Source organism: Sander lucioperca, chromosome 21, assembly GCF_008315115.2.
Source record: "Sander lucioperca isolate FBNREF2018 chromosome 21, SLUC_FBN_1.2, whole genome shotgun sequence".
Lineage (NCBI taxonomy): Eukaryota > Metazoa > Chordata > Actinopteri > Perciformes > Percidae > Sander > Sander lucioperca.
The window spans coordinates 16,331,111-16,474,115 of record NC_050193.1 but is presented as its reverse complement, the minus strand read 5'-3'; the positions used below and the strand labels follow the sequence as shown (position 1 = coordinate 16,474,115).

The window sequence follows — 143,005 nt, the reverse complement described above, 5'->3', positions numbered from 1 at the left end:
GTGAATGTGATCAGGGCATCCCTGCAAAAAAGAGGCTTCCCTGAGCAATCAAGAAGTTTAAATAACTGTGGGAATGGCTCTTCCAAGCCCAAACGTTAGAGGCTTAAGAAAAAGCAGAATCAATTATACAGTATCCAGCTGCTATGTGTTTTCCACATGACGACATAAGTTTCTCTTCCTGTTCGACAAACATTTAAACACTTTCACATGATAAACACCTGTTAGTTTACAGTTATTGAGATATTTATTCCAAAATGGATGTGGCTAAGTTGAAAACAGACCATTCTTCCATGTGTGATGAGGATTTTGGTAATAAGGATGGCATTTCCTGACCAGCAAATAAACTCACAGTGGAGCATCTGTGACTGTCTGTTCATCCCACAACAAAAACCGAATCAATTATTTATCTGAATACTCACTGTTAATTTGTGCTGAAGTTGGCACAGCATGATGTGAGGGGTCTGCACTTTGCAGAGAAAGCTTACTGACGCTGCTGTGCCAGATGCTGTCAATCAATTTCAAAAAGTCAATTCTTTCAATTTTAGCAGAACACTATGTAGTCATTCTGTCTGCTGCAGAGGCCTGATTACTGTATTTGTGGAAACCTTCTTTTTGGTTAATATGCTTATTCGTTTTTTTTGCCAAGACCTAGATGATAAGATCGATACCATTCTCATATTCGTCCGTTCAATGTGAAGCTGGAAGTTAGCATACGTAGCTTAGCATAAAGACTGGAAACAGAGGGAAACAGTTAGCCGTATCCGGTTGGCAAAACTCTGAAATGACTTCAGTGCTTAACTCCAAGTCTTCAGAGTCACGGCTAAAACAGATTCGAAAGACCACTGTTAGCCAGCAGCAACAGCAGCCATCTTCTTTGTTTTCAAGTAGCAGGGAACCGTCGCAACTCTACCGTCCTTATGTTAAGCCCGCCCACCGACTCTATACACGATGTGATTGGCCTGACCAGAATTTTGTTTTTCCAGCTCGCAAGCCAACGGAGAGTTGCTAGACTGACCCTGGCTGCAAATTACATTTGCTGCCGCTAGGGTGGTCTAGATTTCTAGGCTATATGTCCTCATTAGTCGGTGCTATTCTCTTTTTGATATGCCTTGAAAAGCACTGCAGCCATTTTCCAAACAAGAACATTTCTCACAATAAAAATAAATAAAATAAACGTTAATGTTTTTTAAGTTGTGCTTTTCAAATTAAAGTTTTTGGTTATTCTTTATTTATGCCACTTTCAAGTGTTCCTCATAAATGTCAAATTAGATGTATAGCTTTAGAAAGCTCAGCTTAACAGCTTGAAAGTTTAACAATTGTGAAACATAGTGACAAACTGGGTCTTGTTTAGTACCCACTGCGCTTGAGTGTGTGCAATGATATCTGCACCAATTAACACAACATTTTATCCTTTAGATGCCACCTGAGTTTGGATATTTCCGATCGGAGCTGAAGGCAGTGTTACACGCTCTGCCAGCAGTGCAAAAAAACTTCTGCTTCTTCGGTATGCAAAATCAGGGATACAAAGGCTGTTTGTGTGGACTGAAAGAGGTTGAAAGTTTGATAAAAAAAGAGTAAGGCACTAAACCAGAATGTTATGTTCAGTTTGAACTTATAATTTGACCACATAGATGAAGCCTAATGTCGTTCTTTCTGCAGTTCCACTGTAGGGAACAGCTCAGACATCCACTGTATACTCATTTTAAAAAAAGTTTTGTAACTCAGGCTATTAGAAATAAATATTGCAACAACACAAACAAGCAAAAAAATATATCAGAACAAGTCTGGTGATTTTATTACAGCGTGATTCTGGAGCTGAAATGACATTGAAATGTGATTAGTTTGAAGATGTTCTGTCTGAAGATTGGATTTACCCAGACTGCAGGAGAGAAAGAGATTACCATTGATTATATATTTCAGGGTCAGATTACTTTCCGAATGTAAACCCACCAGCAGGCAGGGAGGCGAATGAGACACACTCAAGTATTTTGACGAACACTGGTTGTGACAGTCATAATATATGAATATTATTTATTTATGTGAAAAATCCAATTACTTCTGCTTCATTTCCCTGTCAATCTTAACTGTCCAGACAGAGCAGAGAAGCAATAATACAGGTTGTTACAAAGAAAACTGATCTGATCAGACATAAAGTAAGAATGCCATTCAAACACTGAATAATCATAAAATGAAACGTATTGATTCTTGTCAGAAAATGTCACTTTGTATATCAAAGGCCAAAGGTCGGGATGAGCCAGAGAGCTGGTGAGAATTCAATGTTTGGGTCGAGGACGTCTGCTGAACTTGAGTCCTGTGACTGAAGTCTGGGCTCTAACTCACTGACATGTGTAAACAGAGCTCTGATCTATAGATCTGCTAATCTTAGAGTCTTACATTGCATAAATGATGTGCGGGTTGTAGAGGAGGTGGAGGACTCAACCATCACTCTCCCTCTCATCGCTCACTTAGACACACAGCTGAGCAACATTCGTGTTGGAAAGAGTAACAACGCTCGTGTAATTTCACTGGGAGAGAAATGAGGCCTGAACTACTTCTTCTTTGGCCGCTGTGTGTGTGTGTGTTTTGATCGGTTTTGATCAAAAGAAATGTACTAAGTGTGCAGCTGCTGCTGATGCGATGACCCACACACTTTGTATACTGTGTGTGTTTGAGTGTGTGTGTGTGTGTGTGTGTGTGTGTGTGTGTGTGTGTGTGTGTGTGTGTGTGTGTGTGTGTTTGAGTGTGAGAAGATACCAGTGTGATCTGTTTGGCCTCTTTGTTTATGGAGCCGGTCCTTTCCTGCCTTCTGATGTGCATGCTCAAGCCATGAATAGAGCTTTGTGTGTGGACACACACACACACACACACACACACACACACACACACACACACACACACACACACACACACACACACACAGCCCTCATGATTTAAATGCTGAGTCTATGCAGTCACACGCACACACACACTGCCCTCATGATTCAAATGCTGAGTCTATCTGATCAGTGTGTCCAAGAGAGAGAGAGAGAGAGAGAGAGAGAGAGAGAGAGAGAGAGAGAGAGAGAGAGAGAGAGAGAGATAGAGAGAGGGAGAGAGAGAGAGAGAGAGAGAGAGGGAGATAGAGAGAGGGAGAGAGAGAGAGAGAGAGAGCTTGATAGAAATAGTGATGATGGTGGAAAACAGATTCCCTATATGTGAATGATTGTAAAGTAGTAGGCTAGTTGTATGTTGACATGTTTCAGCCACTTGTTCCCTGCTGCTACTTATGTTCACACCATACTTCGTAACATACTTTTTTGTTAACCTAATCTTACTTTACTTTTTATTTCTTGCACTTTAGCTATGTTACCTTATACACTAGTTTTATTTGCTCTTATTTGTGCCTTAAATTTGACTGCGAGAAACAGCTTAACAATTTCCCCGAGGGGATCAATAAAGTATTCTGATTCTGATTAAGAGGTCTCTTTACTTTTTAGCACACTTCTTCTACAGCTTAAGTTGCAGCCTTTCTACATTTCTCTGCGTACACACTATTTTGACTAATACGACTTAAAAAAACTACTTTGACTTATAGGCTACATATGATCAAGGAGGGTAGAAATAAGAGTTGTGACATTTTGAGTTAAAAGCGGAGGAAAAGAGAAATAAAATGTTAGTTTATCTCCCAGATTTCGGTCCATCTGAGTAGGCGTGGCCAGCAGCGCTACGTCACTGATGGTTATATAGGCTGCAGCTGTGGCGGCGTGCTCGCGCTGCTGAGACAGGCAGAGCACTGAGGACCGTGCGCGCGCTCACAGACTCCCTCTCAGCCACACGCACACTCCCCAAACAAAGAGAAGCACGCGAGGCAGCACAGCATCCCACCCTTTCAGCCGCGAGCTCACTAGCAGAACCGCCTCCCCCCATCCCTCTCACACAGAACCGGTCCGGTCCAAGGCTCGAGCGCACAGAACCGACAATGACAACTAACGGCGCGACTAACGGAACCAGCGACATGCTGCAGATCCAGTTCGGTCTCATCAACTGCGGGAACAAATACCTAACGGCAGAGACCTTCGGCTTCAAAATCAACGCCTCCGCCTCGAGCATGAAGAAGAAGCAGATCTGGACTCTGGAGCAGAGCGGCGACGACTCCACCGGGAATGTGTTCCACCTCAAGTCACATCTGGGCCGGTACATCGCCGCAGATAAGGACGGGAACGTTACCGGAGACAGCGAGACCCCGGGCCCGGAGTGCCGGTTCGTCATCACCGCCCATGATGACGGCCGCTGGTCCCTGCAGTCCGAGCCGCACGGGCGCTACCTGGGCGGCACCGAGGACCGGATCATCTGCTTCGCCCAGACCGCCTCTGTGGCGGAGAAATGGAGCGTGCACATCGCCATGCACCCGCAGGTGAACCTCTTCAGCATGACGCGCAAGCGTTACGCGCACCTGAGCGGCAAAGTGGACGAGATTGCCATCGACCGGGACGTCCCGTGGGGGGTGGACTCCATGATAACGCTGGTGTTCCGCGAGCAGCGCTACCACCTGCAGACCTCCGACAACCGCTTTCTGAGGAACGACGGCGAGCTGGTCGCCACCACGGACAAGAGCACGGGCTACACGCTGGAGTTCCGCTCCGGCAAGGTGGCGTTCAGGGACTGTAGCGGCAGGTATCTCGCGCCCTCTGGGCCCTCCGGTACCATGAAGTCCGGGAAGAGCGCGCGCGTGGGCAAGGACGAGCTGTTCGTGCTGGAGCAGAGCCACCCGCAGGTCGTGCTCACCGCTGCCAACGAGAGGAACGTCTCCACCCGGCAAGGTGTGTGTGTGTGTGTGTGTGTGTGTGTGTGTGTGTGTGTGTGTGTTCGTTCCTCTGGCAGAGGAAGGGTTAAAGTGATGGAATGTCAGACACACACTAATTTACATCCTAAACAGTAGGATATAGGACATGTCAATGACTTACATATTCACACACAACACATGCTTAACAGTGGCGTGTTTGGCCAGAGTCCCCATCCTTATACAGTATAGGCCTATGTAGGCCTATAGCTAACCCTCAAACTCAAACACTAAAGGCCTGTTATATATCAAAGTTCAGGGGAAAACCCACACAAACAGAATTGAAAATACGAGCTGATAGAGGCACACTGAGTATGGCCTGTGTCGGCTGTAAGTGTTCTCAGTGAATTTTACAGACAACAGGCATGAAAAGAGTGTTAACAAAGAAGTACACAGTCCTCGGCCCTGTGAACACATACAGCATCATGTGCACGTGTGCCATCATTCAAATGTAAAACAGTCTTAAACTGGCAAGAGGCTTGACTGGCACAAAGCAGAACAGCTCCACAGCTAGAGGGGAGAGGAAAGGTGCATGAACCATGTCTGAAAACCAACAAAATGTTACCAAAATTACTGCGTCAATTCCTTGACTCCAGATGTTTTATAAGAACAGATACTTGGCACCTTTTAAAAGAATACACACATAAGTTTATTTTGAAGTGTATCATCCCATAATATGTATGTATTGAAGCATTTCACTTCCACTTAGTCAGAACTTTATTTACAATGCAAAACATTAACACGAATGAAGGTCTGTTATCAGTATTTTGCACTGGCCTGAATGGCATGGCAACCCAAAATCTTCTTGGGTAGATCTTTTTCCTGCAGCTTTAAAATCAGCTGAACCCTTTAGACATAGTCATGGTTCTTCATATACAGTTAAGATAGTAACTGGTTAATATGGTTTTCTTCTTTTTTCACATTGTGTGTGTGTGTGTGTGTGTGTTTTACTATATTAGTGGGGTCCAAAAACTGGGGAATACAGTTTGTGGGGCCCAAAATGCTGGACCCCACAAGGTTAAAGGGCTGTTTGAGGGTTAAGACTTGGTTTTAGGATTAGGGTTAGAATTAGGTTATGGTTAGGGTGAGGGTAAGGGTTAAGGTTAGGCATTTAGTTGTGATGGTTAACGATAGGGTAAGGGGCTAGGGAATGCATTATGTCAATGACGGGTCCCCACAAAGATAGTGATTACAAACGTGTGTGTGTGTGTGTGTGTGTGTGTGTGTGTGTGTGGATACAAGCTTGTCCCTCCACCTTCTTCCTTCCTTCCTTCCTTTCCTCCCTCACCGCTTCTAACTTTTTCCATCTCTTCCTCACCATCATCTCCTTTCACCTCTTCTTTCACTGTTGCCTCCTTTTTTTCCTTCATGTCTTCTCTCCCATCCTCCCTTCACTTCTCCTCCTCCTCTGCCTCCTCACCCCCTCCCCCACTCCTCCCTGCTCCACTAGCCTTCAGGCCTGGCTGGCTGCTGCTGGGTCATTGTCAGTGGCATCCCTCATGTTGATGGGTGACTAAATAGATAACCGACCCTTGAATTTCACCAGAGCACTTAAAATGTACCGGCCTCCTTTTTTGAGTCGGCACAAAAAAAATCATCAGTGCCTGAGAAAGCAGAGCGACCGTGCCACTGACTGTAATGAATGATCGGAATAAACTAATTAAAGCTCTCTAAATCTATATTTAGTGTCTGGTCAGAGAAACACGCTGGTGAGAATACCGTGTGGTTTAGTGGTTCTGCTTCGTCTTTTCAGAAAGTATGATCTGTCTATCCTTTTTATTTTCTGCTCCTGTCTCTCTGTCACACCCTGAGCCTGTTTGTTCTGCCTCCTGTCTTAACATGTTCACATGTTGAGGGGATATTTATCCATTTTTCTCTTCATCAGCTGTTACTCAATCTGAACTGTTTCTCAACTGTTTTTTTTCTTTTTTCTTCACAAATGGGGCTTGGTCTCGGACACAAAATGGAGGTCGGTTTTGAAGGTGGAGGTTGAATACAAAAGGCTCACGCCATGAAAACGTGAGGCTGTAAATGCTGCTGATTTTTTTTTTTTTTTTAAAACGGATCTGTTGGAATTAGATGATGATGTTCTCTGGAATGGGAGCATGAATTGCATTTAATCCCCAAGTGAAAAATGGGATTGCTGTCTGAGGGACATTTTGCCAAATCAGATTGTCTTTCATTATGGAGGGTGCAGTTCAGGGAAATGCCACAGCAACATCCTGCTCACACAAGTGTGTGTGATACTCACACCACATAATACTAGAACAATCAAGATGAATACATTTATTTAGGATTTATTTAGGACACACGTCAAAGCAAACATATTTGACTGGACTTAATTGATGGCCATAGGGAAATTCTCTACGATGCATTTCCTCCACAGAGGTAGAAATGGACCAATCGGACTGGCCGGACAGGTATCTCACCTTATCGGCCATTATGACAGATCCACATTAAAGGTGCTCAGTGGAGCTTTCTTGTAAACAAACAATAGTCATGTTTACATTCATTGTTTCTCACCGAAACGCATTGTGTATACTAGTATCTTCGCGATCTAGCAAACGTGGAGTGCATTTCCCTCCCTGCATTTCTCTTTGTAAATGTTTTTTTTTTTTTTTAATCCTGCATTGTTTGCCTGCTTGTAGTCTTCTTCTTCTTCCTTTCTTTGTTGGCACACATTTCTTTCCACGATAGCGACAATTTTTGCTCAGGGGATTAGCATGAAACCGATGGCAGACATTTGTTGCGTGTGCATCCTCGTGTGCATGCACGATACTGACCGAACGTGGACCCACTTGTGAAAATATTTGCTGCAACTAACAATTTTATTACAGAATCATCTGCCGTTTTATATTGTGATCAGTCGATATAGTTTGGTCGATATAATGTCTTAAAATAGTGAAAAATGCCAATCACAATTTCCCAGAGCCCAAGTTTTATATTTATATATTTAAATAGCTTGTTTCTTCCAAACCGCCCAAAATGCAGATATTTGATTGACTTTGACATGAAGACTAGTAAAACGTATTCCCATTTCAGAAGCTGAAACCAATGAGTCATTGACATTTTATTTTTACTTTGTCGATCGACTAAAACAACTAAATCGACTAATCGTTCAGTTCTAAAACCATTGCTCCATAGTCCAACTAATGGTCAAATACCTTAGTGTACCTTTTTAAAAAAAAATAGGATTTCTTTAATGTCAGTATTTTTTTATTTTTTTATTATTTTTTGGGGCATTTTAGGCCTTTATTTCCACAGGACAGATGAAGACATGAAAGGGGAGAGAGAGGGGGAATGACATGCAGCAAAGGGCCGCAGGCCCGAGTCGAACCCGCGGCTGCTGCGTCGAGGAGTAAACCTCTATATATGTGTGCCTGCTCTACCAACTGAGCTAACCCGGCCACTTAATGTCAGTATTGACATGCTGTTGACTGGCGGACTGATTTGTAATGCCACAGCAGTCCCTGGGCTCATTGTACCTTACATGAAAATTCCCTCAGCAAGATCGGCAGATACCTTGACTTGAGGTATCAGAATTTGTAGTAAAAAGTTGTATCGTTGCATCCGTAATCAGAGGTCAGTGGCTGATATGATGCCTTGCTGAAGGACACTTGTGCTCTCATGTGCAAATGAAGCCATGTTCTCTCTGCTCTGTCTGCCAACCAGCAGCTCAAATCAGTCCAAAATGAGCGGGGAGGTCTGCATGTTTTAGAGGAAGACCATGTTCAACAACCCTCCAACAACTGGATCATTGTGACGTGGATTAAATGTTGAGTGGAATTAAACTGTCTCCAGATGTTTTTCAAACCGACAGCTGCTCATAGCTCCTCTCTGCAGCGGCTGTTTGCCTGGCAAGACCTCAGCCAACATGGCAGTCTAAAGTTGGCTGGCTTTCATTAGCGTTTTGATGCGAGCAAGCTCAAGTGGGTCAGTCCAAAAGCTGCTTTGTCCAATCAAAACTGTTGATTTTGTGACTCGCACTTTATAGACCGAGTTCCAGATCAAATCCCGTTTAGACATCCTTCATTACATTAGTCTGCTGTCCTTATAATTGCCATTAACCTGACCCTGTGCTGTTGCTCGTTTGCTGACCATAACGTCCACTCTCCTCATCCACTGTATCATAGATGGTCACAAATTCCCTGAGCGACTATTTAATGACCCTCATATGGACTGAGACACAATTATCAGTCAGTTAGCCTTGTAGCCCAGAGGCCTTTTAAGTGGCCTGTTCTGCCCCTAAACTGTGGTGTAAGTGTGAGTGAAGACGGGAGTGCTGGTTTGTCAGCTAAATGGGTGAGAGGCCGTCGTATCCTGTTGGCTACTGGTGTGACCTCGGAGTGCTGACTGGTGGTGCTGAAAGCAGTATCAATTGTCTCATTGAACGCTCAGCAGAAATAGGAATGCTCTTATTTCCCCAAACTGTGGAACTCTTTATTATTGCAGGTGACAGTTTAAACATCCACTCTTTGTTTAGATTACTGTTTGCCGACTCCAGTGCAAGCTTTTTAAAAGTGTTGAAAGCATAAAATCAGAGTTATAATCAGGCTTTAAGTGTGTGTGTGTGTAAGTGTGTGTAAGTGTGTGTGTGGAAAGAAGGAGACATAAAACCGAGGCTTCATGTTGTGTCTGGCCATGATTCAGCCCTGACACCCTTTCTGTATCCTTCACCCTCCCGCCGGCAGGAAATGGGACATGACACACACAACTCCAACCTTGGCTGGTGTGAGTTAATCCCTGCAGGGTAAAGGGGGAAGATCTTCTCCCTTTGCAACTCATCCACACACACACACACACACACACACACACACACACACACACACAGTCACCCAATAGGAAAAAAGGAACAGATGCAATCAATTGTGACATGCTGATGCTTAATGTGCTTATAGACCCTCCGTTTGTTTGTGTTTTCAGTCATTATGTGTGTGTATGTGTTGGGGATGCACAATATGAGGAAAAAATGGGGTATACGATAACGGATATTAAAGCGTACGCAGTTCTGCTGCTTTCAGTAAACTGCTAAAATACAACAAATTGCTTGTTCAATTAAAAAAAAAAATGAAATTATTTCCAACTTTCTTTATATTGAACAAATTGAACTGAACACAAAAGGCACCAATAAAAAAAGATTGATAGTTGCATTTTAAAGTGCACTTCTCTACTGATAATCTCTTTTAACCAGCCTAACTCAAAAAATCCCAGAGTGTCTTTCGTAATGTGATTATTGCGCAAGTTGATATTGCGATGCAATAACAAACTATTTATTGTGCTGCCCTAGTGTGTGCTGGGAGCGTGTCAGGGTTGCGGCCTCACGCCGACTGCAGAGCAGTAAGCCTCTCCTCCTTAATGTCGTCTACTTTATTATAGGTTAGACTTCAGCTGGTCTCCAGTGTGTCCTTCTGCTCTGCTCGGGGTGTGTCTCCACATTAATGCCCTCTAACTTACAGTCCAACTGTTCTTCAGTCGATTTTTGTACAACACACTGAACACAGAATGGGGTTGGAATCAATTTACCAGAAGATTTGGCACATCCCCAGGCACAGTACTGTAGTTCGCATGTCTGACCTCGTTTTTTTGCATTTGTTAGAGGGAGTGGGAGTATTGGAGTGGTGTGGGTTCAGTTTGTCCATGCTGTATGAGCAGAGACGTTTACAGCATTCAGTGTGTAGGCTGGCCGGCATGCGTGTGTGTGTGTGTGTGTGTGTGTGTGTGTGTGTGTTTTTGTGTGTGTGGATCAGAACAAAGTCTGATGATCTGCATCCCCGTTTGTGCCCCAGCTGGTCGCCTCCTCGGCCAGGCCTGCTGAACAATAGGACACACACACACAACTGCACTTGATACAATCGCGTGCATTCACAGCAGGCCACCGGTGCTGGCTCACAGTAACCAAGGCCAACAATCTGTGCCTGCCGCCATCAGGCTGAATGTGGTGGGTGGGGTGGACAGGAAGATAGAGGGGTTGTTTTTCGTGAGTGTGAGTGTGAGTGTGAGTGTGAGTGTGTGTGTGTTGTGCTCTGTTTGGTGCGGTTTGGGTGGATTTTGGATGGGTGGTCACTTCTTTTGGTGTGGTTTGCTGAAGTGTGTGTGTGTGTGTGTGTGTGTGTGAGAACCTCTTTCCTGCTCCTCCATCAACCCTGTGAGCTTCACAAAGTGATTAGTAATGACATACTGTATCTGGGCATATAACGCTTTCCTCTCTCTGGGTCACGGCTGGGGCTCTGTGGGCCTCAGGGTGACAGTTTTGTCTCTGTCAGTCTTGTATTTTCACTGTGTGTGTGTGTGTGTGTGTGTGTGTGTGTGTGTGTGTAAATATTTGGACTTCCGGGTTGGACGATGAGCAGATAGCACTCACGGAAGCACCGCAATAACAATTTTGTAACTAGATTTTTGAAATTAAGCTTCATAATAAAAATATGTGAAACTAAAAATATTTGAAACTAAAATATTTAAAGGTTGGTCAATATGTTGACAAGAGTAAAAAACCTTGTTGTTGGCTCCTAAAAAGACTCACCCACATACATTCAAATAAAATTATTTTTAGAAAATAATGTATTAAAACCAGCTCGGTGTAATTCAGTTCACCGTACAGCATGTAAAGTGTCTTTCGTTAGTTTCCTGGTGTATTTTCATATAGTGAAATTTGGTTTTCCCTCCGTCTCATGTGTGAATGTGTCATGATGATGCCTGACTTTAACTAGTGTTTAAAACTGTGTTCTATTTATCAGACTGATCTCATGAAATGGCGTATGTATGGCACGCCAATTCATATGCTATTATTGGCGTGTTGTTTTTTTTTCCTAAACCCAACCCCATTCTTCTTTTCCTAAACTCAACCGTCGCTTTCTTTTACTAAAGCAAATCCCGTTTTTCTTTTCCTAAACACAACCGGTTCTTCTTTTCCTAAACTCAATTGTAGCTTTCTTCTCGCGATTACACATTCTCGCGATAACACGCCACGTGGCGTGTATGTTTACGTCCACTGTATACAGCGTAGACGTACACGCGGATAGCTCAAAATGCGTACAGATAACACGCCACTTGGCTTAAGAATGTCAGCGTGTACATTTATGCAAAGTCATGATGTCATGTTGCCTTTATTAATACATGTTCAGAATTATTGAGATTTTTGATTTGACAATGACGAGGAAGCTGACTTCCAAACACGTTCTGAACATAGAAACATTTAAAAAAAACAGTTTTTGTATAAGGAAGTTAAGTTTTTTTTTTTAATTAACTTTATTCTTGAGAGCTAAAAGTATTTAGATCATGAGACAAATGGATCTTGCATTGAATCCTGAACAAATGACAGTATGATTAGTAGCTCTGTCAGGCCAGAGTGTCTCAGGTATACATTACATTTTCTAATAAGACTGCTTTCTTGCCAAAAGTTAGACGAAAAGATTGAAACCACTCGTGTCTGTATGATAAATATGAAGCTACACTCAGGAACTGGTTAGCTTAGTTTAGCATAAAGCCTCAAAACGGGGGAGGAAACGTTTAGCCTGGGTCAGTCCAGATGTTACAAAATCTGCCCACCAGCCCCTCTAAAGCTCCCTAATTAACATACATTTGAACATTTATGAACCACTGCACATTTTTGAATTATTAAAAGAGGTCTAGTGTTTGCTTTCTGCAGCCTTGGTGCTCTAATGGAGAAAGCATTTACATAATGTTTTTCTTCAAAGTTAACTTTTTCTCAATTCAGGTATTATTAACTTTGAACTGTTTATGTTTTATAAGTCAAAGTCTGTGCCCTCAGGTTTTGAATGACTTAAAGCTACATTGTGTAAGAATTTCTCCCATCTAGCGGTGAAATTGTATATGATAACCAACTGAATATTACTTTCTAGCCCTTCCCATTCCGAGCGCGTTTCAACTCCTACGGTGGACGAACCCGAAATTAGCTCTTAGTATCTCCATCGTTTTACACGCAGCTGTTCAATAGCAATGTTAACTTTGGTCTTGTTGCTTTGCCTGTCACGTTGTCGTTTTTAATTTTCTTTTTCCCTCCCGACTGGCATTCGTCGCGGTGCCACTGAGTGTAAAAGCGCGAAAGGCGGAGGTATGTCCCTCTTTGGCTAAGGTATTTTAAAGATGGAGGCGCTACATGGCGGCCGTCATTCGAGCGACTCACTCCTATGTATTCTGAATGATTCTGAATGGCAGATTCTACGCTTACGAGAGTCCTTTGATTAGTTGGTGGAAGTAATTACTAGGGATGTCCAGATCTGATCACGTGATCGGAAATCGGGCCCGATCACGTGGTTTCAGACTCAATCGGAATCGGACGTTACCTCCCGATCAGGACTCTGATATATATGTGTATATATATTCTCATTATTTTTTAACACATCTATAGTTATGCGGTGGCACAGAGTTAGACCCTTTTGATTCCACACAGAAACAGCAATGCGTGCGGCATGACATCACTTTGTTGCAGAGATGCTATTGGTTAAATTCCGGCAAAGTAGAACACGGAAGCAGCTTGAAGCGGAAAGCGCGAGTATGTCTGCGGTCTGGAGGTATTATAAAGTTGATGACAACAACATTGCCATAGCAAACTGTGAGATATGTAACAGAAGTGCTCTGTTTAACAGAGTTGTTGAATGTTAAAATAAGGTGAATTAAATAAAAAATAAGGAACATCCTGGATCTGTTTTTTCGCTCTTTATTTTTTTTTTAATATATTATAGAAGTATCGGATCGGGACTCTGTATCGGTAGATACTCAAAATCAAATGACTCAGACTCGGACTAGAGGGCAAAAAAACCTGATCGGGACATCCCTAGTAATTACATGTGAATGAGCACATATTTCTAAAGAACAAAGGGGTTTTTGCTAAGAATCAACTCAAAAAATTACACAATGTAGGTTTAAACATCACAGATTATTTATCCTCAGACCTTTTTGCAGCATTTTAGAACAAACCACCTGGTGACATAGGTGAGTCAGTAATCCCCCTGTGTGTTAGTTGAGGGTAGAAGCATCCAGCAGACTCCCTCTCCTGCCACAGTAATCAATGGGCTCTCCATTACTGTACTAAGGGAATGTGTTGGCCGAGCAGGAAGCAGCGAGGATTAGAGAAGAGTTCAGTGATGGGACTGATGATCCTGCAGGCCGACTCTCTTTTCTCCTCATTTTTCCTCCTCTACTCCTCCTCTAATGTGTTTCTCTAAACCCTCCTGTCTGTTGCAGCGAAACTTACATTTCATCTTGTTTCACCCCCTCCACACCATGTGGCTCCCATTATGGTCGTGTGTGTGTGTCCCTTCCACCCCCTTATTGTCATGGCGACAGCAAAGCAGTTGAGCCAAGATCAGCAGAGCAACATTATAGCATTAACACGTTATTGTGTGTGTTGCGTTCGCATACCCACAAATTTCTGCAGAAACTCAATCTGTCCGCAGAGGCCAGAGTTCCCGAGTTGACTTTAGCGGGCGCTCGACAGGAGAGGAGCGACATGTATGTATTTCTTTCTTTCTTCCGGACACATTTTTTTGTGACGAACACCTTACGTAATGCTTTTCTGCGACTTGAATCTTGGTTACTTTTAACATAAAGTAAATCTGTGGCTACAGTTGGATTAAACCATGTGCAGCTTGTATTGAGATAGCATGCGTTGTGTTAAGGGATAGGACCATATTGACCAAGGATATTGTGAAACTGTTGGGGACTGTATAAAAACTATTGGACTGGGGGGAGCGGGGGCTGATCTTTGTTAGGCCCTCCCCAGAGACATTCATATTTTATTTGGACCCTCCACTTGACTTGAGAAAAAACACTGCAACACTCCCAACATGTCAACATTATCTCTACTGCTGGTAGAGATAATGTTTAATAACTTGCATTCGTAAACATCCATTGCTTTCTGTTTTTCACTGACATGATGCATAGCACTATGAGCACCATTTCATTATGACTTAACATCAGACAGGATGGTTGTCCTCCTGCATAAATGGCAAAGAATGCATTTATGACCCATTGCACACACTAAAGCCATCATTTAAAACTATGTATTCCATTTTTAATATAATAAATCTGTAAAAATCAAATGGAATATAAATCTAGAGTGAGAAAACAGAAAGAAAAAAACACTCTTGCTATCTCCATATATTAGGCAAACCTGTTTTTAGCAAAAAACTTAAAATATCATATCCAGAAAACCTACTTCCAATTGTGACACACATGATGATATTGTTCATCATCAACTGCATTTTAGGGCAGATTTCCCTTTTTTTTATGTTTTCAACGTGACCACTGCAGCCAGTTGAGAGGCTGTAAGAGAACAAGGAAACATGGGGCAAAATGAGCTGAAGTGGGGGAGGGAGTCACGCATGAAAAGGGAGACGAATGGGGAACACATGAGTGCGCTGGTTTGTTTTCTCAAACATGTCTTTCTTTCTCTCTCTCTGCACACATTTACACAGCAGTCCAACAGACAGTCCATCTCTCTATCTCTCTCTAGCCATAGGTCCATCCACGCATGACCTCATCATATACAGTACAATAGCACGCACTGTGTGTGTGTGTGACGGGAATGGTACATTAGAGGGGTTGTGTATGTCTTCATCCTATAGTTGACTCATGTTTGGTTATACCTCTTTTTTGCTCTTAAGTGCTTTAGACTGGTTGATGGGATTTTAATGTGGTCTGGGTGCACACACACACACACACACACACTAGGGCTGGGCGGAGAAAATCACATATCACGATATTTTTTACCAAATACCTCTATCGATACCACAACTATAGTGTAGTGTTGACTATTGGTGCTTTCACAAAATATTTACACAATGAATGAAAATGATGACTGATGAAATCAGTAATGTGGATATAATGACTAAGTGGGTAAAGGCAGATAATAGAACAGTTACAACAGTTTGGTAAGTCCAGAAAATGACATCACTTTACTGTAATGCAGCCTTTAAAACCAGGAAAAGACACCACTTCCATAGTACGATATCAGGATATCCAAAATCTAAGATGATATCTAATCCCATATCACGATATCGATATAATATCAATATATTGCCCAACTCTAACACAGACACACAGAGGACATGTATGCTAGCCTTTTTGACTATACTTTCTATAGCTCGAGCTGCAACTAACATTTATAGCGATTCATTTCAGTTTTAATTGCGTTAAGTATTTCTTTTTGTTTTCATCATCTAAATGCCGGTCAATAAAATATCAGAAAATAGTTGAAATGTCCTAGAGCTCAAGCTTCTTCTTCAAATTCCTTGTTTTTGTTTGACCCGCAGTCCAAAACCTTCAAGTATTCATTTTACATTGATGCAAAACAAAAAAAGCAGCAAATCCTCATATTTGAGGAATCAGAGAATGTTTGACTTTTTTCTTTTTGCCAGGCAAAGCCAGCCAGTCGGTCCACAACTGACAGCTGTTGAATGGATTGCCATGACATTTTGTTTGAGACAATCATGATGCCAAGAGATGAATCCTAATGACCTCAGCATGCTGACGTTAGCATTTAGCTCAAAGCCCTGCTGTGAGTACAAGGCTGTTTCAGGCCTAATAAATGACCTAAACAATTAGTTTATTGTTAAAATAGTTTGGGATTAGTTTTCTGTTGATGGATTAACTGTTTCAGCTCTAGCTGTTGCTGTCTACATTCATGGTAGATGCCAGTGAAGTGAAGATTCTTGTTTTTTTAAACACAGAATGTTTAGTGACCGTCAACCATGAAGACTAACCCTTTCAACTGTGGTGGGGTCTGTCTGGACTGTGACAGATGTGTGGGTGTGTGTGTGCAGCTGTGTGAAATCCTTCACTAATCCAAGCCCGTCTGATGTTGCTCATTTAGTACGTCTGATCCTGACCGGGGGGGGTGTGTGTGTGTGTGTGTGTAGCCGTTCATACCTCACTGTGTGTGTGTCTGGACTGTTGGTTGTTAATGGTCATCCTCTGCGGCTATTTTCAGCCCTCACATGTGCGTTGAGCTAACGTCTGACCCACTAGCCTGTATTTTAGCTAAACCGTACTCTCACGCCCCCCCCCCCCCAACTGTCTGACCCCGCCCAGGTATGGACCTGTCAGCCAATCAGGACGAGGAGGGCGACCAGGAAGTGTTCCAGGTGGAGATTTGTCGCGAAAACCGGAAGTGTGCTTTCCGGACCGCCGCTGGGAAATACTGGACCCTGACTGCTAACGGCGGCCTGCAGTGCACCGCCTCCACCAAGTACGCATCACACACACATCACTGTCATGTCTCTTCTTCTCTACTGAGATATAGCCACACTTGCGCCATCTGTGTGTGTGTGTGTGTGTGTGTGTGTGTGGGAGGTGAAGAGTGAGTGACCTCATGGCTGTGGCATGTTGTGGGAGATTAAGTACGTTTGTGCGCAACCTCAACCTGTAGAACGTGATTTTCTTTAATGTGCTGGGGTTCGGCCCAGCTAGAGTGCTGGCTGTTAACCCCTGACCTTTGACCCTGTGCTCCTGGATGATTTCCCTGAGGCCCCAAACAGATTCAGGAATAGAGGTTTAGACTTGTTTTGTCATCCTTAAGTACTAAGTAGAGCACTTGGCTTCTTTTTTATAGTTTAAAAATAGACCTTTATTTTGGAAATCTGTGTTTTTACAGATCGAAGCTGCAGATGTACAGTCATGAAGCAGATGTTTATGTACAGGAGTGATACAGAGCACAACAAAAACATGATCCAGTATGAGATTGGTCAGAGAAGCATGTGTACCCCTAAATCAAAAATACATATTTTTCCTCTTACCTGTAGCGCTATTTGTCAATCTAGATTGTTTTAGCGTGAGTTGCCCAGTGTTGGAGATATCTGCCGTAGAGATGTCTGCCTTCTCTGCAATATAATGGAACTAGATAGCACTTGGCTTGTGGTGCACAAAGCGCCAAAAAAATACATTTGAAAAACTCAACAGCAAAGTCTCTTTCCAGAAATCATGACCCGGTTACTCGAGATAATCCACAGACGTGGTAGTTCGGTAGAAAGAAAATAGTTCCCACATTAAACGACCAGGGAAAATATGAATTCATTTTTGATTTTTGGGGTGAACTGTCCCTTTAAGAGCAGAGACAATCATTGATGCACTGCAGAGCGCCCTGCGTGGAAGTCCACCAAATTCCCCCATCACATTCTTGGCATTTGATTTCTCCTCACAGATTAGACCACAAACATTTTTTCTTCCACCACGTCCTGTTTCAGTGGTTTGAGGAAACATTTTGGAGAATGTTTCAGAACATCTCTAATAAAAGATTCATCTAGATCTATCTGTAAAGTGTCCCGAGATAACTTCTGTAATGATTTGGTACTATGAATACAATTGAATTGAATAAGCTAGCAAGGCAGAACGTGATGGCTGTATAAGAAAATAAAACTGTTCTCTGTGCCAAGTGGAAGGATTAACTAAGAACTTGAATTAATTTAACGACTACAGTTGAAGCTTATCCCTCTACCTTGATCCTACCTATCCAATTACCTACTTAAAATGTTCATATTATGCTGATTGACTTTTTCCCTTTCCTTTTATTGTATTGTATATCTTTTTGCGCATGTTATAGATTTACAAAGTGAAAAAGTCCAAAGTCCACCCCAAAGGGACTTACCATCTCCAACAGAAAACACTGTTCACAAACTGCTCCAAACAGCTCTACTGTAGTCCAGCCTTTACTTCAGAGACAAACGTGGTCACTTTGTAACACACGTTATAATGCTCGCCTAGCTGCTAGCATGGCACGCCCTCATACTCTGCTTCTGACTGGCTAGTAGTCCTTACCTAGGTACTGTCAGGGCACGCCCTCATACTCTGCTTCTGACTGGCTAGTAGTCCTTACCTAGCTACTGTCAGGGCACGCCCTCATACTCTGCTTCTGACTGGCTAGTAGTCCTTACCTAGCTACCTGTGTGACTCCCAACAAAGATGGAACAGAAGTGAGAGGTCTCACTCTGTAGCTAAAACAGAGAGCTCAACACACAGGGTGAAAAGAGGAGCTGCAGCAATGTGCAGTACAACAAAAATATTAAACCATGTAAACCTATTCTGATATAACCTCTAAATACAATTATGAACCTGATAATGAGCATAATATGAGCACTTTAAGTTCTGGATTAAACCACAGTTCTCTGAGCAACAGGAGAGTTAAATGTGACTGTGTGTTTACACCTGACACTCATGCAAGTGTGCTACTGGATATCTAGCTGCCATGTAAATGTAATTATCCTGCTTATCTCTCATGCCTTTACTTTCGCTCTGTCTGTCTGCAGGTCAGCTAATTGCTACTTTGACATTGAGTGGCGTGGGAAGAGGCTGACTCTCCGGGCTGCCAATGGGAAATACGTCGCCGCCAAGAAAAACGGCCAGCTAGCAGCAACCATCGACTCTGCCGGTCGGTGAGATTTGTTGATTCAGCCGTTCAGACACTGACACGTAGCTAACTGATTTACAGTGCAGCACAGGAATTACATCTTGGCTGGTTGTTCCAATAGATTCCAGTGGTTCAGTTTCGCAACAGCAGAATGTAACTGTTTACTCTTTGGCGATTTAGCTTTGTTGCAATCTTTTCCTTTGTTCTTTTTCCATGTTTGTGTTGCATTTCTTTTTAAGTTGATTATCTTGATTGGAAACATGTGAGAACTATGTATGCAGAGTTATGAGCTTGCACTATGACATAAACAGTGGTGGAAAGTCACTTTTACGTACTTGAGATACTACATCTCTACCAGCTACAACAGTTAAATGCACCTACATACTGTATTGCTGCATCAATGTATAGAATACAATATATCTGTCACAGGGGACATTTAACTGCAGTACAAGTACTTTTACTTTGATACTTTAAGTATATTTAGCTGATAATACATCTTTTACATTACATTTACTTAAGCAAGATTGTACTTTTACATAAGGATCTGATTTGGGGGCACATAACCCCTCATAAAACTGCAAATTGTTGCTTTTACACTTTGGTTTTTGTACAGATTAAACCAACAAGATATAACGTGTTCATAAATGAGCTTTAGAGATGCTAGTAGGTGGATTTTGTAACTTTTGGACAGAGCCAGGCTAGCTGTTTTCCTCCGTTTCCACTGTTTGTGCTAAGCTAAGCTAACCAGGTGCTGGCTGTAGCCTTACATTTAATGGACAGATATGAGAGTGGTATTTATCTTCTCAGCAAGAAAGCAAATAAGCATATTTCACAAAATGTCAAACTGTTCACAAACACCAGCTCACACAGATGTTACAAACGGCTAATGTGAAGACTTTGCACAACGTTTGGCCATTAGAGCAACTGCTGTTCTTGCTGCGAGACACAATGTCAGTAAGCAGATCAGAAGATACTCCCATTAGAAAGCGGGCGCTGGGTGCTGGCATTAGTGCATCAAAGCTGAAGCTTTCACTTTGTGCTGCAGTTTCTGATGAGGGAGCTGTTGGCTTCCACACCTCTTTTTAGGGCATTTTTGAAGCCAAGTTGCTTTGCATACAATTTTAAATGAGATGTATGAAAACCTCGGCACTTTAAACTAAAAGAGTAAGCTGCAATATGATGCACAAGTTAGTGCTTTCAATGTACAGATTGTGGTATTTAGAAAATTGGGTCTAAAGTGTTTAATTGAATTTCAGTCAATAATTAAAGCATTTAGTGAACTAAACGTTTTTGAGGTTGTTGTGTCTTTACGGAAGTTTTAGCACTCCGACGCTCCAGTAAACATGCTGTGCCCTTCGTCTGTCCCCAGGTGAGTCCGAGGAGTTTCTCATGAAGCTGATTAACCGCCCGATCATCGTGCTGCGTGGGGAGCATGGCTTCATCGGCTGCAGGAAGGTGACGGGTACGCTGGACTCCAACCGCTCCTCCTATGACTACTTCACCCTGGAGTTCAGAGACGGCGCCTACAGCCTGCAAGGTCAGTTTAGGTGTTTTTAGCTGGCAGCAGATAGACGCTCAGGGTCTTGCTGAAGGACATGTTGACTGTTGTGGGCTGTGAACTTGCGTGGCAGCATTACACAGCCGGCAGGAAGGTATTGCTCGTCAGAGCGCATGGAGGAACCTCCGCCAGGCATGCAAGGGATTAAATCATTTACTCCCATTATGGATTAAATCATTTACTCCCATTATGGATTAAATCATTTACTCCCATTATGGATTTACATTTGTGCTAAAAAGAGGGATTTGATTCGGATAATTTCCCAGCCCTTCACATTATGTAACAAACAAAGCAATTTTAAGCCGAAACTTTTGTTCCCTCCTCCATTTTTTTCACACCCTTCCCCCACCTCTCTGCCACATGATGCCCCATCTACACACTCGTGTCGCTCTCTTGCTCTTCCCACCTTTTCTCTGTCTCAAATCATCTCCTCTCCTCCTGCAGACTCCACGGGGAAATACTGGATGGTGGGTAACGAGCAGTCGGTGGTGAGCAGCAGCGACACGCCCGTCGACTTCCTCTTTGAGTTCTGCGACTACAACAAGCTGGCCGTCCGCCACGCCGCCGACAGCAAGTACCTCCGCGGCGACCACGCCGGCGTGCTGAAGGCCAACGCCGACGACCTGGAGAGCGCCACGCTTTGGGAGTACTGAGGGAAGCGGGGGGGATGCGGCCGCCCACTGCTGCGATGCTGATGAATGAAGTGTGGCGACCGGCACAGCCCGTCCCTTGCATCTCTACCTATCCACATCCCCCACTCCCCCCCTCCCCCGCCGTTCCTCATATTATAGCCTGTACTTATGACTTTACATGTTGATGAACTGCACACAGAGAACAGGACGGATGGAAGAAGAAAGGAAGGAGACACTCCTTTTCTCTCCTGCCTCCCTTTCCTTCCCTATACGCTTCCCTTCCCACCTCTGCAGCGCCAACCTTTATCTGTTGCCATAGTTACGGTGGGGCTGTGCACTTTTTCTGCTCCGATCTGGTTCGCTGCTCGACCCGTCACTCGCTCCTTCCTCCTCGCCTTGCGATTAAGCCGTCCCTCTCCCAGAGCAGAGCCACGTTTTAAAGAGCCCCCTCCTCCCCCTCCCACGTCTCTCTATTGTCTGTGTGAGCAGCACGTGGTGGCAGTATTTATGGTATCCGACCTGGTCTGCTAGATCTGTTTCTACCTGATTTAATCTCTGCAAAACAGATCCACCATCACCGGATAGACTCTCCGTCAGCTGCTTCCTGTCAGCTGGAGACACGACGGCGGGTCTGTTTTTGTCCGGTTGCGTCACGTAGAAACTTACCTTCTTGCTCCTATCAGACCAGGCCCGGTTAGTTTGTTTTCATGAGTAGGCCCTGATGCCTCTGTGTGATGTAATGACTATGTGATATAACTGGAGTGGATCGGATGATGATGATAAAGATATTGAAGATGGTGTAACCTCCCCCCAACCCCTTATTCATCTCAAGTGTAAAATATTCAAATGTAAACTAGTTTACTGTGTTGTTCTCTAGCTGTGTTTTCATTGGTTTGCCAGGGATTTTCCAAAACCAAACAGGATGTAGGAAGTTACCCCCCCCCCCCCCTCCCATCACCCCACCACACTCTAAACCTATTGTCCCGAGAACAGCATAAAGAAAATAGAAATGGTGCGGCCACATACTGTATGTTTACTGCACTCACCTGTACTTACTGGGAGAGGAAAAAAAGCACTCCCTGATACACAGTTGGATTTCTTTTTCTTTCTACGTCCAAGGCACAGACATTATCATCATAGCATCTGGGTGAAATGATTTATAGACCCTTTTGAAAGCTGCTTTTTGAATCCTTTAACTAAAACCCAGACCTCAGCCTTTACCTAGACCAAACCTTTGATACTGGAATAACCGATCATCTCGCACACAACTGACCAAACTGGAACCTGGTGCTACTAACCCATGACATGTTCAGAAATGTTACAGTCCCGTCGAGCATTTCACACACTGTCTGGACCAACAGATGGCGATTACATGCTGCGTCCCTGCCCCTGCACTTGAGAGCTTTGCCATATAACCCGAAGGGGCTGAAAGAGTGCCCTTAATAACCTAAATCTGCTTCTTCTTTAGTTTTAATTTCTGTCTGAGCTTTTGCGAAGTATCCTGGCAGCCTTTACAATGAGTTTGTGTTTGTTTGATTTTTCTGTCCCTGACTTGTCAGTGAAGTTGGAGAAGGCATACTTTTGGAAAAAAAAAGAAAAGAAGAAGACTTTAAATTTGTCGTCTATTGAAATTAAATGTCTGTTATATAGCACAATGCGCCTAGGGGTCCTGCCCTCTCTGACTCTACACCCTTCAGCTTTCTCCATAACACAATAAGCATTGGTTTCTGTCTACTGATTTTTATAATACAGCAAAGATTATCTTGGCACTGATTATGATTGGGCTCTTCCATCTATCATCAGCATCATCATCTAGCATTCCTCTGATGTGAAAATCAGTATGGAAAACCAATCATTGTAGCTCCGTGAAATGATACATGATTGTAGCCGACTCCTCAACAAGTCCGACCAATTTTCTCTCAGAAGTTTCGAGCGTTTGGGAATATCAAGTGAATACAAGGAGCGGTTGTCCTCAGAGAAGCCTGCGTCTCCAAGGTAACCAAGACCAAGGCTTTAGACAAACGGATGTGGAAGGTTAAACATGTGGTAATGACTGTGCCTTACTCTTGAGTTTTTGGGCAGTAGGAAAATAAAAGATTAAAAAAAAAAAGAAAAGAATCCACATCTTTGCTTTGTATAACTGGAACTTCTTTTTGTATTATTTTGTATAATTTTTTTTTTTGATATTGTGGATTAACCTCTCTCTCGTGCCATTGGTTCACCTGAAATCCAACGACCAATAAAACTGGGATTTGGAACGCTATACGTCTCTTTAATTGTTTCTTTTTGTGCTTTATTGATGATTGTTCCTCTTATTAAACTATCCATTTTCATATTTAGTTTTTAAAAAAGTTGTCCATACACATAATGGTTATTTTTGTTTGCTCAAACGATTTTATAAGCTTATTAGCTCCATAATTTGAAAACTCTCCATAAAAAAAAGACTTTTTTTGATTTTCAGCCTTTATTTTTGACAGGACAGCTGAAGACATGAAAGGGGAGAGGGAGAGAGTGTGGGGGGGGGGATGAGACTGAGTGAACTGAGCTACACGGGCGCCCTTTTTGATGTTTTTTTTAACTATCCTGTTTTATAACGCTACATACATGATATTGCATTAAAAGACTGCTAAAGCTACATGCAGGCAAAAAGTTAGCATCCTCAGATTATCTGAAGACATTAAATTAAAGACCAAGGCATTGTTCTTGTATTGCAGTGTAGAACATAGATATAAAACATTGGCTTTTTGTCGGGGGAACCAGGGAGATCCGGGTCGGCCTACAAAAATATTAATATATTCTATAAATATTAATTTTTTTTTTTTTGAAAGAGAAAGAAACCATTCAAAGTCTTCATACACCGCTTCAACGCGGAGAAATGTAAAGCTTGACAAACCTGCCGTGCTTATGGTTGCTAATGCTTAAATGCACAATCACTGTTCGGGGAGGCGTTTAGCAAACTGTCAACTATACAATTACAAATATTTTATCATAATTGTGCAAGTTTTCCTTAAATTTTAACATGACATGGAGATCATTGAAGTGATTTTTAATTAAAGCTGAGTTTAAACCGGGCTTGACGGACACAGCAGAGGATCTGTGAGGTAGAAGAGGTTCAGGATCTCAGGCTAAATTCTGGTTTCTTTTCACATGCTGATTTTATACCTACAAAACACTATGATGGGCATAGATCAACCTGCATAGTTCTGAAAACCACAGCCTTGTGCTGCTCGTTGCTCATATAATCATAGTGCTTCACACCTGGCCTCCTGCCAGTTTCTGACCACAGCGGTGGTCCATGTGCTGTCCCAGTTACACACACACACACACACACACACACACATATATATATATATATATGGAAACACATTTTTTTTCCTGTCTCCTGAATAGAGCCTTTGTGTTGAAACATTTATTCAAGTGCAGAGAAAGGGCAACCGTCTCTAAAGACACACACACATACACACACACACACACACATGAAAACCATTCAGGGTGGTAATGGTAATGTAATGATGGAGCCTCTAGAGCGGGTCTCTAATCCACCCCCCACCAGCCTCGTCAGGCTTGCAGATCCCAGAGGAACACCCAACATGGCAAAACAAACACACACCACCCCTACGCCTAATCTCTGCTTCTGCTGCCTCATGTCCCCCTTCCCATCTAATCTCTCTCTCTCTCTCTCTCTCTCTCTCTGCCTGCTTTAACCATCATCCCATCAATCCCTCCATCCCTCATACTCTTTTTTCCTCTCCCTCTGATCTCTCCTCCCTTTTTTCCCTTCCTCCCTCTTTTGAACAATTTCTCCCCGAAGAGATGAGTCACTCAAAATGTGACCCAGATCCCAGAAATGAGTGCAGTGGTTTGTGGGTAAAGTGTTAGGCTGCAGGCAGAGTCGGCTGGTTGGCCCTCTCTCTCTCTCTCTCTCTCTCTCTCTCTGAACAAATGAACCGAAGAGAGGGAATGGGGGGGTTGAGGGAGGGAGGGAGGGAGCAGAGGCTGTGTGCGAAATGGCCGCCGTCTCCACCCACATACGAGTCCTTCTACACCTCAACCGACCGTCTTGTTACCATGGAAACAGCAGCTGCCAGAAGCTGAGAGGTCTGAATCATAGAGGCGAGTGAGTGTGTGGTGTTGTCAGGGCCAGAAATGTCAAAAACCTTCATTACATCCAAAATGCGGGCTGACTGAGGCCTAGTGAGGCTTGTGTGGTTGGAGTGGGTGGGGGTGTACAGAGCTTAGGGGGGGTTAGGATGAGGAGCAGGAGGAGGAGGGCGGGGGCGTCTGCCTTTGATCAGAAAAGACCTCATCATTGAGAAAACAGCACAAGGCCAAACCGCTGAACTACTCCCAATCCCTCCTCTTATATTCCTCCCATCTACTCGACTGCAGAGGACGGGTGTGTGTGTCTGTGTGTGTGTGTGTGTGTGTGTGTGTGTGTGTGTGTGCGTGCGTGTGCGTGCGTGCATGTGTGTGCGTGCGTGTGTGTGTGTGTGTTTACTGTCTCTTCCACCTTTCATCTACAGGCTCTCCTCGCACTAATCAAATCTACGTCCATCCGTGTTTTCCCATCACTCACGTGGCCGGGCAGTGAGGCAGTGGGCCACTGGGTCAGTCAGTAATCTCTTTAGGGGATGTGAAGGAGCAACATGGGTCTGCGCAGGATGAAAAGCAAGTTAACTCAATATGACTATGAGATTAGAAGAGAATAGAATAGAATGCCTTTTATTGTCTCTATACACATGTACAATGAGATACATATAAATATATATATATGGTTTTATATACAGTGTGATATGCAGTGTGGGTTATTGCACATTATTTGAATATTGCCCAATAGTGGTGATCATATTCAATGAGTAATAGATATTGGACAATGAGAGTAATGATATTGCACAGAATACAAATATTGCACAGTAGTAGAATTGCACAGTAACCCCTAACCCTAACCCTAACCCTAGAGACAGAGAGGGCACTGTTGGCATACGTCCACATCTGCTGTATGTTGTGTAGTCATGTCTACACCTTCAGAAAAAAGCCACATTATAGCAACACATTCCCCTTGGAAATGCTAGCAGCGCTGTTGGGCTGTATTTAGGGGCAGTGGTGCTTTGAGCTAGATGCTAACATAAGCCATTAACAAGGCTCACAATGACAATTTGGGTGCCAGATGAGCCTTATTAGGATTTTATTGGTGATCCAGGTGTTAGATTTCAGCCATGAGATCATTGCTTTTCAGTCAGAACAACAAGGATGATAAAGTCTTAATTTTAAAACCTTAGTGAGGGTTTGCAGGGTCAGGAAATCAGTTCAACTTAAAAAATGATAGGAATAACGCCTTTAGCTGCAACAGCAAGTGTGAGAATTGTTCAGCATTGTTTTTTTTATGCAGTTCCAGTGAGAGTTAGTTGGGTAGGAGGGTGATGAATTGTGAGAAACACACAAATCTTCATATAGAGCATATTGTGAAGGCTAGGAACTAGTGTAAGAGTATAACTTATTAGTGTTTATCTACAGTAGTCGGCAGGTACAAAACATCTTGCAAAGACTGTATGAGAAGCTGTATACTGAGCGGCACAGCTGTAAAAACACACACTCATTAAAAATATACACACTCATTAAAGATGCAGAAGACACAAACAGTGCCAGCGGAGGTGGAGCAGCAAAAACCGTCTGGGGAGCAAATGCTGCCAGACACCAGCGGTCCTTGTGGACGAGGCAGCAGAGGGCTTTCATATGCAAATCCTGAATGGTTTTCATGTGTGTTTGTGTGTGTGTGTGTGTGTGTGTGTGTGTGTGTGTGTGTGTGTGTTACAAACAGAGCCTTGGATGGTCTGTGATGAAGTGATGTGTATGCCTTTAAGGTGGACAGCTTACAGCAGTATGACACAGTTAGTATGAGGATAGTAACACTGACACTGGCAGCATTCCACGCTGGTGATCACTCTTTTCTATGTCTACTTCACCCAGTAGTTTCTCACTTCTCTCACCTTCAACGTCATCCTAGAAATTTGATGAGAGGTTCAAGCAGACGTTACAATGCAAAGATAAAGTGGAGAGAGACAGAAACTCAGACTCAGAGAGCTGCACCAGTGTCGTAGTACACGCTCTTGATTCCTAATTGATGAGTTGTATGAGTGATCGTGGGGTGAATATGGACGATCCATTACTCAAGAATTCAGACTGAAGACGTGGGTTGTGGTTGTTTTTTCCATACTGGAATTTTAAATACTGAGGAGGAGAGAGCTGAGAGTACATATGGGGGGAGTCGTTTTTAATTTTCTCAAGATAAGGTCGTCAGCAAAAATCCAAGATTGCAAATTGTGTGTATGTGTGAGTGTGTGTGTGTGTGTGTGTGTGTGTGTGTGTGTGTGTGTGTGTGTGTGTGTGTGTGTATTCTTGTTTAACTATATTTGTGGGGTCCAAAAACTGGGAGTCCAGTATACTTGTGGGGTCCCAACAGCTTTGTGGGGCCAAAATGCTGGACCCCACAACTTTAAAGGGCTGTTTGAGGGTTAAGACTTGGTTTTAGGATTAGGGTTAGAATTAGGTTATGGTTAAGGTGAGGGTAAGGGTTAAGGTTAGGCATTTAGTTGTGATGGTTAAGGTTAGGGTAAGGGGCTAGGGAATGCATTATGTCAATTATGGGTCCCCACAAAGATAGTGCCACGCACTATGTGTGTGTGTGTGTGTGTGTGTGTGTGTGTGTGTGTGTGTGTGTGTGTGTGTGTGTGTGTGTGTGTGCGTGTGTGCGTGTGTGTGTGTGTGTGTTTGTGTGTGGACACATTGTACTGTTACAGTCCCAGACAGGAAGCTGCAGCAGAGGTGGCCTTTGTCCCTCTCAGGTGTCCCAGGAGATATGCATGTCATGTCTGGTTCATGTTTTCAGGACTGCAGACAGAAATGCATCTCAGATCAATCTCATCAAACCTAAAACCTGGGCATCAGCTCCACACCAGCTATTCACTGAAAGGGCTAATGGATTGAATTCAGTGGTTTGAATAGGGAACTGTGTATTTTACAGATAAAGCCCATTTCATACACAATGACACAGAGGTGCTTTACTTCCCGCATGAAAGACATACAACCAAATAACAGAGATAAAAGGAAAGACCAACAGTAGAAAAACAACATAAGTTGTAACATAACATAAGGTGTGGGCGATATGGATAAAATCATCTATCATAGTATATTTTATAGTGCAATATATATTGTGTTATATAGATAGATTGGTAAGGGCTAGCTTAGCAGTTGAAGTTGCAAAAGAACGAAGAGATATGGACGTTTCCAATGCAGTTTAAATGATACAAATCTGTTCTGCCAATGTGGATATATATATTTATTTATTTCTAAAGTCAAGAAAACAGTTTTGCCTGCAAATTTGAGGGCGTAGCTGTCAAGCAGTATAACATCAGTAGACTATAAGCTGTATGCCTAGGTGGGTAATTACAACATATTGACGCAGGGAAACACACATTGAACATTTGACGTACACTGTTGTCCTGAGTTAGTTGACTAGAAATTACTAGAAATTTGCGTGGAAACCTGTTGCCTTAAACCATCTTAAGTTTTTACACAAGGTCAAGTTGTACTAACACAGAGCGGTAAGTTGATGCAGTAGACAAATCAAATTTACATTAGAAGTCATTACTTAAAAATCATTAGTAAACAAATTTTTTTTATGTTGTCTAAAATAAGCATGTTAAATTAAAGCTTTAGTGTGTACCTTTTTTTTATATTAATGAACGTCCGTTACATTCAAGCCATTGCCAAATAAGTTGCTACAAAACTAATGAAGACTATCAGCTCCACACAACTCTCTTTGTATTTCTCAGTATGACTATGTTCAGAAGATTGGTGTCGTCCAGCGACTGTCACGTTCAGAAAACCGAGTGAAGATAGTTACCTCTTCTGAAGAGTCCATCAGGTTTTTTTAATCCTCCGTGTCCTCCTCATGGATGTATTACAGTTTTTTCCAATTGCTAACACACTAAAATGACATGCATAGCACAGTTATTTAAACTGACACACAGAGAGCAAAACCTCTTCTCGAGTCTCCAAAAAATCTAAACACATTTTCGGCTTTACACACACTTTGCAATTCAAAATGGCACTTTTTAAATGCACTGAACACGGTTCTCTGCATAAGACACAACAATCTGACATAAAGTCACGTTTGCCATTCAAAATGACACTACATGAGCTAATTGGCCAATACATGCGCCACCTGGCCAATCACCTCAATGGTTCATTGTTACCACTTCAATCAGGAAGTAAGCACTATGAAAATACCACAGGTGAGCACCTTTTTTTCTATATATTTTTTCTGCACATTTTTTCTGCAATTTACTTTTTCAGTTTACTGTTTTTTGTGAGCATATTTTTGTTCAGTCCGATGTAAATCTGCTGTGCATATGTTGCACAGACTTGTTTGGTGAAAAAAAAAAAATGTTTCAACAGCATGTGTGTGTATCTGCAAATATTTCTGTGCATGTGAACAATCTGAAGAATTTTCTACAATTTGAACTATTTTAGTATTATGGCAAAGCATACTAAAGATGAGAGTGCTTTTCATGATGCCCAACAGTGTGTAGTTGGTTAGACAAAAATCTGGTAATATGAATGAAGTGTGTGCCATTTGGTGCAAAAGTTTGATTTTGATAATATATATGTAGTTTGGGTTGTAGTGCTTCATTTTGCAGGATATATATATGAGGTATTTTGCAGTTTGGGTGTGTGGTTTTGTGAATTGTCTTAAATATTTTGATAAAACCAGCCTAGTTTGCAAAATTGTGTTTTAGCAATTGGAAAAAACTGTGAGAAAGGAAGGGTGGGGATGGTGCACGATCACGGAAGGCTTGTATCATGTGGATGCATCGACTCGACGGCGTACCCCTGCAGACCCCCGCAGACCCCCGCGGACCCCTCTGCGTCTATGCCGGACCCTACGCCGTAGCCTGACGTGCACCTCTCGAAAAATGTAACTACACGTCGAGGCGACGCAGACCGCAAGGACTGTGATTGGTCAGATTAATACCGATCATAGTAGCTTGTAGCTTTTCCGGTTTTCCCCTCCCTCTATACTCTACCGCCATTGTTTTGCGTGGAGTTGTTTGTTTCGTGAAAAGGACAACGATGCATCAAGTTGAGGAGCGTTTGATCGAGGTAAATATAAGTTCGTTGTTTAGCTACCTCTGTTTGTGTGGGCTACTAAGCTAGCTAGCTAACAATGCTAACAGGTTGTCCAAATACCAAGGGGGTAAGCTTCTCCTCGGACCGCGAACCTCCTATGGCGCCATTTTAATGCTACAAAGTGATCACCTCCCGTTAGCATCCCATTGACTGCCATTCATTTTGACGTCACTTTGACAGAGAATAACTTTACATCTGAAGAGTTTAAAGACTCTATTTGTCCATTGTTTATTTCTAAAGAAACACGACAATGTATAAAAGGCTCCATTACCTTGTACCTCACGTTATGGCTCCGTAGTAGACGTTTTTGTAAAAATAGGCTAATGATTGTGTCATAACCACGCGACTTACTGTCGCATAGTAGAGGAATTACCGTATAGTACAGGAGAAGCGCACAGGCAGTTTTGTCTCACATTAGCTGTTTAAGTGTAATTACTAATGTTAACTATAATTTTAGTTAGCATTAATTAGCCTGTGTCTATGTTATCTCCTTACATATACCTACGCTCTCCGTCTCTGCTAGATTGGGAATGATTGAGATTTCTCTTGGCACAGCTACCAGAAGACTTCCAACTTTCAGACAGGTTGCTCACGTCACATTTACGTCGTCTCCCTCAGTTGGAGGCTGCGCAGTAACACTCAGCGCTCACCGGAAAAGTGCTTCTAATGGCCTTCACTGGTCTCCGTCCAGAGCAACGGGATCTGTTGGTCCATTCTTATATACTGTCTATGCCAAATACACGTCGCCATGGTACATCGTCTGTAACGTCTGTGCAAACAAAATGTAACATAACATGTTGAAAATGCTGTTTTTATAGCGCTGCTAATTCCATAACTTATAAAAGACTTCTGGTCTCAAATTAGACTGCATAGACCACAAGTGTAATTACCTGCACAGACAAAGACCAACCAACTCTCTCTTTAGCTCTTTGTCTTTCACAGGAACAGACCTCAACAACACCCTCAGATTCCAACTCCATACCATCCACTTCACCTACTGAGTCATCCTCGGTGCCCCCCCAGCCACCAGCCTCACCTGCACAGCCATCGTCTACCCAACCACCACTTGTGCCTGCTGTGTGTGGGTCCCCAGCTTCAATGCTACCCGAGTCACCTGTGTCCCGAGTGGGGTCCAAACGGAAGAGGAACCTGGATGACTGGCTGGTGAAGCAGATGGCGCGGCTAGACGAACACCGGATGGACCTCCGGGAGAAGCTGGTGCAGGACACCGGTGACGAGTGTAGCAGATTTGGCCGAATGGCGGCTGATCTGCTACGGAGGGTGCCAGAGGGCCTGAGGTCTGATGTTGTGTTTAATGTGCACAGGATGCTGTATGAGAACAGACAGCAGCAAGACCATTTGCACCCTTGTACTGATTCAGTGCACTTTTGTAAATATTTAAAATTTTCTTAGATCATGTTGTATATTACAGTACAATTATATTGTGTTTTTTTTCTTGTACTTATTACACACACACACACACACACACACACACACACACACACATGCCAGCTCGACGCACACACCAGCGCACAAGTATAAACATCAGGCCACTTAAACGTGCGGTATACTCGCCGCAGCCGACCTGTCGAGCGCCAGTGTGATGTCATGGGAGTGGTGTAACTGTTTATACTCCCGCGTGGTCGCGACACTAGTTGCAGTCTTCTCCTGAACAAAGGTGCCGCTAATGAGGAAAGACTACCGACTTTGCTGTTTCTACGGACTAGAAGAAGAAGAAGAATGTAAACAACGGCAGAACTGGCAGCAGCATTGCCGTCAATGCTTCGATTTGATTCGATGACCTACTTGGTCGGATCAAGCCTTTCATTCACCATAAAAGAACTCATCTTAACCCAGCAAGTTTACAAGAGAGACTTGCAGTCACTCTGAGAGTCCTGGTCCTGGTCCTCCGTCATGGTGCAACAATAAATGTAGATAAACATGAACACTAAATCAACCATACAAAACTAAAACCCATGTAACATACCCAAAACATTAACGTAACGTTATTAAAACACACGGACAGAAACCGCTCAGAACGTATTTGTTTTCCCATGAGCCTTTGCACCGCTTCAGCGCAGAACAGTTCAAATGACCCCTCCCAGAAATTTAAAGGTGCAGTAGGTAAGACTTATAAAACTAACTTTCTGTCATATTTGCTGAAACTGACCCTATGTTCCAGTAGAACTACATGAAGCAGGTCATTAAAAAAAAAAAAAAATCCAGCCCCTCAGCTGCCACCAGATGCACCAATCAGGGCCGGGGGGGGGGGGGTCTAACTGTGTGTCAATCACTGCTCATGCACACACATTCATTCTCCCTTGTGGGGGGAGGGGCTTAGGAGACCGTTTTGGGCTTTAACAGAAAGGGGGGAGGGACTGAGAAGTTGTTGATGTTCAAATTTTTTGGCTAAGTCCTGGATCTTTACAATCCTACCTACAGCACCTTTAACATCCTTAGTTATCTCTGCTTAACATGATCTGTGCACTGCATACTTAAGCTGATTATTACAAGCAACTGATGTGGTTTAGCAAAGAATAAGTAGTGACCACTAAAAAGTTTAATTACAACTAAATCTGGGTTTACAGAGTAGGGGATAAACATTGCTGACAACATAAAACCTTTGAAATGTCTTCTTAATAGTCATATTGAGAGGATAGCTGGGGACATAGGAGCCTGGGGACATAGAAAGACTCCCCTACTAAACACAAAGTCATTCATTTTGCAGGTATTTAGTCATAAACCAAAGTACTAGATGAATATTTTTTCTCTCCAGTCATTATGATTCATCCTCTGTGTGCCATAAATACCTGTAGCAAATTTAACAGCAGACATGCAGTAAAATGCAATGGAAAAAGTTTTAACTAGTTTTCAGTCCTTACTTTCTGCATTTACACCTTCCTCTAGTGAGCTTCTAACTTTCCATTTAGCTGCATATTCATTTTCATGTCAGAGCATGAGTGACAGCACAGCTTTGCCTTTTCACGTCACTTAGGCTAGTCCTTTGTTCTTGGAAATAAATGAGTCATTAGCAGATTAATGCTATCCAACTGTAATCCGTGACCCACACGCTCGTCTGGAGGGCCCTGGGGTGTGTTCAAGGACTAGAAAAGAGTAAAACACGTACAGTATACTATGGTTTGATGAGAAAGACATGGTCGTTTTCATGAATCCAGGGTGAAGGGTCACAGCTGAGTCATGGGAGTCACACACACACACACACACACACACACACACACACACACAAAGAAACTCTGTGAACCTATTTTACACATCATCATTTTATTCATCATGCCAGCCTGTAAACACAGCTGACAATAATGCCAGCAGAGCTCTGTCAAGTCCATAGACTGCATGGTCAAGTCTGATCAAGTCTGATGTCATAGTGATGTCATAAAAAAGTGTAGGTTATCTCTGCTTGGGTTTACATGGAAACTTGAATTTTTCAACAGAAAGCTTGTGTTAACTGCAGACATATGCTGCGTTCATGCCACCTGGGAATAACCCCGTGATTACGTTGTTTTTCCGACTGCCAGCGTTCACATGGCCGGGATGCGTGTTATTCTTCTTCTGTTATATTGGCGTTTGGCATAACAACTTCTTGCATGACTGCCACCAACGGTTGGCCGTAGCCTAGAGCAGGTGTGTGAAAACATGGAGGCCACAATAACAAAAGATTTGCTGCTGTTTTCTTATACGAGCATAGAAACAGCACATGGACCGGTGTTTGTTTGTGTTATCTGCAGGACGACGAACGGGAAAGGACACGGATAATGTGTTTTCTTTTATACATGGGCCTATTTATGAATAATTTTAAACATATTATGTCTGTGTATGTTTCTTGGCAGAGGCATTTGTCCACAATAAACAGTTTATTGTCATTGAAATATGTCCAGTGAACCAAAGTCGCCTACATCAAACGTCAGTTGTCAACAACGCGTCACCAACTGGGAAACTCTGTCAGCAAAATCTAGCCCGAGTTTCCCACAGGAAGTGACGTGAATGGTGACGTTTTCACTCGGAAAAATGTTTTTCCGATGTCTATGAACGCAGCAATAGAGCTTGACGAACATTGGTGAGTACCAGGCAGGGAGGGTCTAATGAAATGAAATGAATACAATTGTATTGAATTATGGGAAGTGTAGGAGCCAGTGTTCTTAGAGGCCTAAAAGTCAGGATATCTATATTCTCTTGTTTTAGCCATGCTAGCAGTGTGGCTCAAATGATGTCTGTCCATCTGTTGGTACACCTCTTTGATCCAGGCTGAAATATCAACCAATAACAACTACCACCATGACGTTTGGGTCAGACATTCATGTCTCCCACAGAAAAAATTGTAATGCATTTGGTGATCCTTTGACTTCATGTTTAGTGCCACCATCAAGTTATTTTAATACTTTGGTTTTTGACTAAATATCTGCACCATACATTTCTGTATTAAAGCTTTAGTGCGTAACGTTTTGATATTAATAAACGTCCGTTTCATTCAAGCCATTGCCAAATGAGTTGCTACAAAGCTAATTAAGACTATCAGCTCCACAAAACTCTCTCTGGATTTCTCAGTGTGGCTATGTTCAGAAACTGGTGTCGTCCGGCGACTTTCCCGCGCAGAAACTCAAGCGAAGATAATTACTTCTTCTCAAGAGTCCATCATGTTTTTCTAATCCTCCGTGTCCTCCTTGGCTACTAGCTACTGCGTGGGGGAGGCGTGGGGGTGATGCGCGATCACGGAAAGCTTGCATCATGCGGATGTGCCGACAGTTTTGTTGTCAATACTTAGAATTTATCATTGGGGCGACAGAAACTACACACTATAGCTTTAATTTATGTTTAATTCTGATTAGCAAACATTAGCATACTAACATGCTAAACTAAGAACATGGTACTTTCTAAACATCAACATGTTAACCACAGATATAAAAGAGTTTTATATCTATGATGTTAACGTTGTCATTGTGAGCATATTAGCATGCTGACATTAGCATTTAGCTCAAAGCACGGCTGTGTCTGAGTATAGCCTCAGATAGACTGTTTGTTTAATCTGTTCCTCGCTCCATCCCCCAACTTTATGAACATGCAACACTTAATCTCTGGAGTACTGCTTCATGGGTAATGCTGTTTGTTTTTTGACTTTGAGGCAATTGTCAAGGTTGACCTCCAAAGGAATTCTGGTGTTATTGTATGGAGGAATACAGCAATTTATTTACACATATTTCAGTCACGTAGCTTCAGTGATGCCAGGAATTGTTAAAATATAAACTATTGGATGTATGGGTAGCTCACCTGGTAGAGCAGGCGCCCATATATATAGAGGTTTACTCCTCGACGCAGTGGCCGCAGGTTCGACCCTGCGGCCCTTTGCTGCATGTCATTCCCCTTTCATGTCTTCAGCTGTCCTATATAAATACAGGCCTAAGAAAATTATCTTTAAAAAAAAAAAAAAAAAAAAAAAAATTATATATATATATATATATATATATATATAATATATATATAAATATATATATATATATAGATATAAAAACTATTAAATCACACATTTCATTTGAGTCTATTTTCTGTCTCAAAACACTAGACCTACACAGTAATAAACCACTCTACCATTCATATTCTAATGGACTATGGAAGCCCCTACATGTCCTTGTGTGTCTTTGTTAAATACAATCCAAATCATTTCATTCATGAGGGCTTGGCTGGTGTCAGAAGATGCTGAATCTGATTAAAGTCTACTTCTGGCTCATACAAACACAGTCTGTCTTATACCACCCATGACTAAAACCATTAGGACCCCAGGGCTATAACGGGGGTTTGCTGTGCTACTTTAAGAGTCTGCATGCAGAAACAAGTCTGTAAATGTGTGTGTGTGTGTGTGTGTGTGTGTGTGTGTAGCAGCAAAGTGATTTGTCACACTTGCAGCACACTTGGCTGAACAAAGAGGTCCCCTCTCGGTAACATCACAAAGCCCGGCTGTCGCTATGCCATGATTGGCTGAAAGCAGCCGCTCTGTCATGTGATTGGCGCACAGCCTGAGGGCTCAGTTATCATGAGTCAGCCCCTTTTTTTTTTCGAGACGAGGGAGGAGGGGGAGAGACAGACTAAACGGCATGACTGAGAGAGAGACAGGCAGAGAGGTAGAAAGAAGAGGAAAATCACTATCTTTTTATAAAAAAAAAAAAACATAAAACCGTCAGAGGCAAAGCTGAAACTCGTATGAACCAGAAACTCAAGACAATGCGAACATACAACTTTATTAGAAAACTGTGTGGTTTCACACCTGTTGCACAAAAGTTACAGAAGGGAATGCTAACTGGTTTTATTTTCAATTATGTACTCAAAAATATATGTATAAACTGGAAATAAATTGTCTCAAGATTCTAAACCGTTCATCAGTTCAACCCCAAACGGAAAAAAAGATGAAAAAAGGAACATGTAACGTAGCGTTATGCTTCATTATTGAAGTCCCAAGTTCAGCGGGAGAAGGCAAAGTGTCTAAATGTGTGGGTCTCGTTCCACAGATGCACTTTTCATTTCAGTGTGTTTCATCAGATCGACTCAGAAGAATGTCCGAAATCTACATGAGCACACAAACTAGGAAAAAGGATAAGAGATAACGAGTAGAAAACTGTGATGCAAGCTGAAAGAGATACAAAATAACATCTCAAAAACAGCACTGAAATGAAAAGTAGAACTGTAGAGAGCGAGCGTGTGTGTTTGGGGTGTGTGTGTGTGTGTGTGTGTCTGAGGATGAGCTGATCGCACCACGGTTAACACACTCGTCACAGAGCGTATGTTAGAAGCGTCTGTAGTAGCGGTGCGGGGGTCCGTAGTGCATGGGCATGTCCATCATGTCCATATTTTGGTGATGAGGGTTAATTGGAGGGTGGTGGTTGTTGTTGTTGTTGTTGTTGTTATTGTTCAGGGGGGGCAGGTGCTGTAGGGGGGGCACATAGAGGGCCGGGGGCATCTGGGGGAGGACATACATCCTGCCCTGAGGCGGAGCCGGAGGGTAGCGGGGGCCGCGTGGAGGCACGAACAGGGGAGCTTGTACCGCCTGCGGGTGAGGAGGGGCCGCGGGGTTCGGGTTCTGTGGGTTTTCGGGGGGCGGACCCACACATGGCCGCTTGGTGTCGATAATGGGCTCCGGAGGAGGGCCGACCCTCTTTCCTGAATTATCTGCGAGAAGAAAAAAAAGTAAAAAAGGGAAGTTATGGATGAATCAGATGTTTCTGTCCGGTTTCATCGCAAGTTTAAATGTTATCAGGCTTCCTGGAGGTCTGAACTGAACCCCTCGCCTGCCCCGCATACTTTATACAAACACATTCAGACAGACCAAACACAGGAAACACTCCTGCAACCGCTGCCGGTTTATGGCGAAAACAACAGCCAACTTGTCTGAATAAATAAATGTTTAGACAGGCAAAAGGGGAAGCAGTAGAGAGGAAGAATAATGTTGCTGCAGTGCTACATTTCTCTGCCAGGAAACATAATTCATCACATTTCGACATCAGTCTAAAGAAATGAACGGTTAACGAGATGTTACCGTTACCGGGGTTGAATCACTGAGCAATAATAAATAGTTTCAACAGCTCCAACGGAGTAAGTGACAGCCAGTACTGACCTGCACTCTTCTTATTCAGCTCTTCCTCTCCTTTCTTCTGGATCTCCTGAATGATTCGCTCATCATCTTGCTGCAGAAACAAACACACAGAAGTTGTTAGTACAGTAAAAACAAAGTATAACAAAGCTTTAGCCACCAACATAGCACTTGTTTAGCTGCAGGCTTGTGTTTTATAAAGTATACACCAAGAAGACCAAAGAGCTCATTGTGGACTTGAGGAAGTCTAAAGCTGGCACACCCGCCCCCCATCCTCATCAACGGGACTGAGGTGGAGCGTGTCACCAGCTTCAAGTTTCTGGGTGCCCACATCTCTGAGGACCTCTCTTGGACCCTCAACACCTCTACCCTGATCAAGAAGACTCACCAGCGTCTCTTCTTTCTGAGGAGGTTTGGTATGGCAACTGCTCTGCCCATGACCGGAAAGCACTGCAGAGGGTGGTGAAAACTGCCCAACGCATCACCGGTTCCTCACTCCCCTCCATCGAGACCATCCAGGGCAAGCGATGCTTGCGTAAGGCCCGCAGCATCATCAAAGACTGTTCTCACCCCAACCACAGCCTGTTCAACCAACTCCCGTCCGGGAGGCGTCTGGGGTCTCTCCGCACCCGTACCAGCAGGTTCAGAGGAAGCTTCTTTCCTGCGGCTGTCACCCTATTGAACTCTTGCTCTGCATCCCGGTGACAATTTAACCTACTAACTGACGAATCAGGGAAGGTAACGTAATGACTGATAAGACTACTACACGAGGCAAACGCTGGCGTCAGCGTCGTCGTTTCCGAAGGGCTCCGTTTATGCCCGTCCACACTACAACGCAACCCCGGCAATTTTAAACCAAAAAGGGGTCTACAGTGTTTCAAAATGTCTTTGTTCACGGAGCTCGGAAACGTCGGACTAGTGTGGACGCGAGGCGTGAACGCAGCAATAGTTATTCGTTTTTAAACCAAAAGGTAGTAGTGTGGATGGGGGTCTCCAGGGAGGTCAAAACTACAGTGGAGGGTGGGACTGCAGTTTGTCATCAGATAAACCAGCGTGATATAAATTGACTAGCTGTACTAGTTTGTGACCTGAAAAGTAAACCTTTGGGTGAAGTGAAAATAAAGCCGGTGAACGGTGTGCATTTGTTTAGTCAGAACTTTCATTCTTGACAGGAAAAACCTTTAAATAATGATAAGAAGGCAGCCGGCCCCCTTTCACTAGCCCTCCAATAGCCCTCAGGTTACCAGTATTTATACATTTCTTGGCAATGCACTTGGAGACTAGCTCTTGGCCAGCTCTGGTGCCCCCTCTATAGCTGCTGGAGCGGCTCCAGCTCATTAATTGCTCGGGGACTAATTGTTGCTTCTGGTTGCCAGGGATACTGTGGCCAGGTCACTGTGGGCTACCACCGAGTCAGATGGTCAGGCTCAAAGTGAAGGGGAGTTAATGAACACGTTTGTGAGGGTAAAAGAAATATCTTGGGACTGAATGTGTCCCGGCTAAAGTTAGTGGCCAAATGACAGAATGAACAGACACTTTTTCTAAGTAAATCTGAAGACACCCACGTCCTGAACTTATGGAGAAACGCAACAGCACGTCACGCTGCTGGGTTCCACTATGGAACCGGTTCCTACGCAAACGGTAGTATTCGGACCAGATTAGAACGCAAATTTCGGTTCCTCATTTCGGTTCCACTTAATGTGTCGACTGAAATATTTTCCCTCTGTCGCTCCGGACAGCGGCAGACTCTTTCTTCCTTTCTCCCTTTTCCGCCGAGTAGCGAAGTGAAGCGCGTGTCCGCGCTATTCTCCGACATGCACTCTACAGTCACAGCTGATAGACGGCTTTTTGTACACGCTCCGAAACGGACGTAAAAATATCACACTTTCTCTGTAGTCTACCGTTAGCTAGCTGCCGTAAATGAAGGCTACTTTTAAAATGCCATATTTTCCCTCTGGGCTCACCAAAACGGACGTAAAAGCATATTAACCATTGACTGAACGTGATCGCTAGTAAACATATTACACTTGCTCTGCTAGTCTGTCGTCCAGGACGAGACCCTGTAGCCTGGTGGTGGGGGAGGCGGGACAGCCTCCCCAAATTGTCTGCCCTTTCAAACTCATACCTGTGTGTCCAGGCCTCTTGGACACCATCTCAGAGTTTTCTCCTGTGCAGGACATGCCATAAGTCAGGAGAGGTGTCCTGTCTTGCCAGAGAAGGCAAATATGGTTAAGTTTGAAGCTGGTTTAGTTAGCAGCAAGTCAACATTTATTTTGTTGTTACTTGTTAATAGTGTAACTGTTATTTATTGTTAAATTATTGTAGTTGTGTGTTAGGTGACTTAGGTTTACTTATTATATATTTAAGTACTTTAAAACATTAATATATTGTTTAATTGAAATAATTTTCAATTAAGAAAACACTATAAAAGAGCCTTTCTTTAATGTCATTTTTCAGTCTTTCAAGAATCGGAATCGTTTTAAAAGTGCCGGTTCAGCATCGGAATCGTAAAATCCAAACGATAGCTAACCCTACGTCACACTAATGGGCCCTTTCATTGACACTCCCCGGGCCGCACAATCCTGCAGCAAATCGCCAGATCGCCTTTTTTTTGGTCTGAATGTAGCTTTACAGAAAGAAAACCAAAGAGCTGGTGTCACATAAGGCCTTCCTGTTACAATTTTCATAAAACCAGGCCAGACGAAAGAAAAAGTTATCTTTAAAATAAAAGCTCAGGCAAAGGCCATGTCTGAGAAAGTACCGTGGGGTCGGTCCAGAGGGAGCACTTGCGGCAGTGTCGGCAGGGAGCACCAGGAGAGCGGGCGTGCTGGCAGAAGTGGTTGTAGCCGGTGATGGGCTCTCTGCAGAGGTAGCACATGAAGCTGCCGCAGCGGCACGACATCCGGTTGCAGCCCTCCGACTTGACCAGGCCCGTCCCGCACTTGACGCACTTCCTCACCCGAGCTGCCGTCATACGCTCCTCGCTGCAGCACGTGGACAGAGAGGGAGACAAAGTGATGAACAGGGGAGTAAGAGAAATTGGTAACACTTTACTTGAAGGTATCGACATAAGAGTGACATGACAGTGTCATGAACACATGGGGTTTAGGCCTTTATTTTTTATAGGACAGCAGAAGACATGAAAGGGGAGAAAGAGGGGGAACGACATGCAACAAAAGGGCCGCAGGTCGGAGTTGAACCTGCGGCCGCTGCGCCAAGAAGTAAACCTCTATTCAGGGTTCATACGCATTTTAACCAATACTTTTCCATGACTTTTTGGCAAATTCCCATGACTATGTATTCCTGAAAATGTCAGTCGACATTATACAATAAGAATAAAAATCTGTGTTAAAGTTTACCCTCAGAGGTTTAACAATAAAATGAACGACAACTTATGTTGTTCATAGCGGGAGTCGTAATATCGCTCCCCGAATAGAACGTTGAGGTTAGGACGACGTGAAATACATTTATTAAATCACATATTATTATGCTGTGTTAAAAAAAAAAATTCCATGACTTTTCCAAAACTTTCTGGGTCTTTTTATGTTTCCAAAACCTTTCCAGGCCTGGAATTTGCATTTTTCAAATTCCATAACTTTTCCAGGTTTTTTTTCAAAACGTATGAACCCTGTCTATATATGGTCGCACGCTCTACCAGGTGAGCTACCCAGGCGCGTGTTTTTGAATCTTCAAGTGAAATTTTTTTTTTTTTTCTGCACCTCAGGTACATGTTAGCATTCCCTTAGGCATTAACAAGATTGAAGTCGTTTGCCGTTTGATCATAACCTTTCATGCAGCTTAAAACGGTGCTTTTAGTATATATATTTTTAATATATTTGATGTTTGATTGTTTCTGTACCAGTTCTGGATCTTGGTCTAAAGTTGCCATTGTGATTTTTTTTAGATACTTTTAGTTACGTCCTGTTAAAATCATCGGGTCGGTGCTGCTCAGAGCTGCTCCACTGATCCTTCTACCAGGCCACTTCCTGTCTCTTTCAGCACCAGGAAGTGAGAAGATCTGTGTACGGCTCAAAACAGGAAGTACTGCCTGTGGGCCTTCTGGGCCACAGGAAGCAGCCGGCCACTCCACTTCCCCGAGTGTTGTCCGGGAAACTGAGCTGTTTACCCAGCATCCTCTCCGAGTGAGGAGTACACGGGGACAGCGAGACAAAGATGGGTTCATGGGTAGAAAACACTGTGGGTAATTAGGAGCACTGTTGTTTATGATTTACTATGATCAAATGTATTCTTTGTCATGTCAAATATTAATATATGAATGTTAATAGGGCCCTGTACGGACCATGATGGTGATTTCTGGGAGCCTGATCATGGAACTGGTTCTAGTTTTTGATGAGATGAATTGAAGAAATGAAAAAGAGATGGACAGAATGGGAACAAAAGGTTGCGAAATAAGTGTGGGCTGCTTGGTATAATTTAAAATAAAATATGTCTTAGCAGGACAAATTAAATTTGTACTTTTTAATATTCAGCATGTGTGCAATGTTTTAGAGTTTATTAAGATTCAAGGGGCCAAAATAATAACCACAAAGCTCCTTGTAATCCCATCGAAGGACGCAGAAATCTGTATAAGAGAGTCTCGTATGTCCTCTGCACATCATTAGCGTAGCTGTCTAAGTGGTGGTGTGTTGATAAAGGAGTCTGGTGGAGTCCCGTTTGTTTCTGCAGGACCACTTACAAGAGCACCCTCATGCGGATCTCGTCCCTCTCCAGGACCTGCTCACATGTCTTCCCCACATGCTGCTTCCACTGAACATGGCACTTTCTACAGCTCTCCTGCAGAAAAAGACAAGAAAGGAATTAGAATCTCCTCGTAACATTTATTCACGTCTACTTTTTTTTTAATATAACATCAAATACCAAGAGATTGTACCACGTTTCCACATCACTACACTCTGTCCAGTTACTGCTGAATAAGAGGAGCCCTGCAGTCAGAGTATTCCCCCACAGTCTGCTCTATATGCTGCTGGTGCTGCCACTGCAGGGACTTGGACTTGCACAGACACAGCTATTAGGTGTGGCTCTCCCTGCAAATGTGTGTGTGTGTGTGTGTGTGTGTGTGTGTGTGTGTGTGTGTGTGTGTGTGTGTGTGTGTGTGTCTGCAGCAATAGTGTGATTTGCTCGCCGCTGACTGCTCGGTTGCCTAGAAACAGCAACTCCATCCTCCAACCTTCTTTGTCGTGTCAGCCAGAGACGTTCAGACAACATTGCTGAACACACACACACACACACACACACACACACACACACAGAGAGAGTTAGCCAGGGGTTGCCTCCCTTGCTAACCCTTAGCTAAGTGGTGTCACCATAAATATTTGAACCGCTCATCTAATATTGAAGAGCGTGGCATATGACAGCTGATGCAGCACCAGTATGATGCATATCTCCACGACAACCTCCAGTCTGACTATTAACCTGGGAAGGAAACCCTTCATCTAGCAGAAACACGCCCTGTACGTCCTATGACCTCTTTACACATCCTTCAGTCACTGTTCGTGCGTGTTATTTTGTCATTTTAGCTACCACAGGCTTGTGTCTCTCACAATATTCACTGAGACAGCTGCGTGTGTGCAAGGTCAGCCAGAGGGTGGGGAACTGAGCTGGAGAAGCTCAGAGTTTCCATTGGCATTCGGAGTTAGTTTGGAAGGAAACGCCTAAAGACTCTCCGAAGACACACAAGGACCTTCAAAGTCAGCTTTGAGCAAAGGATGAGCTCTTTTCAAAAAACAAAACAGATGAAAAGTAGACCAACTGTGTACACATTTGTGTGGAGTTTCTGATTTATAAGGGAGTGTCCAAGCAGAGAGATGCACGAAACACAGCTGAGAAGCATTGGAATGTACCTGAGATCCATAAAGTATATTGAGAAAACTCTCTCTAAGACAAGGGTCTTTAGAGGAGGGGAGGAAGGGTTATGTGCCAGCCAAGGGCCGCAGAAGAACTGGGCTCAAGTGTCAGAAAAAGCCAGATCACACAAAGACCATGAGGCAGAGATTGAGAATGGGAAGAGGAGGGAAGGCAGAGCGGTGAGAGATCACCCCCTAGTGGTAACCTAGAGACCAGGAAGAGGGACGACATGAGAAAGGGTGACAGAGTGCGTATGTCTGGGACCTGTTTGACAAGATGTTGAAAAGCAGGAACACACCTGAGTTCTTATAGCGAGGCTAAAAATACAGACGGTGACGTCGGCGTCAACTTCGTGATGCACAAATGGCAGCAGGAAATAGTGCCGTTTAGCTGTTTTACTTCAGTCTCTAACATCCATTCATTCACCGCACCCATCCTGTTCTAACTTGTCCTCCATCTCCATTCACTGCACTCCTCTCCCTCGGGCCCTACCCTCTTTCCTCCCCTCCCACCCAGTATAACCTTTCTCCGTCTTCATTCATACCTTGCCTCTCCGCCTCCGAAACTTTGTCTTTTTTCTCTCACGGTGCGGGCTGCAGTAGGCCTTATAAGGCAGTGCAAGCAGCTTGTAGAGCTTCTGATTGGGGGGCTGCGTCAAGAGTGCATGTGTGCACGGGTGTGTGTGTGGTTTTTTTTTTTTTTGTGGGGAGGTGTCTTTTACTGCAATCAAATCTGAGTACAGATGTGATAACATATGAGATACAAAAAGACTCTAGGGCACAGATCTCAGCTCTTGTTTGCACTCGCCTTCCACTGGCCTACATTTTACATTCCTCTATTTTCATGAAGTAATCATACGCAGGCCGGGACAAGCTTATCCAACTGTCCTCATAACCACATGTGGAATACATTAGTAATCGGGGGGAAGGAAAAGACAGGGAGGAGAATCTGGGTCAAACTTGATCTGAACCCCATTTGAAATGGAGGCGAAGTAAGAAACGACCAGTAAGAAACCAGCCAGGCGAGAGTGGAACTTGCAGCCAGCCAATGAGGTGGCGGTGTGGGAGAAGGCGGGTGGGCTTACGGAAGTGTGTCGGTTACATAATGAAGCCCCTCCCTGCTCGTAGACTGAGCGGGCCGACTGTACAACAACTGTCTTCAAGCGAGCTTATGCTGATGGGATAAAAATAAATAAAATTTAAAAAAAAAACACATGAAAAAGAGACATGCAGTAAAGTCTATATAATGATAATCAGTGTGTGACCATATCTGGGTTCGCGAGGGGCGTTGAACCACAAGGGGGGAAACCCAGACAACACACACCACAGCAGCCACAGACTCACATCCTGATTCCTTCACACAGTAAAGAGGAAGCAAGTTGTGTTAACTTTTTCGTAGCACTTGACTCACCTAACGCATGTTTCCTTCATAAGTCAAAAGTGTACATGTAAGACGGTTGAGTATAATACTGTGAACATATTCTAATAACTGATCTAAATCTGCAGCTGTAGCTTAGTGCTCTGCAGACGAAACCTGTTCAGAAAAAGGATCAGACCAAAAGATATCTGGCATGACTTTTTGTATCTTTGGGCGTGTGTGTGAGTATGTAATAGGATGCAGCTGTGCAGGGACACAGCATGGCAGCCACTATGAACCTCTGGCTCCACCTACAGGTTACTGGAGTGAATAGCAGAAGAAAGGATGAACACCCTCATCAGCACCTTTGCATTGTATACAACCTCAGATGTTTGTGTGATTACATTTAGGGCCCTGTTGCTTTTTGAGCAATTACTGTATTGACAAGGTACGACTCATAAGGCTTATATAGGATATCTTTGGGACAGCAGGAGCATCTCATAATCCAGTTCTTAAAAGAGAAGCCACTGCAAAGAAATTAATAAATAGATGACTACTGTGTTGCCAGAGGAACTAGTGGAGCTTGGGCAAAGTCAGCTGATGTAAAATTACACTTTATAATCTGACCAGACACAGAAGATCTCTGTGTGCTACCAGAGAATTCTGTAAATGGATCATAAAATACTAACAAGCGTAAAAGGGAGAAGGGGACAGGAAAAGGCTAAACAGACTGGGGATGAGTGCTAGCTCTGTTCTGGTCTGCCCTCTGGACACCATAGAGGAGGTGGGGGGAGAGGAGGATGTTAGCCAGGCTGGCATCAATCATGGGCAACAACTCTCAAGAAGGAGCGCTACTGCAGGTCCTTCATTCCAGCAGCAGTCAGACTCTTTAATACAACATCATAATGTAGCACTGCTAGCTGTTTCTGCAATATGAGCCATCACTGGACAATATTCTGCACTACGCTTTATTATTTATTACTCGGTGTCACCTCCAACTGTGCAATATTTCACCTCTATTCATCCGCACCTTACTCATCTGTACATCTGTGTTTATATACTGTCTGTTTATAGAAGGAAGTTTATTATTGTGTAAATATGTTTGATTAATTACTATTATAACTAATTCTATTTTTTCTATTTCTTATACTTATGTATATTTTTTCTCCTATGTCTACTTAATGTGTATTTGTGTTATTCTGTTGTGTGTACATTTTTGTCTTTGAGCTGCTGTAGCACAGGGATTCCCCCAGTGTGGGATTAATAAAGTCTATCTTATCTTATCTTAAAAGGGAACAGATCAAAATGTGTTTTTAAGGTCTTGGGGCGTACCTGAGGCAATGCTAGCCATAACTAGCATAATACAATCTAATCTAATCTCTAATCGCCAAACGATCAAGTTGCATTCTGGGTTACATAGGCGCTAGGTTTTAAAAAAAAGGAAGAATGAGTGGAATGTGAAAAGACGATACTGCTGGTTCCACATTAATGAACAACAAGAAATGGCCACTCCTTGTCTTTATATCGATACTAGGGGCACCACACAGTTCCTGATTTTGTAAATTAAACTAAACTCTATATATATATATATATAGATATATATATATAGATATATCTATATCTATATATATCTATATATATATATATCTATATCTATATCTATATCTATATCTATATCTATATCTATATATATATATATATATTTTTTTTTTTTAACACCTGGATCTAACCATTTAGTCCCTGGTTCCTCCAGTTGAAACGCAGGTTTAGTCCCTGAGTTTAAAAACGGGGTTCAATGCAACTAAGAATTATTTGAGTTATTGATTAATCTGTTGATTACTTTCAACTTTTACAATTGAAAGATGAGTTGGTTTGATCTACAAAATGTCAGAAACTAGAGAAAAAAATGCAAATCACAATTTCCCAGAGCCAAACGCAAAGATATTCTTTGGAAAAATGCAAAGATATTCAATTCACAGTGATATAAAAACAGACAAAAGAAGAACATCCTCACATTTGAGAAGCTGAAACCAGAAATAGTTTGGCATCTTTTCTTGACAATTGTGATTCATTTCCTGCGACAAATCATTTTAAGCAACTAATTTAATACATGGGCTTGAGACATGCTTCAAATTTAAGCCACCATCCTGAGATCATTAGTTAACATATGCTGGAGGACTGGTGCCATGGTGCCAAGAGGTGATTCTACACATGAATTATGTCGAGGTGTTAATCTCTCGCTGTCCCCCATTCCAGGAATGTAGTGATAGTAGGAGTGTGTGTGTGTGTGTGTGTGTGTGTGTGTGTGTGTCTGTGTGTCTGTGTCTGTGTTGAGTCGGAAAGAGATTTTCGTGGTGCGGCCAATTGACTGTGAGACTTAAGGACAGAAAAAAAAAAGAGACAAAGACACAACAAGAGAAGGAAGGGAGGGTTGTGTTTGTGTGGTGAGAGTGAGAATATGATTTTGGGCATGTGTGTGTGAGTGGGTTTGTGTGCGTTTCTGTCAAATAATGGAGATTTTAGACTGGAGTCCATGTGACAGCGTTGGCAGACACAAAGCAACGCCTCCCCTGCATTCCTCAGACCGAGGGAGGGATGCCCAGAGATAAACAGAGAGGGAGAGACAGAGGTGGCGACCTCGCCAGATGGAACCGGTTTATCATCTGCTGAAAACTGTTCATCAGTCTTTTTGATCTTGACAGACTTGATCTCTGTCTCATGCCCAGGCTGCATTGAGATGATTTATGCTGAAGTGGACGCCGCTCTCAGAGCTCTCAGGTTTCACTGTCACGATGGACTGAATTATTTATGATGCTGAATTCAAATCCAGGTTCAATCTCCCTTTTGTACAGCGTGATTTAACTCTGACAAATAGCCATATGCGAGAACATCAGATGATGCATATATTGTGCAAGAGACAGAGAGTTAACCTACATTATTCCTTTAAAGTTCTGGTCTGTAGAGGGAGAACAGTAGCAATACAACAGCCTGGCTTCCCCAGAAGTTCAAAGTGTATAATGAACTGAATAAAAGCAGAGTGGGACTGACCTTGCGGCACCGAGGGTTGGGACAGCTAAATAGAGACCTGTCTTTGTCCAACAAGGCTGGGAAGTTGCAAAACGGACACCTGAAAAAGCCAGAGAGGAAGAAGGGTTGAGGAGTGAAATGTATGATACAGCTGTACATGAGACACCCAGATAGAGTATCCCACTGTGAGAAAAACAAACAGACATTATTGCAGATCCCTTATGAGTGCACAGATCCCCTTCAGACCATCAATTAACATGCATCCATATTGACTAAACTGCAAGTTCAAAAAGGCTTTAAAAAAGGCCCCACATGGTCACATTTGTCAAACATCAAAAACCATGTGTGAATATGTATGTACTGGTCCGAGTACAAGTGAGACTTAGTGTTTGCTGGCCATCATAGAGGACTAGGGCTGCAACTAACAACTATTTCCATTATCGATTAATCTGCTGATTATTTTATGGACTTGTTCAGTCTATCTAGTCTCTTTCCCAGAGCCCAAGTTCACGTTTCCAAATGATTTATGTAGAGATGCACCGATTACAATTTTCTAGGCTGATTCCGATTTTTCACTGAGTTTAACCTGCCGAAACCGATTTTAGCCGATTCCGATGAAATTTTTTCTAACCACTTTACAGCATACACAAATATTTATTTTCTATCTTTTCTTTAATAGAACTTTTTTTTTTTAACAGATAATCGATCGCTATAAAATAGAACTATATAAATGACTCCTGGTGTGGGAAATTCACACACATCTAAAGTGCAATGTTACAGAAGAACCATTTCCTTCTTTTCACATCCAATATCCAACTAAAAAAATGTGATATAGGCCTATTTAGCAAACTAAACTTCTGTATGAAAACAGCGAAAACAGGTAATGGCAATACAATAATATATAAATAACAAATAAAAAATAAAATAAATATAGCCTTGCAGTATAAAGATATTTCTCAAAAGTGTGTGTGCGTCCTTGAGAACTGTAAGTCGTACAACTTGTGTTGTCAGTTCATTGTTAGCTGGTGATTTCGTTGTTTGTGTTCTTCACCTGCCAGCTAGGTTGCACGTGGCTGTTGATTCCATATGATGGCGATTGTTGAACGCCCTTGCTCACGTTTGTAATTTCTGTGCATTATTTACATGCTACAGTAGTTACACTGCATTAAGATAATGTACTTAATAGTGGGTTTAGTGTTATTATTTGCTAGCCTATATATAATGCCTATGCATTGTGTATGGTAGCCTTTACAATGTTATTTATTTACAGCATTTGACCGGCATAAAATTGGCATATGTCAGACTGACCGGCCGGTTGCCGGTCATGGCCGATCACGTGAAAATCAGCCAATTCCGGTCACCAGCCGGTCAATTGGTGCATCTCTAGATTTAAAAGGTCCCATGACATGCTGCTTTTTGGATGACCTTAGTGGTCCCCTAATACTGTATCTGAAGTCTCTTTTATATAGACCTTAGTGGTCCCCTAATACTGTATCTGAAGTCTCTTTTATATAGACCTTAGTGGTCCCCTAATACTGTATCTGAAGTCTCTTTTATATAGACCTTAGTGGTCCCCTAATACTGTATCTGAAGTCTCTTTTATATAGACCTTAGTGGTCCCCTAATACTGTATCTGAAGTCTCTTTTATATAGACCTTAGTGGTCCCCTAATACTGTATCTGAAGTCTCTTTTATATAGACCTTAGTGGTCCCCTAATACTGTATCTGAAGTCTCTTTTATATAGACCTTAGTGGTCCCCTAATACTGTATCTGAAGTCTCTTTTATATAGACCTTAGTGGTCCACTAATACTGTATCTGAAGTCTTTTATATAGGCCTTAGTGGTCCTCTAATACTGTATCTGAAGTCTTTTATATAGACCTTAGTGGTCCCCTAATACTGTATCTGAAGTCTCTTTTATATAGACCTTAGTGGTCCCCTAATACTGTATCTGAAGTCTCTTTTATATAGACCTTAGTGGTCCCCTAATACTGTATCTGAAGTCTTTTATATAGACCTTAGTGGTCCCCTAATACTGTATCTGAAGTCTCTTTTATATAGACCTTAGTGGTCCCCTAATACTGTATCTGAAGTCTCTTTTATATAGACCTTAGTGGTCCCCTAATACTGTATCTGAAGTCTCTTTTATATAGACCTTAGTGGTCCCCTAATACTGTATCTGAAGTCTTTTATATAGGCCTTAGTGGTCCCCTAATACTGTATCTGAAGTCTCTTTTATATAGACCTTAGTGGTCCCCTAATACTGTATCTGAAGTCTCTTTTATATAGACCTTAGTGGTCCCCTAACACTGTATCTGAAGTCTCTTTTATATAGACCTTAGTGGTCCCCTAATACTGTATCTGAAGTCTCTTTTATATAGACCTTAGTGGTCCCCTAATACTGTATCTGAAGTCTCTTTTATATAGACCTTAGTGGTCCCCTAATACTGTATCTGAAGTCTCTTTTATATAGGCCTTAGTGGTCCCATAATACTGTATCTGAAGTCTCTTTCCCGAAATTCAGCCTTGGTGCAGAATTACAAGCTGGAGGGTGGGGGTGTGGTCTTGACCAACTGCCACTGTGCTTGTTTGCAAGCCATGATGTCTCTCTCTTTCTCATGGGTGGGCCAAATTCTCTGGGTGGGCAAAGCAGAGAAAGGGAAGGTAACCTTTCCCCTTATGATGTCATAAAGGGAAGATTCCAGATCGGCCCATCTGAGCTTTCATTTTCTCAAAGACAGAGCAGGATACCCAGGGCTCGGTTTACACCTATCACCATTTCTAGCCACTGGGGGACCATAGGCAGGCTGGGGGATCTCATATTAATGTTAAAAAACCTCATAAAGTGACATTTTCATGCCATGGGACCTTTAAGATTTCATAACAAAGAAGCCAAAGAAAAGCAGCAAATCTTCACATTCATCACTAAACTGGGCAGATTTGGGCATTTTTTCTCAGTAAATGACTTCCACACTTAATTGACTATGAAAAGTGTTGCCAATACATTTTTGGTTGATTTGAATCAATTGCTTCTGTTCTGTAAAATATGAATAAAAATGTGTGCAACGATGCATGGCGTTAAGAGAATCCATTTTCAAGGTGTACATTACAAAGTGTAATCCAGCTTAACCACATGCAGGGAGTTTAGATACAAGACAAACGTAATAAACATACACACATGCACCCACCCACACCCACACACTTACCGCACAAGCTCATCAGCACAGGTGGCAGCGACCGCCTCCTCCGCCTGCCTCTCGTAGTATTTACACAGTATGTTCTCTGGGAGGACCTTCTCCAGCTCACATACTGGGTAGGAGCACGGGCAGCCCCCCTCCATGCAGCTCAGCTCCGACTGCAACGTCAACACACACAATTACAAATGTACAGGTGCATTCACAACCAGCTTCAGCCAACACTCAGCCACACACATGTATGCAGATACACACAATGTACAAAAACTGAGTTACCAGAGTATTAGGTAAATGGTGGTAGACAGAAAATTCTCAACACCTGTCATTACAATGCAATCCAGTACAACAATGTCACAAACTATGGTCTCATAAAGATGCACCAGAGAGGATTTATTGCAGAACTGCATTATTATTGGATTGCAGGCGTACCAAATAAACCGACACGACTGTTTTTTTCACATTGTACTCCAAACCTTGTATATGTCACTATATTTCTTGCCATGTTTTATGACATAGTGTTACAGAATAATGTACTTCTTCTCATTTCAGTGCAAGATAGAAAGCCTGCAGAGACTTGAAACCTGATTAATAACGACAGACTTTTGAAATCAAACAAAATCTTACATACTTCGGACTCGGACACACACGCACGCAACAAACGCACGCACGCGTATATATATATATATATACGCGGCTATTTGACTATTTCATTATATAACTACAGTAACTAACATTTGTTTGACTGCCACAACTATGTGTAATTATCCAGCTCAGGAAGACATTAGTTTTTATAGAAGAATCATTTATAGTTGCCTGGCAACATTATCATCCTATTCAAATGTGAGAAAAAACTGTGCGTGTGTGTCGGTACCTTTCCGGAGCCAAATACCGCCTCCTGAGCGTATTTGACCAGGCACTCTTTACAGAACAGGTGGCCGTCTGAACACTGCGTCATCTTCTCAAACGCAAACTCCCCGTAGCAGCAGCCACACTCGATCAGCTGGCCGTCCTGGAGAAAGAATCGGACATAGACATATTTTATGTAGCTCAAACTTCTCTACAATCTTTAAGAGATCGTCATTTAATAATAATAATAATAATAATAATACATTTATTTGTAAAGCGCTTTCAGGTCAAAGTGCTGTACAGAGTATAGAAAATACAGTTTAAAAACATTTCAAATAACTGAAACAAAAATAAACACACACTCGGACTCTCAGGAAAACATACAGAGAAATTAGGCCTCATACACAACAGTAAACAGATGGGTCTTTAGCTTTGCTTTAAAAGCCTCAACAGAACAAGCCTGTCTGATGTCCAGAGGTAAACTGTTCCACAATGTCGGTGCACGGAAAGAAAAAGCCCGTTCACCAATTGTCTTCTTTTTAACCTTTGGGACACTCAGAAGACCCATGCCCTGAGAACGCAGGGCTCATAGGGGTTCACTAGGTCTTTAAGATACAACGGTGCGCTGCCATTTAATATTTTATAGGTTAGCAGCAGCACCTTAAAATCTACTCTGGCATGAACAGGGAGCCAATGAAGAGAGGATAACACTGGTATAATATGTTCCTATCTGGAGGCTCCGGTCAGAACACGAGCTGCAGCATTCTGAACCATCTGCAGACTCCGAAGACTTTTCTTTGGCAGACCCGACAGGAGGACATTACAATAATCTAGTCTAGATGACACAAAGGCATGAATGAGGTCCTCAGAGTCCTTAAACGACAGTATTTGTCTGATCTTGGAGATGTTTCTAAGATGGAAAAAAGCAGCTCTGGTCACCTCCTTTATGTGTAAATCAAACGAAAGTGTGACCTAATTTTGCTGGTCCGATAAGCGTCAATTCTGTCTTAGCAGAATTAAGCAACAAGAAATTTGAGAATTAGTGACAATGTCAAGTGCCTTGTGGTACTCAAGGGACTAAGAAGTAAAATAGACCTACAATGCAACTAGTCTACAATATATTCTACAAGTAAATTGCTTTTCAGGGACTTTGGAACTTTAAAGCTATAGTGCGTAGTTTCTGTCGCCCCCATGAGGAATTCTAAGTAATGACAACAACACGGTCGGCGCGTCCACATGACCCAAGCCTTCCGTGATCGCGCACGCACCCCCACCCCTCCTCCATGCAGCTGCTAGTAGCCAAGGAGGACACGGAGGATTAGAAAAACATGATGGACTCTTCAGAAGAGGTCATTATCTTCACTCGAGTTTCTGCGCGGGAAAGTCACTGGACGCCACAATCTTCTGAACATAGTCATACTGAGAAATACAGAGAGAGTTGTGTGGAGCTGATAGTCTTAATTAGCTTTGTACCAACTCATTTGGCAGCGGCTTGAATGTAACAGACGTTCATGAATATCAAAAAGTTACGCACTAAAGCTTTAAAAAAAACAACAATAACATTCAGCTGTTTGACTTTGAGGGAAATACTGGAGGATCTATTTTAATCCGGGTCCCAAAATTACTATTAGTGTGATCAGAATAATAAAAATGTAGTCATCTTAAAAATACATTCAGCAGCTGCCTTGGGACTGACTAGCCAATACTACCTTGAACAAGCACACCAAAAGCCTACGGAAGTATGGTCTTTATACCTTTGATAGTATATATTGCATTGTGAAAATTATTTTTTTTGAAAATTCTGTTGAGAAACCATTTTAACACAGTATGAACCATTGTGAAGGCTACATCAGTTTGGTTGAGGTATGTGTGCTTCCTACCTTCTTGTATTCATCCTCATTGACCTGCAGAGCCAGGAGGAAGTCCTCGTGCTAGAGCGTGAGAGAGAGAGAGAGAGAGAGAGAGAGAGAGAGAGAGAGAGAGAGAGAGAGAGAGAGAGAGAGAGAGAGAGAGAGAAGTTCAGTAAACTGGGAGCTGGGACATTAACTTTTTCTTAGCTGTGTTTGTCAAGCTATGAGTGCTACACCTGAAAAAAGGTTCAGTTTACTGTATTTGTACCCGTAGGTAGATTTTTTTTTTTGCAGCGATATGACATCCATTATGACACATAGCTATGAAAAGATACTAAAAGAATGGTACAAGTACTTAAAACCTGATATGAATACTTGAGGTTCCACCAATCAGGACATAAATATCTACAAGTATAAATATAAATAAGTGCAATAAAATCATTCAAATAAATATTCTCTCAAATAGCAGCCATTCTTGGTAAGCGGAGCCAAGTATAAGTCAGACTATTACATTCCCTGATGCAAGAAAAGTTGCATATGCTAATTAAGCAGCAACTAAACAATGTCTGTATACATTATTTTTATTTTTTGAGTTATCTCATATTCCCCTTCATCTACAAAGCCGACCTTTCTAAAAATGCCAGAAGGATTAGCTTCCATACTAATCAAACTTTCCCCCTGGCAATATTATGCTGATGGAAAAAATAATGCGGAGAGCTAAATACCCTAAACTCACTGCTTAGTAGCAGCAAAACAGAATGTACGACTGTATGCGCACAATATAATAAAGAAAACAAAATGAAGTTGCAAGTATGTAGGCGTGCATGCAATACTGGGTGACAGAGATACATCGTGAATTTCATCAAGAATTACTTTCACAGAAAAAAAGAGTATGTGTGTGTGTGTGTGTGTGTGTGTGTACCTCTGCCCATTCCTTGGCCTTCTGCTGATAGAACGAAAGCTCCTTCTGCACAGAGGCTTCCAGACTGTTGTACGTCCTGCAGTAGCGTCGGTCACTCTCCAAGAAATACATCCTCTTGTGAAACGTCACTGAATCTGTTGGACAGAGGGAACCTAGTGAGCGAGACACCTCATGGGCAGCAAAAGTAGGTATAAAATCAGCTAACCCTAACCCACACTAACAGTAAACTAAAACAGCTTCTCTAGAACACTGATGGAGCCCCTGCAGAGCTCTGACAAGACACAACAAAATTTAAATGTTCTCCCGTGATGCAGCTGCAGATCTGTGGTCAAACTCCGTTACTGAAGCTTACGCGAATGAAAGAATAGCACCATTATTAACAAACACTGGTCGTTTAAAATGAGTGTGTACTGGAACAAAACAAGAAGGCACACAACATACACACACACGCGCGGTTTGCAGCAGCCGTGTGCGCACAGAGAAAAGTGAAAAGGTTTGTTCACCGTGTCCAAAATGGAAATCAACGTAGCAGCGCTCGGAGGAGGCTCTGCTCCGCCGTCTCTTTCCTGAGGGGTCGCCTGAATCTTGCCACTTCTTCAGAGCTTCACATAAGGCCTGGGAGAGCGGGAGTTGGAGGACATTTGTAAAAGCCAGCAAGAAAGTAGAGAAAGGGTTGAAATGCGATCGCATTCCTAGGTGGCGCGGTGTACTATGAGACCGCAGGTACCTTGCGCGTGATTGCATAGTGTCCCTTCAGAGCATTGAGGGCCCATTTGATGTCCTGACAACTGAGCATCCTGAAATCTGCCATGAGCAAGTCGGCAGCCTGCATCACAGCCTCAGGTCCCACCGGGCCCAGTTTGGTATAGTCAAACAGGTCCTCGGTCACCTAGAAAAGACCCATAACAGACGAATAAACTAAGTACCAAGACACTGAGATATCGGATTTAAAGACGGGTATGGAGCAGTCATCAAAACAACAAATGGAAAATAACATTGTATAACTGCGTGTGTGTGTGTGTGTGTGTGTGTGTACTACTCTGCAAAGTTTGCTTAGGAAAAGAAAAATACAGATAAAGTTACTCTGTTTCTCTGTCTCCTTTCCATGTGAAACACTCACATGATGTTTTTTTTCAGTACATTCATTCTCTCTGCCCAACAACAGCACAGTCATAATCTGGTGACAACCCTCAAAAAAAGCTCTATTGTCATATATTTGTTTGGTAAGCTTGTTTGACATAATTATGTAATGAGGAACAATCTATCCTTCCCTGTATTTCCAGTTCTTCAGTTTACATGCACACTGTGGCTACATAATGTTCTTAAGCGTGATTTATGGGCTCCAGAGGCTACACGCAGAGCTTTCACCGTGGCCCGTTTATACTTGTGCACTGCTGTGTGCGTCGATCTCCTTAGGAGAATACCAGGGCCGGCATGTGTGTGTGTGTGTGTGTGTGTGTGTGGGGAGTGTGTGCTAGAGAGAGTGATAGTGACGGGGATTAGCTTCGGAGCGGACTCCAGAGGCATAGTGAGAGAAACAAAGTGTCTCCCCTGTTCTTTCTGACCACGGTGGGAAATCTGGAGCAGGAAAAGTTAACCCTCTCCTTGATTTCATGTTGTTTATGGAGAAGGAGAACCAGGAAATGAGCCGGGGGAAATGCAACGCTACCAAATAGGGCTGGGCAATATATCAATATTATATCGATATCGTGATATGAGACTAGATATCGTCTTAGATTTTGGATATCGTAATATCCTGATATGACATAAGTGTTGTCTTTTCCTGTTTTTAAAGGCTGCATTACAGTAAAGTGATGTACTTTTCTGAACTTACCAGACTGTTCTAACTGTTCTATTATTTGCCTTTTCCCCACTTAGACATTATGTCCACATTACTGATGGTTATTTATCAAAAATCTAAGTGTGAAGATATTTTGTTAAAGCACCAATTGTCAACCCTAGAATATCGCCGCAATATCGATATCGAGGTATTTGGTCAAGAATATCGTGATATCTGATTTTCTCCCTATCGCTCAGCCCTACTACCAAGCCACGGCTGAGCGACGTGTAGTTACATTTTTCGAGAGATGCACGTCAGCCTTAGCCACGGTGCAGATTTAACACAGAAGCATAAATCACGCTTTATACTGATTAATGACTTTATATTACCCCACACAACTACATCCTACTTAAACTCAAGTTCAGTGTTCAAACATCACACACACACACACACACACACACACACACACACACACACACACACACACACACACACACCTCTGTCTGGGTATCTCCAGACTCCAGGAGGATGCTGGTGGGAGCTGCTGTGGCTGCTGAGGTATCCCCCCTCGGATACTCTGGGTTCTCCAACAGCAGGTTACAGATACTGGAAACACAGCAGAGGGGAGCTGCACGTAAACAAGCTTGTACAGACATACACACAGTTATAAAGGTATGATGGTCTTCCAATACCCATCATCCTACACAGAACAACTTCAAGCATACAGATTTGGGACTGTGCCCTATTGCATATATATATCAATGAAGTGTACACCTAATTTGGTCAAAAGAAATAAAAGAAATATTAAAATTATTTAAAAAATAATTTAAAAACAGGGTGATCCTTTAAGCTATAATAAAGGTTAACAAAGAAAAGTAAACTAGATCTGAATAAACCAAGGTACAAAAATACATTTAACACCACAAGTATAAAGGATACAGCAGCAAATCTAGACACCTTATCAGGTATTCATTTCCTGAGCTGTTGAATCAGTTAGTATTACTTTATATGAAGTGCTTGAGAAAGGAAAAGGTTGCTGCTTCTTACACATTCAAGTCTTTCACATTATTCTTTTGGATCAGTTCTGCTACATAGGCTTCCTGGACATCTGGGAAGAGATCCAACTGTAGAGGCAAGACAAAGAGTTGAACAGGTGGAATGTAGTTGGGACAGAGGAGGTGAGAAGCATAGTTTACACCACAATTTAGAGCTGCTCGATTATGAAAAAAACACCTTGCACTGTGAAATTCCCCTTAATACTTTTCCCTTTTAAACTTTTTTTAAGACAAAATAAGAGTTTACTTGCAAAACGTAATGTGCAAAATAACTGTTTTTCTCGATTGCATTGTTTTTGTGATCGTTTGGAGCCGGAATCGTAATCACGATTAAAATTTGATCAATTGCCCAGCAGCCCTACCACAATTCAAATCAATTAACTTGATATTAACCGAGTGATGAGCTCATGAGACAAATAATAGACATGCAGACCATACCAATGCATACAGCGCTTAATGTGATACTCACAACACCAGTGATAAGGGCTCTAACAAGGGGCTCTTCTCTCCCTCGTGGTGCAGAGGGACCGGGCCTTGCATCCTCTATCCGGGGAATGTCCTCTGGCGCAGGAGGGACCGCGACCAGACCAGGGGCTGGATTGACCCTTTCTGGGTTCGGAGCTGGAGCCAGAACGAGACGAGCCTCTCCCCCATTGCGGGTGAAGGTTAGGACTGAAGCTGTGGGAGCTGGAGGGTTAGAGTTCACGTTAGGCATCCTGATGTGGAGGCTGCGGGCTGGTTGGACCACACCAGAGGTACCAGCCTGTGGTGGAGGATTGGGAACAGCCACCCCAGGCGCTTGGCTGCCCAGGATGATCCGGTGACCCGCCTCGGGAGGTCCTAGTCTCTCTGGGGCGGCAGCTATTAGCACTGCGGGGGGGATCACCGGTATCACCTGAGGGGGTTGAGGGGCCTGGACTGGAGGCTGGGCAGGGGCCTGGACTGGAGGCTGGGCAGGGGCTTGGGCCAGGGGCCGTGGTTCTATCTGAATGAGATTGCCCTGCATGCGATTGAGTAACCCAGACTGCAGCGGGTTCTGGGACCTGAGCTGCTGCTGGGGTTGAGTTAGGAGAGCAGAGGCCTGGATGCTCGGCTGCTGGGGAAGAACGACTAGTTTCACCTCCTTCACCTGGATGAGGTGGGGTTGTAGGGTTGTGGTCCCATTGGACTGGAGCTGTGTAGATGTACTGGGCTGAGACTGCATCTGTGTGCGAGACTGTGACTGTGCAGATGAAGTACTGGCCTGATGATTGTCTTGTGAATGAGTACTTGTACTAGCCTTTTCTTGAGTGTTTGTAGAAGAACTTGATGCAACCGCACAAGAGTAGTGTGTGGCACTGGTAGAGGTACTCGCCTGGGGCTCCACCATTATGCGTACTGAAGAGCCAGCGTGTGGCTGTATGAGTCCAGATGTGCTGGGCTGAAGCTGAAGAAGTACTGGTATAGGTGCTCTGGATGTGCTGGCACTAGCCTTGGCATTTGCGGAGGTAGATGGGGCTTGGATAGGAACCGCAAGGAGTTCCACTTTTGCGCGTGCTGACGTACCGCCCTGTTGCTGCGAGTTTGTGTTAAGTTTTGGCTGAGACAGTGTGTGTAATGAAGAGCCAGGTTGTGGCTGTGTGTGTGCAGGTGTGCTAGACTGCACTGGTGTCTGTGTCCGTATGGCTGGCCGCAATGCGGAGGAGTTGGCATTGGCATCTCTGGAGGTAGAGGGGGCAGAACCAGGGTCCACTGTGGGAACCCCAGATGTTGCGCTACTATGACCTACAACTTGAATTAGGTTGTGCGAGGCCCCACTCCATTTTGCTGCTGGACGAATCACATGTCTGCGTGCACGCGTTAGCGGCTGCAGGAAAACACAAGAGGCAAAAGAGAAAAGTTGATAGATGAATGGAAACAAAGTTGTTACTTCTGTTGCAACTTCTGCAGCTCATATTATTGACAGCAATTTCTGATAAGAGTATAACCGGACCCAAATGGATTTTTTTTTAAATTTTATTTTATTTTTACAGTTTTCAGCGGTCATCCAGAATGAAAATCAGCAGAATTTAGTGGACAGTTTTTCTGCTTGGTTGTGTGAATGTGTTAACATTCTAAATTGTTCTCTTTTTTTTTTTTTTTTTTTTTTTTAAATCCGCAGAAAACCTGCAGAAAATTCTGCAAAAAATTCTGTGTGGCCTGAGTATAACATGACAACTGTTTAACAAAACACACGTTTACGCCATGGGTCCAAAATTAGCATCATCTTACTAGCCAAATGCTGGTAAAATATGCAAGTGGCTGGTAGATTTGCTTCAAAAACAATGGTAATTTGTTGCGTGGCTGGTAAAATTTGAACATCCACTAGCCATTTGGCGTTAATTTTGGACCCTGTTTACGCATGTCTAAAATGTTTACCTTATTGTACAAAGTAACAGGGAAGCTTCAAATACCGAGTCTCTTTTTGTAAGAACAGGATTTATCAGTCACCTCCAATATGCTGACGTCGTCATCATCTGCATTGTCTGGGACTAAAACAGGGCTGCCAGGTACCAGAGTCATCGGCTCCTCATCCGAGTCATCAGAAATGGTGATGAGCTCCCTCTTACGGGAACGGGAGCCTACACAGTCACAGTGTAATGTAAATATCACAAAAGTGTATAATGTGTGGCTGATTATGTCTTTAAAGTGGCAATCTTTAAGATTTCCATCCTGGTTAATTTAGAATTTATATTTGAGAAAACAATGGAATCGTGCTGAGTTAGCAGTCTGGAGGCTTGTTGTTAATTCAAGTTTTCAGAATTGTGGACATAGTTCAGTTTTTTGTGGGTATACAATAGAGAAAAACTGTAATATAGCATTTTTCCCCCCCATGAATGTCACCACAGACACCCAGTTCAAAATACTGCAACTGAACTTGCTTGTTCACAACAAGCTAATATCAGACTGATAAATCTGTCAGGCGGATATATTTGTTCAAGTACTTTAATATCTGCATTATAAAAAGGTATATTTCACATGCCAATGCCAGTGGAAACGTCTCTGAGGATAACCAGGGTACAGTTTAGTTTTAAATGTTGTTAAACAATTGCCAATATGACAAGGAAAGCATGTCAGCCTCATTCAAAATCTACAGTGTCACCTGAAAATGGCAGCATTGTGTAAGATGCCATGCCGCTAAGTTATCAGTGCCATTTTCGAGGCCCTGTCTCGAAATGGCACTGGAAGATATCACTGTTGACATTAACATACTGTACGAAGACGTGTCTCACCTTGGCTGCGGTGGATGTTGAAGCTTGCCAGGTGAATGACGTCATCATCACTGCCTCCATCTGCCATTGTGACTACACTTACCAGCTCACTGCTCAATCAATACCATCTACACACACGCGCGCACACACACGCACACGCACACACGCACACACACACACACACACACACACACACAGTTAACGTGCTGGTATTTCAGGGGGATTTCAACAATGGTTTCACTTTAAAATACGTAGCTAACTTGTCATCACACAAACACGAGAAGAGTTGGACTCCGTAAATAACAAGGCAACTATAAACTTATATGCGAATATCCAATGGTCAGCTTAACTGGTATGTTAGCAAAAGAGAACTAACGTTGAACAAGGAGGAAGCTTAAGATCCTTAAAGCAACAGAAATCTAACGCATGGGGAGCAGAGTCCAGGGGTTAGGATTTGTGTCACCAACTACAATACACATTAGCTAGCTAACTGAAAGTTTATTTAATGTGTTGGCCAACCTGATCCCACAAGAATGTGTTGAAACATTCACTCACGTCATCTTAACTTTCTAAACAAGTCGTAGTTGCCCTAGATCTGATCAAAGTTGGCATTAAATCAATGTAGCTAACGTTATATCTTACATGTTGTTAAACTGCAGACGCTAACACTGCGAGAAGAGACTGGCAATGTTGCAATACTAGCGTTTTATTCACCATCGTGACATTATCCTCAACACTGTAACATTAGCTTAAAGTTTGAGATGCCGCAGATAAAAACAAACATGTCAGAACAGCAATCGATCATTTCCGCGCAGACACAGAACAAACCGCTCTCAGCTAGCTAAGCTAATGTTAATTAGCTTGGCTTGCCAGCTAGCTAGCTAGCTACCGTTAGAAGATTAAGTAGTTAGCTCACTTCTATCGCGATTTCTTTCCATAACATTGCTTCAAATCAACTATGTTCAGTCTATTATTAAGGTATGAATACTATACATGCAGAAATGTACAATACCGCAGCTTCGTGTTGGACAACCAATACAAAACGCCTCCTTGTTGGACTGACAATCCGTGAATATCGAAACAAACTGCCAAAACAAGACCAGTAACAACGTCACGCGTACGGTAAGAGCTACGTTCAAACGGTAGACCTCTGGGAAATGTAGTCCTTAAGGTTGAGGTTATCCTCGGCATTGTAGTCAGGCTTAAACCTCAAAGGATATATTCTATTTACATGTACAAAACTTAATTTCTGAGTTGCTAAGGTCACACGTAAAAGAAAGAGAAATAACAGCAAAGTCACACAATAACTATATATATATATATAGGGTGGAAAATATGGTTCTAAAAGAATATCACAAAAAGCTATAACATTTGTATTTCTAATTAAATCCATCAAAAAGCATCCAGTTATGTCAAAATTACAACTGCACACTTTGGCACAGATGTTGGCTCTTAGGACTGCAGAAAAGGTTGATAAAACCATATTACATTGACTAAATAATACCTTAGGTACATTTATTTTCAGATATCTCTTGATTGATCTGGATAGTCTTATAAACAGAGAGAGAATAATGACACGACACAAGGAATGTATTTTCAATTTAATTTCTTTTAATATAATCTTATTTACAATGTATTTTTTCATAAATGTTTAGTACATAGTAAGTTACAATACTCTTGCATCCATTACACAGTGAACTCAGAACCTAAAAAAATGCAGATTGAAATGATACTGCTTAACAGTCTTCAACAATCTACAACAAATCCCAACGTTTTCCACATTAGTCGCTCAACATTTAGGTTTTTGATTTAAATTCACTTTGTTGGAGTAATGACTGCAAAGAGACTTTGTTCATTCATGGTGGTCTTGAGGAGGACTACTTTTCTAACATCTAGGCTATGGAGAAAAAGATGGGCAGAAAAACATCAGGGCCACAAAGGAAAGAAAAGAAAAAAAGATGGTGAAATGGATGATGAAACATGTAAGAAAGTTTAGAGATTTTATTATACATGTCACATACAACCAAATAATTCCTGAAGCTGACTCCTTCTTTCCATCCTCGTGGCTCATTTAGTTAAATATCTAGTTCAAGCCCTCGGACCTCTCCATAATGTCAGTAGAGTTAGATTTCAAAATTAGGGCTGGGAGGATCAATCCCTTTCACGTCAAATAAAAGGTAACATGGTATTTCAAACACCAAAACACTAACAGTTTTTCCATACACTGACAAGAGCATTTCTCCGCAATAATATGAATGTTAAAAAAAAAAAAAAAAAAAATGTAACGAAATTCAATAAAACCCACTTTGTGGATTACTTGAATTGCAAGTGAATTGACCCTTCAACTCTGGTAGAGGGGGTGATGAAGAGATTAGTGTGGGCTCTCTGTAGAGCATATAGCAGCTTGGTCAGTAATCACTTAGTAATAAATAATAAAATATCAGAGTGGATCAGAGTGGTCGCAGATACAAATGGAAGAGACAAAATGTTAGCAAACAGAGGAGCAGGCTCATTTGATCATTTTTACAGCGTAACCGGGTGCCATGTCTGACACACTCACACACTCACTCACTCACACACACTCACTCACACACTCAGGTACATGCACACGTTCTGATACACGACAGTGGTTAAACATGAAGCATGAATACTAGTCAATCAATCAGCTTGTCAGACAGAAAGACAATCTCTGCCTTGTTCTTCATGTCCGATTTCAAAAGGTCTCTTGTTCGCAGGCTCGCGTGTGATTGGCCGATTCTGTCCGTTGACTCAAGTGTCTTGGGAGTCAAATTCGCTGTGGCGGTAGACATTCTGAAGAATGACATCATAGCTTGTTAAAACTTAAGGATATAAATGCTTCTTCAAAACATTTGAAAATCTTTAAAATACTTTTTTTTTCTTTTTTTTTTTTTTATATTTTCCTCTCCCGCTGTGGTTCCTCCTTTAACCCCCCAACAGTTCGGTGGCGAAGAGGTGGCAAGAGACCGCGTGTTCTTGTGATGCTTGGCCGCTCCGTATACTCCGCGTATACTTGATATTCTGTTGATGTGTGTGTATATATGTAAAATGTCAAATAGTCTGTGTGCAAGTGCAAGCGCAAGTGTGACTGTTGGTTTGCTTGTGGATTCCTCACTCCACGGCGAAGCCGCAGGTCTCCTCCACAGCCGTCAGCAGTTTCTCATAGAGTTTCTCGTAAGACTCGTAGGGAGGGATGTCTATCCGGTTAAAACTAGAGACAGAAAAAGGATAATTAGCGACATCAAACCTGACTCTATAAATATAAAAAGAGAAACCTGCATCTTGCATCTTTTGTGTGTCCTTACCACGTGTGAGCCTTGGGCAGGTTGTCTGTGTTGGCATCTATCAAATGGATGGTGAAGAGCCTTGGTCCTGCAGAACCTGTAGAACCTTACACACATACATTCTAGTTATCACTGCTCTACTCTGGTACACAGAACACTAAACACTCTTTAAGTAATAAAAGCTCACATCAAATCTCAAACTTGACCAAATAAATGCGTTGATACTGTCATTGGCGTGCTAATGTAATGTAAGTAACTACGAATGACAACTTCTAAAAGTGTGCAGACATGCACTTGTACTTCAGTGTTTTGTTCATGCTGGGCATCAGAAGTGGCTGCCCAGTGCCTGACCCAAACTTCCTGTTACAACATATCTCGTGATGAAAGTTATATTTTCTTAATTTAGAACCAGATTTGTTTAGACTGAAATGGTTTTGTAAACTATAATTCAAGTCCTTTGTGGGTAAAGTGAGCAATCTGCAGCTGCAGGCTGTGAGCGTGTCGAACAATATAAACGTTGAATAAAGACTCATTTTCCACACATACTGAATCTGGATTATTGGTAAAACCGTTAATTGGGACATCCCTACAAGCAAGCAGTGTATAATTTAATATACAGCTGTGCCAATTAGTTGATGAATCGTTTAGGTCGATCGACAAGAGAATTAATCGGAAACTATTTGGATAATCGATAAATAAAAGTTTCAGTAAAAAGGCCAAACATTTGCTGTTTATAGTTTCTCAAATGGGAAAATGTGATGTTTTAGTTTTTCATAATTGATAGTAAACCAAATATATTTGGGTTTTGGAGTGTCGGACAAAACAAGACTCTTTAGGATTTCCGCTTTTCACAATGTTGAAAAAATATATATAATCTTTAGCTGCAGCCCTGAATGAAGTCTGTAAGTATCTAGCACATCTCCATGTTCTATATATTCTTGTTAGGATGTGTATACACGAGTTCAATGTCCTCAAAACTGTACAATAATCAGGCCAAAAGTTTGGGGTCACTCAGAAATGTCCATTCCACTCCATTACAGACAGAATACCAGCTGAGATCAGTTGCATTGTGTTTTTTAACCAGGGCAGCAGTTTTCAGATTACATTATGTGCTTACATAATTGCAAAAGGGTTCTCCAATGTTTTCTCAGTTAGCCTTTTAAAATGATATCAGATTAGTAAACAGGATGTGCCTTTGGAGCATTGGATGAATGGTTGCTGATAATGGGCAATGTAGATATTGCATTAAAGATCAGCCACCCACTCAGATCAGCTGATATTCTGTCTATAATGGAGCAGAATGGACATTTCTAAGTGACCCCAAACTTTAGACCGGTAGTGTAGTAGGGATTGTTTCCTGGAATTTTCCTGAAGGCCTTTGCTGTAATTGTCTTTAGCTATGAACTGCGAGTATGTGTGAGACATAGATAAATTGAATAAGCACAGAAAATGTTAGCATCAAATGAACATAGTGATTGATGCGAGTACAGTATGTGTGTGTGTGGTTTCTGACCCACCCTGCAGCGCTTTGAATCCTTGTAAGGGGACCCTGGTGGAGCCTGTGACAAACTGCAGGAGGCGCCCTCGCCTCTCCTCACTGAAGGCCTCCACTGCCTGCCAGAACCACCGCACCACGTTGCTTTCACTCGTGCAGTGCTTCAGGCGGGTGTTAGTCTTCCAGTCTGCAAGATCTATTTTCCCCAGTCCACCGATGATCAACTGGGGGAGAAGGAGAGGTTTGAGGAAGCGGGGCAGGGGTTGAGGGTGAGGGTGAGAGCAGTAGATGAAGAAGAAGCAGAGGTGTCATGGCTAAAATAATGAATTCAAACTTTTAACCTTAAAAACAACATAATATGGCAAGTGATGAGCTGGACAGCGCATGTACCTCGAGTTCTTTATGGTCGAAAGGTTTGAGGAGGTGCTGGGGGATGAGCTCACTGAATCCCTTCTGTAGAGCCAGAAACTGGGCTTCAATTCCACGCATAAACCTCCAGTTTACATAAAGTCTGAAAAATACAAACACAAATAAGTACACTGTTATAAACTGTCAAAAGGCATTGTGCACAGTAGCCCTTTCTGCCGACGAGACAGTATATTGTTTACGCCCTGTATCAAGGGCATAGTTTGAGTAACACCCACATAAAAGATGGAACATGACTGTCTCACGGTTCTTACCTGACGTATTCTTTTTTGTTCTCCTCAGTGACAGGCATATTGCGGCCATTGGGTTTGAGTTCATGTTGCAAGAACTTCCCAAAGGCATTGTGCTCCACGCAGAAAGTGTGGTCGAGGACTGAAGTGATGTCATTCTCTCTGCACACAGAGTATTTAAATAAGGTAAACATGGGGAATCTGTCCATATCCATGAACTATATCATATTTCATGATGAAAAGCTTCATGCTGTCAGATTGACTTGATTTTGTGTGCAGGTGCATTTTGCTCACAATATCCAGACGAGGCTCTTGTGCAACTCTGGGTCGGTCGTCTCCAGGTCGTTGAGCTGGATGGGTTTGCCTAGCAGCTGTTTGTAGAAGGGCAGCGTGAAGCTCCCGTTGATGTAGTGACCGTGAAAAACTGCCAAGCCCATCACACGGCCCACAAAGTGGAAATATGACAGGTGGTCCTGAAAGAAAGTAACACAGACAGAGAGACAGACAGACAGAGACAGACAGATAGAGTCAGAGAGAATCCACTTATTCAGTTCGACCCAAAAGCAACTTGTGTGCGTTTGTGTGCACTCACAGGGTTGATGGAGGAGTCGGGGTTGATCTGTAGTGTGTAGATATTGTCTGTGGAGTACTGGAACAGGCCGTAATAGGGGTTCAACATTTCATGACACAGCAGGTACAGCCACTCCCTACAGACAACCACGGCATTGTTATCAAATGTCCAAATCTCACAGAGAAGCTTGGTAACACATTCATTAATCATCAAACAGTGAGACAGCTGGAAAACAAATTATTAAAAAAAAAAAAAAAAAAAAAAAAAAAAATTATATATATATATATATATATATATATATATATATATATATATATATATATATATATATATATATAAATAAATAATGTAGTCTGTGTGTCCACTGAAGTTTTACATGTAGCCCTTTACCACGTTAAGTTGTTTACGTCCAAACTTTTCTCTCCCCTGTGGGGGCTCTGCAGCAGCAGTTAATCAACCACAGCCAGGTTAGGGTTCACTAATGCTGCTTTTCCACTGCATGGTTGTGCTCGACTCACTCTTTTTTCGGTTTTCCATTAGCAAAAGTTGTGAATAGTATCACCTACAGTACCTGGTACTTTTTTTGGTAACACCTCGGTCGAGTTTCCCAAGCGAGCTGAGCCTTAGACGGTGGAGTTAAAACACTGCAGACCGCTCAGAGAGAATCGGCACTAGAGAGACACTGGACATCCTACACAAAACCTGCCATTTTTACATAGCCGGGCTAAAGTCTTCCGCAATTTTTTTATTCACTTGAACGGATTGTTAAAAAAATGGCAGCCCGCAAAACTAGGTGGTACACTACGTACACTAAGCTACGCTGTAAAATGGACCAAGTAGAGACATGGTTGCAGATGAAAGCATTCAGCAAGTGTCGCGTTCATGATGACACATCAGTTTTACGCGGCGCTAGTGGTGATCACCTACACTGTAGGGGCAATATCCGCAGCAGAAAACGAAAAGAGAAAAGTACCGGTACCAAATAAGTGAGCCGAGTCGAGCAGAGCCGTGCCATGCAGTGGAAACACGGCATAAATAGTCATTAAGGAAATAAAATGTTCAAATTGAGAAAACCAAAGACAATGGCAGATGGGAAGAAATAGGCTGTGGGAATTTGTCCACAACACTCCCTAAATACTTGTTATAGAATTATTTGCAACACTGCATATTTCTTAAGAAGCAGTAAATTAAGTGGGAATTTCACATATAGGAAAAAACACTTTTAATAATGCTGATGTGAATGTGCAGGTATTTAACTTTTTTTCTTTTGCATTACGTTACTTTCATTTACTGTTTTCAACGTTTTCATCATTCTGAACTGTGACTGTAAACACATGCCACTTGAACTCAACTTAGCTGGGAAATAAAAGATGGACTCATGGGAAGTGACTTATGAAAAATCAAATTGCAGCGCTTAGACAAGTCTTCGGACAAAAATGGATAGCCGCCTACAACAAACGCAGAAGTGCTCAGAGATGAAAATAGCAAATTACCTGGCCACCCCGCCATAGTCCAGGCCCTCCTCTCCCCTAAACTTCACCATCAGACGCTTCTTCAGGTCCTTGGGCCTCATCTTCATTATCTGCCGATATGACTCCTACACACGCACACACACACACACACACACACACACACACACACACACACACACACACACACATTAATACAGACCAACAGACCCACGCACATAATCATAGACAAAAGAAACAATTAGTGAGCCACAACACAGCCATTTAGATCAGTGATGTTCTGTTCAAACAATTTATTAATATGCACAATCAGTGCTCCTTTTGTTCTCTTCTCATGAGAAGAATACTGAAAGAATAGGTTGTTGTGACTGGTGTATGAGTCAGGAGCAGTGTATGGATGTGTGTAAACTCTCTCAGGAGCTACCCACACTGCTTTTATTGCTCGACATTTGTACAAATGGCTGAGAGACAGCATCACTGTCTGCTTGCGTGCCGTTCATGGGAGAGAAACGTTTGTACCCACCTCAAAGATCTCCTCTCGGGACACCTCTATGCGACAGTGTCCTGCTTGAGGCTGCTGCAAGGACAGCTCGTGGCGGAGCAGCTTCAATTTATGGACCAAGTCTCTCTCGTAGCGCGCGGCCACATCGCCATCTCCTCCGCCGCCCACTCCTCCACCTCCCCCTTCCTCACCCCCCACATCCATCGGGGGGGCTTGTGAGGATTCCTTCGCTTGGGATTGCTGGCTGAAGGTGGGAAGAAGCAGAGGAGGAACAGGAGGACAGGGAAGAGACAACATGACAGACGGTAGGAGGAAGAGTTGACAGAAAGACAGCAAAAAAAAAAAAAAATAAAAGAGCAGACTGGATTACACGCTGTGCATTCGCCCAGAGCAGCTAAATCTACCATAAGCTCACATTTCTGTAAATCACACGATTCAGCGTTGTTAACAGAGCTGACGACTGTTAGTAGGTCATGTTTACAACCAGTCTGAGTTCAGCATTACAGACGGGAGAGATTAGATTAACGACAGCTTAGTTTTAAAACCACTGATTTGGTATGTTCCATGGATGTCTGCCACCCAGGTGTGGACTGATTTTGCCATTTATGGATATAAGAGAGTTTTTCAAGTGTGTGTGTGTGTGTGTGTGCATGTGTGTACCTGATAATGGTGTGTAGGCGTGGGTCTGTGAACTGTGTTGTTCGGTTGTTGTGGTCCACAAAGTAGATCCGGCCTGACACGGTGCTTCGGACCTCCCAGCCCACTGGCAGCGGCCCAAGCTCCTCACAGCTCACACTGGCCAGGTCCCTGCACCAGTAACAAGTAACCAGACTGAGACTTCAGCCAGCAGCAGAAACCAATTCAACTTGGTGAGACTACAGCTTACAACCAGACCGCCGCCTCTAACAATTCTGAACCTACATACTGTACGTTCTTAACCCCTCATACTGGTCTAAACCCAGGCGCCAGGGGCCGAAGGAAATAACATGAGATTTTCTCCTAATCGGTTGGTGTAATTAGTGCAGAACAAAATAAGAAAAACATGGACTTTTCTAGTCAATAGACGCCAGGCGTAGGGTGTACCAGGGAACAGCATGTAGTGTTTTACTAACAACAATATGTTTTCCCCCCATACATTTCTAAATACATCTGTCAATTTAAATTTGAAATTACTAGTCATAAAAATAGAATAATCCTTTAAATTACATAGCATTGCAAAGATGCTGTGTATTTGCTGTATAATCCGCAAATACCCATGTCTGGTCATTTCCACTGTCATCTACTGGTCATTTCTTTCTGTGACATTCTTCTCTGTCTTCTTCCTCTGCTGCTGCAATGGCCTAGATTGTCATGGGGTTCCTTCAAGGTTCATGTCATTTCAGGTTATGCTTGGACTAGACACGAGTGAAGTGGGGCTGTAATCGTACCGCGGTATCCGAGGGTCGTGCCAGGTGCTGACGCCCGTCTGTGTGTGAAGGAAGTACACCTGGCCCTGCACTGTTGTTCGTTGCTCTGTTTGAAAAAGAAAATGAAGAAGAAAGATGTTACATAAGACAACAACACGAGAGATTTATAGATCACTTAAATATCTAGAGTAATGTTAGACTGACCGTATCCCTCTGGCAGATCAGGCGGTTGGTGCCCATGCGGTCTGTTCTGAGGGGTGTGGCCATGGCCTCTGGAGTCCTGCCCTCTGATTCTCTGCGTCTGAAGACGGCCCTCCTGACTGGGTGAGTCAAGCCGACAGTTCCCGCCCCCCGCCGCACCAGTGGGGTCAGAGTAGGGTAGCGGCTCTTCACTGAAACATCCCTCGAACACAGGCCTACACACACACACACACAAATACACCACTGAAGTTAAATTTCTAACTCTTTCACTGAAGCACTTGATAAGTCAAGTGCTTGTATTTTTTAACTCAGAGCAACAGAGGTTGAGAGAGAATCAAATAAATAACTATGACTAAAGTGATCTTGCAACAAGCACCCAAAATAGCTCTCAGTAAAACAACAAGTAATTGCTTCTCCATGTGTTATTAAATGGCGCTGGCAGCGTAAACAGCTGTTGACACACTCACCCATCATTTTCCAACAGGCCTCTGCAGTCCACCACAGGGCCTCCGCTGCCGATACGGTCTCGCGTCTGTAAGCTCACTGGAAACAAGCAGGTGGTAAAAAGTCAAAAGAGATGAAGTGTGACAGAGCGGGAGGGAAGAATATGCAAATAGTTAAAAACAAGGGGAGAGAGGTGATGCAGGTCATTTGTACAGACAATGTATCTGTGTCCAGGCTTACCTACTATCTGCCCCCGCACTGCGTCACTGTCCGAGGGGTTCAGCTTACATAGATCTAGACGCTGGTCTGGAAGAAGAGGACGAAGTAAATGTAAACCAAAAGCTTTTATTGTTTAATTAAAATCCGCGATTTGCATTTATGGGTATTTAAAATCAGAGGGCTCGACAAAAAAAAAAAAAAAAAAAAAAAAAGACTTACAACTAGAGATGTTCCGATACCGATACCAGTATCGGTATCGCTCCGATACTGCCTAAAACGCTGGTATCGCTATCGGGAAGTACTGGAGTTAATGCACCGATCCGATACCACGTAATAAAGCCTTAAAGAAAATCTACGTTAAAGTACTTTATTTATATTCTTTTTCCGTTATAACTGACTGTCAAACTGGATAATAAAAGAAAGTTCTGGGGTGTTCATTGTTTGTTTGTTCATGTTTCACAAAGAGTTTAACCTGAGCCAGATCGACAACAAAGATATAAATCATATCACATCCATACAGGGATAGTAGTATACAGTTGTTATACATCATATCATCATACAGAGATAGTAGTATACAGTTGTTAAAACATAATAAAATATATGACACACTGGTATCGGATCGGTACTCGGTATCGGCCGATACGCAAGTTCAGGTATCAGAATCGGTATCGGGAAGCAAAAAATGGTATCGGACCATCTCTACTTACATCCTGTGTCTTTTAGCCTGCTGATGGCGTTGGACAGCAGTCGTATGCAGCCCAGGAAGCCCGCCCCCTGTCTTTTATGGATCTTCTTGTGGTTCCATATACTGATGGTGATGGAGTCTGTCTTTCCAATGTAGCTGAAAAACAGAAGATTCTCACAGGTTTACTCCATGTTTTTCAACACTCAATCAGTGTGAGCAGTCTGATGTCTCTTCTTTTTCACTAAACCATGAGATGAATATAAGAAACTTAAAAAAAAAAAAAAAAGGTATAAAAGTACAACATTAGCTCAACTATAAAGTGTCTTTTATGGTAAGATAAGTCCTTTTTTGTTGGGGGGGGGAGAGAGAGAGAGAGAGAGAGAGACTGTTGGGAAATAAAGTACCAATTTGTATAAAACAAATTAGACTTCTTTTGAATATATTGTTACATTTTAATAAAAGCAAAAAGCATTAAAACCAGCGAGTGTGGTGTAGGAGACTCACAGGTCGTAGTGCTGATTCCATTTGGGGTCCAGTGTGCTCTTGACTGTGTCTGTGGAGTGGCACTGACCTGATCCGTCCACCACAACCTTGGCAAATGGATCTGGCAGGCCTGCACGCACACAGCTCAAATTAATTGTTTGCATCCACCACATTGAATCAAACAGAAGATAATATCCAAGTATTAGAAATATCTAAATTGGCCTAAGTACTGCAGATAACCTATCTCCAGAACAAAGCTAAGCTTTCTACTACTGCAGACATTTATCTGATGAGCAGGCCTCTAACCCAATAACAGCATTTTCTGTTTGGTAGCTGGTATTGCATAATGTAATCATAGCTTGGTGAAACTGGTGAAAATGAGTATAAAGGACCAGGTGGAATTCAATATGACACAGAACAACAATGCCAACAATGCCAATATGTTTACAGTGTTGGTTTTGATGGCACGCACAGAGCCGCATTGAAACGCATCATCTCATCACGTATACCAGTCGTCACAACGCAAGATACATGCACATGAAAATGAGCACAATATAGATACTTACGAAAGAAGTCTTTCTTTGCGAGGTTCTTGGCACATAATACTGCAAAAGATAAAATCATTATGAACAAAATGCCAACACACACAAATATGTAAATGAGCTCTCGGTGTGTAGGCTGGTAGAAATGTAAGCTGGTGCACATAAAAACTGTGTGGAGGAAGAATGCTGGTTGGTATAATATATGAATGCCAGAGGATGGTAATGAGCAGGAAAAGTTATGGGACGTGCAGACGAGAATGAGCAGTAAAGTATAGGCTAGTGTCAGGATCACTGCACACACGCAAACTGCTGTGGCAGGACGCCTTTTCTGCCACATCATCTTTGAGGATCCAGAAAGCAAGGCTCATATTGACCCAGCCTTTGAGAGTTTGTAAGTGTGTGTTAAGTATTTAGTTCATTGTGTGTGTTTGTGTGTGTGCAATTCCTTGTTATTTGTTTGCCATTTGACCTGTATGGTGCGAGAGCTGGCATATGTCATTCTAGGTCAGCTCAGTGAGCACTGCTGTAAACCTAAAAAAATAAATACAGCTGAACCAAAATAAACCAGTTCTTAGAAACACAATCATGTCCAGTCAGTCACAAATACAGGTCTTGGTTACAGGGCAGTGTGGGCATTGGACAATAACAAGCTGCGTGTTTGTATTCAAGGCTGGTGTAATGCACTGAAAAAGTGACTGCACCGTAAGTTGTAATTGACATGAAAACCATAATAATATTTACACTGCCTAAACTAAAATGTCTAAACATATCAGCTTTTAACCCCACTGTTGGGAACCTTATGTGTCAAATATGTCAGAGTACATAAACATGTACATTTAGCTCTCTAAGTTAGCTCTATGTGTAGGTAAGAAACAAACATATTTCTGCAGGATGTTGCGTTTTCTTGGTCAGCATCTTAAAACCTCTATGTCACCAGGTCACACAAGACCAACTGAAACCACTTTGCCTAAAGTAGACGGTGTGTGCTTAACACAATAGGTTTTCAAGGCATATTTTTGTCTTACAAGACAGCAGAGGCTGGAAATCACTGAAATTACAAAATATGAAACGATGCAAACTTCAGTTTTGGCGTTTATGTGTAGAGCAATGGTACAGTCGAGCCACTAGCTGTTGCTGCCAAAGGAGAAGAAGCCAGACTTTGTGTGGCTGCAACACATTATGAACTATATATAAAAATGTATTCCATAAACAGTCACAGCATGGTTGTTGAATGTCAGTGTCAGTATGGTGAGTCTACAAACAAACTCTTTGCTGATTCCATGTTCCAATTGTTTAGTGTCAATGTTTAATACAGCAGAACCACTTTCTAGAGCAGCAAAGAAAAACCCTCATCATAATGTCTCGTCATCTTTGTTGAGCTGATTATTCATACAACATAGTGGACCAAGGGATGCAAGGTACTCTGGAGCATCACTAACAGGTGTATTGCACATATATGTACAGGTGTTAAATTACTATTTGTATTCCTGCCTTACATCAGGTAAAATTGACTAACAGGTAATTAAGATAAATTGCTTTGTTTGGTAGCCAGAAACGAGTGGGAGAATGCGACAGCATGTTTCTTTGAAAAACCTTTGGCCCCATTTCTCCGCTAGTCTCGTTGAAGATAAAACAAATAGGAGCCCATTTGACCAATGAGGTGGAATGTGTAACGATATCATGCCAATCATATCTTATGATCTTTATACAGTTGAGGCTGTTTTATGGTTCTGCGGAGGCTCCACGCAGAGCTTTCGCCGTAGCCTACGTAAGTGGCCTGATGTTTATACTTGCGCTGGCGTGTGTGTGTCGAGCCGGCATGTGTCTGTGTGTGTGTGTGTGGTAGAGCGAGGTAGAGAGAGACAGTGACGGTGATTAGCTTCGGAGTCTATGTACCGACTCTACAGTCACAGTGAGAGAAACAAAGTGTCTCCCCTGTTCTTTCTGACCACAGTGGGAAATCTGCAGCAGGAGAAGTTAACCCTCTCCTTGATTTCATGTTGTTTATGGAGAAGGAGAACCAGGAAATGAGCCGGGGAAAATGCAACGCTACCAAGCCACGGCCGAGCGACGTGCGTCATGTGCTTCGTGTAGTTACATTTTTCGAGAGATGCACGTCAGGCTACGGCATAGGTTTGTGTCTTCACGTACCTTCGTGCTGAGCAACAGCGTAGATTTTACGCAGAAGTATAAAGCAGCCTTTAGACGGGGTCCTCCTGTGCATATCTACCAGAGCTTTAAAATTGGGTTTAGGCATGTCATTTTTTTAAGCCAAAACATTTGCAGATTCCAGTGTTTCCTATGTGAGGGTTAGCGGCTTCTTTTTGTGTTAATTCATTCTATACTAAATATATTTAAATTGTATTTTGTATTACTTGTCGTTCAAATACAGCAAGCTATTTGAATGTCACCTCAGACTCTGGAAAATTGTAATTCATTTATTTTTTTTGATGAAATGATAACCAGATTTATCAAGAATGTAATATGCTGATTAATCAATCATCAAAATAATTGTTTATTGCAACCCTCGATACAATCTATATTAATTGAACAATGGTGCGCTTGTATTGGCATTGACATTTAAGGAATGAAGATCGGTGGTATTGTCTTGGCTCAGAGACACAAAGGCATCTCATGATCTTTTCAGACCGGACCTAACTGATTTGCTACAGCACGCGAACCGTTATCATAGCTTTGAGGTCCAATTAAAATGGGCCATGATCGTGTTGGGCCCAGACAGCCATCGAGGAAGTTAGTCAGCCAGACAGTGGTTTAGGATGTGGTGACTGTGCGGTGGTGTAGATGTGTCTGGCACACAGGCTTTATTTCCTGTGATTAACCCGTGGAGAATGGCTGCAGGATATCCTTCCCTCTTCCTCATCGACCTCTTCCATTCCTCCCGCTCCTGACTCACACATTCCACACGGAGACCTCATCTCTTCTCCACAGACAGACACAATGAAAGAAACACAGCTGAAGTGGGACAGAATCACATCTCTAATTTGCCCTTGCTTCCTTTCAGACGAGCAGTAAAGGAAGACTTTCTCTGTATCTGTCACTGCTTTTTGCGGGGGACAAGGAGACGGGACATTCCTATTTCACCCCATCTCTCTTCCCCCCCCCCCCCCCCCCCCATCTCTTGACCCCCAGCTCTTCTGTGGCGCCGAATGTGCGACAGGCCCTTTTCTCAGCGTTTTAGAAAATTCCTCTTTCTGCCAAGGTCACGGCTAGTAAAGACACCCACAGCTACAGCTCAGCTGGCTCTCAATTGCCCCACTGCCGCTTTCTTTTTTGGCATTCATGCCCTTTCTTATTTTAAAAATCGGAGAGCTGGAGAGAGCCAGCGGGGAAATAATTCTATTCATCCAATCTTGAAGGAAGAAGCAGACCCAGTTAAAGGGAGAGGATGAAAAACAGGAGCTACCTCTGTACCACGCTAGAAACTCCTCTAGCCACATCAAGTTTTACAGTAGCACAATCAACAACCTCTGAAGAATACTTCTGCAATTCAGCTTTACTCGTGCACGTTAAGCACAGAGAGCACTTGCTATTATTCAGGTGATGACAGGAGCTATAAAACTGGAGATGCTTGGAAACTCATCAAAGCTTCTTAAATCAAAGATAATGGTCGAGTTCTTCGGAACAGATGCCAAGGTGGAGATTGCTGAAATCAATACTCGTGATCCCGGATCGGGCCAAAAAAGTATGAATACTAAGATCCTTCTGAATAGACAGTACTGTTTCAGAGTGCACTCACGGGTTCACAAGTAGAATAAATGACAGTAGAGTAGAATGAAGTAGACTGACCCACATGATATTACAACAATGTCACTTCCTGTGTAACCTTCTCCTCAAAGCAAAACAAACGCAGCGGCAGACGGGCACGTGAGCAAATATCTCACCTACTTAATAACACGCCTTGCACCAGCATCTAAACACACACACACACACGCAGGATGACCAACGGCTCTCTTGTGTTCACTGCCACACAAATACAAACAGTAACTCACTCACAAGTTGTTTAATAACCAATATTTTTTTTTTTAAAACAACTGCATCTCTCTCTCTCATCAACATGCTTGTTGGGGCAATGGTGTCACATTCTCAGTCTCTCCATTCTCAATTTCTACATTTACTTCTGTGTGCTTTTGTAGGTGTATATGTGCGATTCGGCACAAGCTGCCAGCTCATTAAGTGAGAGGATTAGAAGTGCTTATGCTGCTTCCTAAGGAAGCATGATTCCCACCTTTCCTCTCGCTCCCTTTCTTACACTTGAGCAGCTTTGTGTCCTTTCCTTTTGTTATGGCTGTTATTCTCCCACTTACCTGTCCTCTTTCCTTCCCTCTCTTAGTAAGTAGGGTTAAAAATTAGCACCATCAACTAGCCAAATATTGGTAAAATAGGTAAGTGGCTGGTAGATTTGCTTCACTCACTAGCCAAAAAAAAAAACAATGGTTATCTATTTATTTATTTTTTAAAGATTATTTTTTGGGGCATTTCCGCCTTTAATATTTGGACAGGACAGCTAGGTGAGAAGGGGAGAGAGAGGAGGGGAAGACATGCAGGAAATCATCACAGGTCGGATTCGAACACTGGACCTCTGCATCGAGGCGTAAACCTCTCAGTATATGTGCGCCTGCTCTACCCACTGAACCAACCCAGCCACAGTGGCTGGTCAAATTTAAACCATAAATAGCCATTTGGCTGGTGGAAGAAAAAGTTAATTTTGAACCCTGCCTGTAAGTATCCCAAGTCTGTCCTGACACTGCCCTATGTTGGCACTTGGGCAAATCGGTGTTCAATCCAACTACCTGGCAACAAAACCTAAGCAGCATGTGTTGCTTCCATGAGCTCATTAACATTATCCTGCTGAATCACTTGATTCTTTCATTCAATCGACAGCTTTTTTTTTTTTTTTTTTTCCACAATAAAGCTTATTCAGTCCCAAACAAAAACACCCTTTTCCTACTATTTGGCCTATTCGTTTCCTGTATTTTGCATTGTCCTGACCCTGTCCTGCATTTTAAAACCTTGCCAGCAGCAGGGGAACAAAGATTCTTAAAAAAAGAAGTCGCACAACCTGATTTGGGGCGGGTGTTATTTGAAATCTTTGATGTTGAGCAAGTACCAGGTCGTGCTTATACCAAACGACTAATTAAACTAATTAACAAACAAGTAAAAAGTAATAAAATGAGTTAACACTTTATCAAATAATAAATAAACAATATCTGGATCAAGCATTTGGCTCTCGCTTCCCGTACTTGACAGTGTTTGATGCTCTGTGCTACAGGCACTTCAAAAAGTATTTAGGTTCAATACACCTCCTACACCAGACAGGAAAAGGCTTTTTCAGGAACTGTTTCTCTATAAAGTCAAATACTGTCCATTCACATCTCACTAGACCCCAAAACCTAAAGATAATGTGACACTTTCCTTCTACCTAGAGCACTTTTCCTTCAGCTAACTTAAGCTTACCCACAAAATCACCTCTTGGCTAGCTTGAACATGTCCATATAAACCCAACGCGGTCTCCGAAATCTGAACCAGTGTCCAACTTGCCTGGTCTTTGTCTGTGTGCCTGCAACAGACGGGCCTTTCTGATGTAGGCCAAACAACCCCTCTCCCTGACAGACTAAACACGGAGCTGGCCAGCCAGGCAGGCTTGCACTCCCATTGGCTCATCGCACATTCTTCACCCAATTAGAATTCCACTCATACCTGTGGGGGCGGGCACAGTCGGGGGCAATAACCTCTGTTTGCATCTAAGCTGAAATAATGAGGGACTGGTTCACACACACACACACACACACACACACACACACACACACACACACACACACACACACACACACACACACACACACACACTACTTTCTTTCATCTTGACTCGCCTGAAACATAACCTTTCGCTAGAAGAATGACTTATTACGTGTTATTTTACCAGATTACTTATTACATTAGTTAGTTAGTACTGGACCTATTATTATACTGATGGATGGTATTATTACGGTATTTCATCAACTAGGGCTGCAGCTAAGGATTATTTTTTTATTGCCAATTAAAAAGTCCAAAATCCGAGTCCAAATCGCAAAGATTTTCAATTTACTAGAAGAGAGAGCTGGGCGATATGATAGTATATATCTTAAAACAATATCAAAATGTCTATCGTATATATATGGACTAGTGCAATAACCATATCACAGAGGGGTGCAATATTTGTTAGCCATTCTGAATGAAGTATTGTGGTGCGGCGGAGACCTCCCAGCCTACAAACTGTATTCTACAGACTAAAGAAAAAAATCTTTGTTTGGTACACATCCTCGCAAAATTCCCTCATTCCCTCCAATGTCGTGAATCATTACGCAATCACAATATCAGTCAAAATAATCGCAAAAGATATTTTCCTCATATCGTGCAGCCCTACCTGGATATTATGTTTTTGTATTATGAGTGCTTGCACTGGACCAGGAAATGTTGCTGTTGTGAGTCTGGACAGCTGTATGTAATACTGGCCAGTACAGATAAACCTGACCTTAACTGAACTGAGCATGATAAGTGAAAAAGAAGGCTTTGTCAGATCTGTGAGTCTTATCTTTTGTCAAAAACGCTGCCTGCTCTGCTCTTTTAAAATCCAGATTTAAGATAAAGAGGGTCAGAGTAAGACAATAAACAGACAGTATGTGGCACTTCATCAGCATTTAAGAAAGTACTTTTACTCAAAAAACATCCATCCCAAGCATATACTTGATGTGCCCTCCTGTGTGCATTTCAACCGCAAGAAGAAATATTTAGTCTTCCGGCAAGCACATTTTGGTGTGTGTTTGGTGAACTTTGAATCAGAAGGACAAGGCGTCTGCCCAGCGGCACAGAGTGGTCATTTCCATTTGAATAGAGGCCGCTTGGTGCCCAGTGGGGTTACATTAGCTACAGTAAAAACCATTGTTCCAGCTGTGTCCGTATGTGTGTGAGTGTGTGTGTGTAAGAAAGAAAGAAAGAGACTCCTATATACCCCACAGAGAAGAGCCTGACCCCAAAACGAACAAAATATTTGAGTTGAATACAGGATGCCCAAAAGAGCAAACGTGTCAAGCTTCTCTGGGTAAAGATAAGTTCAACGAGTCAGACATTTGTCTCGCTACAGCTGACACAGCAGCGAATGCCTGTCAATACTCATGGCTATATTATGCTAGCATGTCAAATCTACCAAAGATTGATTTTCAAATAGGCTGTAGTTCGACATTAGCTCTTATCCAGGGTACAGAGCTCGTCGCATTTAGGTCAAGCGATGTGTTCGGCTGGTCAAACCAAAAATGGGTGTAGCTAGCAAGCGTTAGCGGTCAACGGTAACTACAATTGTTACTATAAGCTAACGCTAGCTAGGAAACAAGTGTTAGCGATTGATAAAGTTTCTAAATGTGGTTTTCAGGAGTCGATGTTTCCAACGACCTGTAAGCAGCCAGACTAGATAGCTGCCTCAGCTGTGAAACACACATGATAGTGAACAGCTTCTTGACTGTCCTCTCGGTAATTTGGTTAGCATCTCAGCTAACAAGCTATATGTGCTGCTGTGTTTGCCACACAAAAACCGGATGTTTGGGCAAACAGCAGAGACGAGAGCCTCAGAGACCCTTCGTGGTGTCTTGCTATGTTTGCTAAAAGCAACACGTTACAACAGCGGTTTGTAGTTAAACCATTTAGCTCCAGTTAAAACATGCACCGTAAGCGCTTTCTTTCGGTGTCGTTTTTTTACCTGTCAGTCGGATTTTGATGCTGGACCCGTTCCTCCGAGTCCCAGGATTCGACATCACTCCGGGAAAACGATCACACAAACTTCCCGTTGGAGTCTCCCAAAATCACCGTTTCACCACTTAATGGGAACGCGAACAACTTCAGTTTAAAAACATGCGGTTTGTTTTTGTTTTCTTCACGGGTAAAAATGTATTATTTCATTGCAAAGTCCTGCGCTCTTTCGAAATCCAACAACACGGGAGAGCATTTTCGGGCAGGCTCAAGCACGTACTGACGTCATGTCCTTAACGGGTATAACGTTACGGGCTCGCGTCCGGAAAGCGTGGGCGTGCCCGTATGAGATTCTTACATTGAAGCCTTAAAACCATAAATATCTTGTTTTATATCAGTGTTTGAGACGTTCAGTTTTGCTTTTATTTCAGCTACTGTATCCAACATTATTGAGAAAAAAAATAAAATTCCATGATTATTCGCAGAAGTGAACAAGATCTATTGTGTTTTTATGATTTACGAACAGGCAATCACACTTGTTTAGTTAAGAAATGCAGTAGGATAATCAACAGATACGATGGGAAGTCAACGATTACAATGAAATGCATTGTTTTCTGTGTTCTCCCAGTCTCAATAACTTCTTTAATACCACCAGCCCCTGGATATTTGGTCTCAAAACATATTACTTAGAATGGTCTAAGATGTTCTGCATCCTTTTGTTATGGTTATTATCTTCTTCTCACGTTATGTCCCACAATCAATCAATTTCAAATGTATGGCTATTATCAATAATCTCACCATTTAAAAGAGCTTGTTTTTCATGTTGCCTACATTACCCTCCCACACCTCTGATTTCCATTTCTCATTTATACTCAGCATTTTTGATTATTTAACTGCTCCATAATAATAAGTCCATAATATCAATAGCAGTCATCATCAGGACCAAAATTAAACCAGCAAGTAGGCTATAGTAGTGATGCTGTTTGCAAAGTGAATTCATTTGAAAACTCAAAGGCTTTTCAAGTGTCTGTGGAAACCTCCAGCATCACAAGTGAAATCACAAGCTGTGAGTTTCATCCACCAGGTTTGTGATTTAGGGAAATCAATGCAGGCAAACAATAAGACCACACGGACAGGGAAAAGGTTAATGTGATTTTAGTTGCTTCTTGGATTGAAAGGTTGATGTTTGGGACTGTCTGTATTTGAATTAAATGCGGGTACGAGGTAGATTAGTCCCAACCCAAAAAGAATTTGGTCATTAAACGTCACAGCAAGCATTTGAAAATTAAAAAGTTTGACCTGATGATGCTTGATGCCAATGTCAGGGGATCACCAACCCATCAAATAGATGTTAGAGCCATGCCTCTAGCAAGGCTAAAAAGTCAATGTGAGGATAAGAATACAGATGAACTGTTCAGCAGAATAATGAGAGGGCGTCCCTTATACAATTACTATTAGATATTGGAGCTTCCAACAAGCATTTAAATGCAACAAGATATAAGACATCATACATGGTCAATTGTTTAAACTGCATTTATGCATGATTTTAATGGATAATGAAGATAAAGTTGTAACCCAAGAATACAGATAGGACATTAAATCAAGTTCAAGTAAATACACAGGCCTACTTTGTCTAAAATGATATGATATTGTGGACAAAACGTTTGTGAGGATTGTAAAGTAAGGCTGAGGGAGAGCTGGGTGAGCAGGGATAATGGCTGGAGGGATTTGGCTCTTTAGCAGCAGTGGGGTTAGCTGCAAGGCAGCAGTATTAACTGGTGGAACAATGGACCCTCTCAACAGCCTGTTTACAGGGCACAGTAAATCCACATTAGCAGTGAAACACACACACACACACACACACACACACACACACACACACACACACACACACACACACACACACACACACACACACACACACACATACTCATACATGCAAGGGGCACAGGTGGAAGTATTGATTTCGAGATTCTTCAGTCTTCCTCTTCATTAAAGCATTTTTAATTGCTCTTCTTCCCACATTTTAAACATTTGATCTACAACCGTACTAGCTCTAACTCCCTATTGTATGTATCATGTGTCAACACCCCACAGGTGGCCATAGTATCACCAGCAACAGACACACACACACGCACGCACACACGCACGCACACACACACACACACACACACACGCACACACACACACACACACACGCACACACACACACACGCACACACACACAAATTAATTTATCCCTCTCGAACGCTCATGTACAGCTGTTAGTATGATTATGTGATTATGTGTGTGTGTGTGTGTGTGTGTGTGTGTGTATGTGTGTGTGTGTGTGTGTGTGTGTGTGTGTGTGTGTGTGCACACACACAACTGCCTACATAGTGTGTGTATGTATTCAATGTGCCAATGGAACCCCTGAGACTAACTGAGTGTGTTCACAACTACTTAAATAATTCCAATCATAGAGACAAACTTAGTTATACCTCTGGGACACGCACACAGTTACAGTAATGAGGGTGAAGTCATTCACAGAACAGTTGGGAAATCAAATTGGCCCAATGTGAGTTTGTTCTCGCAAAATGACTTGAATAAGAAATTTAAAGGAAAGAATATAAAGAGAGCGAGTGGAAGAGAGGGACATCATATACCTACTGAGAATCTGTGTAATGTCCAATGAAAACTGATAATAAAAAATACAAACATTTAAAGTACAACAATATCGCTTTAGAAAAACTTTTTAAGAAAGCTGAAAAATATGCACTTCGTCTTTTTTAGAGAGTTTTGGTCGAGTCAAACCATTAAGTCTCCTGACGTTGATTCTATATGTGTGATTAGCGTCAGTCTGTATCTATTAGAGCCCCCTTTTGGGAACAGGAGCACCAGCTGCCTCAATTCTGAGGAATCTAGTGGAGACTGAGGCGGCATTCTGGATACGATCAAGACTGTGATGCTAAAACGAGTTTTCCTCTCATCATGTGAGTTGCTTGGGCACAACTCTTTCATATTTGGCCTAGAATTCACCCGCTATAATCTGTCTCTACCAGGGACTGTTTGAAGATAACATATGACACACATATCCTGCCATAGATACTGTAAGAGACCCACATACCCTGCCATATACAGAAAAGTTGCTTTCATTAAAGGCGCATCATATTTTTTGAGTCAGTGGTTTGAAATTGGGCAGTCTGTAGAGCAACAGATTAAAGAGAACTGTAGATTATTACGAAAGAAACTGTGCCATCTATCTCTGGTTTAATGATTAAATGGTCGATGGTTTTAATTTAAGATGCGTTCATCATCCCAATTCTCACTGGGTGGCAGAGAGAGAAAGCAATTGAAAATGTTAGAGCAGAGGCACGGTGGGATGAAAATCGAGGTGTGGGAGGGCGCAGAGGTGGAGAAGATGGATCGAGGGATGTGGTGAGGAAAGGAGATGGTTTCAGCCTGAGTGATGGCTTTCCAGGGAAACCCTAAATGGATGGAGGCAGGTTGAAGAATTCCCAGATCCCCCACTGCCACGCAGATCGGAGGGATGAGACCTCGGGGTGATGGCTGGTTTTAGAGTTGTGACCATATCAGGAAGGAGAAGGCCTGATATAAAACAGCATGGCCTCAGCTCACAGACCCATATTCTTCCTGAGCGTACCTCTGCCTCCTGCATTGGTGAGTATCTTAGTCAAATATTGCATCCTGTTTAACTGAAGGCCAATGTCCTTTCTCTTACTTCTAACACACTCTGCTTTCTCTCCATTGCTCAGCCTCCAGGTGAGTGAGCTGGTCAGTTGGTTGGTGTGCGTTGGTGGCAGCAGCAGCAGCAGTAGCCATGCCATATAAAGGGGAATGCGGGGACGATGTGGACCCCATGCCGTTCCTGGTTCCCTCAGAGAAGGAGCGCCTGGATGCTATGAATAAACCGTACGACATCAAGCGCTCCTGCTGGGTCAAAGCGGAGAAGGAGGCTTTCATTGCTGGGGAGATTCAGTCTGAAGATGGGGACAAAGTCACCGTCAAGACCACCAAGAACACTGTAAGACACACTCTGCACTTATTTTGTCTCAAAGATTTACATTTATGAAGTAAAAGTGAGCTGATGTCAAGAGTAATGTTAATAATCTCACTCTGATCGTAATAATCGTGATGATGACATTATTGATTGAGTGATTATCCTTTCTGGTCAGACTGTGACTGTGAGGAAGGATGACGTCCAGCAGATGAACCCTGCTAAGTTCTACCAAGCCAGCGACATGGCCAACCTCACTTTCCTAAACGAGGCCAGCGTCTTGGAAAACCTGCGCAGCCGCTACGTCAGCATGAGGATCTATGTAAGCCTGTTACAGCACTACCCAAACCTATTCAAAACCAGTAGAAAAACGTTGCTTTGTGCCCCACATAACTGTTATGTTATTAAGGCACTTTCAACCAAAAGCTGAATGGAGTTCAGCACCAATTTTACGAATAAATATCACTTTAGTCACCATGTAGAGCACAGCTCAGCCTGTGAAAACAGTTGCACTATATCTTCTGTGGCTTTGTAGGGATCTTGACTGTAATAACCCCGATGATGTCATAATGATTTCATCAGAGTTATCTCAGCTTGGGCTAGGACTAGGAGACTGCAAATGTTTATAATATAAGTGGGGGCGTGGAGTTTAAAAGACACAGGCAGGGTGGGTCTAATGAAAAGATGCTATTTGTTGCATTATAGGAAATGTAGGATTATATGCCTATTATATTATATTATATTATTATTATATTTTAGGTGTGATACAAAGGCCTAAAAGTCAGAATATTTCGGCCCCTGCTGCTTAGATTTTGAAGGTGCTTTTTCAAATCTGTCAGTCCCCCAACTCTATTTAAGTTAAATACTAAATCAGGGGAACACCCCTTTGAAGGGCAGAAGGAGGACATCACCATAATAAGTACACAACTAGGCAGGCTCAACATGGAAAGTGGATGTAACAAATATATAAATGAATGCACTTTCACGAAACAACTTCTCAACTGCATTGGAATTTATGTATTTTCATATTCAGATCAGATAATTGTGGACTTTTCCCTGAATAGCACCAGACCTTTCTTAATACATGCATAGCTTATGTTCACTATAATCACACAGGATCCAACCTACCCCCTTCACCAATCCTTTCAGTTACTAGGCTACCATCAGGTCGACGCTACAGAGTCCTATTTGCAAAGAAAAACATATATAAAAAAATCCTTCATCCCCACTGCCATCACCACACTGAACAGCCATACATAGACAACATCCAACAACTCCATTCAGGCTTCTTCTTGCACATTGTGCACATGTTTATACAGTCAATGTTATTACACTGTTTCTATATGTATCTTTATGTTCTTATATCTATTTTATGTCATTTGAGCCTGCCCTGTCAAAGACAAATTTCTGTCACTCATGAGTTATGACAGACAATAACGTTTTTCTAATCTTATCTTATCTTATCTTAAAGGTGCCTATGAACCAGATCTGTGTTTACATTACTGATTGTGTTGATCATTTTATCCTGCTGCATCCTTCAAAACCTTTTTATACTCTCCCTTTCCACTTCTAGACCTACTCAGGCCTCTTCTGTGTGACGATCAACCCGTACAAATGGCTACCCATCTACGGCGCTAAAGTGGCCCAGATATACAAGGGGAAGAAACGCAACGAAGTTCCTCCTCACCTCTTCTCCATCTCTGACAACGCCTACCACGACATGCTGATGGGTGAGGAGATGGCGATGGCAGGGTGGGCAATTAAAGTGCAGGGACGGAAGATATTTTAATCAGTCATAGGTCATTGATGGGCCAAGAGGAGAAGTAAGCATGCAAGTGGTATGTGGTGATTTGGGATGAACCCCCTCGAGATGAGTTGCTTGAAAGTCATTACACTGTTCTTTATGTGGAAAGAGGGAGTGGGGCAGTTGCTGTGTAATCAGTGTGGCGTGTGATGATTTGTTCAGGGAGCAGAAACATATTTGAAGTTATTATATGGCATCAGGGGAGAGCTGACAGCTGTCTGTGTTCTTGGTACATGCTGACAGAAAACATCAGCAGTCCTCTGATCTGCTCAGAGGGAAATCAGCAGTAATTATTCTCGTCTCTCTCGCACTCTCTCCGTTTCTTCTCCTGCCCTCTTTATGTCCCACCACTGCAGAGCATGAGAACCAGTCTATGCTGATCACGTAAGGACACCGTGTTGTTTTTGTTTGCACGTCCCATACAAATACAAGGGGTAACTTGCATGTCTCTATTACAGTGTTGACACCTTATTTGTTTCTCTCCTCCAGTGGAGAATCTGGTGCTGGCAAGACTGAAAACACCAAGAAGGTCATTCAGTACTTCGCCAACGTTGGAGCTTCTGGGAGCAAAGCCTCCGACTCCAAGGCAAGTGTGTCGTTGTGTGTGCACAGGCATGATTTGTTGCTTTTCTTCTTTGACAAAATCATGCAAATTCATCTTCTCTTCTCTTCTCTTCTCTTCTCTTCTCTTCTCTTCTCTTCTCTTCTCTTCTCTTCTCTTCTCTTCTCTCAGGGCTCTTTGGAGGACCAGATCATTCAGGCTAACCCAGTGCTGGAGGCATTTGGCAACGCCAAGACCATTAGGAACAACAACTCCTCACGTTTTGTAGGGACATGTATAAAACATTATCAAATGAAATAATGATTGTGGCAAAATCAGCAAATCTGTGAGAATAATATTTGTGTTGTTTTAGGGAAAGTTCATTCGCATTCACTTTGGGCCGACAGCTAAGCTGGCTGGTGCTGACATTGAGAGCTGTGAGTGGATTTCATTGATTCGTTTTAATTTTTTTTTATTTTGGATAAATACCAAGTCTTAGTTTTTATGTGCTTTGTAAAGTAAATGAAATAAAGATGTTATCACGTGGAATAACAGGAATATAATTAGCATCCTTGAAAACAGCTTGTCTTATTGTGTCTGTGACTATGTATATGCATCTGTGTGCTTCAGATCTGCTGGAGAAATCAAGAGTGATCTCCCAGCAGGCTGCTGAGAGAGGATACCACATCTTCTACCAACTCCTGTCTGGAAGGAAGCCAGAATTCATAGGTGAGAAAATTAAAGCTTTGGTGCGTAACTTTTGTTTATATTAATGAATGTCCGTTTCATTCAAGCCATTGCCAAATGAGTTGATACAAAGCTAATTAAGACTATCAGTTCCACAAACCTCTCTTTGTATTTCTGTGAAGATAATTACCTCTTCATGTTTTTTTAATCCTCTGTGTCCTCCTTGGCTGCTAGGAAGGGTGGGGGCGAGCTTCTTTTTATTTGTTACACCAAACATAATTTTTCACATCTGCATGTGACAAAAGAAAATTGGTAGAGGACAATAATAAATGACAATTAAATGTTTTACAGATTAAGATGAGACCCGTTTGCATGAATTAGTGATGATGATAAACAGTGAAATAGTTAGCTAAAGTAAGGGATAAACTGCTGCATTGGCTTGGAAACCACTGTTCCCAACGTGATCATTTCAGTTGGTAATAATATCTGTTATTGTGTTTTTTGACTGTCCAACTCTGTTATTTTTAAATGTACTTTATAAATAAAGTTGAGTATTATTAAATATTGTCTTATTGTATGTCTTCCAGAGGCTTTGCTGCTGAAGCCTGACCCCAAACAGTATGTGTGGGTGTGTCAGGGAGTCACTGTGGTGGATAACATGGATGATGGGGAGGAACTGCTGCTCACTGATGTGAGTTCAGAGTTTTCTGTGTGAGCTAAGTTATTCATGCTGTGCTTTGATTTTATATCAATAATAAAGACTGACACACGTCTTTGCATGGCCGATGAGAAATTATATAAATTAGCCTGTTGATGGTGCTATTGCCTCTCTTTGTGTAACTGTTGTGCAGCCCTGACATTCTCTCTTCTGTCCTCTCTCTCTCTCTCTCTCTCTCTCTCTCTCTCTCTCTGTCTGTATGCTTGTGAGTCCATAGGAAGCCTTTGATGTCCTTGGCTTTACTTCTGATGAGAAGATGAGTGTGTACAAGTTGACTGGAGGCATAATGCACTTCGGTAACATGAAGTTCAAACAGAAAGCCAGAGAAGAACAGGCTGATGTGGATTCCACTGAGGGTATGACAAGTCCACCTCTCTCTCTCTCTCTCTCTCTCTCTCTCTCTCTCTGGCCTTTTCTTTCTATCTATCCTTCTTTTCATCAGTTTCTTTTTCATTATGTGTATGTCTGTTCCGACCCATTTTTTCAGCATGTGTTACAAGACGTTGAAATAATTGAATTCATTCCTCATCCCCCACTCTCCTTCCCTTCCTAAAGTGGCTGACAAAGTCGCCCACCTCATGGCCATCAACTCTGGGGAGCTGCAGAAGGGCATAACGCGCCCCAGGGTCAAAGTTGGCAACGAGTTTGTGACCAAAGGTATATTACAAAGACATTATTTAGATCATTCTATTTCACTTTTTTTTGGAACCATAGACTAACCAGTGAGGGTAGACGATGCACTCAGTTACAATATTTGAACATGAACTGTCAGGTCAGACCCAGGACCAGTGTGTATACTCCATCGGTGCTCTGGCAAAAGCCATCTATGACCGCATGTTCAAGTGGATGGTGACCCGCATCAACAAGACCCTGGACACCAAGATGCAGCGGCAGTATTTCATAGGAGTGCTAGACATCGCTGGGTTTGAGATCTTTGAGGTGAGCTTTCAATAGATTCCTTGGATGAGATATGATCATGTCCTTTCCGCTTCATTATTTGTCAGGCTTATCCCATCCTCCAGTGATCCAACTCTGTCTTTCCTCTCCAGCTCAACAGCTTTGAGCAGCTGTGCATCAACTTCACCAATGAGAAGCTGCAGCAGTTCTTCAACCACCACATGTTTGTGCTGGAGCAGGAAGAGTACAAGAAGGAGGGCATCGACTGGGTCTTCATCGACTTCGGCCTGGACCTGCAGGCCTGCATCGACCTGCTGGAGAGGGTAACACACACTGACACACACACACACACACACACACACACACACACACACACACACACACACACACACACACACACACAGTCAGGATAAAGTTCGCAAATGTGGATATAAAGTGTGTTGAGTACACCATATCATTTCTATCTTCTAGCCTATGGGGGTTTTCTCCATCCTGGAGGAGCAGTGTGTGTTTCCAAAGGCGACAGACGCAACTTTCAAAGCAGCTCTGTATGACAATCACCTGGGCAAGTCCTCTAACTTCCTCAAGCCGAAAGGGGGGAAGAAAGGACCCGAGGCCCACTTTGAACTGGTGCACTATGCTGGCACTGTGAGTACTGGATTGGTGTAGCATTTCACATGGAGATGTTAGTGGCTAAACAATGCACACATGCCTCAATAGGGATGTGAAAGAATGTGTGTGTGTTTGTGGTGAGATAAAGCAGAGTTCAAAAGATAGTTACAAACATATGCGTGCATGCATAGCCTTAGCTATTCAGCAGAATGTTGCTAATAATACTGTTTAAATCAGTCAAAGCCATTGATATCTCTGTATGTAAAAGTAGGATGTGTAACTGTGTGTACATCAGTCCGTAAATGTGTTTGTGCCTCTGGCAGGTGGGCTACAACATTGCTCACTGGCTGGAGAAGAACAAAGACCCTCTGAATGAGACGGTGGTGGGACTCTTCCAGAAGTCCTCCATGCCTCTGCTGGCTCTGCTCTTCAAAGAGGAAGAGGCTGCTGCAGGAACCAAGAAACAGAAGAAAGGGTCGTCCTTTCAAACTGTCTCCAACTTCTACAGGGTAACTCACATAGACACACGGGGATGCTTACACACACACAAACACACACATTTAAGAATACTGCAGCTCTCACAGCAGGCTCACAATCTCACAGGTGTATTTGACTGTTTGTGTACAACAGGAACAACTGAACAAGCTGATGAGCACCCTGCGAAGCACTGCTCCCCACTTTGTCCGCTGCATCGTGCCCAATGAGTTCAAGAAGTCAGGTGAGTGGGGTAAAAAAATGTGTGTTGATCTATTGTCGGGATCCTGAAGCCACTGTATGAATTTGAGGCACATGATCACACTGTTCACTATGTTAAGAACTGTCTTCTTTCTGAGACATCAAATATTCACTATCCACTGGTCTTGGTTCTCTCCGCCATGTTGTGAAGGTGTGACAGATAACCACCTGATCCTGCACCAGTTAGCATGTAACGGCGTGCTAGAGGGCATCCGTATCTGCAGGAAAGGATTCCCCAACAGACTACAGTACCCAGAATTCAAGCAAAGGTCTAATTCCCATTCTTTCTGTATTCATCTTCATTATTCCAGTATTTATCGCCATGTTACTTAATTGTCACATTTCTCCTTTCCCGATGTCTCCTAGGTACTATATCCTCAACCCCAGCGTCATCCCTAAGGGATTTGTTGACAACAAGAAGGCCTCTGAGCTCATCCTGAGTTCAGTTGGCCTGGATAATATGGAGTACCGCATCGGCCACACCAAGGTACACCGCTGTTATAATCAATATCTAAAACACAACACATTTAAATGATATGTCTTATTGAACAAATACATATCAATCAATAGTGAAGACTTTAAAGTTGAATCACTTTTTGTACACTGGCTCTTCCGTTGCATATTGTGTATAAGCTAATAGGAACTGTGTGTGTTAAAGGTCCCATATTATGCAAATTTTCAGGTTCATATTTTCAACTAGTACATGTTTAGGTGCTTAGATGTTCATAAAACACATTATTTTTCTTATACTGTCTGCCTGAATATACATGTATTCACCCTCTGACTGCAATGCTCTGTTTTGGCGCCTGTCTCTTTAAAGCAACACTATGTAACTTTTCCGTCTTCGGCCCCACTGCAGGTTGTGTCATTGGAACTACAGCTGCGCGAGCTGTAGTTCCAACGAGACAACCTGCAGGGGGGCTGAAGAGGGAAAAGTTACATAAGCCGCTTTCCTACCGGAGGGATTTTTGCAGTTCCTAGAACATAACGTTCCTAGAACCCTTTTTTTCTCCTGTTCCCGACTGGACCAATTTGGGGATTATTAAGTTCCTCTGGCCACAGTTCCTGTAACTCTTTCAGCTCATACTTCAGGGCAGGGTCTTTTCCCTTTTCCGCATAGTGGTGGTTAGATGGCTGTGATTATAATAACAAAAGGTCAGTTCCTATGGCCACTTGGCCAGTGTGAATGCAAATGGAAAAAACGGTTTTGGGGGAGAGTAGTTAGTAGAACTGTTTAGAAGTGGACTGTTCCTATAACTACGTTCCTGTAAGTACTTGGTCGGAAAGAGGCTATTGTGTTGCTTTAAGTTCCCCTCCCGTAAAAGCCCAGTCTGCTCTGATTGGTCAGTGTTTCCGGGGCCTTCTGCATCCGCACTCTCTGAGTCTCTGCACCATCACTTTCTACTTATATATACAGTTTGTAGTTTAGTTGTGACATCACAACTGTACGGAAGTCCTGACGGCTCGTTTAGAGGCGCAGTTTCTGAATATGGGCTGTGTGCATTTCTCTATGGATTGAGTGCTTTGACACATTCACAGTATTCATACAGCACCTTAACCTGCTTTACAATTGTAAATCTCACGTTTTACAATATGGGACCTTTAGCAAATCAGAGCATAAATCTGATAAAAGCTTTTCCCTCAGTTTTCCTCTTTTTTCTCACCCCTCCTATTCTTCCGTCTTTCACCTGTCTGCGTTTTCCTCTCCAGGTGTTTTTCCGCGCAGGAGTCCTGGCAAAGATGGAGGACATGCGTGACGAGAGACTGGCAAAGATCATAACCATGCTGCAGGCTCAACTTAGAGGAATTCTAATGAGGGTCGAGTTTAAGAAGATGGTGGACAGACGGTCAGTGTGTGCCTGTAGTTCTGTGTGCACCGTGTGTGTTCTCCTATAAGACAGCTGGGTCAAGAGAGATGGGAGTACATTTTGCTCGATTATGTGTACATAAGTCTTCAGTGTATGTTTGTAAATGCTAACAGTGTTTCTGTGTTCATGTGTGTGTGTGTGATGCAGAATTGCACTGATGGCCATCCAGCGAAACGTGAGGAAGTTCCTTCAGTTACGCTTCTGGGGCTGGTGGAAACTCTACACTAAGGTGAAATGATTGACTATAGCGTCTTGACAAATGATAAATTATCATCATTATCATGTTAACCATCGTATTTCCTGCCTCGCTCCCCCCAGGTGAAGCCTCTGCTGATGGTCGCCCGTCAGGAGGAGACCTACAAGGCAAAGGAAGAGGAGCTGAGGGTGGCAGTGGAGAGAGTCAAAGAGCTGGAGGGCAAGATCAAAGATCTGGAGGGGAAGATGGTCACTCTGTCACAGGAAAAGAACGACCTCACCCTGGCGCTGGCTGCAGTAAGTGCACATCTGCATTCAAGTCCTGGTGCTTTTCTGAAAAATAGAAACAATCTCTCTCTACAACCCTTACTGCTGTTCTGAAGGTATTTCAGTGATTTTATTTTTGTTTACAAAGGCTTCACAGTTCAACAAATAATATTTTTATTTTTAAATCTAAAATAGTTCATAAATTACTTTCTTATCTTAAAAATCTATAACTCTCAGAATCTGCAAATAAGTTTAATACATGTTTAATAGCTTTCTAATACATTTCTCTTGTGTTGTTCTTTCACATTACATAAACTAAGACTAAAGAAGTGTAAAAAAAAAGGACCCACGTCAAATTATTCCTGAGCAACATTAACTAGCTCTGACTGGGGGATCCCGAGGCGTTCCCAGACCAGGTGGTAGATATAATCCCTCCACCTAGTCCTGGGTCTTCCCCGAGGCCTCCTCCCAGCTGGACAAGACCTGGAACACCTCCCTAGGGAGGCGCCCAGGGGGCATCCTCACCAGATGCCCGAAACACTTAGCTGGCTCCTTTCCACGCAAGAAGCAGCGGCTCTCCTCCGAGTTCCTCACAAATGACTGAGCTTCTCACCCTATATCTAAGGGAGGCGCCAGCCACTCTGTTGAGAAAACCCATTTTGGTATGAGTAATACATTATAGATAATACGTCCATACAATACATCTAAAATAAGATGAGCGTTTATTGATTCCCAGAGGGGAAACTCAGGAAAGAAACGTTGCTCCCCGTCTGCGAATCGAACCCTACAGGCAGATACTGTCCACCATACTAACGGGGAGAGGGTTATGTTATGTCCTTAAAATGCAAACAGTTATAGTTATAAAAACACGACGACACCTTGTCTCCCCACAGGAGCAGGACACACTGGGTGATGCTGAGGAGCGCTGCACCCAGCTGATGCACCAAAAGGTCCAGATGGAGGAGTCATTGCAGGTAACATGTTGCACATGAACCGTAACACTTATATATGTGTGAAATCTGGTAATAAGACATTTTGGAAAGTGGTCCAACTGTCCTGTGTCTTAGGATCTGCGTGAGCGCCTGGAGGAAGAGGAAGGCAACACAGCCTCCCTCCATGGCCAGAGGAGGCAGCTGGAGGGGGAACTGACTGAGCTGAAGACAGACCTGGAGTCTCTGGAGTCCACACTGGCCAAGACTGAGAAGGAGAAACAGGTAGAGTGGAGGAGGCTGAGGAGAGAGGACATGCAGTACTGCAGCTTTGGAGATGTAGTTTATTTCACTATGGATTAATGGACACAGAGTGTTGACGACTGAATTCTGTTTAATGGTGAGTTTAGGGTCTGGACTTCAAGGTGCGAACTCTGACGGGTGACCTGAGTCAGAGAGACGACCATGTGGCCAAGCTGCAGAAGGAAAAGAGAGCTCTGGAGGAACTGCACCAGGTAGACAAACACACACGGCAACATGCATGCACATAAACTAATATTTGAAAAACACCTTTGTTATGCCCATGATGCCCATTTAATAGTGACCAAGACATCCGTATAATTGAACCAGAAAACTCTGGAGGATCTCCAAACAGAAGAAGACAAAGTTAACCATCTGACCAAGACCAACAGCAAGCTCAACTCCCAAGTGAATGAGGTACTGTACGTGACCTGAAAAATTCTGTCTTCATGACTTTTTGAAACTCTGTGGAACAGGAATACATTATGTACGCACCTGCAGCTAAATATACTCTGCTTTAATGTCTGGGTTTGTGTGTGTGTGTGTGTGTGTGTGTGTGTGTGTGTGTGTGTGTGTGTGTGTAGCTGGAGGACTGCTGGGAGCAGGAGAAGAGGATCAGGGCGGAGGTGGAGAAAGCGAGGCGGAAGGCAGAGGGAGACCTGAAGATGACCATAGAGAACCTGAACGAGATGGAGAACGCTAAGCTCGACCTGGAGGAGGTTATTAAGAAGTGAGAGACAACACACACACACACACACACACACACACACACACACACACACACACACACACACACACACACACAAGTTCATTAAAGCTTATCTTATCTTGACGTCTGACTTCCTGTACGTTTAACATACAAAACTAACTCTTATCACTGCAGTAGTCTATACCTCTGTGTGTCCCTCACTCTCTTTTACACACTGCTTGTCCCACTGGTTTCTGATTCTACTGCTGTGTGTGTGTGTTTGCTGTGTGTTCATCCAGGAGAGACTTCGAGATCAACAACATGAACTCGAAGCTGGAGGACGAACAGGCTCTCAGCTCCATGCTCAGCCGCAAGCTCAAAGAGCACCAGGTTTGTGGTTGGGTGGTGATGACGCAGTGGATATGACACATGCCTTTGGTGTGGGAGATCTTGGTTCAATTCCCACTGCGATACATCAACCAATGTGTCCCTGTCTGAGCAAGACACTTAACCCATAGTTTCTCCAGAGGCGTGTAGCCTCTGACATACGTAGCAACTGTAAGTCGCTTTGCATAAAAGCGTCAGCTAAATGACATGTAATGTAATGTAATGGTTAGAGGAGCAGACGTCTGCAGGCTTTTAGTCCATGAAGCACCACGCTAGCTGATTTCAATTGCTCCTTCGTCTGTGGTTTAACATGACTAGGAAGAGCTATTAAGACCACCGGATTAGGAGAAGCATAGACTTGAGCAGTCAGTAGTTGTTGTTCCTACAAATATTGAGCTAAATTTGTTATTTATTTATTCATGTCATGTTATTATGTACATGTAAATGTCATCCCTAGCTTGGCTGACAGGGATGACATGTTGGTCTGTCGGTCGGTCAACAACCACGGTCCAGACTGAAAAATCTCAACAACTGTTTGGTGGATTGTCACGACTTTGAGTTTGTACAGATATTCATGGTTCCCAGAAGATGAATTGTACTAACTATGGTGATCCTCCTGACTTTATCTCTAGTGCCACCATCAAGTCAACATTTGCGACCAAAACTAAGTTTTGTGGCTTCAAATTAATGCGAGATGAGTGTGTGGAGGAAAGGTGCGATAGCAAATGAAAAAAGAGAGAGAGAGCAGTGTGAATATAAGGTTAGGAAGTAGGGGAGAGGGTGAAGAAGTTGAAGAACTAAAGAGGGATGATAAATTATCTGGTTTTAAAGATGCACCATCTAATGTTGTTTGTACTCTTGCACACATTTGTCTTTCCTTTCAGGGCCGCATTGAGGAGCTAGAGGAAGAGCTGGAAGCTGAACGAGCCATGAGAGCCAAGGTACAGACTAAACCTCATACATTACATAACTGCAGAATTACAATTATGCATTCACATGTTGACAAGTATGAATAGACAGGCAGGTGGGATATTACCAATGGCAGTTAGAGATTAGAGTCTGTTCTCTGAAAGGTGGAGAAGCAGAGGGCAGAGCTATCCCGAGATCTGGAGGACCTCAGCGATAGGCTGGAGGAGGCGGGAGGAGCCACCGTCGCCCAGGTGAGTGTGACTGACAGCTGTCAATCAATCAGAAGGTAGTCTCACAATGCCAGATCTTCCTCCACAGCGCTCCGGAGGATGGTCTGGCTAGTCCACACAACATTCCAGGATGGAAAAAAGCATGCTCTGGTTTATTGCCATTTTAAAAAAAAAAAACAATTACAATTGTCTTGGGACACAATGACGGTGCCTCTGCAAAATAGCCTCGGGAAGGAACTTGTTTTGATGGAACATGTGTATGTTGAAACGTTGTTTTAGTCGTGCAACAGAAAACTCGAATTGGACAGATAGTCTAGCTAGCTGTCTGGATTTACCCTGCAGAGATCTGAGGAGCAGTTAACCATAGTCCTCATTAATCCACCAGAGTTTAGAACGCCAACACAAAGAAAGCAGAAAGTACCGGACATCCGGCCGAAATGAGGGACAGCCGGCGGAATTTCCGGCGGGCACCTGAACAATCCCGGAAATGAAACGTCGCCGATAGACTTATCAGAGGGTAGTAAAACCTGAGTGTTGGCTGTTTTGTTTATGTTTGGAAAACTTTAACCTCTGTCCTTTTAAACCCTGACAACCATTTAGATCGAGCAGAACAGGAAGCGGGAGACTGACCTGCTGAAGCTGAGGCGGGAGCTGGAAGAGGCAGCGCTCCAATCAGAGACCACGGCGGCAGCGCTGAGGAAGAAGCACTCAGACGCGATGGCTGAGCTGGGCGAGCAGCTGGAGAACCTGACCAGGCTGAAAGTTAAACTGGAGAAGGACAAACAGAGCATGAAGGCGGAGATCGAAGACCTTAACGTCACTATGGAGGCCACTCAGAAAGCAAAGGTACAACATTATTTTGAAACATCGAGTGCGATTAGCTCAGTCAAGAAAAATCATACATAAATATTTAAACTCATACACACTTTCTGTTTTTGCACCCGTGTGTATTTGGGTGTTTACATGTATAGATGAACTCTGAGGTCCACGCCCGTAAACTGGAGGACAATCTGGCAGAGGCTAATGCTCGCCTGGCTGAGATGGAACGCAATCAGACTGAGCTCAACGCTGCCAAAATCCACCTGACCAGTAAGCACAAACACACACACACACACACACACACACACACACACACACACACACACACACACACAGAGACAGTGCGTTTCACTATCTTTGTAGGGACCTGTCATTGATGTCATTGATAATGCATTCCCTAGTCCTTTACCCTAACCTTAACCATCACAACTAAATGCCTAACCTTAACCCTTACCCTCACCCTAACCATAACCTAATTCTAACCCTAATCCTAAAACCAAGTCTTAACCCTCAAACAGCCCTTTAAAGTTGTGGGGTCCAGCATTTTGGCCCCACAAAGCTGGTCGGACCCCACAAGTATACTGTATTCCTGGTTTTTGGACCCCACGAATATAGTTAAACGAGACCACACACTCACACACACACACACACACACACACACACACACACACACACACACACATGCCCACAAACTAAAAGAAAACAGTTTCTTGGACTTTTTCATGTTCTATTCTTTGTGTGTGTGTGTGTGTGTGTGTGTGTATGTGTTTGCGTGTACAGCGGAGAACAATGATCTGAGCAGGGAGTTGGACGACGCGCAGAGTAAGCTGACCCAGGTGACCAGGCTGAAGGCCTCCCTCACCACGCAGGTCGACGAGCTCAAGCGACAGGTGGATGAGGAGAACAAGGTACAAGTCACCACAAACACACACTCATTCGTTTCATCTTTACTTAGAAGTAACGTGTAATATTTTTACACATTTAACCCTACACAGCTGAGAGCTGCACAGTTCAGCCTCAGTCTCAGCCGGCGCCTTGCACATGGGCCCACTGGCAGTGCTTTTGTGGTGCGAGGGGAGATCATTGTTCATTCCCAACTGGTTTTGAGATTCAAACAACCAGTGGTGGAAGAAGTATTCAGATCCTTTAATTAGGTAAAAGTACTAATATCAAACTGTAAATTACTCTGCAAGTAAAAGTCCTGCATTGAAAATGTTACTTAAGTAAAAGTATGTAAGTATCATCAGGAAAATGTACTTAAAGTATTAAAAGTAAAAGTAGTCAATGCAGAAAAAATCCTCACCTTTTAGAAACTGGAAACGATCCATCAACTAAGTGTTTAATGGTCTAATCATTTCAGCTGGACTTGTAGGCCTATATGTTGTTGGGTAGTTTAATTTATAATAAAATATCTTTGTATGTGTATTTTGTGTTTTGTGTACAAAAAGTCTAATCTGTAAAGTAACTAAAGCTGTCAGATTAATGTAGTGGACTAAAATGTACAACATTTCTCTGAGATGAAGTGGAGTAGAAGTAGAAAGTGGCATGAAAAGAAAAGACTCAAGTAAAGTACAAGTACCTCAAATTTTGTTTCTTTTTGTTGCCTTTAAAAACACCTCCCAGACCTCCTGCTAAGGCATCTCTCCCCCTCTGCAGGGCCGTAACACAGCGGTGATGGGCCTGGCCAACGCCCGCCACGACCTCTCCCTGCTGAAGGAGCAGCTAGAGGAGGAGTCCGAAGCCAGAGGGGAGCTGCAGCGCCTCGTGTCCAAGCTCAACGCCGACGTCACCTCCTGGAGGAGCAAGTACGAGACGGACGCCATCCACCGCACCGAGGAGCTGGAGGAGACCAAGTAGGTTCAATAGAGCAGTGGTTCCCAAACTATTTTCAATAATGTACCCCCTGGGAAATATTCTCTGAGCAAATCCATGACTAAATTAATTTATTATTATAGTATAATTTTTCAGGGAATGATGCATGATGCAATTTTTTTTAAAGAATTCTCACGTGCCCCCTGGAGTACACGTACCCCCATTTAAGAAACAGAGCAACAGAGCTAAAAGATTCTGCGACTACCCCTGTAAAATAAATAAAAAGTTTTATATATCAGTCTCAGGTATAGATGAAACATTGTGGTTGTCTTGACACTTTTTAATGTAATCCCACGGTTGCCTCTCCCTCTCTTTCCTTCCCCCCCACTCTCCATCAGACGCAAACTTGCAGCGCGTCTGCAGGAGGCTGAGGAGGCAGCGGAGGCGGCACAAGCCAGAGCTGCCAGCCTAGATAAGGTCAAGCTGAGGCTGCAGGGAGAGGTGGAAGACCTCACCATAGACCTGGAGAGGGTAAACACACACACACACACACACACACACACACACACACACTTATGTCTGTAACTCGACACAGGACACAGTCTGCAAGAGTTCATGTTTCTGCTGGGGGAAAAAAATCATGTCTTAAAATGCTTGCTGTAACTGTAACTGTAACTAGGAACCTGTAACCAGCAACAGTTTTTGAACTCAATACAAAACTAATAATTAGTTATCTAATATTGATTCTTTAGCGTTACCTTTACACCCATGTCATTATATCTTGGGGCTCTTTCCTGACAAAATGAAACTATCAAAATCTAACGTTGTGTGGGTGTGTAGAAATAATGATCGCATAAAGGGAGATTCATTTGTTTTCTGCCTGTGCGACTGTAGTCCAACGCAGCAGCAGCAGCTCTGGATAAGAAGCAGCGAGTTTTCGACAAGATGGCGGCCGAGTGGAGCCAGAAGAATGAGGAGCTGCAACTGGAACTGGACAACAGCCAGAAGGAGAGCCGCTCCTACATGACGGAGCTCTACAAGCTGAAGACGGCCTACGAGGAGAGCCAGGATCACATAGAGACCATCCGCAAGGAAAACAAAACCCTCTCAGGTAGCTTCTTACTGCTGCAGATACTGCGGTACAGTAGGCCATAATGGGAAAAGTGTGATGGGGATGATATCCTGAAAATGCTTCAAGCTGGATAGCCTGATTACATGTGTATACTCTCATACGATACGATACAACTTTATTGTCAGTTTACACTGAAATTCACTTTTCCCAAAAAAAAACAAGAGAAAAAGAAAAATACACACAGAGCCAGACAACAATTACACAAATAGTACAAACAAGGTTCAAAATTAGCACCATTTACTAGTGAAAGGTAGCCTGGAAATCCAGACCCAAATCCGAAAGATTAAGGGTCTGGCAATGAGTAATGAAAATGGCCAAACTCGAGGGGCGGCACCAAGCATGCATTTGAAAATCTCACTGCACGCAATTGGATAACACTACGACCAATCACAACAATACACAGGGTGACGTATCCAGAGCCCCATACGCTTAGCTACCAACAGAGCTAACTGGTAGATTAAACTGTCGTCATCTGTTTAGCTCGCCTCTGGCCCGCCTATATCAGATACACCGATGTGATTGGTGCAGCTCGGCTACAAGGGCATAGTTAATGAGCATCATTACTCAATGCCAGAGTGACTCGCTGAGCAAATTCAATGCGTGCTTTCGCGAGAACTCTGGATTTCCAGGGTAAGTCAAAGGCTGGCAAAATATGCAAGTGGCTGGTAGATTTGCTTTACTCAACAGCCCAAAAAAACCAATGGTAATGTATTGAGTGGCTGGTAAAATTGAAACATTCCCTAGCCATTTTGGCTAGTGGACCAAAAAGTTAATTTTGAACCCTGAGTACAAAGATGAAAACACAATAACAGCCACGACCGAGAAACCTGTTTCATGATGTCCTCGGGTCCAGATCTTAACTGGCAGCACACTGATTTTTGAAAGAGTTATGTCATGTTTTCTTGACAACGTGCCCTCTCGCCCCACAGAGGAGATCAAGGAGTTGGTGGACCAGCTCGGGGAAGGAGGCCGCAGCGTCCACGAGCTGCAGAAGGCAAAGAAGAAACTGGAGGTGGAGAAGGAGGAGCTGCAGCTCGCTCTGGATGAGACTGAAGCTGCACTCGAGGTACAAAGAGCCTATTTTTCTGCCTGTAAAAAGCAAAAATTTTTCCTGGCCACTGTCGCACCAAATGCTTGCTCTTGGTGGGGGAATTGTTGAGTCTCTGTAAATTATAGAATGTGGTCTAGACCTACTCTATCTGTAAAGTGTCCTGAGATAACTCCTGTTATCATTTGACACTATAAATAAAAATGTAATTGAATTATTTTTGGAAATAGAAGAAAGAAAAAAAACTTGGCATGTGTGAGTTCTGACTGGGGAACAATTTGGAGAAAATGACGTACATGAATTTTAGAAAAATAATGACAGATTATTTCCAGTCTGGTTTGGCTGTTGGTGGATTTACTGAACAAAAGTTCAATCCAATCAATCAATCAATCAATCCATCCATCAATCAATCAATCAATCCAAAGACAGCCATAAATGCTTGCAGTGTTAGTGGCAGAGCCGCTCAAATCTAAACACAGCAGCAAGTCCACCAGAGATTTTGTGATAGATTGCTGGGGAAAGTTGAATGCTGGAGCAAACAAGGGCCTCTGTCCATAGTACAGTTGTCTATTTTCCAGTTTCAAAATGTGTGTGTGTGTCCAGGGGGAGGAAGGTAAGCTGGTGCGTGTGCAGCTGGAGCTCGCTCAGGTCAAGGCTGACATCGACCGCAGAATCCACGAGAAGGAGGAAGAGTTTGAAGTCACCAGGTTAGAAAAGAGATTTGTAAAACATAACATAGCGGGTCAAACACAGAAAAGGTTCAAACCCTAAATTCCTAGAAATAGTTCAGAACCTTATGTTATGTAATAAAAATATAACATTACAAATGTTTCATTACCTTAGGGATTATTTAAAAAATTACTCTTATCAATCCGTACTAACGTAAGATCTAGATTTACTTTTTTCTTAAAGCTGACTCATGTTCCTATAATAGCCCTCATAAAGACACATGGTTGTTGTCTGCTGCATATGGCAAAATACATCCACGGTGCAAACACGATGCATGTTTTTCATTGAACTATTTTCATGTAAATATTCAATTGTTTTATTTTATTTTTTACAGATACTCTCAATAGGGCTGGGCGATATGGAGAAAATCAAATATCACGATATTTTTGACCAAATACCTCTATCGATACCACAACTATATTGTAGTGTTGACTATTGCTGCTTTCACAAAATATTTACACAATGAAATTTTGATAAATAATCACCAGTAATGTTGATATAATGACTAAGTGGGTAAAGGCAAATAATAGAACAGTTACAACAGTCGGGTAAGTTCAGAAAAGTACATCACTTTACTGTAATGCAGCCTTTAAAACCAGGAAAAGACAACACTTATGCCATATTATGATATTACGATATCCAAAATCTAAGACGATATCTAGTCTCATATCACGATATCGATATAATATCAATATATTGCCCAGCTCTAACTCTCACAAGAAAAGGGCGAAATAAAATATAAATCTGGGGCATGGAAAAATGACAGACCTGTCCTCCTCAAACAAAAAACCCATAAAAAAACCAAGACAAAAATCAGAAACATAACCCTCCACCTTTTCTGACCCCATCTCCCCCCTAATAACTTTGATACAGTCCCTTAAGTAAACCATTAAACTAACTGAACTATAGAAGATTCAGTCTTCATTCACAATTGTACTCATTGCTCACCATGATCAACAAGAACTAAATTTGTATTTGTGTTTCATAACCAACTAGTCCTTAACTACATCCTGTGTCCTGTAGAAAGAACCATGCGCGTGCAGTGGAGTCGCTGCAGGCCAGCCTGGAGGCAGAGGCCAAAGGTCGCGCCGAGGCTTTGAGGATGAAGAAGAAGATGGAGGGAGACTTGAACGAGATGGAGATCCAGCTGGAGCATGCCAACAGGAACAACGCTGAGCTGGTCAAAACCCTGAAGAAGCTGCAGCAGCAGATCAAAGTAAGAGTTGTTATTTGAAGGAACCGCTGAGAAAAACCTTTAAAGGGCCAGTGTGTAACCAGTGTGTGTTTAGTTGTTCATTATCGAAATCTGTGTTGCCCGTTCACAAACTTGTCCTTTTTCATGAATATTTACCACCACCATCAATTCCAAGTATTCCTTTTGGCTTGAAATTTTACATTTGCATTCGCATGAACTGGGGTAGACGCTCCATATTCATGCTCCATTTTGAAATGCGTTAGCCGGTAAGGGACATACAGGACATACTGCTCCACCTTTCACGTTTTCGCCGTCACATGATAAACTCACAGGTGCTGCTAATGCTGCTAATGGGTATCGTAGCTTCCCGGCCCCGGCAAGTTTGAAGAAGGAAACATGGAGGACCACACATATTCAAAATCCAAATTTCAGGAAGGTCTTTTTCTTCTTCTTCTTCAATTAATACAACTTAAACGGACGGACCTGATCGCCGGAGGGAAAGCTGGATGAAGACGTGGATGACATCTTGGCTTTCTGAAGCGTGAAGGCTACCGTAGCTGTGATACCTACTTTGAACTGCGTGGCGCGAGAGAGTTGATTGCAACATATGATCTCAACGCTAGATGGGAGAAATTCCCACACATTGGACCTTTAAAAAAAAAAAAAAATACGAAAGCAATAATCCTCGTGTCTCATCCAGGATCTGCAGGTGCAGATGGACGAGGACGCCCGTCAGCACGACGAGCTGAGGGAGAAGTACAGCCTCCAGGAGCGGCGGCTGTGCCTGATGCAGGGAGAGATGGAGGAGCTGAGAGGAGGCCTGGACGCATCCGAGAGGGCCCGCAAACTAATCGAGCAGGAGCTGGTGGAAACCACGGAGAGGTTCAGTGAGATCAGCATGCAGGTAGGCTGTTCCATACAGACACACACACACACACACACACACACACACACAAGTAAACGCATTGGAAGTGGTTGGTTTTTATAATCCCATTTATCTCGATTCTTAATTATTTCTATTTTCTCTAGTGGATCATCATATAATCACAACTAATATCATCCATTTTTCTCGCTCTAGAACCAAAGTCTGACTATCCTGAAGAGAAAACTGGAGGCTGACCTCGCCCGGCTGTCCAGTGAGAATGAAGAGCTGATCTCAGAGTTTCGCTCTGCTGATGAGAGAGCCAAGAAGGCTGTGACTGATGTAAGCTGCAAGACTACACACAACCCCCACCACAAAGCCACAAAGACAAAACATAATAATAATAACATATGTATACATAATATACATAATATACATGAAACAGGCAAGATTTAAATTCAGTTCATGTTCATTTGCAGTTTCTTTGCTGTGGCATTGAGTTCAAAATGAATCACGCGTATGTATATGTTTCATGTGTCTGCCTGCAGGCAACGCGACTGTGTGAGGAGCTTCGACAGGAGCAGGACCGGAGCTCCCACCTGGAGAAGATTAAGAAGAACCAGGAGCAGAACCTCCGAGACCTCACACTGAAGCTGGAGGAGGCTGAGCAGCTGGCTCTGAAGGCCGGGAAACGCACCATCCAGAAACTGGAAACCAGGGTGAGGAGCTGGGTTGATAGCAGGCAAATAGCATTAGCTTAAAAGTGACTAAATGGAAACAGGTCAGACACTTGTACAGACCTGATGGAAGCCCTCTCATTCACTTTAAACCAGGGGTCTTCAACGTCTTTTAGGCCAAGGATCCCGCTTAGCTGAAAGAGAGACAGAGCAGGGACCCCCAACTACATATGTTTGGAAATTAAGCTGCATATTAAACTGGGCCTACAATAACGTGTAGGGGGTGCCACGTCATTTCTCCGACGCTCCATTGCTCCGACCTCTCAATAACCCGAAAAATTCCCTTTGGTTCTACAGCCCGCCACTAGTCCGAATCCCACTATGGCCACACCAAGACCTGCCCTTCAATAGCATTTATTGACCAGGTGTCCATGCTTACGCAAGGTAATGTAACCCCATTTGTACAGGTCCTATCCCCTGACCAATCGGCTATCCTAACCTTAACCACTCGAGGTCAAATGCCTATCCCCAACCAATCGAGCTGCTTCGTAGGGCGCGTCTTGGCATGGCCATAGTGGGATTCGTAATTTGGCCACCAAAGGGACGTCGGACTAGTGGGCTGTAGGACCAAAGGGAATTCTTCGGGTTATTGAGAGGTCGGAACAATGGGCAGTCCCCCGTGTAGGGTGGCCTAAAGCCTTTACACATACCTATTTGTGGTGCATACAATGCATTAAAATAATTATTGACATTCATATATTTATACATGTTTTAATGTTAAACATACATGTAGCACAGTGAATCCTTAAGCTTAACTGTATCTGTGGATGGCTACCTTACCTACAGGCCAATCATCAATGTTGTGTACATTTAAAAACAAATTACAAATAGGCCGATTTATCTTTGCTAATGATATGTTGGACTCATGTTTATGTACTGTATATTTTCAGACATATCTTTTTTTTTTAATGATTAAACGCTAACTTGGGGCCCCGCTGCAGTCACTCTGAGGACCCCCTAAGGGTCCCAGACCCCCCCTGTTGAAGATCTCTGCTTTAAACCATTCAACTTTTCTTCCCTTAGATCAAGGAGGTGGAGAATGAGCTGGATCAGGAGCAGAAGCGCCACATGGAGACAGTGAAAACCCTCCGTAAGGGAGAGCGTCGGCTCAAAGAGCTGATCTTCCAGACGGAGGAGGACCACAAGACCAATCAGCGCATGCAGGAGCTGGTGGAGAAACTCCAGAACAAGCTCAAGTCCTACAAACGCCAGATAGAGGAGGCTGTGAGTAGGATGACTATTTAAAAATTAATAATAATCTTTTTCTACTTAATGATTTGGGATTTCCGTGATGTTTTAAGGGGTCTTTATAACTACATTTTGTACTATCTTGTAATCTGCAAATGCCGTAAAAAGATTAAGAAATGTCATTTAGTGTATATCTTAGAGTAATATATAACCTTATCTTTTTTCTCCACCAAAAAGTGAATAAGCATACTTCCCAGAATGTTAAATAATTCCTTTTGTGTCACTTTTAATTATGCTACTTGGATCCCATTAGAGGCTAGAATATTAAAGATATGTCAATCCAAAAATAGTACACTTTTATTCAATTCCTCAAAAAGCATACATGGTAGAGAGCATGCGGAAGACATTCTGTAACGTAACAAACGTCTTGCCTGTCTCACTGTAGGAGGAGCAGGCCAACAGCAGCCTGTCTAAATACAGGAAGACGATCCATGAGCTAGATGATGCTGAGGAGCGTGCAGAAGTGGCAGAGATGACCCTAAATAAAATGAGGATGAGGAACCGAGCCTCCACCAATAAGGGCTTCACCACGGTGGAGATCGTCCAGGTCAATAAGCCTAGCAGTGGAGGACAGGACGGATAGAAGGGAAAAGAGACACACGCACACACACACACACACAACTAGCAGGTAGGCAATTACACAGAGGAAGATCATCTATCTGAGCATACCATCTTTGACACACATACTATTGTTCAGTCAATTTTGTCTTTGTGCTCCCACAGAGTGACACACACCCATTCAGCCCTCCAGAGGACGCTTGACTGAGGAAGTATGAGCTCAGGCTCCCCCGGGGAAAGTCTTAAAAAGGCCCAGACAGAGCTACTTAGAAAGTCTTAAATAATTAAAAGAGTCTTTAACATCACGAATAGTCTTAATCAATGTAGTCTTAGGATTGGTCACTTCACCTGTACTAGTCGGTTTTAGCCTGCATGCTAAGTACGTTTTACTGTTAGTATGCCTTGAATGTACTATATGGGTCTGCAGGCTTTGAATGTACACTTGAAAGTGTTTTTATGTGGAACAACTGTCAGGCACTGAGCTTTGGTTATGTGATCTTTTCTCTCATGGTTCTGTAAAGTGCTTTGATTGGATCCCATATTGTTTATTAGCGTGTGTGTGTATGTATGTGTGTCTGTGCCTTGCATGATCTCAGATAGTGTCTCTACACTGGGGGGAGGAGAGGGAGCAGCTGCGCTCTCATGTCAACGATAGAGAGCCCACCTGTGTGTCGCTCCTGCATGTGTTAAAATTGTGTGTGTGTGTGTAGTGGCCGGCTGCAAAGTCTTAATAAACTACAAGCAAATGAGCAGAAAGGTCTGTGGCTTATTCAGAGGAACTGAACTTAATGAAGCACACATCCTGCAACAATATTGTAGTGTTTTTGAATCTTGAGCCTTTATCTCTGAGGTAAACAAATCTGTGTCTGTAGCTTTAAATGCTATTGAGGAGGAGAGAGGGGGGGGCAAGGTGGAGGGTGGGGGTGTGGCCTTGACCAACTGCCATGCTGTGCTTGTTTTCAAGCCATGATGTCTCTCTCTTTCTCATGGGTGGGCCAAATTGTCTGGGCGAGCAAAGCAGAGAAAGGGGAGGTAACCTTTCCTCTTATGACATCATAAGGGGAAGATTCCAGATCGGTCCATCTGAGCTTTCATTTTCTCAAAGGCAGAGCAGGATACCCAGGGCTCGGTTTACACCTATCACCATTTCTAGCCACTGGGGGACCATAGGCAGGCTGGGGGAACTCATATTAATGTTAAAAAACATAAAGTGAAATTTTCATGCTATGGGACCTTTAAAGCTGCTCTAAATAATGTTTCTATATTAACAATGGATCAAATGTACATGTGTAATGTGAAAGGGGTCACTCCTAGTGACAAACCAACCGAGTATTATCCCGACACAGTTCCTCACATAGCATTATGGAGATTTTTACCTTCTTTCGGCGCACTGTTTGGTTCAGTCTAACCCCACTCATTGACATTGCTTTTTTTAACAAGAAAGTTCTGTTAAAATCACTACATGCTAGCTGCACATGACAAAATGGCAGACGGACAAAATAAGCGACTTGCTAGTAAAACACAGAGGAGCATTTAGCAGCTAAAGAGCCACGTATCCCTCAAAAACAGAGGTAAAAGGAGAGTAAATATTGAATTTACATTCAAGTGAATGCTAATGTTGCTCAGTGTCTGCTCGTTGTGTAAGTAGGCAGCTTTTTGATAACTATCTACTTAAAAGGGGATAATATGTTAGTGTTGTTTACAGCTTGTTGCATTACTCACAAGTGGCAAAAATCAATGAATGAATGTGTGTCACCTGTTCCATGTAAATTTTTTTCTAGTTATAGTAGCTGTGATGCTAACGACTACACAACTGTATCTCTTAATGAACATAAGATAGTTACCACAGTGTAACAAGAACAAAAGGCACCTATCTCATACATCAACATGGATTTTATTTTCATTTTAGTTTCGGATGAACGTTTCACATTTTTTACAAAATCGTTAGAAAACGCCTGACAATCTCACGGCTGGTCCTCGTTTAGCATCTTCAGACACCAAAAGGATTAATGGGGAATCATGCAGCATCCTGGACCCGCTGAGGCTCAGCTTGAGCTCCAGATCAATCAAATCATAACCCACAGTTCACTCACTTATCCCAGTGTGTAAGATCTTGAAGCCACGGTCATAACCTGACAATATGGTACAGTGATATCTTTCCACATCTAGTAATGTACAGAGTAAAGATACAGTGGGGTGAGGCGCACGAGGAGGCTGTCACTGAAGACAAATCACTGGCAGCTTCCTTCCTTTCTCAACTGATCTGCTAACTGATCCTCAGCACCCAAATGTCTTCGATGTATGGATAAAGTACCACATCAACAACACCATGCATGTTTTCTTACGCATGACACATCATTGGTTATGATTATGTAGATTTAAAAGAGCATTAATATCAGAGTTTAAAATCAACCAATGATTGCAGGCCTTGAAGAGGGGTGGGGGGGGGAAGCGCGGGAAGGTCCACTGAGCCTGTGTTTGGATGAGGTAAAAGTGAACTGGGGGGACAAGTAGAGACTAATTACTCAGTGTTTTGCTAATGTACATGCCCAGCACACACACCCACACAAATGAGCTCTCAGCACAATCACACAAACTCTTCGCAAACACCTCTGCCTCATGCCAAAGGCTTCTAAATCATTCTTTGGAGGGTAAACTTGAGCCAGATGAGTGATGCCACACTCCTCGCAGGACACTGTGTGACTGTATGTGAGGGAGGAAAGGGTTAGCCAAGATAGTACACACCCTCGATTAAGATCCGACAACTGAAAATAGATTTTATTAAGCCAATGCAAAGAGATCCTCCTCTCAAACAGAAGAAACCATGACACTGGAGCAGAGAGGCACTTACACAATCACTTTCATTTTTACACAGTGCTTGCGTCTGTGTGTCTTAAGTGGAGACACAGCTACTTTTTTGTTTTTTTAAATCAAACGTCCAACACACACACACACTCACAGATACTCGTTTTCACATTGGAGCATGTTTTTAGCAGTTGGCACATGTACATGCAAAGCGTCAGTTTGGCCCGCGCAGGCAAACTGAGGGAAAAGGTAGTGGTGGAAGGAGGGAGGGAAAAGGTCAAGATGTATGTGAACAGACAAACGCAAAGATAAGACTGACAAGACAGGCTCTTGAACACTTTGAGCGTTTTTAAAAACACCCCTGACTCTGATCCTGCCCCCCTTGTGTCACATGTTCATAGCAGCACCAGAGGAGCCCTCTGATTGGTGGGTACAGCCGTCCGTTAAGTCAGTCAGTTTCAAGGATGAGCGGCGGTTGCTCGTTCTCTTCCTCTAAGCGCAAGTCGTTGAGGTCATCTTCTAGCCCCGCTCCTCCCACGGCGCCCTGCTCTTCGCAGTAACCTAGGAAACAAGAGGTCATAGGTCAAATAACGACTAAACAACTTTGCACACGACTTACTTTCTGTAACTAAGTCCAATGTCATGAAGAAAGATTTTTTTTTTCTTGATATCCTTCCTGAAATTACTGCAACTCAATAGCTGACGGTGACCTGAGATTTGAGCCTCGTCCGTTGCCATACTTTTTGCCAGAGTTTAAGCATTTATCACTGAACTTCTACTTCAACATGATGACAAGGAAACACTGTAATGTCTTATTTTACATGTCTGTTATTTCCTAATTCAATGTTAAATGTGTCCAAAAGAAAGCATACAATTCAAAATATAGGAGAATAGAAGTAGTAGATGTAAATAGAATGGAAGAAGAATAAACACACAACCACAGGGTCGTCATAATGTTCAATAATACAATTATAATAATGATCTTATGTAAGTGTAATTCATCTGGAAATATACGACTGCTTATAAACGCAACACAAATACTTCCCTACGACTACCAAATTACAACCACCAAACTCCCTGGGAAATGATAAGAAACAAAGAAGGAAATTAAGGACCTGTGAAATAAAGTATTACTTATGAACGTTTGTGTGACATACCTTTGGTGACAGCAGCACTGTAGGTTTGGGCTACGAGGGGGCGGTCATGAGACTGCTCAAGAATCTCATTGGCTGGCTCAGCACTGCCGTCTAACCTGAGGGGATCCAGTAACAGAAACTCTCAGTACAAATCTCGAAATTCCGGCTGTTGGTTGCGTAAAACTTCAGATTATAGTGTTCAGTGACCCGTGCATCGTCACATCTGCCACATTCGCTATGGATTTACTGTGTGTGTGTGTGTGTGTGTTACCTGTGCTGCTTCATAAGTGTGCATTCTCCTCCCTCTTGTGGATCCAGGTTGTACAGATACAGGTAACCATCTGATGCTGCCACCAACAACCTGGGAATCTTCTGAATCCTGATTTTACACAATAAAAAAACAACAACACAAAGAGCCTGCTTAATTATGGATTGCCTTTAGCTAGCATGGCTTGGTATGCTGTTGCAACTGCTGAAACTGTGCTTGGATCACAGTTTTCTTTGGCTGAGGTAATGATCTGCAGCGTTTTCTCATCAAAAGGGACTCGATTACAGACTGATATAACACAAACAGTCATTAAGACGCCTCCTAGTTCATTAAAAATGTGCTGTTCTAAACCCTGTTGGGTAACATCTTCTCAGATAAAATCCAGGGCCCCAGGATGTAAAGAGATTCATATTTTACAGAAGCAGCAAACTGGTAGTAGGCATGAACAGCAATAGCAAGACAGCATTAGTAAGAGTGACATCAACTGAATTTCAAACATCAATGACGGATTTCAACAACAAAACACCATTGTAGGTGTACATACATATTCTATGTTTGCATATAGATGTCTGTGCGTGTGTGTGTGTGTGTGTATACTCACACAGCTAAGGCGCAGATGTTCTTATGTCCGCAGAAGGGCAGACGCACAGTGGCGAAGGCTCGCCCCTGGGTGAACATTTCCGTAACCTGAGAAGGCAGGTAGGTGGTGGACGCCATCAGGACCTTGCCCAGGTACCCTCCCCATGTGGTGGGCTCCTCTGCTGGCCTACACACACACACACACACACACACACACACACACACACACACACACACAATGTGAGAATCCTCGGTTTCTCTGAGGAGCATGAAGCACAAGTAAATGGGAAGGAAATCGCAACCCTCAGAAATGTTTTTTTTTGTCTTTTTTAAATCTGACGTAATAGGACAGAGACAAAAAGGTACGTACACATACTTCTCCTTCTGCGTCTCTAATTTGAAGATATGGACCGTCTCTGTGTTGCTGGAGGCCGACAGGTACAGGCCTTCCATACTGAACGCCAATGAGCAGATGCTAACACACCTAAGATAAGAAACAGGCATGTACAGGGAAGCAGGTGAGCCCAGATATACAGTACACACCAACGCATGCACAAACACAAATACTAAATCACGCTAGTCCATCCACAGTAAAACAGCTTTAATTTCGGAACTGTAGTCCATCACTCAACAAATCATCTACCTCTTGACTCCTCTTCGAAACTCAAAGAGCTTCTGTCCCTCTGGGATTGAGAAGACACGAATGACTGTGCCCTGCGAGGAAGTGAAAGATACGCAGAGGATCACAAAACTTGGAGGCGAAGCAACAACAGTGATCCGTATTTGCTCAGGCGGAAAGAAAAAAAAAGCATGCGCAAATGAGCCACACAGACATCGTGCTAATGTACTGTACAGTAACCGTCTTACCTTCTCTGAGGCTGTGGCCAGTTTGGTTCCACTGGCATCGAAAGCCAGAGCCGCTAATGGGCTGTCGTGGGCTGGAATCATATTAGCCGCTCGCTGGAAAACACACACACAGACACTAGTTAGAGATGCGCTACAGAAAGACAAAAGAACAGTGAGAATCAGCTGTGATTGATGATAGCAAACACTGGCTGTCAGAATAGTGAGGACAGAATCTCAAAAGACAATTTACATTTCTTTAATATGGAATTTAATAAGCAATGGAAACAGCCCCTCAGCTGTACATGCAACAGGTATTTGTTTTGTTATGTATGACAGAAAAGTGCTAAGGAAGAAAATACGAGGTGAGGGGAAAAGGTTGGTCTGAAAGATGAAATAGAAGGGCTTTATAAAAGAAAGATAGTGAAGCTTTACTGTGTCGGTGATCACCTACCAGGTTGACTGTGTCAAACACTTGCACTTCTCCTATCGTGGCACTGCCGGGGTAAGCCAGGTAACAGTTATCATTGCTGATGGAAAGGGCGCACAATCCTGGAGAAATATGAGGCACAAATACAAACTAATTAACAAAGGAAGCCAAAGAAAGGAAGACAAATCAGATTCCAACAGAACCACATTTATCTGAACTTGACAATAAGTGAAACTGAAAGAATGACTCAAGTGCATAAAAGAGACTGCAATCATCTAAATGGTTACAATAGTTCTGACAGCATGAGTGGGTGTTTGTTCAGTGGGTGTATACCACAGTGACAGTTATCAGCCTTTAGGGCAACAACAAACCAAATGGAGGAACTAAAAATAAACTTATAATAAAAATGAAAGAGAAACCCAAATCCCCCATGGTCTGAAGAAAGGGATCTTTCTGGTTTCAGTTTGAGCACATAGTATACTGGAAAAGAAAAAACTTTCCCAGTATTTTTCAATGTTTTTTTTTCATCCTAGGAGCATTTTAATAACGCATGTCACACACTATACACATACTACACTATGTTGAGATACTGCTCGTCGTTCTTCCGACTCACCTGAAGGGTTGGGCGGAGTTTCTCTGATAGTGTGCAGCACTTTCATGTCTCGGATGTTGTGAATGTAAAGTGACTCCTCCAGACACACTATAAGCCTCTGCACAGGAACCACAAAACATCAACATCACTGTCAAAGGCAAATATTAATAAGATAAGACATGTTGCTGTCCTGATGTATTAGCCAACGATGACATTTGCACAAGATAAATACATCTTCTGTTGTTTGATGAATGTGTGACTATTTCAAAAGGAAATGCATGCGACAGAATGTCTGACAGACAGACAGACAGACAGACAGACAGGTAATTATTTGCCCTTGTCTTGCTACCTGTCTGTTGAGCTTGACAGCCAGTATAGTGTTTGAATAAGAGTAGTTGCAGATCTCGGTTCCCTTCTTGAAGTGACAGACTTTGAGCTTCCTGGGGGCCTTCAGGCTGACGATGGCCACCAGGCTGCTGGAGAACAGACGCTCCACAATACACACATCCTCCGTATCTGCTGCAGGAACACACAGACACACACAAATCATCACTTCACAATGTTCACTCGGTGGCATCCTGTCATCTCTTATTAGCTGCCTTTTTGTGTCCACTGCAATATTAAGGGAATGAAATTATGCAAATGAAAAGCATCACATATTCACATAATTTGGGCAGTATGTTTATTCACAGTGGTTTCGTTGTTCCTGAACACACCGGCAAAACTTTAAGCACACTACGTACGTTCAGTTAACTTACTGAGCAAAGGCTGGGTTCATGAATTATAGACAATAGCACTTAATGAGCCAAAACATTTTTCCGCCTCTTACTTCACAACTTCAGTCTACCTGCTATTGCATTGGCTATTCAAATTGAACAGGATTATCAAAAATATAAATGTGAGCATACATGGGTAGTTCACAGGTATACTATAAATTATGCAAATCTAAAAATGAGGAGCACTCTTGATGTTTCAGCATACGGATGTTGGAAAAGTGCTGACAAACTTTATTAATATTTAAAGTAACAGCAACGTCCTAATGGTGCAGTGATTGTGTCTAGACAGCATGCATTAAACACAATTACTCAAAAACAAATATGACTGAGCAATAATACTGCTTATAAAGTAATTGTACACAAGGATTTTGTACTCAGTCTTCTCCCTGACTGACTAATGAGATTGTACACACAAGCGGCAGAGAAGGCATCAGAATGTAACGACAGAGCTTAGACAATACTTACTACATTCATATATCTGCTCCAATTTGTCCACAGAGGACAGGGAGAAAAACTTGTATCCTGATTTGGTGCCAACAGCTAAGGACCTACATAAATAACAGAAATAGACACAACAGCAGCATTGAACAATCATTGCATCAGCATGTTATTACTCCAATACACACACTGGATACTGACTCCAATGTCGTTATTACAGCTCACAGAGGGGTTTCAAACTGGGATCAGCCTGTTTAAGCTTATTTCCAGTGGTTTTGGCGTCACTGGATGCACTGGTCAGATTATGAAAGCGATCACACGACTGGAGCAGTTTTGCAATAAAAGGCCTCTGCGGTCTAGAGCAGTCACAAATAAATTTAGCGGACTACCCGTCCGTTTACCACAACGGTATATATGGCTACATGTCTTATTAAAGTATGTCTAAAAAACCAGTGTGTGCCTTAAGTGTGCGTGTTAACGTGACAGCATTGTCAAACCGTCCCTAACTGTAGCGCCAGTCGAAAACAATAACATCCATTAAGCGCTTGCGCCCAAAACATAAAAACCACATAGACTTCAGCTATGTCTATCTTATACAATTCACTATATTAACCATTTTTACCACAACCCCCCAAGAACTTACATGACACCTAACCTGACGTTACATGTTTATTGTGGCTAAAGTTAGCCTTGGACTACACAGCATCATGTTAGCTAGAATGCTATGTTATGCTAGTGACGGGTGAAATAACCCGTAACCGAGCGCAACCGCACAGTTTACTTAGCTAACGTTAGCTAACATTAGCGTGTATCGGTAGTCATTTCTATTGTGAGAAATTACATCCAGACTATTTCCCATCGAGCCCTGTCACTCCGTGAGGCGCTCAGATAAGTCTACACTGAGCTAGCTAACGTCAGCTAGCTTGACAGCACAGGCCATTGGATCCCCAGACACTCTCCCCGGCCCAGTCTTACGTGTTGTCCTGGTTGAAGTTGGCGAAGAGAAGCTGGCTTCCGCCAGCATCCCCACTTTGACTGGCCAAGTTCATGGGCTCGGCAACATTGACATATATAGCTTCGCTAGAAATAGCAGAAAATTGGCTGGGATAAGTACTGTGATAAGGGCCAGACGTGTTGAGCTTCAAGGAGCCATCTCTTTTTCCTAGCCCCGCTGTAGTGATTGTTGTTGTTTTTCATTGGGGATGTTGCTCCCCCTTACTGCGCATGCTCTGAGGACGCAGCGTGCGGTACCTTTAAAGAGCCAGGACAGTTTTGTCAGAGTTCTGATGATACAGTGATACAACTTTCCTAAACTCTTAACACAGTTAGCACAACATCTGTCTGTGAAGGCTATACAATTAACACATTTCTTATTGCTTTGACACAAAATGCATACAGTTAACACAAATTTAAAATGCTTGAACTTTACACATAAGCTCCACCAAGACCAAAACAATGGATTATTATTGACAAATTTACAAATGCTTTCACACTATATGTCAGAACAAATAACATTATGTTCTAAACCTAACTTATAGGCTAAAGTCAAAGTGAACAGCTGATCGTATTGTAAATTTAAACACAAATATATCCCCTGCATTTTATACATGCATTTATTGAGAAACAGCTGATTGAAGTTATGCAAATAGATCAATCACAGCTGATTCCCTTCTAGGAAGGTTCTTTCAATTGTATGATCATATGGTAGTACTGTAAAAGAGGACCTATTTGAACAATATAGGCTACTGTAGATGAACACAGAAAATAAGAAAAATGCCTTCATGAGGGAGAGGAAGAGGACCAGGACAATTCTGTCTCTGTCTCCTTTTTTTCATACTCTGAGATGGGTCATTCATATTTTTGTATTGAATCTCTGCAGCAAAGGAAACAAAATGGTGGCCGGGTTGGCTCAGTGGGTAGAGCAGGCGCACATATACTTGGAGGTTTATGCCTCGACGCAGAGGTCCAGGGTTCAAATCTGACTTGTGACGACTTCCTGCATGTCTTCCCCCTCTCTCTCTCTCCCCTTTCTCATCTAGCTGTCCTTTCAAATAAAGGCGGAAAAGCCCAAAAAATAATCTTTAAAAAAAATATGCATGCATTTACTAAACAAAAATGTAGAGAGGCTTCAAGAGAAACTGCAATGCAAAACACAATCTATGATCAATACAATCACTATTGTCTATTGTATAAGGGCAGACCTGACACATATAAAATAATGCAGTTTCTGTAATTCCATCTGATGTTAGTGTTTGTATGACATTATAGCTATGATTGACTAAATGTTCCTGTTGGAAGAGAACATGTGTTAGTGTTTTGGAAGAATTATTTGATTTTGAGACATGTTTGCATTGTTTTGGTGGACATAGTGTATTGTGTTAGTGAATTATTGTATTTTGAAAATCAGTGTTGGAGTTTAGTTTTCAATGTGTGATTTTGAGCATGAAATGAACTGTTTTGCCAATCGTGTGTTGTAGGTGTGTTGGTGCGTTAAGAGTTTAGGAAAGTTGTTCAAAGTATTGAAAAAAGTGTCATAGCGATTGTGAAAAACTGTAATAATAATAATAATAATAATAATAATAATAAAAAAATATGTATCAACGATATGATATGACTGGAAATTGTATTTTTTTAGTGTGATATCTCGGCTCCACGGAAGAGAGACAGCCGGAGCAAACACAGCTCTCCTGAAAACACGCCACTGTGGGGCAGTAATGATTTGATATAACAGCGAGGCACCCATCGTCATAATGTGCAAACAACATGAACGGGCAAACTACACATTCTATCCTGATTGGTAGCCTATGTTAAATATATTATACTTATTAAACATACCATTTAATGTTATAATTGTTTTGTATAGTTTGCACTATACAATTTGTAAAACTACTCCAACAACCGCTCCTCTTTATTGAAATATCTCCACTTTCTGACCTTCCACTTTCAATATTAAGCTATAACACTGTACAGCTCAGCTCAGCATGGTATATAATTATTACATGTGGTGGTTTAAATACATTACATAGCCTACATTTATTATAAATTGACAAAACTGTCCTGTGCACTTTCTATCTTGTTCTGTTCTTTCTAAAGCAAAAAGAGACTTACGTTACATGATTACTACTCTTAATCACAAACACACAACCTGTTGTTGGTTTTCGAAACAAAAAGTTTCATTTTGATCCAGCTCCATGATCATTTTGTGTCAATGCAAAAACAACTGTCAAACTGTCCCTCATGTCCTTCTGTTGTGCCGCTCTGGGTTGACATAAAGACATTAGTATTAAAATAGTACATATCCCTGTTTGTGCTGATGTGCTAATATTCTATCATACAAGGCTAAATTACAGTCATAGGTTTGTCAGTTTAATACTACAATTAGGAAAGTATCATATCCATTTATTTAGGCTGTGTGATGTACCATGTCTGTCTACATTTCTTTCTTCCCTGCTAGCCTATATAATGCAATATACATCTTAGGTAATATAAGGAATAATATAATATTAACCACTAGAGCCCGACCGATATATCGGCAGGCCGATATTATCGGCCGATATTAGGCATTTTCCAAACTATCGGTATCGGCATTTAAAATGGCCGATGAATGAATATTTAAAAAATAAAATAAAAACGGACGAAACCCCCTTCAACCTTGTTGTGAGTGTTGGCGTTGCGTAGTCCTCCACCAGAGGGCTCTCTACAACCTCCCTGTTTAACCCTTTAAGTTTCAGATCTTAAGTTTGTATTTTTATACATTTTATTTATCAGAACTTTAATATATTTTGATGTTCCTCTGTTCTGTTGTGACAATAAAACAAACAAGTTTATTTTTAAACTGCATTATCATATTATTTTAGTGAGGACTCATAAATAACTACAAATAACTAATGTTAGTGGAATCTGTTTATGTTTTGTTACGCGTTTCTGGATTTTTTTTTTAAATATATATTGGCCGATATATCGGAATATCGGATTTTTAAATCACAGAATATTTGTATCGATATCGGCCTTAAAAATCCTTTATCGGTCGGGCTCTATTAACCACATTTTTAAATATTTTGCAAAAGTGAAAACTGTATATGGTTGCACAAACAAAGTAATGCATGCAATTTATGGTGAACATAGAGGTGTATATTGCACTGTATATTGCAAATCATGTATGCCTATACATATTATATTATTTGAACAAAACCACATTTTCTGCCAGCGCACGTACGTTTTTAATATATGTGATGACATTAAATCAAAATGTATGTCCCAATACAGTATGTAAATATTCATATATAATATGTGCTTGTATTGTCCATGTATCAGATTTTATCTGTCAGTTGCATAAAACTGGTTTGGACGCAGTGTTATTAAAAGTTAACAAATGAAGTTAGATAACTCCATGTAAATTGCATTTATTTCAGCTTTTGTGAACTCCATCTATTCATTTCACAAGCACTGTTGTTCAGCGGCAACATGTTGATTATTTTCTGAATGGCCTGTCTATTCACGTGAACTTTCTTTGAAATGAATAAATCAAAACCTAACCCTACAATAATGACTGTGGTGGCAAGGGCATCCAGTCTGTGGCGTGGGATGACAAGGAAACCGTTAGTAATCGGATATGTCGACTGGGTAATATGGGGGGAGGGGGGTGAGTCACAGTTTCTGTCTGTTTCTATTGCAGTTTCAGGTGTAAGTCTGAGCATGTCGGAGTAGGATTGTGAACGATACAGATTATTTAATGGATAAAAACAGAAAGCCGGGAGACAGACAGCTGCTCATCCTGCGTGAGGATATCACAGAACAAAAGACGGATAGAGCAGTGACACTATCAGTTGGCACAAGTGTAAAAAAAAAGGAAATAAACCAAGAAAAAGATGTGACAAAGGTGAAAACCACACAAACTCAGCTGCACTGGGAACATAAATAAATACACTGGGATGAGCCTCTGTTGACCCTAACAGCTGTATCAGTTCATAAGTAACATTATTATTATTTTTTGGGCATTTCCGCCTTTAATTTGACAGGACAGCTAGGGAGAGAGAGAGGGGGGAAGACATGCAGGAAATCGTCACAGGTCGGATTCGAACCCTGTACCTCTGCGTCAAGGCATAAACCTCTTAGTACATGTGCGCCTGCTCTACCACTGAGTCAACCCGGCCACCATAAGTACCATTCTCTAAATGATACATCAGAGTAACTTAAACCTTAATTATTGGGTTATTACAGCACCATTTAGCAGAACAGAGACCTACTAAAGAGCAAAACAGATACATTTATTTAAAAATGTCATCTTCCACAGTGTTTCATCCATTTGGTTAATTAGATCACCTAAGTTGTGTGTCAGCTCCTGGTTGGTTGTGTTTCTGTGCCAGACCTTTGGTCCAGTTGACTGTTTTCAGTGATTGCATGTCGGCCTCTCCTCCAGAGGTCTGTCAGCACAGGCAGAGCTCCAACACACTGTGTACTGGCCTTTAGTTTACACAAGCCGTAGCTTCCAAATAAACATGATAGGACAGAGAGACGAAGGCGAGGATTTGTGAAATAGAAAGCAAAACTGCATACCCAGCTCGTATGAAAAAATGATTATTTTAGTTACGGACCGGTGATGATAAGATGCTAGGAGACGGAAAATGTTACACACTGGAGCACCACAAATATGAGTCCAAACAGGAATATTAGAGATAGGCTATGTGTCTTTTATGTTTAGTTTTTGGATTTAATAAGAAGTCAGTCTACATGCTGTTCAAATGTTCTAATGTAATCACTATAAATTAAACTACAAACCCCCCACAACTATACATTTTTACATGCCCAGTTGTACCTACAGTGCATTGGGAATACGTTATAGACGCTGTACAAATATGCTTGGCTGGCCACTGTTGATATTTTGACTCTTATCTCTAAACACAGCCAGAGGGGAATGTGTAACATGCTTCAGTCTGAAGCGTGGAAACTTGTTTGGATGTATGTGTGTGTGTGTGTGTGTGTGTGTGTGTGTGTGTGTATATATATGCGTGTGTGTGTGTGTGTGTGTGTGTGTGTGTGTGTGTGTGTGTGTGTTTGCATAATGTATCTGTTTTGTCTCACACAGTGCATCAAAGGGCCTCTGCTGGACCAATGTTATTGTTGGGTAATATTTAATTTTCCATTCAGTTTGAGCGTGTGTGTTTTCTGAAGGGAACCATGAGTGGATTTGCAAAATTAAATTGAGAGAAAGAGAGAGAGAGAGAGAGAGAGAGAGAGAGAGAGAGAGAGAGAGAGAGAGAGAGAGAGATAATGCCATGCTTCCTTTTTATTATCAGAAGATAAATGTACTGCAGAGCAAGCAGTAGTACATGTTACACTGCTACAAAGTACCAATAAACAGCATTTGCCTTACATCCCTGCTGGTCCTCTGTTATCTGTAGCTGCTATAGCTCGAGACTGATCCTTTTGACACATTACATACTAATACTACCTTTTAGTCCTTTTAGCCCTTTGTCTCCTCTTGGTTTGAAAACTCACATATCAAAGTGCAGATTTCCAGACCAGACCTCTTTACTTTTTTTCTGGAAATAGGGGGTTGTTAGTGACCTTGGTGGGAGTTAATATTCTACAAGATACACTTTGAGGGGATATTAGAGTCTTATTCATATGTTGTTGTTATTTTACTCACAATATTTAGGCTACATTAGACTACTTTTAGACCAATAAAGAAATAAAGGACTCTACTTGTTGATTCCTGAGTAGGCAATCCCCATCAATACATTAAAGGAGAAATGTAATTCTAAAAAGAATTTCAGGTTCAGACTTGTATTTCCAGTTTTTACTAGAAAATGTTTACATGCTTTAATGTAAAAGAACCCAAATATACTGTTTGTCTGAATATAACTGTATTTACCCTCTGTCTGAAACGCTCCGTTTTAACACCTGTCTCTTTAAGCCCCCCTTCCGTCTTCTCTGATTGGCTTGCAAGACAAAATTTGGCTCACCTTGCAAAGTTAGTTCTCAAGCTGTGGGGGTTTATTGTGTGTAAACAACATTTTATTTTTGTAGCAGGTCGATTAGTCCAGTGTAGAGCCCGACCGATATATCGGCGGGCCTTTATTAGGCATTTCCCAAACTATCGGTATCGGCATTTATAATGGCCGATGAATGAATATTTAAAAAATAAAGTAAAAATGGATGAAACACCCTTCAACCATGTTCTGTGAGTTCTGAGTGTTGGCGTTGCGTAGTCTGTTCACCAGAGGGCACTCTACAACCTCCCTGTTTTTGTTCAAAGGACTTTAACTTTCATATCTTAAGTTTGTATTTTTATACATTTTATTTATCAGAACTTTAATATATTTTGATGTTCCTCTGTTCTGTTGTGACAATAAAACAAACAAGTTTATTTTGAAACTGCATTATCATATTATTTTAGTGAGGACTCATAAATAACTACAAATAACTAATGTTAGGGAAATCTGTTTATGTTTTGTTTTGCGTTTCTGGATTTTTTTTTTTTTTTTTTAAATATATCGGCCGATATATATCGGAATATCGGATTTTCACCAAACATTTGTATCGATATCATCCTTAAAAATCCTTTATCGGTCGGGCTCTAGTCCAGTGGTTCCCAACCCAGGGGTCAGGCTGTGAACTGTAAATACTCAAATGAAGAACAAGTACCTTATATTGTACTTCAGTACAGTATTTGAGTTAAAATAATTACTTTCCAGCATTAATTAAAATGTGCAGAAAACATAATTTAACAATTAACCAAAATAATTTAAAAAAATGAGACATCCAAACAATGAGAAAACACATGTTTTGGGTGTTTTCTAAGGGGGTATGTGGCGCGTTTGGGGAACCTTGGATTTCTTAAATCCACTGTGTCCTGTTCCAGACTGTAATTTTTTTTTTTTTTTTTTTTTAGCTTTTTGCCTACCAGTGTGTCTTTACATTATTTTTCCACCCCCTACAACATGAATAACTTTCTCAAAGTCATGTAATAATTTGCTTAGGTTTAGTTATCACCTTTGTGTCCCTTTTCCTGTAGGTTATAGGTCCCTATGTTTCAACAATATTTAAAAGTCACACTAGTAGAGCCAGTTAAAAATTAAAACTGAGGCAGGAGATAGAGTTGTGTTGTGGGGAGCTGTTGCTGTTTGTGTTATCATCAGCCTGGATAGGGGGAAAGGGGAAGGGAGGAGGAGGGGAGGGGAGGGGAGGGGTTACTAACCCAGTCCCGCGGAACATCCTGCAAACACATCTCAGAGACTCCGAAAAAAATCTCTGTACAGTTTCCCCTCACACATCGCCTCCGTGTTCCCACCGGGATGGCTCGTTGTTTGACCACCGGAGAAGTCCCGACACTTTAGATAAAGTCGTGTATTTGTGTGCAGTTGACTCTGCAGGCTCGATGTCCCTGTCGGACTTTATGTGTTTATGTTTGCACGCGCGGCGGTGGGACATCCGGAATGGGGGATCCGTAGGAGGAGACGACGCTCGCTGGTGTGCTGTTAGCAAATAGAGCGCACCAACGCGCGCGCAAAAAAGCCCTTACGCACGAGATGGACTTTAAGAGGACAAAATTTGGAAGGTAATATTTTTTTATTTTCTCAGGAAAGTTTGACTGCTAATATTTGGCAGCATATTTTCCATGTGTGACACATCCTGTGCATCCATGCGCACTGACGCGTTGGCACAGCGAGGGATGTTATAGATTAGGTTTTGTGTGTGTGTGTGTGTGTGTGTGTGTGTGTGTGTGTGTGTGTATGTGTGTGTGTGTGTGTGTGTGTGTGTGTGAGCGTGTGTGTGAGCGTGTGTGTGAGCGTGTGCGTGTGTGTGTGTGAGTGTGTGTGTCAGAGAGAGAAAGAGGAGAGTGTGAGAGAGAGAGAGAGTAACGAACTTGGAGATCGTTACTTTTATTAAGTACCCAAATAAGCTGAAGAGAGCACTTATATTCTTATATTATAAGATATTATATATTTCTATATATATATTCTTGAAACCAAAGTGCTTCTCCATATGTCATCTGTTCCATCTTTTACGCTGTCCAGGTTCCTTTACTGGCTTTAGTTTAGCAGTTGTTAGTTTATTGGTAACCATGTGCTGCTGCATTTCACTGGACATGGCATCACAAACAAACAGCAGTTTACAGTATAGATTAGATTTAGATGTAAATGTATTGCCCCGCAGGGATATTTGTTTCCACAGTCAGTACACATAACAACACACAGCAACATACATATAAACACGTAACAACATATATAAATAGTGCACAAAATCTCAATGAATGCATTCACCATCTCAGCTCGCAAAAGTGTCAGCGAGGCAGATTGTTCAGGGCTGCTATTGCAGAGGGGACAAAACTTACGCTGAAGCCTGCTTAAGTGCATTCATCAGTCAGTTAGCCTCTATGTCTGTGCATGGGGATAACTGTGAGAACCGGAGAGTAAGTCCCAGAGGAGGTGAACTTGATCTTTGCTGTAAAAGGAATAGCCCTGGAGTTACAGAGAGTGTATACACACACACACACACACACACACACACACACACACACACACACACACACACACACACACATTCCTATACACTATGTCCAAAGATTTTGATCCTCTTAGATGCAACCAATCCTATTAATGTATAGAATGTGCTGTAATGGGCTTTTATAACACAGCAAACGCTTGCTTTGTGAGGTAAAAAACACACCATGCAAATGTATGGAACCATATGAGGAACACACACAGAAAGAAGTGTGTGGAAAGACAAATACATGAAAGAGAGAAAAGAGAAAGAATAGTGTGTTGATGAGGACAACAATGCCCTCTCTGATCAGAGCCCGTGAATCCCTATCCCGTCCTTTCGGTTCATTACACACACACACACACACACACACACACACACACACACACACACACACACACACACACACACACACACACACACAGAGTTCTGACATAACCAATTAGAGGACGTCGGAGTGCTACATTCAGGTCCATTGAGAGCTCTACAATACCACAACAGCGCTCAGAAAAATACTGCTCTCTTGTTATGCACTTGGCACGGCCTGTGGAACTGCAGGGGAAACTGATGGAATGACAGCCATACAATCATGTAATCTTACTAAATGTTTTCTTTTTGTGGATAACATCTTAAGAAAAATGCACGGCACAAGCATTTGCAGTAGGAATCATGCAGACATTCACACGTGGGCAGAACTTTAATAAAGGTGGTTAAGAGTGATAGGAAGTCTACAAAAGTATATTAAAAGCAACAAAGAGAGATGTATTGACTCTTTATATGCTGTAAGTGTTAGTAAGCAAAAAAGAAGAGATGCGGAAGAAATGAGTGTGTTTATGGAATTTGTGTGTGAAGGACAGATGTGTTTTGTGCTTTAGAGAGCGCTGCTGTACCACCAACCTGACCTACAACAGGAAAACACACCAACATTCTTGTTATGGGGGTTCTGGTGGTGGGTGCACACACGCACGCAGGCATGCACGTAGGCATGCATGCACGCAGGCACGCAGGCACACACGCACACACAAAAAGATGACCCACAAATTTGACTTGCTCATTCTTTTTCCGTCCACCAAACCACAGGCACACGCGACTTGTTTTGAAAAGATAAAACTGGTGATCAAGATGTCCGAAGTGGAGCCCCATAATATAGAGTGTGTCCATTATAAAATTAGATAATGTAGCACGTTCTTAGAATCTAGAGAGGATGCCTTTTATCACAGATTGACGCCTCAACTAGGTTTCCTATCTGCAGATAAAAGTTGTCTTGTGGTCTCACCGAATATTTTAGTTTGTTTCTAATCACTTTCGAAGGATTAATATACATATAAGTCTTTTTTTTTTACTAAAATGTGTGCAGCTTGAAAGGTTTGGACTGTGGAAATTACTTTTTCTTTTGTGCCAGATGTCAGGTTGTTAGGTTATGCAAGACTTTTTCGAGCTACATTAACAGGAGTGTTTTGGTAATCCGGTTGTTTTATAGACTTTTAGGTGAGGGTTGCGACGAGTGATGGTGTCCCTATGTCTGCTTCTTCTTCACTTCCTCCTCACTGTTCAAACTTAATAGACCATTACAACAAAAAGCTGTTGTGTTTGTTTGTGTGTGTGTGTGTGTGTGTGTGTGTGTGTGTGTGTGTGTGTGTGTGTGTGTGTGTGTGTGTGTGTGTGTGTGTGTGCGTGTGCGCGTGTTTGTGTGTGTGTTAGGAACGAGGCGTGATGTGTCTGTGTGCATGTGATGATGATGTCGGCCTAAATGTGTAATTAAATAACACAGCTGACTGACGCAAACACACCTGTGGCCCTGAATGAGAGGCTACATTCAAATTAGCATGCGTGTGTTTGTTTGTGTGTGTGTGTGTGTGTGTGTGTGTGTGTGTGTCCATCTTTTCGTATAAAATGTGGTTTCGTAACATCTCCAGATGTGTTTTTCCCTTTGAGCTGGGATTGAGAGATTTACTACTGATTAAAAAGCAAACACAATACACACACACACACACACACACACACACACACACACACACACACACACACACACACACTAAAGTTACTTTCTCAGTAGTGTATGCCAGCATAACAAATAATGCAAATGTAGTTAGTGGTCAGTGTGGTATCCTGTTGTTGTAGTACAAGCAGTGACATCACCGGTGACCATAGCAACGCAGACAGTTGCCCCAGTAACGATGAGGCACACTAAAATTCAGACAACGTGATGTGGATTAGAGACCTGTAAATCCTCCAAGAATGACCGTTACACGTACACGTACACACACACACACACACACACACACACACACACACACACACACACACACACACACACACACACACACACACACACATTGGCCTTAATGGGTTCCGCACACAGTAACTTATTAACTAATAAAGCAGGACCTTGTTTTGCCTCTAGATCTGCATTCGTTACCTGAACACACCTCCCCCTGTCTCTCCCCCCTTTCTTTCTCTGTCTCTCCCCCCCCCCCACCCTCACTTCTCTCTCAGGTTCATGAACTGCAGGGTCCCAGCCAGTAAGAGATACCAGCCCACTGAATATGAACATGCTGCAAACTGTGCCACACATGGGGTGAGCCAAACAAATACAGACAGTAAAGATATTTTTTCTTCAGCCCTCCTAAAGCTGTTCTGGTTTACAATCTCTATCGTTGATCTGGAAGAAGGCCTGAGGGCCGAAACGTTATCGAAATAAAATAGAGAAATGCATATGGAGCCAGAGTGTGCAACAATTTTTTTCTTTTAATTACTTTTAAGTCTACTTCCAGCGATCAGCACTTCACTACAGCCCTTGTTGTGTGTTACTTTTCTATATATTACAATATCTACACTGTCCCCCGTGTTTTCTGTGTTTAGCGAGTCTGTCAGTTCAGAGATGACTCTGAAAAGATGGAGAGGATTGCGTGGAATGAGGCGGAATATGGAGGATTTTTGGCCGTGCCATAGAGGCTATAATCTGTGATTCAGCCTGTAGTTTTCTCTAATCTGCTGTAATCCCTGTGCGCTTCCGCCTCCGACAGAGCAAGACAGACAGTGAATGAAACAGAGAGAAAACATGGCTGTAATGACTGTAAAGCCTCACATGGGCTGGGATTTTCTGATACTTCATTGCATTCATTCACTCAGCCAGCTAAGGGGCTATTTTGCAGGGCAGTGTATCCTATAAACATCAAGTATCATCTTCATCTTTTGTTAGATACAGAATCAGTTAAAGGAGAAGTTGGTAAATACACCACTCTCAAGTGTGTACAGTAAATAGGAGTAGCCTACAGCTAACAGCTGGATAGCTATGCTTAGCTTAACAAAAAAGATTGGTAATGGGTAAACATCTAGCATGGCTCTCTGTCAATGGGTAACACAATCCACTTCCTAACATGTTACGAAACAGCAAAATGACGTTTTTACACTTTTTTGTTACTGTTACCTTCAGACGGATCCAGGCTAGCTGTTTCCAGTCTTTATGCTAAGCTAAGCTAACCGGCTGCTAGTGGTAGCTTCATACATAGAGTACAGACACAAGAGTAGTATCGATCTTCTCATCAAACTCTCGACAGCAAGAAAGCGAATACGCGTATTTCTTAAAATGCCTGGTTACATTAGTGAAATACTAGATTTTATATATTTATTTGATATAGCCTTGCGTTAATGCACTTTTAAGAAATCAGAACATTTTAAAGGAAAGTCTCTCTCATATACTAGGCTATGTCAAATGTAATGTATGTATCATGAGAAAATGAAACTATAAGGTTTTGTATCATTCTGATGTTCTTTAGGTATGGATCCTCCCCAGTCTGGTGGGTGGGTCTGTGCTCTACTTCCTGTCTGTGGACCAATGGCATAGTGTGGCTGCCTGGCTCTATGGGAGCGGTCTCACCGGCCTGTTCGTCACCTCAACACTCTTCCACACCGCTGCCTGGAAAATCAGCCACCTCCGGTGTGTGTGTGTGTGTGTGTGTGTGTGTGTGTGTGTGTGTGTGTGGGCTTGTTTAACTATATTCGTGGGGTCCAAAAACCGGGAGTCCAGTATACTTGTGGGGTCCCGACAGCTTTGTGGGGCCAAAATGCTGGACCCCACAACTTTAAAGGGCTGTTTGAGGGTTAAGACTTGGTTTTAGGATTAGGGTTAGAATTAGGTTATGGTTAGGGTGAGGGTAAGGGTTAAGGTTAGGCATTTAGCTGTGATGGTTAAGGTTAGGGTAAGGGGCTAGGGTATGCATTATGTCAATGACGGGTGTGTGTGTGTGTGTGTGTGTGTGTGTGTGTGTGTGTGTGTGTGTGTGTGTGAGAGTGTGTGTGTGTGTGTGTGTGTGTGTGTGTGTGTGTGTGTGTGTGTGTGTGTGTGTGTGTGTGTGTGTGTGTGTGTGTGTGTAGCAGAAAACGCTGGTAGGGATTTGGCAGATGTGCATGTGTGTGTTTATGTGCTCCGGTAGACTTTTACATCACACTCAGACATACAGTTTGTTAATTATGACAGAGCCAGGAGGCCAGAGCTCAAACAACAGATGTGGCGTAGTAATGAAAATATTTCACATCTTTAACTCACACCCTCTAAAAAGCATTCACTCACATATTAACAGTCAAAACCCCACTAACTCTACATTCAGCTTGGTCCACTTTCCTGTCATGACCCTATAAAACTCAAAAATAAATCTTTAATCATGAAAAAAATATCTCAGAAAGCCATGTTCTTCAAATGTGGTTTAACTAATCCGGAATAACATGCTATCAGGCTGAAATGATGGTTAATTCTCTCAGCAGTCAGAAACATTTAATTGAGGTGATGCGTTTTCATTCACTGCATCCCTAACTATATTAGGTTTGAGGTTGAAGGTTCATTGTTAAATCTCATGTTGTCCTCGGTCAATTTTGACCTGTTTTTTTTTTTATATCAGAAAATATGGGCTGTCGAAATATGCCCCGAAAATGTAAAAAATAAATAAATGACAGAACGTTGGGAAAAGCAACAAAAACAATGGAAAATAACATTGAAAGAAAACGTTAAAAACGTCAGGAAAAAAACACCAAAAATTTAAACAAAAGGCGCCCAAAACATTGAAAAAGTGACAGAAACGTTGGAAAAAAACCAAACGCGTATAAAAAAAATAAACGTTGTAAAAGGCAACTTACGGAAGCGTATTACATTCACCATAGAAAAAAAAAATGTAGACACCTTATCTCATAATATTGAGAAAATAACTCATAATTTTGAGAAAAGATCTTGTAATTATGAGATAATTTTAAACACCTGGAAGGCGGCATATCTAGTTGTCAGTAGGCCACGGCTCAGTGATCAACTGTACCACCGAGAGGTAACATTAAATTCAGCTGGGTTAAGTTAGCGTGATACTTCTAATGTAACTAATAATATTAGTTAATGGACATCTGGACGCATTTCAGATGCATCATCTTATAACCGTGAAGCATGCCATATCTGTTCAACTGATCCTGCAGAAACGCAACAATGTCCAACAGATCAGAATGGGCTTTCCGCCCGAACAACCGCAAAGTCGACAAACTGATAACTAAACAGGTGAGACGTTGGCCTATTTGCTTCCATGGCATCAGCTAGCCTGAAAGCTTCACACAAGAGAGCAGTTTTCTGTTGTTGTGAAAATGCATTCATCTCATAATTACGAGATCTTTTCTCAAAATTACGAGTTATTTTCTCAATATTACGAGATAAGGTGTCTACATTTTTGAGCTCATATATGGCGTATACCAAAAAAACTTCAGTTACAGATCCACCTAAATGTGAATAATCCTGTACTTTTGCAGGTTTGAGATTAAAGACTTGTTTCTATGACAACAGCTCCAAATTATTTCTAAACCAGCTTGTAAGAACTGAGATTTCCAGACGCATGTTAAATCATCAACATTTTGGCGTCTGGTTAACTAACCTGGCAGAGCAGACGCCCATATATAGAGGTTTAATCCTTGATGCAGCGGCCGCAGGTTCAACTCCGCCCTGTGGCCCTTTGTTGCATGTCGTTCCCCCCTCTCTCTCCCCTTTCATGTCTTCAGCTGTCCTATATAAATAATAAAGGCCTAAAATGCCCAAAAAAGAATATTTTTTTAACATTTAAATCAAGCTTAGGAATTGACAATCTTCTATTCCATTCTAGGTCATTTTATCTCTCAATAGCGATATTATATATCACCATATAGCATTTTTTCTGGTAATTCCATAAATAAAAAGTCTAATATGACATAACCACAAGGTAAAGCCTATTTTTGTTTTTTTCATTTTGTACATAATGATCGGAACGTAAAGCATCGTCCAAAGGACGTAAATATTGTTGTAACACAGTGGCCGTGATAGGAGCCATATAGAAAAAATAAATGAGATAACGTTATGTCGTTATACTGTATATACCAGTGGTTCTCAAATTTTTTCACATTGAGGACCCCTGAACTGACACAAATTAGACCACAGACCCCCATCTGATAAGACTTTGTCCCAAGGTCCCCTACCTGATAGCATTTTTGCTTTTAGATGTTTTATTACAGAAACTGTATAAACCTATGAGCGAAATAGTCAGACAATCTGTCATTGAGTTACTTATGGATGGAACTATAGTGAAGATAAATGATTCCTCTTTTTGTTGGGGACCCCCTGGAACCCCTTCAAGGACACCTGGGGGTCCCCGAACCCCACTTTGAGAACCACTGGTATATACTGTCACCGCCTGGCCCAAATCAAGCTAACTTAATCATCCATACAGAGAAACAAAATGAATATAGTTATATAACCCTGAGCTATTGAAAAACGACACCATGTGTAAAACATAAAAGTTTGTGTGATCATTAGGATTTTATTAACATATTTAACTGAGAATGTGATGAATAGAGTCCAACTCTGAAACAACGCCTCTGGCCTTTCACACACAATAGTCAGAAAAGACACAACAGCCACTGTTTTATATGTCCAAGGACAGGGTCAGGGGAAGTTTGAATTTGTGGTGTGTGTGTGTGTGTGTGTGTGTGTGTGTGTGTGTGTGTGTGTGTGTGTGTTTTCACAACAACCAAACGTGCCTTCTAAAATGTGAGACCTGCTATGCGCTGAAAGAAACTACAGTCCTCCTTTTGCTTTGTGATGTTTTGCAGGCTGGGTCCTGTTTAGTTTAAAGAAATATGGATTCAGCTAGAATTGAAGGATGGAAATGAGCTTTTGTCTCTCCTTCTCTTTGTCTGTGTGTAGGAAGGTGGAGCAGCGTTTCCACATGTGTGACAGAATGGCCATCTACTTCTTCATAGCTGCCTCCTACTCTCCCTGGTGGGTCAAGGAGTGACATACAGTCTGGTGGATTATATAGCTGGTTAAAGCGTAACTCGCCAAAATGCAACCTAGGGTCTTTTTGCGAATATACTAAACTTTCAAACTTTCGTTTAAAAGCATAATTAGGATGGACGCGCCACTTTTAAGATTGTCCATGTTTTTGTTTTTGGTCAGATGACATTTTGAACGAGAGAGCTAGGGGCACTACTATGATCGCATCACTAAGAAGGCTCGACACAACATGAAACTTTGCTCCAAGTATCACCAGGGGCTCTACACGTGAACTTGAGCATTGAGAACATTGTTTGTGTACACAGAGTTCACTAAAAAGAAGAACTCACCGTAGCTGTTGGTTTTCCGGTCGCTGTCCATCGAGCCAGTCAAAAATAGTCGAGGGAGAGGAGTAAAGATGAAAAGCTCCAAAAGCTTAGTTCCATATAAATGCACGGATAATTCGTTGTTTTGTCGTTAGTGAAACACAATAGTGACCTTGTAGTTGACAAAGGAGCCTCATATAAGAATGACATTTCCTCCTATGGAGTCCGTTCATTTGCATTCGGAGATCGACTTTTATACGGTAAATCTTAAAAGTGACGCTTCCGTCCTAATTATGCTTTTAATGTACTCGGGTACGTTCACAAAAAGACCCTAGGTTGCATTTTGGCGAGAGTTACACTTTAATAACAAGCTCATATGGTGAATGTACTCATGTGTCTCCTCAGGTTGATGCTGAGGGATCTGGGGCCCTGGGCGTGCCACATGCGCTGGCTGATATGGCTCATGGCTTGCGTAGGATCCGTGTATGTCTTCTTTTTCCACGAGAGGTAACAACGTCTGTCTTTGTGTCGCTCTGCTCTGAGTCCCCGGTTGAAAACAATGAACCTGAAACTAAACTCGTGTCCTTCAAGTGTTTACAGCAAACACTGGGCTGGTTTGAAACAGAAACAAATCCCGTAGAACATGGTGTTATATTTTCACGTGGTCTTTTTTTTTTTTTTTTTACCTGCAGGTACAAGCTGGTAGAGTTGTTTGGATATGTGGCCATGGGGGTTGTTCCGGCTTTGGTCATCCTGTCTATGGTAAGCACAAACCACTAAGGTCTAAGCATGGTCTTTCTCTGCTTCTGAGAAGAAGAAAAAAGCTCTCTTCTGTGAGGCCTCTTCCGCTGCAGCAGGCTTCCTGCTATTGTGTGAACTCAGAAACTGTCAGGATTTAAAGAACCAGATGGTTTAGTTTGTTTTTGCTCCTTACCTACAAATCATTTACTGTAATATTACCACCGACTATTTTCCAATGTACTGTATATGTTTTTAGATTGACTTCGTCTCAGGTATAAGGTTGTATTATATTAAAATATATTATAACAATCACAGTATATATATTTTATATATTTCTTATCGCCTAAAAATCCCATAAAAAAGTCGATAATGCTGTCTGTCTGTCTCTTTAGTCTGTTTTTAACCCTGTCAGTGGCTCTCAGCCTCAGGCCCATTGATTCCTACTGAAGATGTAAATGTTGGATCGGAAATATATAAGTTTTGAATTTTTTTCTTCTTTTTTCTTTCTGAAGGGCTTGAAAGTTGTTTTGTTTTTTTGCAAATTTGTTTTTGCAAACATGAGTAAAGAGTGTAACGCATTAGTTGGGAACTATTTTCTGTCGCAAATGATTTCACTTTTTGATTCAACCAAAAACTGTATGCTTTGGAAAATGGTTGGTAAAAATGTAATAACACACCGTATATACAATTTTAATATTCTTGGTTTTAGAATCAGAAATCAGAACCAGACATACAAAAACACACACAACCTTTTGTAAGTCACACACTAAAACAACTTATGCACCATGTTCTTGGAATATATTGTATTATTAGGGGTCCAGACATCGATGCTGCTGGAACTCTTTTGTTGTTATTACATTTTTTATTATTATCACTTAATATCCTATCCTTTTTTTGCTACAGTAAAACACCTTGAAATTCATTTTGTTAAACACGCTCTTTAAACCTACATTGTGTAATGTTTTGCATTCATGTGTAATGACTTCCACCAACTAATCAAAGGATTCTCGTAAGCGTAGAATCTGCCATTCAGAATCACTCAGAATACATAGGAGCGAGTCGCTCGAATGACGGCCACCATGTAGCGCCTCCATCTTTAAAATACATTAGCCAAAGAGGGACATACCTCCGCCTTTCGCGCTTTTACACTCCAGCCAGCCAGAAGAATACTCGCGACTGCTGGCAGATTTGAAAGCCTGTTGAAGATGGAGGATCACACCTATTCTCAAGGACATGTAATGGAGTCGCCAAGGAAGCGAAAAAGAGAATTAAAATGACAACAAGCAAGGCAAGCAAAGCAACAAGACCAAAAGTTAATATATTGGAGTGGCTTTTCCAAGATGGATAGAGGAGCAAGGGTTTTAAAAGGGATGCTGAGGTTGCCTGCTTTCTTCTAGACAGGTAATTTAGCCTATTTGTGTAAATTTGAAGTTTTATAGTTGCTTGGCTAACTATAGCATGGTTGTGCATAACGTCGTGATTTCCCTGGCAGACAACTCACGTCATGCAGTTGTAACACAGACAGCTAGAACAGCTGCGTGTCAAACGATGGAGATACTAAGAGCTCATTTTGGGTTCGGCCACCGTAGGAGTTGAAACCCGCTCGGAATGGGAAGGGCTAGAAAGTAATATTCAGTTGGTTGTCATATACAATTTCACTGCTAGATGGGAGAAATTCTTACACAATGTAGCTTTAAAAAAAATTTAAAAAAGATGTTTGTTTGAGCACTTCACTTCCATGTCTTTTTGGACTGTTCCAGGTAGAGCGTGCAGGTGTGTGTGAACTGGCAGTGGGAGGTGTCTTCTATGTGGTGGGCGTGGTCTTCTTTAAGAGCGATGGCCTCATCCCTTTCGCCCACGCCATCTGGCATGTTTTCGTGGCAGCAGGAGCATGCATTCATTATTACGCCATCTGGAGGTACCTGTACTTACCTGGGCCGCTGCTGCAGACGTCGAGGTGACTAGTCTCTTCTAGTCATTAGGCCATTTTGTTTTGACTACAATTAACCTGACTCATGAGGCTGAACCTGGAATGACAGTGCTGAGATGATCTGATCGCACTGACTGCTGCAGATCAGATGACATTCTCCACAGTCGGGGCCAAAACCCCTGGGGGAATCTTACTGTTAATCTAAAAGGCATTTTTTAACATGCTAATTATATAACAGACTGATCAGTGAACATTCATACTGACTTAACCAAACGTACACAGAGATACGACTTTCATTCTGCTGTCCAGGACATTTTTATCATCAGAAAGATAAGAAATAGCCCTGGGTATGAATCTTCATTTGTGTTCATCACCTGCTGGGAGATGTTTGTGCAAATAGGGAAACATATAATATCATATAACGTGCCAGCAAGCTTAGATGACCAATGTTCAGTGAAAGGAGTAGTTTGACAATTTGCTAATGCGCTTAATTCCCTTTCTTACTGGGAGTTAGATGAGGAGATTGATACCACTCTCATATCTGTACTAAATACATAGTCAGCAACTCTCTGCAAGAATAAGCATATAAAATGTATTTCTTTAATCACACATCTTCATAAGAGAACTGACGACATACACTCTGTGACCATAGGTTATGTGCCAAAACTTTCCACAGAGGCATTCCTCTATAATGGTGCTGCTAACCCCTACTTTACTTTATTTTGGTTTTGTCCATTTTGCACAGTGGCAAAATATGAAAATATAGAGTTGGCACTACAAGCAACACACACCGGTTTCATAAACAAACGTTTTAGGTTGACTTACAAGCAACCTGCAGACTGACTTAAAGTCACCATATATTGGCTGATAAGAATTCACATTGACTCTGATGACCCTCTCTTATTCCAGATAATCAGTCGACTGTTGAGGATAACGGGCCTCAGTAGCCCGATTGTGATTCTGTTTTGATTTACGTTAGTCTTAAATCTGCCTCAAAATTCTCATACTTTTGTGTTATGTTATTTGAAAGATTAAAAGTCTAATCTAGAGTTAATGTTACACTGTATTAAATGTTAAATTAACAAAGAATGTTGCGGCTGTAGCCATTGATTATCTTGTTTAGAGGAAGATGATTGCAAGTTGTTTTAAGTGGTGCACCCTTATCCTTAAGGCACTTTTGTATCAGCAACAATGTTGAATGAAGTAGAATTTCCTCAAATCCTGAGAATACACATGGGCATGTTATCCACCATTTTTACTTTCACCGTTTGAATTTTTATACTTCTTTAAGCGCTGTATGGATCACACTTGCCGTTTTTTTCCCCTGACCTCTAGTAGTTCAACTGTTTGTTTTACAGAGCAATTACTCAGGAATTGAGCATTTATTTAATTAAAAAAAAAAAAAAAAAAAATCAGATGATCTATTTTGTAAAATTGTATTTTCATTGTATTAAAGATGATAAACTATATTACGCTGGGAGGGGTCTGTGTATTTTGTGGATGCAAAAAATGCTTCACATCACATCAAGTTTCAATCAAGTAATGTCTTTATTTACAAGAATAATGTGCAAAAATCAAAATTCAGTATGATTTCATGAGGGAATCTCCAGCTGCGAATTCAAAATGATGATGTGTGATGTGCATTTCAGTGTGTGTATGTGAGTGTGTGTGTGTGTGTGTGTGTGTGTGTGTGTGTGTGTGTGTTATTGCGAGTGTGTGAGGCTGGTGAGGGCCCGCAGTCGCAGGGGCATGGCCACGTTGGTGTCTCTGTGCCACTGGGGTGTGGTGACATGTGGAGGTGGGGTCAGGACGCTCTGAGCCACACCGGGGGCTTTCAGCAGCGACCACAACTCCTCGCCTCGCGTTACTATGGCAACAAGGTCCTCTTCATCGGAGCACCAGGCAACTGATCCGCCTCTGGTGAGCGTTCTTAGCTTGGAGAGAAACAGAGACACCCTAAACAGACATAAACACACAATTACGTGACATTACATAATGCCTGCAGGAGGAAAACAAATCAGTTAAAAAAAAAAAAAAAAAAAAATGTAGGACTGTCACCTGGGTATGAGGTCGTGTGATCGTGACGCCAGCTTAGCCAGAGCGCTCATTAGAGTGGTGACGACTCTGGGTGCGGGGCAATCTGCTCCAGGTGGCGGGACAGATGACGTGATCTCAAACAGCACCGCCTCCAGCGCCTCAAAACAGGAAGTGATGAGCCTCACGGAGCAGCGGGAGTCGCACGACACGGAGAGGTACTCGCCCAGAACCCACACCTGAAAGCCAAACAAGTTCAATATTATCTTAGTGTCAGGTTTTTGTTGTTGCACATTTTAGTGTTTGGAGTGATATCAAAAGGATGCTGAGATCTGACAAAAGCTTTAGTTTTGTGAAGGATCCAAAATACACATAAAAGGAAAAAGGATCATCCTTAGATCAGCATGATCCTCCTCTCTGCCACACACACACACACACACACACACACACACACACACACACACACACACACACACACAACATGTTTGTTTCACTATCTTTGTGGGGACCCGTCATTGACATAATGCATTCCCTAGCCCCTTACCCTAACCTTAACCATCACAACTAAATGCCTAACCTTAACCCTTACCCTCACCCTAACCATAACCTAATTCTAACCCTAATCCTAAAACCAAGTCTTAACCCTCAAACAGCCCTTTAAACTTGTGGGGTCCAGCATTTTGGCCCCACAAAGCTGTGCAGACCCCACAAGTATACTGTATTCCCCGGTTTTTGGACCCCGCGAATATAGTAAAACAAGTACACACACACACACACACACACACACACACACACACACACACACACACACACACACACACACACACACACACACACACACACACACACACACACACACACACACAGTTGTATTACCACATGTGTGTAGATTCCTTCTTTGCTGTAGACGTTGGCTGTGGCTCCAGCGAACTCCAGCAGCTCGTGAGACTGGTCCACTACAAGAGACGGGTGGAGCTTACAAAACCTCAGCAGGTGGCTGCTGAACACCCTGCAGAAACAGAGAGCCAGAGCAAGGCATGGAGCGAGTGAGGAGATCAGGGTAAAGACATACAGCAGAGTAACACTGTACGTTCCACTGTGTGTGTGTGTGTGTGTGTGTGTGTGTGTGTGTGTGTGTATACCTTTGTATCTCTTTATTGTATTCAGGGATGTTGAGGAGGAGGCTACTTCTCTCCAGCATCACCAGAATCAAGTGTGATAAGAGCTTCTCATCGGCTCCCTAGAAAACAAGCACATACATCAGATCACTTCTAAAAGCTGAAACTAAACATCCAGCATTCTAAAGTGCCGTAGTTGCCGATTTTGTAAAGAACGTTTTAGTCTCTTCACCGTAATGACCGTGTTGAAAAAAATGTGCAAAAGCAAGGGGACAGTCTGGGCACACTGAACAACTCTCGGCCAATCGGCAGTCTCAGCCAGCAGCTCGTGGAGCGTGCTCAGTCGGTCAATGGTGTCACCTGTGGAGCGAGAAAGAAAAGGGATTCAATTAGCTTTGTTTCCACAACAAAGACCCACATTTACCAGCTACTGGTTGTAATGATAGACAGTCTTAACAAACACAGTGAACATTTCTTAAACACTGAAATACACTATGTTATGTCATAGCATAACTACATCAAATCCATGGAATTTATTTTACATATTTAGTGTGGCATGAGTAAAAGTGTCTAAAAACAATTCAATAACATATTTTTAACCCACTGTCCTTAGGAATAATTTGGCATTTTAGGAAATACGCTTATTTGCTTTCTTGCTGATAGTTAAATGAGAAGACAGCTAGCCTGGCTCTGTTCAAAAGTAGTCTGGCTTACCTGGAGTACATTGCTGGGATAAAACCTTACATCCGGTGCGTGAGAGACGCACCAGATGTTCCTACACTTCCAATACCTGCGCTATCTATTTAGCAAGGGCACTGTTGCCGCAGGACCGGCCAGCGCTGCCCAGGGCTGTTGTGACTGGTTTAAAGAAATACAAACACGACAGAGCGGTTTTTTCCTCTATTCTGAAATAGAAACGCGGTGTAGCCAGACCACACTCCAGCACTGACACAGCACTGTGGAGATAATGTAGGTCAGGCAATGCGAGACTAGTCCAATAAAAGACTAGTCCAAAAGGTAACAAAATCTGCCTACCAGCACCTTGAAAGATCATTAATTAAATGTTCACTTGTTATACCGGATAAGCACATAAGCGTATTTCTCAAAATATCAAACTATTCCTTTAAAGCAACACTAGAGAACTTTTCCAGCTTCGGTCCCCCTACAGGTTGGAAGCGGAATTGTCCCATTATGTCTCATTCGAACTACAGATCCACTACCCGATCTGGCAAACTTGCATAGTGCGGTTATATCCGGTAGAGAGCCGCAAAGCGAATGCAGAAGTGCTGTTCACCCTGTTACGAGTTGATGAACCACCGAAATGATTTTGGAAACATTATTTTAAGTTACAAAAAGTTCTCTAGTGTTGCTTTAATGTCGTTTACCTGAGCCGGCATCCCCTCGAAGCAGGAAGAGGAAAAGCCCTCGGAAAGATGGGTTTCGATATGCATCAGGTGACTGGAGGCCACGTCCTCCTGGCTCAGAGATGGGCAAACAAGTTGACCTGCAGCACACATACACACACAAACCCAGTAAGATGGTAAAAAAATATGAACATAGTTAAATCAGTCTGATCTGCAGTTTGGACATTTTTTAACAATTTGTTTACTCTGATGTGTGCGTGCACCTGACTTGCAAGACCAGTGTGGCAGAGAGACAGGGCAGGTCCAGCAGAGTGTGGAGAAGCTCCACTGCAGTTCCAGCTGTCACCAGAGAGGGCAGCAGATCCACAAAGTCATCCACCACCGCTGGGCTGTCCCACGCTAAGAACTACAGAGACAGGAAAAAAAGAAAGAAAGAAAGCTTGTGTAGCCCTCACTTGGTACAGCATGTACTCCTCACTAGCCTTCAGTAGGTATGTGTAGATGAAACAACAGTCAAAGGGATCTCTGTATTTTCACCTTCAGCAGGTTTGGGAAGGAGCGGGTGTACTGTGGGACTCGGTGCTGCAGGCTTTTGAGGTTCAGTCGAAGGAAGCGTAGAAGCTCATGTGCCAGGAAGTGGTCGTTGAACAGCTCGGCAGGGAATCGGCCAAACACCAGCTTCCACACACTCTCGCAATCCACTGCCGCCATCTCGCCTAAATAGGACACGTTCATCAAAATTAAAATGCTTTTGGTATTTGTGAATCAAGCAACTGAACAGTCATTGTGAAAGAACTTCTATGCATGTATAGTGGCTTAAAACCTTCCAGAGCCACTTACCAACATAGGGCTATGATTTCAACGCACAAAAGACCAAGTCCAAAATGAAAATCCATCTTATGTCCATTTATTTTCATTTCAGGTACAGCGATGCAAAAACTGTCTGTGATTGAACTGGTGTAGCTACCCGTGTCTCAAGCATAGACAGTAAAAGAGTGGACACAGCGACGCCATATACTGTACTTCGACGGAGACCAGTGAAGTCACTTTTCCGGTGATGGCTGAGTGTTACTGCGCAGCCTCAAACTGAGCTTGACGACGTAGATGTGACGTGAGCAACCTGTCTGAAAGTTGGAAGTCTTCTGGTAGCTGTGCCAAGAGAAATCTCAGTCATTCCCAATCTAGCAGAGACGGAGAGCGTAGGTATATGTAAGGAGATAACATAGGCACAGGCTAATTATTGATCACTAAAATGATAGTTAACATTAGTAATTAAGCTTAAACAGCTAATGTAAGTTAAAACTGCCTGCGAGCTTCTCCTGTACTATACAGTAATTTCTCTACTGTGCGACAGAGAGTTGCGTGGTGATGACACAATCATTAGCCTATTTTTACAAAAACGTCTACTACGTGGCCATAACATGAGATACAAGGTAATGGAGCCTTTTATACATTGTCGTGTTTCTTTAGAAATAAACAATGGACAAATAGAGTCTTTAAACGCTTCAGATGTAAAGTTATTCGCTGTGAAAGTGGCGCCAAAATGAATGGGAGTCAATGGGATGTTAACGGAAGGTGATGGCTTGTTAGCCTTAGAATCTCCCCATACGAGGTACGCTTTCCGGATGCTCGCTTACCCCCTTGGCCTCAAGCCAACCCCCTCCCTACTAGCAGACATGATAAATAGCAAATAAGAAACTAGGGGATGTCAACAAAAATAATCAGGGGAGTGAACAACCTAAATATGTATGTAAATAATTACACCACTCATAATGTAGGTAGGCCTTCTCATATGAATAGAACAAAGATTTGGTAAATGTAAATAAAATATGATCAACTCAATAAATGGATCCTACAACCTGAATCCATATTTATGCTTTTGTACATATGTGATTTGGAGAAAGAGAGAGACATGTAAACACAAACCATGGTTGAGGTAGAACTGAGCTATGGGCAGCAGGACTCTGGCAAACGACAGGTCTGAGCTGAGCCGACCAAAGAGCGCCTTAATGCATGGGAACGCTCGGAAGACCAGCGAGGCGTCCTCTTCACACACACAGTCCAGGATACACACCGCCTCCACCAGACACTTAGAGAGGGAACAGGGCCGACACAATAATGGCACCAGTATCAAATAAATATAGCTAGTTTAGTTATAATACAAGAATCAAGAAAGCGTCATTTTGCCCTAAATTAAAAATGAAGAATTGAGAAGTGCTCTATACCCACTACACAATTTTAAACTATTGACTGTTATTATTGGTAATATACTTGGAAGGGAGAAAAATACACCAAACGCAAAATTATTTAAGGTGGATTTTTTTGCCTAAAAGGTCCCATATTGTAAAAAGTGAGATTTCCGTGTATTTTTATTTTTATTTTAAAGCATTTAAAGTGCTATATAAAAACTGTAAAAGTATCAAAATGCTCAATCCACAGAGAAATACACACAGCCCGTATTCAGAAACTGTGCCTTTAAACGAGCCGTCAGGATGTGATGCCACAACTAAACTATATATTGTTTATATATACAAAGTAGAAAGTGACGCTACAGTGCTGTTACAGTTACGCAATGACGGTGCAGAGTAAAGCTTAGATCGGGCCCAAAAAAAAAAATCAAGCCTGACCCTACCCGAGCCCATGCACGTTGTGTCCGAGCCCGGCCTGACACGTTAACTGTAATTATGAGCCCGAGCCCGATTTAAACCAGACATTTGTGGGCCGTTATAACTGACGTTCTCAACTACAATTCCTTTTACCTGTGGGTAACAGATCAAGGAAGCAACATAATCAAAGCCCTGGAACCATATAGGAGACTTTCTTGTCTCGATCACCTAATTAATACCGTCCTTCGCCACGGTCTGCATGCCGACGCACTGGCCGACAACGCGCCGGATATAGGAGAGACCATATCTGCTGCTAAAGGACTCGTGGGATATCTGAAACAATCTGGCCTGGTTGCGCAATTATTGAAGACAGTGCTACAGATGGGGGAGACACGATTTAGCTGTTTACCTCACACTCAAGTCAGTGCAGGACATATACCCAGAGCTACGGGAGAAGCTGGAGAGGCATAGCTTTCTCCCCACCCAATTAGGCTAATAAAGTAATGATTAAAAAAACACAAATGCTTGATGAAGGGCAAGGCCCGAGGATAGTGGCGGGACATATCGGCCCGACCCGGCCCGCGGGCAGAGAATCTAAACTCTAGTGCGGAGATGCTCAGAGCGCAGAAGACCCGGAAATGCTGACTAATCAGAGCAGACTGGGCTTTTTCGGGAGGGGGGCTTAAAGGGACAGGCGCTAAAACGGAGCGTTTCAGACAGAGGGTGAACACAGACAGCATGGGAAAATAATGTATGGATCACACTACAATGTAATAATGTTTTTGAACATTAAAGCATGTAAGCATGTTCTAGTAGACACCCATAAATACAAGTATGAACCTGAAAATGAGCATAATATGGGGCCTTAAAGGTGCAGTAATAAAACTAACTAACCGCGTGTCAATCACTGCTCATGCACACACATTCTCCCTTGTGGGAGGAGGGGCTTAGGAGACCGTTTTGGGCTTTAGCAGAAAGGGGGGAGGGACTGAGAAGTTGTGAATGTTCACATTTTTTGGCTAAGTCCTGGATCTTCACAATCCTACCTACAGCACCTTTAATATTAGTAAAGGTCAGCTTGTTTCAGTATAAGGTGTTTGAAATGGATTAGTGTCCATACACTATATATAGTGGATATGACATGTAGGACGCTGATGTGGAGGCTTGGTTGTGTCAGAAACTGAACCAGTATGTGTGTATGAATGTTCTATATGTTCCAATGGTGCTAATAAATATATGATATTTGGGCTCACCGCTTTCTGCAGGTCCGTATCGGTCTTTCTGTGTGCCTCTGAGACAAAGAGAAGAATATACATCATGACTGTTCACACTTACACGGTAAAATATAAATGTAGAGATACA

The 143,005-nt window shown here is 42.3% G+C and overlaps 7 protein-coding genes and 1 long non-coding RNA gene across 19 annotated transcripts in view; 3 read left to right on the top strand and 5 right to left on the bottom strand.

Annotated features, from left to right (window-relative positions):
- Positions 1 to 3,730: 3,730 nt before the first annotated feature.
- On the top strand, positions 3,731 to 23,629 carry fscn1a (fascin actin-bundling protein 1a). The gene is made up of 5 exons (XM_031320689.2): positions 3,731 to 4,799; positions 16,871 to 17,027; positions 19,081 to 19,202; positions 20,551 to 20,718; positions 21,184 to 23,629. Exons 1-5 carry the CDS (start codon positions 3,959 to 3,961, stop codon positions 21,390 to 21,392), a joined length of 1,497 nt encoding a protein of 498 aa, XP_031176549.1. The 5' UTR covers positions 3,731 to 3,958; the 3' UTR covers positions 21,393 to 23,629.
- A 13,158-nt stretch (positions 23,630 to 36,787) lies between these two features.
- On the bottom strand, positions 36,788 to 62,401 carry rnf216 (ring finger protein 216). 6 transcript variants are annotated; one of them, XM_035996805.1, is made up of 17 exons: positions 62,292 to 62,401; positions 61,295 to 61,407; positions 60,519 to 60,662; positions 58,519 to 59,895; positions 58,042 to 58,118; positions 57,492 to 57,600; positions 55,942 to 56,103; positions 55,718 to 55,829; positions 55,215 to 55,348; positions 54,323 to 54,373; positions 52,468 to 52,605; positions 51,609 to 51,757; positions 48,424 to 48,502; positions 42,851 to 42,948; positions 40,916 to 41,138; positions 38,179 to 38,248; positions 36,788 to 37,733 (listed from the first exon to the last, which is right to left on the bottom strand). In XM_035996805.1, exons 2-17 carry the CDS (start codon positions 61,358 to 61,360, stop codon positions 37,351 to 37,353), a joined length of 3,372 nt encoding a protein of 1,123 aa, XP_035852698.1. In that variant the 5' UTR covers positions 61,361 to 61,407; positions 62,292 to 62,401; the 3' UTR covers positions 36,788 to 37,350. The 6 variants fall into 6 exon arrangements, with proteins under 6 accessions (XP_035852698.1, XP_031176513.1, XP_035852699.1 ...); XM_031320653.2 differs by having other exon boundaries at positions 60,519 to 60,649; positions 61,301 to 61,407; XM_035996806.1 differs by having other exon boundaries at positions 62,062 to 62,378.
- An 865-nt stretch (positions 62,402 to 63,266) lies between these two features.
- On the bottom strand, positions 63,267 to 81,281 carry smurf1 (SMAD specific E3 ubiquitin protein ligase 1). Of its 2 annotated transcripts, none has more exons than XM_031320661.2 (18): positions 81,005 to 81,281; positions 73,279 to 73,317; positions 72,734 to 72,842; positions 72,252 to 72,385; positions 71,566 to 71,631; positions 71,349 to 71,424; positions 70,885 to 71,096; positions 70,702 to 70,786; positions 69,935 to 70,081; positions 69,296 to 69,518; positions 68,797 to 68,900; positions 67,325 to 67,439; positions 67,027 to 67,205; positions 66,757 to 66,894; positions 66,467 to 66,587; positions 66,099 to 66,300; positions 64,603 to 64,687; positions 63,267 to 64,508 (listed from the first exon to the last, which is right to left on the bottom strand). In XM_031320661.2, the coding sequence occupies exons 1-18, from the start codon at positions 81,057 to 81,059 to the stop codon at positions 64,409 to 64,411; spliced, it is 2,190 nt and encodes a 729-aa protein (XP_031176521.1). In that variant the 5' UTR covers positions 81,060 to 81,281; the 3' UTR covers positions 63,267 to 64,408. The 2 variants fall into 2 exon arrangements, with proteins under 2 accessions (XP_031176521.1, XP_031176522.1); XM_031320662.2 differs by having other exon boundaries at positions 64,603 to 64,678.
- A 3,533-nt stretch (positions 81,282 to 84,814) lies between these two features.
- LOC116065232 (myosin-16-like) lies at positions 84,815 to 107,613 on the top strand. Its single transcript, XM_035996801.1, has 44 exons — positions 84,815 to 85,018; positions 85,170 to 85,313; positions 86,565 to 86,721; positions 87,152 to 87,179; positions 87,285 to 87,381; positions 87,529 to 87,621; positions 87,710 to 87,773; positions 87,967 to 88,065; positions 88,611 to 88,718; positions 88,963 to 89,097; positions 89,297 to 89,398; positions 89,514 to 89,680; positions 89,791 to 89,961; positions 90,110 to 90,286; positions 90,574 to 90,759; positions 90,881 to 90,968; positions 91,137 to 91,254; positions 91,352 to 91,472; positions 92,696 to 92,832; positions 93,001 to 93,082; positions 93,172 to 93,345; positions 94,209 to 94,289; positions 94,383 to 94,529; positions 94,655 to 94,759; positions 94,875 to 94,961; positions 95,129 to 95,274; positions 95,532 to 95,622; positions 96,504 to 96,560; positions 96,693 to 96,779; positions 97,359 to 97,604; positions 97,730 to 97,847; positions 98,358 to 98,485; positions 99,234 to 99,430; positions 99,788 to 99,920; positions 100,284 to 100,500; positions 101,451 to 101,587; positions 102,173 to 102,276; positions 103,322 to 103,514; positions 104,194 to 104,397; positions 104,572 to 104,697; positions 104,904 to 105,074; positions 106,116 to 106,316; positions 106,726 to 106,968; positions 107,064 to 107,613. Exons 1-43 carry the CDS (start codon positions 84,815 to 84,817, stop codon positions 106,921 to 106,923), a joined length of 5,826 nt encoding a protein of 1,941 aa, XP_035852694.1. The 3' UTR covers positions 106,924 to 106,968; positions 107,064 to 107,613.
- Positions 107,614 to 109,649: 2,036 nt separating this feature from the next.
- On the bottom strand, positions 109,650 to 116,003 carry wipi2 (WD repeat domain, phosphoinositide interacting 2). 2 transcript variants are annotated; one of them, XM_031320702.2, is made up of 12 exons: positions 115,741 to 116,003; positions 114,793 to 114,875; positions 113,901 to 114,070; positions 113,573 to 113,669; positions 112,984 to 113,081; positions 112,554 to 112,646; positions 112,330 to 112,400; positions 112,057 to 112,170; positions 111,709 to 111,873; positions 111,111 to 111,218; positions 110,861 to 110,955; positions 109,650 to 110,264 (listed from the first exon to the last, which is right to left on the bottom strand). In XM_031320702.2, exons 1-12 carry the CDS (start codon positions 115,812 to 115,814, stop codon positions 110,152 to 110,154), a joined length of 1,281 nt encoding a protein of 426 aa, XP_031176562.1. In that variant the 5' UTR covers positions 115,815 to 116,003; the 3' UTR covers positions 109,650 to 110,151. The 2 variants fall into 2 exon arrangements, with proteins under 2 accessions (XP_031176562.1, XP_031176563.1); XM_031320703.2 differs by having other exon boundaries at positions 112,063 to 112,170.
- Positions 116,004 to 122,972: 6,969 nt separating this feature from the next.
- On the top strand, positions 122,973 to 135,941 carry mmd2a (monocyte to macrophage differentiation-associated 2a). The gene is made up of 7 exons (XM_031320724.2): positions 122,973 to 123,325; positions 126,748 to 126,829; positions 128,031 to 128,191; positions 131,456 to 131,530; positions 132,256 to 132,357; positions 132,543 to 132,612; positions 134,352 to 135,941. The coding sequence occupies exons 1-7, from the start codon at positions 123,297 to 123,299 to the stop codon at positions 134,550 to 134,552; spliced, it is 720 nt and encodes a 239-aa protein (XP_031176584.1). The 5' UTR covers positions 122,973 to 123,296; the 3' UTR covers positions 134,553 to 135,941.
- Positions 128,101 to 143,005, bottom strand: part of LOC118494144 — a 25,528-nt gene continuing 10,623 nt past the window's right edge. The window contains exons 3-4 of the long non-coding RNA XR_004896221.1: positions 128,147 to 128,153; positions 128,101 to 128,113 (exon numbers count right to left, since the gene is read on the bottom strand). This is a non-coding gene — a long non-coding RNA (uncharacterized LOC118494144). The remainder of the gene's footprint in view (positions 128,114 to 128,146; positions 128,154 to 143,005) is intronic.
- ap5z1 (adaptor related protein complex 5 subunit zeta 1) overlaps positions 136,051 to 143,005 on the bottom strand; it is a 12,396-nt gene continuing 5,441 nt past the window's right edge. For 4 of the 5 annotated variants that reach the window (XM_031320657.2, XM_031320660.2, XM_031320656.2 and 1 more), the window contains 10 exons: positions 142,897 to 142,934; positions 140,964 to 141,126; positions 139,575 to 139,753; positions 139,301 to 139,443; positions 139,059 to 139,177; positions 137,906 to 138,033; positions 137,698 to 137,795; positions 137,432 to 137,564; positions 136,580 to 136,794; positions 136,051 to 136,477 (listed from right to left, as the gene is read on the bottom strand). In XM_031320657.2, coding sequence (XP_031176517.1) covers positions 136,225 to 136,477; positions 136,580 to 136,794; positions 137,432 to 137,564; positions 137,698 to 137,795; positions 137,906 to 138,033; positions 139,059 to 139,177; positions 139,301 to 139,443; positions 139,575 to 139,753; positions 140,964 to 141,126; positions 142,897 to 142,934 — 1,469 coding nt within the window. In that variant the 3' untranslated portion in view covers positions 136,051 to 136,224. The remainder of the gene's footprint in view (positions 136,478 to 136,579; positions 136,795 to 137,431; positions 137,565 to 137,697; positions 137,796 to 137,905; positions 138,034 to 139,058; positions 139,178 to 139,300; positions 139,444 to 139,574; positions 139,754 to 140,963; positions 141,127 to 142,896; positions 142,935 to 143,005) is intronic. The other variant, XM_031320658.2, reaches the window with a different exon arrangement.

Coding starts and splice junctions, on each gene's coding strand:
- fscn1a (XM_031320689.2), top strand. CDS start 3,959: ATGACAACTAACGGCGCGACTAACGGAACCAGCGACATGCTGCAGATC. Junction 4,800..16,870: donor GAACGTCTCCACCCGGCAAG/GTGTGTGTGTGT, acceptor GACCCCGCCCAG/GTATGGACCTGTCAGCCAAT. Junction 20,719..21,183: donor CGGCGCCTACAGCCTGCAAG/GTCAGTTTAGGT, acceptor CTCCTCCTGCAG/ACTCCACGGGGAAATACTGG.
- rnf216 (XM_035996805.1), bottom strand. CDS start 61,360: ATGGAGGCAGTGATGATGACGTCATTCACCTGGCAAGCTTCAACATCC. Junction 59,896..60,518: donor ACGACGTCAGCATATTGGAG/GTGACTGATAAA, acceptor GTTTTCCTGCAG/CCGCTAACGCGTGCACGCAG. Junction 42,949..48,423: donor CCAACCCTCGGTGCCGCAAG/GTCAGTCCCACT, acceptor CTTTTTCTGCAG/GAGAGCTGTAGAAAGTGCCA.
- smurf1 (XM_031320661.2), bottom strand. CDS start 81,059: ATGTCGAATCCTGGGACTCGGAGGAACGGGTCCAGCATCAAAATCCGA. Junction 71,097..71,348: donor GGCCTGTTGGAAAATGATGG/GTGAGTGTGTCA, acceptor GTGTGTGTGTAG/GCCTGTGTTCGAGGGATGTT. Junction 68,901..69,295: donor CCCGAGAGGAGATCTTTGAG/GTGGGTACAAAC, acceptor GTGCGTGTGTAG/GAGTCATATCGGCAGATAAT.
- LOC116065232 (XM_035996801.1), top strand. CDS start 84,815: ATGCCATATAAAGGGGAATGCGGGGACGATGTGGACCCCATGCCGTTC. Junction 90,287..90,573: donor TGGTGCACTATGCTGGCACT/GTGAGTACTGGA, acceptor TGCCTCTGGCAG/GTGGGCTACAACATTGCTCA. Junction 92,833..93,000: donor AAGAAGATGGTGGACAGACG/GTCAGTGTGTGC, acceptor TGTGTGATGCAG/AATTGCACTGATGGCCATCC.
- wipi2 (XM_031320702.2), bottom strand. CDS start 115,814: ATGAACTTGGCCAGTCAAAGTGGGGATGCTGGCGGAAGCCAGCTTCTC. Junction 112,171..112,329: donor TTTCGAAGAGGAGTCAAGAG/GTAGATGATTTG, acceptor TTCTTATCTTAG/GTGTGTTAGCATCTGCTCAT. Junction 110,265..110,860: donor CAGTGCTGCTGTCACCAAAG/GTATGTCACACA, acceptor CTTGTTTCCTAG/GTTACTGCGAAGAGCAGGGC.
- mmd2a (XM_031320724.2), top strand. CDS start 123,297: ATGGACTTTAAGAGGACAAAATTTGGAAG. Junction 123,326..126,747: donor AAGAGGACAAAATTTGGAAG/GTAATATTTTTT, acceptor CTTCTCTCTCAG/GTTCATGAACTGCAGGGTCC. Junction 126,830..128,030: donor CAAACTGTGCCACACATGGG/GTGAGCCAAACA, acceptor GATGTTCTTTAG/GTATGGATCCTCCCCAGTCT.